Raw genomic sequence first — 119,175 nt, forward strand, 5'->3', positions numbered from 1 at the left:
GAAGGCTGAATCAGAGGCAGTATTTCCAAGAATTCCAGAACAGGATTAAACTTGTGGGAATTCCGGTAAATTACTTTTACCTTTTACTTCCTACAGATGCTATCACACAACATTATAATCACAGACACTTAAACATGGTGATTGCAGAGAAATCACTCTTCAGCGTCCATTCATAAGTAATTTAGGGTCCAGAAATCAAAACTGTAGTTTTGTTTGGGATTGGTTGGGATACTTTCAGGGAAAACAAAGAAAGGTAAGCAAAGTGAAAGGAATTCCTCAGAAATAGAAAAAATATTAGTTCAATAATGCCCTAAGTGTTCCATTTGTACCAGACCAGGCAGATTTGTCTTGCAGTGCTCCAAGGTGCAGAGGAGCTGCCAGCTCATGCTAAAGCTGCCACTGCAGAGCACAGAATCCTTCCCAATTCCCACCAAAAACATGGAATATATCATTGAGCCACAGCCAAAGCACATCCCAGCAATACTGTTTGCATTATATTAGACTGATTTCATCAGCATTAGAGATCCTTTTCCTCTTCAATCACTTTTTTTTTTATCCTTAATCATATTTATCCATTATGTCAAATGTCAGACCTCATTCACTGATTCCCAAGCTTGTCTCAGCCACCCTCTACATCCCCACTGCAGCACCCCAGGAGCTACAGCAGCACTCAGCTGACTTTGATCTCTGCTGTGAGCACAGCCAGGGCTGAGCCAGCTGCACTCCTGAGCCTTTGTAGCCACACAGGGCTGCAGAAATTGAGATTGATCCCACTGCTCCTGGGACATGAGCTCCTGCAGCAGCCACCTCTCACTGTGCCACACAGAAAACACAGCAAAAATACAGCAAACAGTTTCTCAAAACTCAAACAAAAGGACGAGCCAAGTGTACCAGGTTCATCTTTCACCCACTACCATGACGTGTTATACAGTTATCTTATTTCTATGCACAATGTAAAAATAACATCCAAACTTTCTTTTGGTTTGCTGGTGATGAGTGCTATGGAAAGCTGCACTGGCATGAGAAATATGCTTCAAACCATGAGCACACCTAATTTTAAAAAGTGCAGTCTGAGGATAAACAGCTCATCGAGAGACCAGTGTTTGCTACACCCAAAAGACAAGGTCTAGAATGAGATTTTTCTTGTCAAACACATAGCACTGAGCCAGAACTATGTGATCTTTAAGGTCCCTTCCAACACAAACCATTCTATGATTCTGTGATAAGGGAGGAATGGCAGCAATGGCAGGGAAGAGATGGTTTCCAAACCAGTTTCAAGACAGCAGTGCCCGCACAGCCCCAGTACCACCCACACATGTGACAGCATCACCTTGCCATTACACATCTGTGCCTTATTTTCATCTGCACAGGTTATAGGACCCAATCATTGTGTTCTCTTGAGCGTTGAGACACAAAAAGGATGTTTGTGAAGCACCAGCAGAGCTTCAGATGAGAGGTTTCATTGCCAGGAGAAGTGCTGGACCCTGGAGGAGATCTGCTCAAAAGCAGCCCTGATGTGTGTGGCAGCCCCTCAGGGAAACCATTAGAGAGCCCCACAGTTAAAGAAATTCATCACCCTCCCATCTCATGCCACCTTTTTACCTCAATGCAATGCATAAGGAAGGCCAAGGGAAGTAGAGAAAACAAGGAATCAGTCTGACAAATGTTTCCTCTCAAGCCCTGTCAGCCTGGGGAAGCAGGTAATATTTCTTTTGGTAATATTGCCCGTGCAACTTGCCAAACATCCAACATTTAACTGCCAGGGTGCAACCCAGGTGCAAAGGCACAGCAGCTGCAAGCTGGGAGATGGCTGTGCTGGGAACAGAACCTGGAGCAGCTGGAATGCATCAGCCCACCCCAGGAACCAGCCAGGGCAGCCTGTGCCCTGCTGCACAAACACCTCGTACAGAGCAGAACAAGGGGCAGGAAAACCAGGGGCTCAGAGGTGATTAGAGGCTCCCACAAAGCCAGCAAGCATCTCTTGCAGGGCAGTTCCCTCTCTGCCTGTCCCTCTCCTGTGACACCAGCCAGCCAGGGCACACAGTGCCATCCCAGTCATGGGGCTGCACTGGGACCCAGTCACTCCACCTGCTTTACTGCCCTGGCCACAGGTAGAGAAGGAGCTTTTTATTTCACTTTTTAATTCGTTAAAAATAATTTAAATTAATTAATTTAATTGATTTCGCTTCTCAAAACCCTCACAAAGGGAAGCAAGCTGTGAGTCCGTGTTTTCTAAAGCAGCTCGGTTCACAAAGTGAGAGGAAAGCAGAGAAACAGTGGGAAAAAGGCACAGCAAAATCCATGGAAACCTAAACCTCAGCTGCAGACCCATCCCTGCCTGCCCCGGCCAGCAAGAAACAGCCCAGGCTTTGTGACTGTAGAGTTAATTCCCACTTTCTTCAGACAGCAGAAAATTCAAGTGCAAACTATTTGTATGTAATTTATTGTGCAGAACCACAAGCCCAAGTACAGCCCTGGAGTAGCCAGGCCACCAAACTGCTGTGACAACACAGATAAGGCAGAAAATGCCCCACCAACTTCCTCAAAGCAATTCAAAACTAACTTTCCTTTTTTTTTTTTTTTTAATAAAATTGAAAAGATTAACAGGCAAGTTCAACACTGACCTCTTCTGAGCTGAGCCAGTCTACCTTCCTGCTCCTTCCAAGCATGCAGCCACCCCTCTGTTTAGTCTCAAAGACTTATAAAGGTTTAAAATACTTTTATATCAGCTGTGGGGGTCAGGGATTTCTGAGTTTCATCTGGTTTCACTGGTTTCTAAGTTTCACCTGGCCAGCAGATCAGGCACACCAGATAAGCACCAGCTGGAATGGGGATTGTCTTCTGTCTCAGAGTTTGCTTTTTTTTTTTTTGCATTACTGTGATTTGGCTTTTGTTTTCAGGATTAGAAGGCTCTCTTATGTCAGATACCTCATCCCTTATAATTACAGGTTCTGTATATTTGAATCAAATTTATTAAATTTATTGTGCTATTTTCTCTCAGAAATTCTAGTTTTTATTGTGGAAAAGAAACTCCTAAATTCTGATGCCACAAAATGAAGGGTGACTGCACTGCACTGAGGCAGCAGCATCACTTTTTCACTTCATGAAATTCTAATGTTTTTCTCTATTTTGAACAATAAATAGGAGAACTATTGCTTAAAATAATAACTATTCACACAGTTGTTGCTAAAACACATCATAGCATTCTAAAACTGCCATTTTCTGAAAAAATAAAAAATAAAAAAAGAGAAAGAATAACACCATTACTGGAAAAGCAAGTTTTGAAAGAATTACTTAATTTGGCATGGCAGACACACTGTGGCTTTAATTTGGTTTTGACAACCACACAAACGAGTCTGTTAAAAAACGAAGTAGGCATAAAATGGATGGTGCTCTCTTGAATCAAAACTTATAACAAAAGTGGTATTTAGGTTTCAGTTTTTTCTGTCACACTATCAGCTGTGAGCCTTTCCAAGAGTCAATCGCTGGGAACTGGAACCATTGGAAACAATTTCACTGCAAGCCCAGAGCAAGAGAGGGCAGAGTCTGTCCCGAAGCAAACAGCACTTGGGTCAAATTATTCAGAGTTAAAAGGTTCATTATGGCTTTTGAAGCACTTCTGCAGTAATGGAAAAAACAATAAAAAGCTGAAGTCTTCCAGTAGGCTCTGCCTTTTTATTCAGCTAATCAAAGTGGATCCAATTTCCTGCTTCTTGGAACAGAAAATTACTTCTTGAGCTGAAATTTTTGGCACTAAACAGCTTTATAAATTTTGTCTTGTTTAGAAACAACTTTTAGCAATTTCGTTGAACATCAGAAGAAAAATAATTTAAATTACTTTATGTGAGATAACCAGTGCAAATAATTTTTCTGTACAAAATTCATTAGAATAACACATTTTAAAAAAAATAAAACCCACAAAACCATCAGCCTTGACATCCAGAAAGTTTGTATGAAGTTTTTTTTACTTTTTTGGGTTTGAAATCCAAGCTTGCATATTCATCACTGTAACCCTGTAACACTCTGACACATTCATATAATGTAAGGCACCCAAGGCTTTTTCTGGATTTCACATTTAACAATTACTTAATTTTTTGTTATTATTGAAAAGAAAATTCTGGCAATTTTGTGTTTCAATTATTCAGTGATACACTTGGCACACAGATGTTTCCCTGTGTAAAACTATGACAGTTTCAGACAGGGATGTGTTGGGTGTTTTCTTGGCTGGGCACAGTGCCTGGCAAAATCCAATTAAGTATTAAAGACAAGTTTCCCAACTCATTTTGAATGCTTATATTTGTCATTCAGATCCCTTTGCTTCCAGTACTGGAATAAAATATCAAAGAATGCAATGTCCAAAGGTGTCCAAGAATCTACAATAATTGTATCCCATGCTGTCATAAATAAATAAAAGAAAACCAAATAAACATAGTGGAAAAAAAACATTCCTAAAAGTGTTTCATATGTCATATTGCATTTGAACAAATGGATGATGATGGAAAGCACAGCTTGCTTTGTGCTTGAATACTGATGGTTGCATCTGAAGGAGTTCTTTTTCTGAATAAAATATTTTTGCCTATTTTAAGCAAGCAGTTCCATTTATGTTAGATATTTTAAGTGATTACCTTAAAAGACCATGTAACTTATTCCAACTTTTGCCTTGATTGCATAAATCAGCAGTTATTTTTAATTTAAGTGGAAAATATTCCGACTTGAGACACAAACAGGGCAAAATTTCTGTCTGCTGAGCCATCTATGAAACTTGAAAAGCTACATATTATTCAGCCTGTCATTTCTGTTTACTTCAGTGGGGAAAGCTGTCTTTAATGCCATTAGCCCTGCTGAAAGAGCAGCCTGGAGCCTGCACGGTGTGGAACCAGCCAGGGCTAAGTGAGCAGCTCCACTGGTGATGCTGGCACTCAGCCTGAGAAAGGCTGGGGTTGGGTTTAATGACTGACACACAAAGCACCAGGGCTTCCCAGGGCCTCTCCCTCATCTCAACACTCTGCTCTCAGGAGCAGCAGCTAAAATAAAGATGTTTGCTCAGGATGTGCTGGTCACAAGCACCTGAAAGCAGCAGGAGTGCTCTGAACGGTGCCCTGGGGAGGGGGTCAGGAGGGATTTGGGACCAGGAGGATGCAGGTTTGGGGGAGGAGGGTCCATGCAGGGAGATGAGGGCAGTGCTTGGTTTGGAGAAGCTGCGTGGGTACCTGAGAAAGATCATAGAAACATGGAATGGGTTGGAAGGGACCTCATCTCCTTCCACCCCTGCCATGAGCAGGGACACCTTCCACCATCCCAGGGTGCTCCAAACCCCATCCAACCTGGCCTTGGACACTGCCAGGGGTCCAGGGGCAGCCACAGCTGCTCTGGGCACCCTCACAGGGGAGCATTCCTTCCTGACACCCAATCTAATCTGCCCTCCTTCAGTCTGAACTCATTCCCCCTCTGTCCCATCACTCCATGCCCTTGTCCCAAGTCCCCCTCTAGATCTCCTGGAGCCCCTTTAGACACTGGGAGGGTCTCCAAGATCTGCCTGGAGCCTTCTCTCCTCCAGGCTGGACATCCCCAGCCTCTGCTCACAGGACTGAGGCTTCTCAGCCCTCTGAGCATCATTTTTCATCATTTTTCCAGATGTTTCCCAGCCAGCAGTAAGCTCTTTGTTCTTTCTCCACAGGCTTCCGAGGCTTTCAAATGAGGTATAAAACAAATCCTCTCTGCTTTGCAAATAATTTTTCTTTCTGTTGGCTATTTTTGTCTTCCAAGCTATGAATGAAACTTCCAGGCTGGTGCTGAAAAAAGAAGCAGGAGCATGGAGGAAGGGCTGGTGCCATGTCCAGAGCCTGCATTTGGCTCTTCCTCTGCCCAGAGCATCAGGAACCTTCCCAGAGCTGTGATATGAATATTCACACAATAAATTCAGTGCCATGACCCAACACTCTCCACTTTTTCCATTTCAATGCAGCAGGCTTCTCACCCCATTTGGTGATTTCAGCTTCAGTTGCTTTTTTCCCAACCAGCTGGAATTGGTCACTTAGTCACCAAACCTGATATGGTATCTAGCACTATTAATTAGTCTGTCTAGTAAGCCTAATAAAGAGCAAAGCTTTGTATTTCTCTATTCTATTTCCTAATTAATTCACTGTACGCACTATGTTTTATAAGGAAACAGATACAGGCTGCCAAGTCTTCTCCCCCTGTAAAATCCAGGCCCTGATGCTTGTATTGGAAATAATTTTAGCATGCTGAAAAAAAATAGAGTAAGGCATTGGAAAGAAATAAGCATTCACATTGAGAGATTAAATATATTCCAGTTCAGCCATAGGATTTTGAACATTTCATTTCCACCAGTGTCTCATTTTATGAGCATATAGGTTATTTTGCCATGGCATGTGACATTTCATTGCTGAAATCAGAACTATCTAAATTCCCAAGTAAGGAACACTGAGCTATGAACAAGAGGATTTCCTTTCCTTCTTTCCTGCCCCATCCACAATCCCCAACAAGTCCCTGCTTTGCTGTCAGCCACCATCATAAGTTGGAATAATTTTTAAAAGTGAGGAAAAACATTGAAGTTGTTTGATTTTGACACCCCTGAGGGAATGGGTGACACTCCACTGACACTCCCTTGGGGATGGGTGGAAGGATTTATTTCAGTTTTCCATGGTTTCATTTTGCTTCCCTGAAATTATATATGACATTTTTCCTTAGCAGATATCAACCTTAATGCTGATAAAAGGTTAATGTAAATATGATCTAGTTTGGGGAATTTATCTCTTTTTGGGTGAGGGACTAAACATTTTAGGGTGTGTTTTAGTAGTTTTGGAGGTGGGGGGGGGGTTAAAGCTTTTATTTGAAATGAAACATTTGATGTGAAGAACAAAACAGAAGCAAAGGAATTCTCCCTTTGCAAGCAAATGTCATGCAGGAAAGCTGGTTTTATTTGGCACAAACAGTTTTAAAATATATATATTTATTGGTTGACTCCACACCCCCTGTCCAGACTCCAGATTTTATTCCATAGCTTCAGTCAATCTGCCATAAATAAGATTTCCCAGATTAAGGAAAGAGTTGGGCAAAAAGTTAATTTAAAGCAATTTTGATCTATGTGATTACACAATGCTGACAGGAAGGACAATGGCAGAGAGCTAATAAAAGGCAGGGGGGGAAAGTTGGAGAATGGGAGAGGAAACAAAGGTAAGAATGGATTTAATGCACTGAGATCTATCATGCAGAGCTGAAAAGCCAGACTGTGAAAAGCCAATTAGTGCACCAAATATCAAAAGCACCCGAATTAAACAAAGAGAACATCATCAGAGAGAGCTGGGATAGGGATGCTCCCAGCATGCAGACATAAAGACATTTCAGAAGAGTATATAAGAAAATGTTTTTAAAAGAAACCAAATGTAGTGGGAACTCACTAAAAACAAGCCTCTAATGGGCAAATGATAGGCTGTGAAATAAAGTATAAAAGCCAAATCTTTGTAGTGTCTAACACTGACAAAACACTTTAAAGCTGAGTTTATGAGGTTCTGTGTCATAAACATCAAAACTCAGAAAGCACATTTGTTGCTTGATGCACGTTTTTATTTACTCTCTTGGAGCATTAATGAGCAGAAAGATGGATTCTGGCATAATACCCATGTTACCAGAACAAAAAATAAGAACAGACATTAGCATTTATGTTTTGAATGATTAAAAATGTTTTGTAAATTGTACCAGCTATTAAGCAACTCGGATGTTCCTTGTGGTCTGAACACACTGAGAACTGCTTTGATTTAAAAACCAAATTTGTAAGTAATTTTTCTGCATTTGGAGCGGTCACCTGCTGGCTTTTATTCAAAGGAGATCAAACAAATGTTTTTTTCCGGTCCTCTTCCATTTGGATAAAGAAAACTATTTAGGCAGTACAATAACAACTAAAAAGCTGCTCGGGTTTCTAGCAGTTACTGATAAAAACGGGTTTAAAACCCCAAATACAATGAGAAAATAATTTGGCAAAGTGTTTACACTGAGCTACGAGAGTTCCGAGTTAAGGAATGTGGGTGCTTCCTGCAGGCTGAATGAATCCTGTCTCTGTATCCCTGAGTGTTCCATATTTCTGGAGGCAGTCAGCACCTCAAGCTGACATCAAGTGAACACCCAGGATTCTCATTGAGCTCAAGTTAATATTGTAGTTCAGTCACCATGCTAAGATGATTTGCAGTGCACGTGGGAATTGTGCTATGTCTGCTCTTCATCTGAGGATTTTTTCTTTCAAATAATACATTCCCTACAGTCGAGGTCAGCTTTGTAATCAGGACAGTAAATACTGAATAAATACTGAATTGCTATGAAACCTGAGCACTGCCTTAATCTTTGGGATGGGATTTTTTGGAGGGGTTTGTTGGTTTGGGTGGTGGGGTTTTTTTGGGTTTTTTTTTTTTTTTTTTGTGTGTGTGTTTGTTTTCCCTCAGTGTTTCACCTTTGTAGATGTGGCTGCTGCCAGAAGTTTTGCCCAGGCTTTGAGGATAAGATTGACCTGTGTCAAGTGGGAGGTGTCCACAGCAGGGGCTTGGAATGTGATGATCTTTAAGGTCCTTTCCAACCCAAATCATTCTACAATTATAAATTAACTGTCTCACTGATCTATCCTCACTCTGACACACCAAGATCTGTTTTTCAGTCCCGGCTCAAGGATTGCATCAAGAAATGTGATGAGAGAGCTGGCAAGCCTTGGGTTGTTCCCTTACACAGCAAACCACAGGATCATAACATGCTGGATATTTCATTTGCGTGCAAAAGCAGCTCCAGGAAGATTCCCTAAAGAAGTTAATTCCACCTTTGAGCTGAAATGACACAGCTGCAGGTTAGTGGAGACCTCAACAAATAAGTATTGCTGAAGGAAGGAACCTCCTGCAGCTCAGCCTTCAAGAAAAACACATCCAAAGTTGCAGATGAACCAACTTTGACTGCGTTAGAAATGCCAATTTTGTTACTTCACCATCTCTGAAACGCTGAATGTTTGATTTCACAGCTCTTCAAGTGTTATTTTAAAGCTGTTGACTGAAGACTGTTTAAACTCCTGTTGATGTCTTTCAATTTATTCAGTGTGTAAAACTTTTCCTATTTTTCTGTGAGTAGTTCTTTAACCCACTCAAGCCCAACAACCTAACCAGACATTCTCTAGAGATCTCTGATAATTTTCTGAAGAATACATATACATATATATGTGCGTCCATGTAAAAAAAAAAAAATATATATATATATATACATATATGTATGTATTTACAGAACCTCCACACCAATAAAGTTTCTGGGCTAAGAGAAATTCTCTCTCGTCCTGGAATTCTGTTTTGCTGACTGAATTTTCAGACAGCACAGTTTGTTTTTTTTCTAAACTGAGTATTAAATTCACTCTCTTTTACAGAGCAAATAAAGCCCCTACCAGATGGCCAGCCAAGGCTATTACAGGCTGTCATTACTTCCCACACCCACTTGTCCCTCCAGATTAGGAAATATGGCTGAAGAGTTGTTTTTCCTCATGCACTTTTTCCTATTTCCATTGCCAGTGAACAGATGATGCCTCGCAGATATCTCCAGCTCTTCCCCAAGCACTCTGCTGCCATTCCAAGGGCTTGCTTTGCTTTCCTGTCTCAGAGAAGGAAAATGGAAGTTTTAAATAAGTACACCTGCTCTCTGCAAAAGGGAGTGCAGCATTTCACTGCACAAATAAAATCTGGTTGGGACAGAACTTGAAGACAAATCTGAGTTATGTCCAAAGCAAGGTGCTTTCCCCAGAGCCATCACTATAACACGTCCACATCCAACAGGAAGACTTGTGCTGTAATCAGTCTCAAAATAGACATACAGGTTTTTGTAACCAGACTCGGGAATTTCTCATAAACCAGGTGTTTGTTTCTTCTTCATTTCCAGCTCCTTCCTTCTCCCCCCTTGCTTTGCAGGACCCTGAGGCACAGCAGCACTTCCAGCACTGCAGGGAAGCTCTAAGGCTGGGTGGAATGGATCTGACACTTCCAGAAAAGGGAAGCTCTGAGGTTGGGTGGAATGGATCTGACACTTCCAGAAAAGGGAAGCTCTAAGGCTGGGTGGAATGGATCTGACACTTCCAGAAAAGGGAAGCTCTAAGGCTGGGTGGAATGGATCTGACACTTCCAGAAAAGGGAAGCTCTAAGGCTGGGTGGAATGGATCTGACACTTCCAGAAAAGGGAAGCTCTAAGGCTGGGTGGAATGGATCTGACACTTCCAGAAAAGGGAAGCTCTGAGGTTGGGTGGGAATGGATCTGACACTTCCAGAAAAGGGAAGCTCTGAGGTTGGGTGGGAATGGATGGACACTTCCAGCAGAGGAAGCTCTGAGGTTGGGTGGGAATGGATGGACACTTCCAGCAGAGGAAGCTCTGAGGTTGGGTGGGAATGGACCTGACACTTCCAGAAAAGGGAAGCTCTGAGGTTGGGTGGGAATGGATGGACACTTCCAGCAGAGGAAGCTCTGAGGTTGGGTGGGAATGGATCTGACACTTCCAGAAGAGGAAGCTCTGAGGTTGGGTGGGAATGGATCTGACACTTCCAGAAAAGGGAAGCTCTGAGGTTGGGTGGGAATGGATCTGACACTTCCAGAAAAGGGAAGCTCTAAGGCTGGGTGGGAATGGATCTGACACTTCCAGAAAAGGGAAGCTCTGAGGTTGGGTGGGAATGGATCTGACACTTCCAGAAAAGGGAAGCTCTAAGGCTGGGTGGGAATGGATCTGACACTTCCAGCAGAGGGAAGCTCTGAGGTTGGGTGGGAATGGATCTGACACTTCCAGAAAAGGGAAGCTCTAAGGCTGGGTGGAATGGATCTGACACTTCCAGAAAAGGGAAGCTCTGAGGTTGGGTGGGAATGGATCTGACACTTCCAGCAGAGGGAAGCTCTGAGGTTGGGTGGGAATGGATCTGACACTTCCAGAAAAGGGAAGCTCTGGGGTTGGGTGGGAATGGATCTGACACTTCCAGAAAAGGGAAGCTCTGAGGTTGGGTGGGAATGGATCTGACACTTCCAGCAGAGGGAAGCTCTGAGGTTGGGTGGGAATGGATCTGACACTTCCAGAAAAGGGAAGCTCTGAGGTTGGGTGGGAATGGATGGACACTTCCAGCAGAGGAAGCTCTGAGGTTGGGTGGGAATGGATCTGACACTTCCAGCAGACAAGGAAAACTCTGAGGATGGGTGGGAAGGGATGGGACACTCCAACCTTTGCAGAGCAGCTCTCTTGACTCCCGATTTCCTCTCCCCATCTGAGCAGCAAAGTGATGCACACGCAGCTCTGGGGCCTGTGGGTGTGCCAAGCTCAGTTAATCAGTGTTAATTGGAGGGTGTGCTGCTGCCCGAAGGCAAACAGCAGCTGATTTGAGTTAGGATGTGTTTGTCATCAATTACAGAGATCGATTTCCAATCTGGTCAGATTTGCCAGGACTGTGCTCCCAGGCAGGTGCTACAGATGCTGTCACATTCTAACTTGTCTTTTTAGGGACTGCCTTCACCGGGCTTTTTGCCTTTGTGTGCCCAGGTATTTACACAGAGCATAATTCAGTCCCTCTTCTGCAAAGTGCCCCAAGTGCTGTTTGTTAATTTGGGCACACACAGCAGGGCTGCGGCTCTTGGGGATGTTACAGCTGCTCCAGCTCAAGTCTTGCCCCACAGAAAACCAAACACTGCTGTGCTCCAGCAAACAGCAGCTGGGCAGCAAGGACCAACTCAGGGGAGTTCCTGAAGATGAACCTGAAGGAATAGTGTGGATGGGAGTGGAAAAGGGAGTTTTAACACCCACAGTGGACAATTATCTATTCCTCTCATTATGGATGCGCAAACCTCCTGTCACAAGGTGGAGTGGGAGCTTCAGATGAAGTTTTTTAGAGTTTAAGTAACATTGTCCCATGGATTTAAAGATGGAAAATCAGATATGTTTATATAAAATTAATCATTTATTATGACAAATGATTTGACAAAAGACCTTAATCAGAATTATTTACTATGCAGTATAAAAGCTAAAACTACTCCTAAGGGAGCATGATGGAGGCAGATCAATAAGGGAGATAATCCCTCCTCAGTCTGCTGCCTTGCTCCTGCACCACCACTCAGTAATTCAGTATTTATTTGTGGGCAGGAGCTGCTAAACTGCCCTCAGGTTCTTTCTCCTCCTTGTATTTACCTTTTCTCATTCAGAGAGCCAGTTTTAAACTCCAAGGTACTGTGCCACTGTGACGGGTTAGTGAATGAGGGGGTCTTTAAATTTTCTAAATGAATTCTTTTACTGTTGTAATTCCAGCAGCCCTGCAGTGATCCTAAGAACTCTTGTGGGGACATGGGGACAGTTTCGCTTGGGGGAATGTCAATGGCAGCTGTCAACAAAACACTGAGCTCTAGAGGGCTCACATGTGTGATGGATAATTAAAACAATTTTAATGTTTGTTATGTCTTTCTCTACACTGTAACCCTTTATGGGTCATAGAGCTCATATAAATGAAGGATTAACAACCTTCAATTTAGCCTAAACCTTAGATGTATGCTCTGAAGAATTGTCTTTGATCCAAAGAAATGCAACAGTGTATTTAAGCACAACTTATTTCACAGTAATTAATCCATTTTTCACTCATCACTGCCTCCCCAGTTTTGTTCTGTATCTGCAGGAAGGGCAGAGTGATGGAAGAGCCAGGGAGAGCAGCAGTGCTGCCTGATACAGCCCAGGCATTCAGCACATCCAGAACACCCACAAATTCCCTGCATTCTGGTACCCACTCTGGTTCAAATTATCCATCAACAGCTTTAGTTCCACCATTGCCACTGCTCTGGTCCCTGTCCCAGGCACAGCAAGACAGCAGAGGTTCTGTGTGAATCCCTAACCCTGCACAGCTCCTGGGCCAGGCACTGCTGACTTTTTCATTTCTATTGATTAAAGACCTGCAGGACACAACGCAAATGCATTTTGGTGACGTGTCCTTGCTCCTGGTCATGCTTTGTGACCTTTTTGTCAGATTTTACCATAATCACTGAGGCTGGAGCTCAAGACAGTCTGTGAGGGTTCTTGTGCACACAGCAGCTTCAGGACCTGGGCTGGAGACACAGAAAATGCCAGAACAAAAATAATTTTTTTTTTTTCTTGTTGCCCCCCAACATCAGTTCTACAGCTAAAGCTTCCAGTCAGTGGAAAATGAAAAACTTGGCATAATCAGATGAGATGGGGCTTCTACCTGCTGACAGTGGTTTTTTTCAACATGAGGATTAAGTAGATGTATAAACATTTTCAGAATTAGCTTCCAAACACCAGATGGAAAAGTAATTTGAGTCAATGGAGAAATCTATATTCCAAATCACTGATGTATCTTTAATTCAGGGTTACAAGAGGTATCTTTCATTTGCATTTTTTATCTCAGCTCTGATCTCTCTGGGCTTTATCATGCTCAGTGATGATGAATCATAAGTAGTGAAGGACATAGCTGAAATTCCCTTTCAAAATATCATTTACAGGGCAAGCAAAAAGGAAGAAGAAATGCTTTCTTTCTGCTTATGAACTGAGCAAACTCACCTGGGAAGACTAAAGTGACAAATAAATGTGCCATTTCCCTGTGCCACTCTCAGACTGACTTTCCAGAACAGAACCATACTTCAACTTGAAGGCAAAAATTATCTCTGCCAAGTCATACATAGTCAACAATGTGATTTTAATCACAGCACATTCGTTTTTGTTTACTGTGTCAGAAAGTGCCTGGGAGACAACAGCCTGTCCTGATGTCCATCAATCCCTTTGGGTGGATTGCCATTAATTTAATGGGCTAAAAATGATCCCTTGAAACACCTGTGTTTAAAAACATTTAAGTATGACTTTTAGTTCCCTTAGTATCAAAAAGATTTCCTACTTGCATGTTTCTGCAGACCCAAAAGGCTTGATCCTAATGGGGCCACTGCTTGCTGAGTTTAGTGACAGGTACTGCAGAAGTAATTAAAACCTTGAAGTCTTGAGCAGCTGAAAGAAAATTCTGACTTTCTTTCTTGTGCAGAAGGTCAGTAAAGTGAATTTGAAACTGTTGTGATAGCACCGAATGGCTTCTAAAAACCTGACACAGTTAGCAGAGTTTGACAGGGTGTGTCAAATTATTTCTGTGGAGCTCAAAACACTCATTTCTGATTATTTTGGAAGAAAAGTGACACAAGAATATAGAAGTGCTTTTTCAAAGTTAGATAGTGAAATAAGCTTTAATAATTTAAGTTCATCTGTGCCATAAATACCAAGCAACTTCTACTCTGGAATTTCTAACCCAGAAGAGGAGGCCAACACTAGCTCAGCAGAAGATAAAATGAATTGAAGAAAATATTTTTGATCATAGTAGTGGCCTCTAAAACTCTGAGGATGCTCAGAAAAGATAACATCAGCTTTTAGGAGCTGTTTGACTTCAAAGAAATTGCTGTCACAGAAAAGTGAAAATTGATGATCCCATTTCTCTATCTCACCCAACCAGGTAGTTCAGAGTTGCTGGTGCTGTAAAGGGAGCATCACTCCATAAAATCCTAAAGTAATATTCACAGCCTCCCAGTAAGAGGGGAAAAGTGGAAATGTTGCCATGGCAACAGAAAAAGCTGGAGTCTAGAAGACAAACCACTTTTACACATGCTGCCCCTAATTCTGGGTCATTCTCAACCATGAAAAGCCAATGGTGCAGAAGGCTGCAATGAGCAGAGCTTTTCAGTCTTGCTCCAGCTGACCATTCCTGGGCTCTGTCACAGTGAGCTGATGCTTCACCTGCTTCCAGGGCTTCTCATAAGTATTTTTCTTTTGCCAGTCTGGGGGTTTTCCCTTTCCTGTTCCTCTTAGCCTAGTAGCAGGACAAAAGTTAGAAGGTAGTTGTATAACCCATGATAGAAGAATGCAATAAAAACCAGCTACATAAAAAAAAAAAGAGGTTTCCATTCCAGAAAGAATTTGTTGAAATTTTACTCTTTGTTATTTATTCAGGGCTTCACTGTTTCTATGATTAGTGCTATATTTGGTATAAATTAATTCTAACTTTCATCCAGATAGTGAACAGAGAATTATTTGCATTGCAAGCTGCCAATACAAGAAGGTACAGCACAAAACAGTCAATGTGTACATTGGAAGAAACTTGATTCTGTTTTTTCCCCCCTCATTTAGCAGTGCTAAATGTTTTTTTCACTCAGAAGTATGAAATATTATCTTATAGTTTTCAAAATAACTTTCAGGCCATTTTAATCAGTGTCTTAAAGGATGTAGGCAAACAAGAAGGGATCAAAAACCAGGAATTACAAAAGCCCAGGCTATAAAAGAGCTTTTTTTTAAAGGAAACAAAGCCTCTGTGAGCATCATTCTCTTTCAGAACTTTAATGAGGTCTCTGTTTAAAGCCTATCAAAGAACAGATGTTTTTCACAGTTAATAGGCAGCTTGGAACCATGCAGTATCAGTTGTCCAGCTCTGACCAGGTCTCCCCAGGAACCTCAGGAGGACACAGTTTAAGGCTAGACCATCTTTCCCAAATGGAAAAGCTGTGTGATAGTTTCTAACCTGGGGAAAGGGAAGTGTCAAGAGAAGAGCCAAACCAGTGTTCTTCTGTAATGGGAACTTTCAGCTTTTTCCATACAGAGGCCATGCATATCCTCCTGCCCCAGTGGTCAAACATTTACAGAGGCCAGTATCAATCAGGACAGAATTCACTCTTGTTTTGAAAGTCAGTGTCAGGTGTAGGACTTTGAAGAAAACTCCATCTGAAGCACAAATCCTTAATGTCAGGATTGTTTATTGGGCCCTGAATCTCATCCATGCAATGGAAGAAATCCCAGAAGAAACAACCAGGTTCAAAAAAAGGAGTTGCAGTTTCATTCTGCTTTTCCTCAGTAAGTGCAGGTTACAGTGCTGAGCTATGGTAATGATCCTCTGAGTTTAATCCCTGCACTGTCTATTCACTGCACAAAAGTTCTGCTTCAGTTTAACCACTGTCTGTGCTTCCTCAGGTGAGTTTTTACACTTGAATTCTTTATTGGGCTCTGAATTAAATGCTGTATGATAACCTCTCTCTTCCCTTCAAAATCCTGTAGACCTTAACAAAGATCTCAATACCAAATAACTTTTCCCAGCTCTGATGAGAACTGGATGTGGCCAGAAAGTGAAAAGGTTCAAGTCAAAGAACCAAAAAGAAGGGACCCTAATAATTATCCAGTTCTGGACCCTAAAGATTATCCTGCCCTGTGCCATGGCAGGGACACCTCCCACTGTCCCAGGTGTTCCAGCCCCAATGTCCAACCTGGCCTTGGACACTGCCAGGGATCCAGGGGATCCACAGCTGCTCTGGGCACCCTGTGCCAGATCCTTCCCATCCTCCCAGGAAACAATCCCTTCCCAATATCCCATCCAAACCTACTCTAAAAGAAGATTATTTGTTTCTTTTCATTCATTGTCTTGATAGGGAAATGGGAGCAGGTTTTGGATGGAGACTTGGACTTACAAAAAATGACCGCACTGTGATCACATCCAGAGACTCACCATGATGTGGAGCCTCCCAACACCTACAGTAACTCCCATATTCCAGTATGTTCTGGCCTTAAAACAATCTCATATCGTAGCAGTGACAGGCAGCAATAATAAAGCTGCAGTTCTTAATGTGTGATTTGAAAAATAGCAAAAGAAATTGGATTTTTTAATGATTTCCCTAAAAGAAAAAATCTTGATTGCTTGGAAATATAACAGCATACAGCTTTGGAATTATGCATTTATATAACTGTACAAAATCAGGCTTTTTATCATTTGGAGGGAAACAGAAAATACTGTATTTTTCAAGGTGAACTCATTAAAGGCAATATTTAGGACTTTAACATCTAACATTTTTTTTTTGCTGTAGTGGTACCACAGTGATATACATCAATGATTCAGCTTGTTCCACTTACTACTTTTGCATTTTTCTTCTGTAAGCTATGTGGGCCCAGTCTTAGAGACTGGACTTTTTACGTATTGATACAGGAAAGTGATTTGTACATATTTATATTTTTTGGCCCTTAATCATCTGTCCTAGAAAATCAATGACCGGGAACTCCTGTGGACAAAATGCACCTTCCATTTAAAAGTAAACCAAAGTGTAGTAGCTGGCTTCAGGTCATAGCAATTCCTCCTTTTAATAGCTAAATGCCCCAGATGGGCATTTTTCATTCTGAGAGCAGAGACCATTATTCCTGGGTAACACGTAAAGCACAGCTCCAGGAGCCTGCTGATGCTTTGGTGAAGTGGATTCTCTGCTTTTTTGGAGGCTTGCAGGGCACTGCTGATGTTTGGCATGAAAAGCAGCCATCAAACAGATGAGTGTTGTCCCATATACCTGCTCTGCTTGGAAATGTTCAACTAAGTCACTTCTCAAGGTCAGTTCTTGCCTGAATAGTCTGGCTCGGTGGTTAGATGAGGGACAGAGCTCCCTGGTCTCCTGCACTCCTCAGTTCTGGTTTCACTCACAGCAGGGCTGCACACAGCCAGCCTTGCTTCTCTTTCTTCCATCCCTCAGCTGCTTGCTGTAGCTGTGTGGATCTGTTCCTGCTGGTGGTGGGAGGGTTTGAGAAATAAAACTCAACAGGTGGTGGGACTGCTACTGGCAGCCCATTTATTATCATTAGCTGGTGCAAGGAAAACAGTGTTCAAGCAAAATATATTAAAAAAAAATAAAGTGAGTGATGGGGCTCTGATCCCTGTATTTAGCATTATTTTTAATTTCCACTAAGCCTTACAGGAACTATTCATCAAGTCCTTTTCCTGGAGGAATTTCTTCTGTGTACGTTCAGAAGACAGAACTTGCAAAAATTGTACAGATATGGTATCTCTTTAGAATAAAAAAGGGGAGAGTGATCCCTTTGCTTCATTCCAAAGTACATCAAGAGGAAGGCAATCATTCCCACTCAGTTACATCAGACTGAGACCAAAGACACACAGCAAACACACCAGTATTTAGCACAGGGGAGTTCTACTGATGTTAACAAAATACACCGGACCCTGGGAAATATTACGTAACAGGTTGAGTCCTAGATTTAAAAAAATGTATTAAACCAGTGTTCTAGAACATATTTTTATCTGAATCACGCTAAGGTTAATTAGACAGATTTGTGAGTTCATTTTCCTTCCTTTAAGAAAGAGTAGCTGGTGTGTGGTCACTTTGCTGGCAGATTCCTGGTGGGACACTGGCCCTGCCTGCTCTAAGTGCTGTTCCTGTAATAACACCTGCAATTCCAGCAAAGCAGGAAGCAAGAAAAAGCAACACAAAATGGATTTGGAAAGGAGCTACCACTCCATAACTCTCGAGCAGAACCCCAAGCCCTCACTGCTGCTCTGCAAAGTGCCAAAGTCACCTGTGGATGCAGGCTGGAGAAGCAGCAGCCTTTCTTTGCATGCCCTAAATCCACTGCACCTGTGAATGCCCTGCTGCAAACTGCTCCCCACTCCTGGCTTCACTGGTATGCTGCTCTGCCTGGGATGTCAGCAGCTGAACGTGCAGCATATGACGAGTTTAGAGAGGATTCTGGAGAGTGAACTAAAATGAGCTATCTCAAGTGGCAAGCGCATAGATCTGAGTGTCACAAATATTATCAATACAGCAACCCAGCAGTTCCCTAAACGTCTCCCCCAAGCTTTAAAGGCATGGGGGTACATCAGCATAATTATCCAGGACACTTTGCTGCCACTATTTCATTTTAATATCTTCTGTGATGTTGCCTGGGCTTTGGGGCAGGATCCCACTTTCTGATGTTTTGGGGCAATACAACGTTTTCTTCAATACTTAAAATTTAACTGAAAGTCATAGCTCAGTGGGATAAGAGAGCTGCCCCAAATTGCTCCTGAATGAGGAATTCTCATGTTTCATTCACAGTAACCTCTTTACACCTAGGCTGAGTTTAAACAAACTGCTGAGCTCAGGCCTGGGGGCAGAGGTCTCAGGTGAGGCTCTTTGGTATCACTAGGGCTTTTTAGTGCCCTCAGAATGGTGACAGAGCCGTGCCAGGCCCTTGGGTGGTACAAACCAGCTCCAGGATTTTTAATTGCCCTCCATTGCCCTGATCTCTTCTTTGCAGGAGGCAAAAGGCAGAGGGAAGGGAAAGGGGCTGAGACAGGCTCTGCTTGTCCCCAGCAAAGTGTCTGCAGGGATCAGAGAGCACTGGTGGCAGTCAGGAATGCACTCACAAGTCACAGAAAGGGCAAGAGCAATCAAAAGAGAGAAGTGAAGTTGATCTAGGCTACATTTTTTGATCTTCTATCTGGGTTATATCTTTTGATGGTGTCAGTGAGTCACAGCTGCAGCTTATAAATGTCCCGTACAAGATGCAGTTCCCCCTGAAGTCCCATGGTAGCTTTGCTAATGGCTCATGATATGGGAAAATGCTGATAAACAGTGCCAGGAAAAGCAAAATGGAAATCCCTTTTTTACCTCTTAAGATTGGTAAAGAAAAAATCTTTTGTTAGCTCTAAAACTGTCATAGCGTGATGAAATACAGTACAGTGCTGCAAGATTTTTACAGAATCAAAGGATTTCAGGGAGCACAGTGGCTCACCTGGTCAGCCAGGGCCACCCCAGAGCACAGGGCACAGGATTGTGTCCAGAAGGTTCTGGAATACCTGCAGTGAGGGAGGCTCCCCACGTCTCTGGTCTCTATTCCAGTGCTCAGTCACTGCACAGGGAAGAAGTTCTTCCTCATTTTCAGGTGGAACTTCCTGCGCATCATTTTCTGCCCGTTGCCTCTTCATGGTGTTAACAGCAAAGAAAATAATAATAATAATACAAAAAATAAATAAAAGGCTGCTGGTAACAAAGTCAGAGTTAATGATTTTGCAAAGACCATGCACAGCAGTTTTATTTACTGTCTTGTTTGGCTACGGAGCTCGCAGGAAAATCAATCCTATTCTACACTAGAACAGCTCCAATTTTAGCAGAGTAATGTTGAGAAAGAGGATGGTGGTTGTTGGCAAATTCAATCCTGTTTTGTACCAACACAGGAACTTTTACAGAAAACTCCCTCAGCAGATCAGGTCACCAAGAGTCACTGGGTTTGTCCTGCCCTTGGCTGAAAGTGCCACATTGCTGTTTGAAAGCAGAGTTGTTGCTCCTGTAGAACCAGTAAAACTCAAAAATAAGTTTGGGCTGAACTTTTTTTCAGAGCTTTATTTATAATGGATCCTGAAGATGCTATAAAACAACCTTATTCCTTCTTATGTACAAAGATTGCCTTTAACAGTTTAGGTTGTCAGTTCTGACACATGCATAGATGAGTTTATAGCTTTATGATTCAGCTGGACTGGAGAGAAAACATCAACCTATGCTGACTGGTAATAGAAGAAGCTGTACTTGTCTCATCAGTGTAAATGTATTGAGGCAACAAATTTTTTTTTCTAAACAGTTTAAGGATTTTTTTCTTATTATTTTGTTATATTTTAATGAGGCACTTTGAATGAAGTTCAATTTTAATGTGTGTTGAGTTTTCTCTGTTAATTAGATCACTTCCATCTATTTTATATAAATGTTTTGGATGTAGTTTTATGCTTTCTGCAAGAACACATTGCGACCGTTACTTCTTATGAGATAATAGAAATGTCATAATTTCATGTTCTGCATTAGATATAAATGGAGCTGTCATCCAATATTCCATTTCTGACAAGAAACCAATAAACCAAGAGAAGAAAGAAGGTAAAAAACATTAAGAAAAAAAAAATCCAAACGAAGCTGTGATTGATGGGCATATAGCTGAGCTAGGATCCCCATGAATAATGTTAGTTACACAACATGCCAAAAGGCAGAGTTTCCAAAGGGAGTGATTTTGTGATTAGTTGTAAATTGTAATCAGGACCAGAATAGTTCCGGGAATTAAATGCTGCTAAGCACAGAAATGAAGAAAATGGAAAACCATTCTGATGTTAAACAGGGCTTTGTTTTTCTTGGCATCATATTTTGTGGCAGCTGTCCTGCCTATAAAGTATTGATTTGGGTTTTTTTTTAAATTGACAGCTGAAAACTCTTATTAAAACAAAGCCCAACCTGTGCTGCTGATAGTATTCCATGTTATTAAATCTGAAAAAACTTTTTTAAAACCTGATTTTCTCTTCAGTAATTTACCACTTGTACATTAGATGTCTTGGGCAATAAAAACAGCTGTCATTATTTTGCTTTCTGGAATGTCATGTTTTAACTGGGGTTTGTAACATATGAAGTGCTCAGAGAGGTTTGTAGGTGAAACCATTCCTTTCATTTCAACAAAACGAAAATACAAGAAAATAATTTAATCAATATTTGATCCTACAGAATGAATTTTGCCTTCTCACGAAACATAAGTTATCTGACAACATTAATAGATACAACTGAACTGCCTGAGAGTGAAAACTTCTGAAATTTGGTATTCAAGTCCGACATGACAGAATAATTAAAACAGGCCATCCAGGTTGGTGGAATTTCAGTCTGCAATTCTTTCCTTACTGCTTAGTGTTCAAACTAAAGGAAGAAAAAATATCGTCAGCATTTGGTTTCACATCTTGCACACAAATTCTCTTACATAAGGTCAACATTGCTTGTATTGTTCTCCCATGGATTGTCTGCACTTGCTGATAATTCATTCATTTTCTGGCTCATCAACTCTTCCTTCCAAGAGATTAAATGGCCCTTGTGTCTCCTCAAGAAATATGAGAGAGTTTGATTGCACAGGGATGACAAGAAGGATGAATTGATTGAATTTTAACATGGCTCCTTCCTTTGCTTCTCTTATTTCTCTGCTTCTTGGGAAAGAAACAATCTGCTGCCAGTGCAGGAAGAGGAGGATAGATCCATGGGAAGTTTTGCTTCCCAAAAAACAACTTATGCCAGGTGAAATTTCCCTGTGAAGGAATCTTTCTGGGCAGGAGGATGCTGCTGGCTGTGGGAGACTGGCACAAACAGGAGTCTTTCACACCTCTGGAAAATTCATTCTATTCTATTCTATTCTATTCTATTCTATTCTATTCTATTCTATTCTATTCTATTCTATTCTATTCTATTCTATTCTATTCCATTCCATTCCATTCATTTTCCTTCCCATGTCAAGCAAGAAATCTTAATTAATTTCCATGGCTCTATTTCCCTATTCCCAAATAAAAATATGAATGAAGACCCCCCTCTGAAATATACCTTCTCAGGAAAAGTCTGTGTGAGCACAATCAATTTATGCTGCAAGACAAATTTTTGTCTCAGAGAAAGATAAAGGTATTAACATTTGATTTTACATCCTTTACTCCTGTATCTGATTATTTAATCCAAATAAACACTTATATTCCCCTTTACATCTTGGATCTTAAAAGGAAGGACCCATCATGGGTATTTTCACATTCAAATAAGACTTTTGCTTTTGCTGCATGTTTTTGTAAACTGCCTTTGCAGGAGTGTGGACTGGACGGGCCATGGAGAGAAGGGCAGGAGGTTGTCAGCAGGGCTTGCTCTCCAAAAACATGCCAAGCCAGATCTAAATCCCACTGAAGCACTAACAAAGTCCCATTCTCTTTCAACTGGCTTTCCATTCCTGATATGATTAATCCTCATTCTATATGGTACTTCCCACATTCGGTACGGGGCATGAAAAACAGATAATTAGTTTCTGCTCAAGCACCCTCAAAAAGATAAAATTAAAACAAGTTCTGCAGTACATATATATATATATATATAAATATATGGCCAATATTAACAGAGCTCCTAAAAGCCATAATTGCCCTGCAGAGGGAAATACCAGGGCTTCTCTGCCACAGTGCAGGGCAGAACCTGGTCTGTGTTTGAGCTGAATACACATCAGGCTGTGTTTAAACCAGCTGCTATTTCTGCAGGACATGAACACACCACGGACATACAGTCAAGGTCTCTGTTTTGCAGTACAGGTTCTCTCATGGGCACCATCCCTGCCTGAGTAAAGGCACTGTCATTATCTCTAAGGAAGGTACTTAAAGTCACTCTCTCGTGTATATTAATAATGATACACTAATTGAATCCTGAAGCTCATTGCTCAGAAGCAATGGATTCAGGGCTGATAGTAGCATTTTATAGTTTTGGATAGAATGAAAGTGAGAGTGTTGCCAAGATAAACTCAAGGTTTGCTTTTATTGCTGGCAGGCATTGCAAGAGCTCCTTTGTTAGAGCTGGAGTTCTGCAAAATATATCAGCACAAAGCTCAGCCCCAAGTCCTTAACTCACTCTGCTGAAGGTGAAGTCCTCAATAATCTGTGCTGAAATTTCCTTACAAAAGAGAACTTAAGAAATTCCTTTCCCTCCTGAGGGAATTCTTTCTTGAAACTCAGCATGGAAAGGTAAAGATTGTGGAGTTCATTGTTATTTTAAACAGCCCTCGAGAGAGCAAGAAATGAGACATTTATCACCTTTGCATTGCAGGTTGCCACTGGCACATGAAGTTTACCACTGGATAATGGGCAAGGTTGGACAGGAACACTTTTTATCCATAGCAAGCCCTTGTTAAAATATTGGCAGCATATTTTGGAGGCAGACGTGATCAGACACATCACCAAAAAGCTGCAGGGTACACAAAAGGAATTGCACTATTCTTCTTTTTCCTCAGACATTCTGTGCATGACTTCTGTGGTTTATCAGGCATCTGGAACAGATTCTTTTCCCTCTGTATTCCAACAGGATTTTCTGATCACTCTCCAAGGTACCTAAAAAGACAACTCATCCAGAGAGCTGTGTTCTTCACATAGACCTTTTCTGTGCAGCTCTGGAGTAAAGGGATTGTGGAGCTCTGTAACAAATCTTGGCAAGTGGCACATATTCACTGTATTTGAAAGTTGCTACATTCCTAAGGGAACTGCTTACATAGATGACAAGCCATCTGTCCCTACTTCTGGTGTTTTCTCTGCTTCCACATCCATAACTTAAGGTAGAAATAATATTATCAACTCAAAAGCCTAATTTGGGCTGTAAATTGTAGGTTTGTAATGATCAAATCTGGTTTTAGCCAAGCAGTGAATATTTTTGCATTGCCCTTTGCGGGTAGGGATTTCTTCTAGCACTGACGTCTTGCTGACTACTGCTCTGTTATTTGAATTTAATATGGTATATTACCACATCCCCAGATCCATGTTCTGGACTCCCGCTTGTTTCAGCCAGACCCGGGATTATTTGCAGTAACCATTCTGCTGCACTGGCTGCTCTCTCCCAGTGGATATTATATTATATTATAATAAATGTGGGCAGTGTAAGAAAACAATGCTGCAGAATATTGCTTTGATTAGCAAGGTGCTGCAAGGGTGCCTTGGAGAGTTACATACACAGACACCGGGAATGAAGAGCAGTAAAAGAAAATATAATTTCATTCCTCTGCAGACACTTTGTGTGGGCAGAGCTGAGCCCTCCAGCAGGCTCTGAGCCCTCACAGCTGACTCTGTGACCAGAAGAAATGAGCTTGGACTTGATGCACCAGGCAAGGAAGGGCTTTTGGAATTCTGCTTGGGCAGGATAAGGGGAGAAGAAGCCCAGTTGTGCTCCCATCAGGAGAATCCCAGGTACTGTGCCAGGTAAAGACTAGGAGCTGCTCAGCCACAGGACGGTCCAGCTGCCAGCACAAACAAGTTCTCTGCAAAAAGTTTTTCTACTTCCCTCCCAAAACCATCCTTCACACTGTTTTTCCTAACAATTTTCCACCAATTAAGGTTGTACAAATTTTCCTTTCCTTTCCCATCCTACCATCAGCTTCAGTTTTAGATAAACTTGGTGAACTTCAAAATCCTGACCCTTGGTAGTGAAAGCACAGAATGCTTCAAGCTTTCCTTAGAGCTGTGGCTGATAAAGCAGCAGTGTTAAGCTCATTGAATTTATGCCTGTTTTGAAAGAGTTTGTCCCTTCCTACAAATTTCCGAAGTTTCACCGCGGGCCAAGCCCAAACCCACAATGTTTTTAGCCTTATATTAACTTCCACTGAACTAATCCCTAATTGCTTTACCCTCAGTGCTTCTAGTACAACATCTGATACGATTAGCCAGGCCATTAATTATCTTGTACTTTAACTATGGACCTCCTGCTGAAATTCAAGAAAAGGTCAATGCATATGTGGAGAAAATCATACCTAACAAGGTACATTTATCAGCAAATTAGGCACACTGTGAGTTCAGCACACACAGACTGTCCAAAGGGTTTTTACTCCTGTGCTAATGGTACTTGAGATTTTTTGCTAAGGATATTTGCTTGTAGTCAACAGGAGACTGCCTGGCTAAAAACCTCCCAGGAACATGGGGAAACAGAAATCCTTTATACATTATAACAATGACTCAGATTAAAGAATGCAGAAGATATTTGTTGAGTAGTCCAGTCTGCACAGATACCAAATGACACCTGAGGAGCTGTTGCTGCAGACAACAGTCTGTTATATGTTTCCACATCAAATAATAATAATAAAAAAAAATAGTTGTTGCTACATAAACCTCCCAAGGAACAGCTTGACAAGCATTTGCTTCCAGCAGTGTTGCTGGCCTAAGTTCCACAGCCCCAAGCTGCTGCTTCAGCTGTGGCTGAGAAGTTGTTTGGTTCACCTGGAGCTGATCCAGAGGAAAAAGTTTTTATTTTTTTTCTTCTGAAGTACTTTTAACCTGAGTCCAGGTCCCCAGGCAGCCTCACAGCTGCACAGACACATCCAAGCAGGCAACTGAGTGATCAAAATAGGGAAACAGGGTTGTAGGGTGATGTTCCTACTCCAAATATGTCAAAACACCACCTGAGTGACTGCAGAATTAATTACTAAGTTCACATTAGGGTAAAAGGAGCCTGACACAAGCCCTTTGAACACAGCACAGATGCATTTTCACCCCTGCCTTGAATCTGCTGTGTCAGTGGTCTGCTGCAGCTGGCATTTTGAACTTAATCCCATTTAAAAGAAAGGCAACAAGTCAAGGTCATATTTAAAATATATTTGGGACATGTTAAAATAACTCAAGTGTATTTCAGTTCATACAACTTTGAGGGTTTATAACTTGTATAATTTCTCCTGAAGGAAGGGTTAGGCTTGGGATCTATTATCAAAACGAAGGACAAAAGGCTGAAGAAGCTGCCCACAGTCTGCACGTGCATTTGGCACTTCTTTATTTCCTCTTCCAGTTTATGAGTAATAAAACGCCTGGTTGCACGTGGCAGTTTTGCACAGATGGCTGAGCTCAGGAGGACCTGGGAGCCAAACCCAGTTTATTGTAGCTCCTGCTCAGGCAGCTCTCTGTGCCCAGGCTCTGAGGCTGCAGAGAGCTCCTGCTTCAGAGGTTACAGTGCAGAGCTTCTCAGCTCCTCTGCAAATCAAGCACTGATGTTACAGGAAAAATCCCTCTTGTGTCCTCAGGACTTTTCAAACAGGTGCCTCATTACATAAACATATAATACATACATATGTATTTATACCTAATTGTTAATTCTGTCTCAGTTTGTAGTTTCTGTTAATAGCTCTTTTGATGCTGTTGTCAGGCACCACTGTTTTCTGAGTGTGTTATCTCCTGAAAGCATTTCACAAATCATTCAATATGAGATGTCACCACACCTCAATCAATAAACTTGTATCACGACCCTATTAACAAAGCAGTTTCCAGTGGCTGAAACCACATATATTTGTACAAAGGATGGCCTGAAAAGCAAAACTAATCTTTTTTATTGGCAGAGCTCAGCTCTGAGAAAGAATGGTCCCTTAACAAATCATTTAGCCAAGATATTTTGCAGAAATGCTGCCACCCTCATGAAGGACTTTTGGAGGTGATTTATTTCTGCTCTCTAGCTACAACTCCTGTTTTTCACTGTCAGTATTTTCTCCACATGGAGCTTCCACTGAGAAGTGAAGGGGGGAAAACAGACGAAATATTTGTTATCATGAAGCTGAGCTCCCTTTTTCCTGGCTCCTTAATGTGGGCAGAAATCTGAGACCAGATTCTCCCTCAGATCCCTTCTCCAGCGCCCTTCCACAGCACTTTAGACCCTCCCTGGTGGCTGCTAGAAGCTGATTATACAGATATCCAGAGCTGTATTTTCTTAGCCCTTTGTGCAAACAGAAAAGTGGGGGCAGAACAATCATACCTGAACATCCTGCAATGTAAGAGAACACCATGAATCTCCTAAGCTACCAACAGATGAATAATCAAATGTTTCACAACATCCATAATAAACCTCAGCTTAGGAAAACTTGGCTTCTCACTACCCTCAAGTGAGCTCCTGGTTTCTGAATAAACCCTGTCCTATTCATGCACTCAGAGCAGTCTTCAGCATTGGTTGTATTCATGAGGCTCCTTTAACAAGATTACATTAAAAGTTATTTGAACTGTTTTTTGGCAGAAAGTGAGCTACAAGATCAACTGCTTGATTTATTCTCCTTTTAGGCTTTTGTTCTCTATAACCATCTCTTAAATAGACACACTTCACTTTTGATTGTCTGGATTTATGTGGATCTGAAGCTGGCTTATAGACATATAAAAGATGTTTCTTTTACAGCCTCCATATGTAAAGGAAGCCTGAGAGTCCTGTGCTTTAAGAGCCATTGAGCTGAAAGCATCACTCCTCCTGCACTTTGGGGAGCTGCAATTTACCTTCAAGGGGGGTGCATTAGGTGGAGTTCTCTGCTCTCTAAACAGCTCAGCTGAGTGCCAGGAGCAAACCCTGTACTCATGGCCACCTCTGCTCAGATCACTGAAAATTTCCACTGTGGAAAAAAGACAAACATTTTGATCTTTGGGATCTGCAACAGAAGGCAGAGCACTTCATGTTTTTCTGTCCACAGGTTGTTTTGCAGGCAGGAATAAACCCTAAAAGGAAGTGCTGGGTGATGGTTGTGCTGCTGGTCGGGCTGGAGAAATGGGGGCTGTCCAACAGGAAAGCAGCTTTGCAGGGACAGCCCTGGCTCCTGGTGATTGCAGCTAACATCTACATTCCTGCTTTTCTTCAGCTGTTTGCATCACACAGCAAAAGAGCACGAGGTGCACATGTTCCCATCCCACGTTTTCTGGTGAAACCCCACGTGCAGGGCCCCAAGGATGCTCCGAGGACCCCGTTTGGATGCACCAGATCCCAGCTCATGGCTGCAATGCCCATTGCTCCCCCAGCCTCCTCCAGGCAGACACCCAGGAGCTGTGTGGCACCCAGAGCCCATCTTCTGCTTCCCCTCACCCCACTGCTGTCACCATGGGAAATGGGAACTCTGTAGAGAGCATCGCTGGTAAATCTGCACCTGAAACAAATAAACAGCCCTTCAGTGGCTCTGTGGAAAGGCCCTGCAGGCTGCCTGGAATCATATTTACACTGGACTGGTTCCATCAGCCTTTGGGAAGTTAATCCTGATTTACAGTTATGAAAATCAAGTCTAGAGCCACGCTCAGAGTTCAAGAGTTGCTGCGAGAACAGTGTGAAAAAAAACCCTTTGATTGCTCCTATTAAATGCAAGTAGTTGCCAGTGATTTCACCATTTGGATTAAGCACGGGTTTGCCAAGAGCACTGAAATGGAAACAGGCATGTGAAATAATATTTCCCATTATTAAACAGAAATTAATGGGATTTATTATTTCAATTCTGGAGAACACACCCTAATTCAAAGAGATGATTACCCCAAACCCTGCTCCTGTTTTAAGATCCAGTCTCCACCAGCAGCACCTTGGCACTGATCATTTTGTAGGAAACATGAAATGCTAATTTTATTATTCATCACGTTTAAAAAAAAAAAAAAAATCACACGCAGGGAGGATTCAGGGAGAATATTATTATGGAAACAGCATTTTAGACAGTTTGTAAAATGTTTGTCATATTGCAGACACAAAGTGAGAAATATTAATTTAACATTAATTGGGAAAGGACCAGGACAACTCCATCACAGTTACTGGAAATTTTGTGAGCTATGCAAGGTATCTCCCAGCACCAGGAGGAATTGTTTGACTATGCTACTTTTATGAAGAGCTGTGTGAGGAGGGGTTCCCAAAGCACAGGAACATTCCTACTGGCAGAAGCAGGGAGTCCTGGAACAGAGGGAGAGAAGCAGTGGATAAAAAGTTTTCCAAAAGAAGAAGTTTTCAGTGAAAAATTAAATTCTGTCCAAAGGAGAATTTTCTGGGAAGGTACCTGATTTCTTAGAGAGGGTCTGATTTTTTTTGCTTGGAATTAATTCATAAAAATTTCCACCTCCTTTCCTGTCCAACTATACCCTGTTCCATAGATATTTTTATTTTTAAAAAATATCTTCTGGACAATCTTTTTTTTTAAATGCTTAAAATGCACTTCAGCACTGATGAAAACATAGCAGGCAAAACTTCAAATTTATTAAAGTGCAATTACCCTTATCTGTTTAGTTATGCATTATAACACATACAAAAATAAACCAAAATTTACTGGTTATACTGGAAGCTTTTTCTTCTCATGTACAGTGTGTGTTGCAGCACACAAAGAAGACTTCTACTGAGGAAGCAAAGTATTCATTTGTAGCAGATTTAAAATCACTCTATAAACTCTATTTTATTTTTCTTCCATAGGTTACAGTCATTTTTCCTTCCTTTATGTCTAAACTTCCATTTGCTTTTAAGACATAAGAATGGCTTGTTGAAGTAGTTGCAGCCCATTTTTTGTTTCTGTAGCAAGAACTAATTTTTATGCCGTATTCTCCAACAAATTTCTGCATTCCAGATGCTCCTCATTCCTGCAGCATCCTCCTGTTCCCTCTTCCACTTCAAAGGCAGCTCTTTCCCAGCCAGTGTGCCCCTGCAACAACTCCTCACACACCCATCAAATCTGACTGCTCCTTGGTGCTGCTGTCCCCTCCCAAGGGGATGTGTTGAAGCCCAGCACCTTCTTAAAAATACTATTTAAGCAAGCTCATCAGATTGCTCAGTGTAGCACAGAGTTGATAAATACAAGTGTATATAACCCCCCACTTTGATATTTAAGATGAAAATGAGGCCAGTGGTCACGGAGTATTGTTGTATATGTATTAAAAACAAATGTACATTTTAACTAACAAAGGATATTGTAAAGCTTTAAAAAAATTCTGTCTGTTGGGTTAATTTATAAAGATACAAAGACACTCATCTGTTTTTGGATAAAAAGTTTCCTCTAGCAAACTTGCTCCCCAGAGCAAGAAGGATTTTGGAAAGCCAGTTCAATGGGAAGCCCCCAGACTCACTAGAGGGTCACAGCCCATGCCAGGCAAGGAGATGCCAAGGGAAGTGTTGGGTCTTGAGAAGCCAAACAGGAAAATCTTCTTGTGCTCAACTGTCAAATGTGAGAGTACAAGAGAAGACAGATGTTATTCTTGAAGATGCAGAGAATGGACAAAAGGCCACAGATACGAGCTCCACCCAGAAAATTTCAACTGTGTATTAGGAAAAAAATTGCAATCCTAGTAGTCAAACATTACAACAGGGCCAGAGAGGCAAAGGATCTCCAGCCTTGAACAAGGCCCTAAGCAGGGAAGTTGGACTAAGCAACCCTCCAAGCTATTTTTTGTGATTAAATACAAAACCTTGTCGTAAAGACCCACTGGAAGTAAGGTAATTTTAATTACAGCCATCAGTTTATATACACAATAATGTGTATTTTACATATATCAAGGAAAGAAAAAAACATACTGCATTTCAAAATCTGTTTACTGCAATAACAGAGGCAAATAGTCAGGAATAAGTTTAAGCCACTAGTATTAAGGAAAGCCACAATGTATGTGTAAACTGAAGCCAGAGGAAAGCTACAGCAGCTCAGTATTCAGACACGAATTCCAAGGGTTTCACAATACCTAACTCACCTCAACCTCATTACATGAAAATGGAGCCTGGATTGCAGGGCTGGATCTAGATTATTAACTAGCACCCATAAGCTTCAAGTTCCTATTTACAGTAACTGTTTTGAGATATTAAACTGCAAGGTCAAGGTGTTTAGTTCTCACAACTGCAGCCTAGTTTCACTAAAATTGCCTTAATTAACTTAGAATAGTCTGTAATTCTATAATTACCAGATCAAAATGTCATTTTAAATCGTTCCTCATTTCAGGATACATGAACACTGAACTAGCTGTAACAAATTTCTAATATTTTCAAAGTCAAAGGTTCATTTTTACTTAAAAAAAAGCCACAATAAAACTCTTAACAGAGGCTTAAAAAGGTCTTTATAAAATAATCTCCATCACACTTACAATAGTAAGAAAATTACTCTGGTTGCTAGTTTTTAGTAAATATGAACTGGTTTGTGTAATCTGTATTAAAGACAGTTATAACTACAGTTCACATTTCATTTCTTAAAGATGGACAAACAAGTGTGTCAATCAAAGTAGATTATTGCTGTTTCTCATCAAGTCCTTTCTACTAAGGACATGCTGCCTTGGTAGGCAAAGCATGTCTGGCAGCCAGCTGAGACAGAAGAGCTGAAGGAGAGAAGTTGTGATTTGCATGCCAAAAAACCTTCTTCAATCACCTTATATTTGGCAATGAGACAACTGAAGTGATTTAAGATCCAAAGTGTGTCATTCCATCCATCTCCTGAATGACAGAGCTGATCATCTCATAACTTAAGTTTGCTTGAAGTGACACAAGAAGACAGAATCCAAGCAAGTTCTGGACTGGCAGGAAAAAAACCTCTGATGCTTATCTTGTCATATGCAACTATGAAAATACCAGATGTTCTTCAGAGGGTTTTTCACCAGGTCTGCTGGAGCAATAGATATGGCTGTGCAGAGAGAACAGAACATGGATGTATTGGAAACAGGAAATCTATCAGGTTTTCTATTCCTGCAGTGGTACTAATCAAATTAAATATGTCACCATTCAGTTTCAAGAGGGTTCAGAAAGACCTAAAAATCCATACATGTTTTTAATGTAACTTTTCATACAGTAAGCCTCTGAAATGTACTTTCTGTGGACACAAACTGCCAATTACAACTGCAAACAGAAAAAGCTCACAACAACTGCTAATGGGGTGTCATTCATTAAACATTTTAACCAGCTGTTAGATTCTTTAGCTTTTGGCAATAAATTATCCTAGTGATGATGGTGATAGTTTAGATGTCCAAAGTTTAATCTGCTGGTGCACTTCTCTCCATTGTCTACATGAGACCTTGTGAAACATGGAACACGACTGTTTCACAAAGAGCAGCTTCAAGGAGGTCTAGAAGGGCTAAATCAAGTCACTCATACAAAATAAAATGGATGTTGCTGTCAGAGGCACTACTGGATAATTAACTTAAACACCCCCACCCTTCACATCTGAAAGTCTTAAAAGAATAGGGGAAAAAAAAAAAGACTGCTAACACTGGGGGAGAAGTTTCCATTTTAGCACTTCCAGATTCCTTGTGATGTGATATTTTACACAGCAGATGTAAAAACATTTCTTGTCACGTGGAAAACATCCTGGTCTCGTGCTGTGCAGCCTTCCCAAGACACCACTTTAATGCATTCTGCCCTCCCATTTAAGCCTCTGGTATCTGAATCCCAGTCTCAAACACTATCCAGTCCAGCCAGTGCTGAGGGACATTCTGAGGAATTCCTGATGGAATTACAGATTTCCCTGACTGTGCTTTGCTGTGTGACATCCTGCTAAGCTGTCCCCAAACTGTAGCTCTCAATGAAAAAAACACAATTATCCCAGTGTCTGCTGCAGCTGAGCAACAAACTCCTCTGAGCTTTGGACTGATAAATCATCACATCCCATTGCCCCCTGTAATGAGGCTTAAAGGCATTTCCTTTGCAATGAAATTCCTATGATTTCAAGCACAATCATCATAAAGAAATAGAAGTAGAGAAAAAATTCTGCAACTGTGACTTGAGACTCTGCATAAGCCACTGTCAGAGCTGTGCAGCCAGCTGGTGCCTTTTTCTTTTTACTTCTCCATGCTTTAAAGAAGTGCATTTGATCAGCCTTGACATTTTTAAAAAAGCTGCTATCAGCTGACCATCAGAAGCATTCTGTTACAAAAGAGTACTCAAACCGTATGGTAGCAATGAAAGATACCTAAAATCTTCCTCTGAAATGCCAAGCATTTCTCTTCATGCTGGGTATTTATGTACTTTGACATTATCAGCTCTTCTGGAAAAGGAGAAATACATCAGAAAATATCTTGTATGACTCCAAAAAGGCAAGGTGCATATTATTTCTTCCTTGCCTCTCAAAAGAAAGTACTTTATTTTCTGTAACACCCTGTGATGCAAACTGGTACAATACAGCTCCTCAGTTTGGAAACCCTACATCTTAAATACCTGCAAGAATATTTCAGATCTAAGATAATTATAAAGTGTATTTAATTTACTTGCAAAGCAAGCTTCCATGCTGTGTCATTTCACTTGTTCTACTGAAATTCTTAATCTATACAAAGATAATAAAATGCTGGCCTATATGAGGGTCTCACTAATCTATGAACAGCAATGTCTAACACTTTCTTAGGAGACAAACAGCTTTTTGCTGGCAAATGTACATCACTGGTCAACCAATCCAAAATGGACATTAGAGCCCTGTTATTAAAAAATTGTTGGGGTTCTTAATCTACTGCACTGTAAACAAAGTTTCATCATATCCAATTTTATCAAATTTTCCTATTCTTGAACATTCACTGAACAACAGAACTGAGGGAGAATCATAATAAAGAGATCATACTATGGTTGTATTTGTAGTAGCAATTATTATCCAGTACCAAAAGCACTAATATCAGCTATCTTCTAGGAATGAAAGGACAACTCAAAGGCTTCCTCTGCATTTAAATTTAGAAATTGTTTTTGCAATCAAAATGATATTTCAAGGCTGTCTGCTTCATAATTTAAACTTCAGAGGAGAAAGGGAAAGTAAAACACATCTAAGCTGCAGCTGAATTTGATGTGAGCACAGGATTTACATTAGAGCGAACTTACAAATTCATGGTTTTATACATCAATGCTGTGGCTGCTCAGGATTGATATTCATGGTCCTGTATATCTCTTTGAGAAACAGCAAGGCAGTATCTTCAGATCCCCTGTGAAGAATGAAAGAAATACAACAAAAGGAAAAAAGAGAAGAAAAAAGGGGAAAGTTAGTTCAGTACGGTCCATCTTCTAATTCTCCTAAGTCACATTCTATCCTATTTCAGCTCTCTAAAAAGTTTGCACATCCTCTTGGCCTAGTATTTATTTTTCATGAACATGGCCTTACCTCTACCAACTTCCTTCAAGCTATAATTCTACACAAGTTTTGAATTAGTTCTGCTATCAACCCTAGCCTATGCATTTATCTTTTTTCAAATGCATTTCCCTCTCCCGTCCTCCCTAACTTCCGATGCTGCAACTCCAAATCCCCTCCTCTTTCCACTTCTTTGATTTTCCTTCTTTGTCTTAATCTCCTCAAATAATGTAACACTTTTTGTCCTAAATGTATTCCATGCTTTATTCTATTCATTTTGTCCCACTCCATTAATTAGTCCAGTTCCAGCAGCAATATTCTAATTCTTCTCTAAATGGCAGGCCCTTAATTGTAAGCAGACTATGTTAAATACCCATAATCTTCCTCTCTTCCTTACCACTAAAATCTTAGATAGCTCTCAAATAATTTAAAGATTAAATGTGGCACTTGAATGAAATTAGAGTGGCCGGTTTCCTCCTCTTTTCAAAAATCAAAGCTTTGGGCTATCTGAATTTAAAGTTAACATGAACAGACTTAATTTTCTTCTTCATCTATAAAATGCTATTTAAACACACATAAACAATACCAACAAAAATAATGATGCTAAACAGGCAAATTTTAACAAAGTTCCAGAGCTGAAGGAGTTGTTAGATGAGTGCAGTTTCCTGGTTTTTTAAATAAATTATATAGGGAGCCAGTAAAAGAGATTTAGATGGTCAGAACTGTGATCCTCCAAATGCGAGGAACATAATTTGAAGAACACCAGTACAGAATTAAACATGCAAGCTAAGGGACTACATGTATTTTCCACAATTCAGCACAGACATTTCTTGATGGTCTCTACATTAAATGAGCAGCAAACAAGCAAGCAAAAGGTTCAACACAGAAGCTCTAATCTCTCCAACACTCAGAGCTTTTCATTTAAAGCTTTTCCCACTATTCCTTAGGAAAAAAATGCTCTCCTAATAGGGAGATAAGCACAGTGATTAATGACCCATACTCGAATGAAAAAAACCAGCTACAGGTAGCAAGTTTTTAAAATCCTGGCAGTGATCGGCTGCCACCCTGTGGAAAGAATTGCCATCCCTTGAGCCCAGCCTGTGGAACGGCACTGCCACCACCGGGTGACGCTGACAGAGCTCAGTGCCCACAGCAGCCCCGGCAACCCCTCCTCTGGCAGGGGCTGAGCTTCCACAGGCAAGTGATGATGGCTCTAATGAGACCCTTCAGAAGGTAATGCACTCAGAGCTGTATTTTAACCTCTGGAAAAAATGCCTGCTGAAAATTACCTACTGAAAATGAAAACCTTCAGAAACGCAGAGCACTCTTTGTCCAGCACCTGCTGAACTCAAAATGAGAGACCTGTCACTCCTCCCTCACCAACACCACCTTGCACAGCTCACAGCTGACACCCAAGGCTGGCTATTACACACCAAGGTGTGGTGTTAAATACAGTTCACACATCCTTTGCTCTGCCAGAAGAGGCAATAAAGTTTTACCACTTACTGTAGTCTAATAAAAATCCTTTGTGAATAGTTTTATTTGGAAAACCAGAGTTGTGAAAATGTTTTCAGAGCTCTCCTTGTTTTGAAAAAGACAGTAGCTAAAAACGTGTTTGGAGTGTCAACGGTCAAGAGAACAATGTCTTTATTGCAAATAGATTTGTTCAATGTGTGCTAACACAGGATTTTACTTTGAAATTGGATTATCAAATAGTGACATCCAAGCACACCACCCCGAGCCTGACACTCCTGGTCAATCACCTATACTATGTGATAGTTTAAGCAGTATTTCTGGAGCCACAGATATTTCCCCTTACCAGTAGCACAGGTGGCTCTGCAAAGCAAACAGGTACTCATTGAAGCTTTCTATTGGTTTCTCCTGTAGAACATAATCAATGCGACGCCCTCCATTTAGCATCCCAACCTTTACTGAAACATCTTCATCTTTTGGAGGGTCTGGACTTTCAGTGATCTTCTCAGCTAAAATCAAAGAGTTTCAGATTTAAACTATTTTCAAGCACAGCCTGCTTGACTATAATTAAGAAATAGTCCCCATTTTTCCTGCTGTAATTTCCAAGTGTTTGTGATAAGACAATAATAACAACCTGAACTGCCCAGCATGGTTCAGAAAGGCTACTGAACTATAAACTTACTTCTTTCCTAACAGTTTAATAAGTTTTCTTAAGAAGGAAATGCTGAGTGATCTCTCCCCGAACTCACTCCAACCCACAAAGCTTTCATTGTAATTTCTGTCCCACACCCAGCCAAGGAGGAGAATGAATGACAGAGCAGCTTTGGTGGGAACCTGGCATTTAGCAGAGATCTCCCTAACAGAATCAGGAAAATCAATAGCAAACAGTCACTGGGATACTCATATCAACTACTTTTGAGATAAGTAAGCTACAGGAAAACCAACAATGTGTCCACATACCTTCCACAACCTGCTTTTCTTCCTCCTCTTTAATTTGGTTAGCTACTTTCTCCAGTTCTGCTTGCAGCTGGGTTGAAGATGTATGAGCACGTGCAAATTCATTAAGGGTCTGCCATGCACTCTTCAAAGAGCTAATAAAGCCCTGCTTCAGATCAGATCCCATACGAGAGAGAGAGTCTTTCAGCTCTGAGAAAGAAAAAAGCAAACTAAAAATTTAATTCAGTGGGATTTAAAATTACTAACTAAAATCAGAATGATGAAGTTCTGTTCAATAAACATCCCAATTACCAGGGGAAACAGGCTTGCTATATCATAAATGTGTGGTTCTTGCTTCTCCATTCAGTTTTAAAAGATGAGGTGAAATGCAATTAATGCACAATTGACTTCTTACTGAATAGATCCACCTACATCAAAGTAAAAAAAGTAAGGAGCAAGAGACCATACTTTTCTCCTTCATTTCATACTTGTTTCAGGTTACAGCCCTCCAAAAGTGTATCTTGTGCAACCTAGCAAAGCAGACTCACTCTAATGGACAATTCCAAAGGACAGATGCTGCAGAATCTCTCCAAGTGCCTGAAGAGAGGCTTTCAGGAGGGCTCTGTGAATTTGCACAACACCAAAACTCGCTTTCCTTATTAGATGTGCAAAATTTAAATAAAGCACCTTGGTTTGATGTACACCCATGAGCAACAAAACCAGTCCCTGCCCTCCAATGGCTATAGAACCTCCTTTCCCCTCAGTATTTCCAACACTGAACAGACTCTGGTTAAACACATCATGGTGGTGATTAGGGACACCAATAAATTTAGTTTCTGCTCCACAGCTTCTTAGAAATGAAGGTGATCAAGCAAGGTACAACAATTTTTTAACAGAACTTTGGGAATGAGAAGGTTAAATCTGGAGGAAATATGACTATTATGTTTGGATGAAATTGTGAATGACCAGCTTATGAGGCTGGGTGGAATCACCTCTGATGTTTCGGAAAAATATGGAGTCAGATATACAGGGATATTCATTAGCCTCTTAAAATTTTACAGTATTCTAATGCATCAGGTGAGTAAACAATGAATAGGATACGTGTGAAATAAGTGTCCTTTTTACCTAGATGAAGTCTTTTTCTGCCTTTATGATGTGGAATGAGAACTGGTTTTAAATCCACGTCTTCAATGATCATTGGTTCTAACCTGTAAGCTACTGGATCAAGCTGTTAAGAGACAACACATTGACATTTACTTATCTTTAAAATTATTCTAATGATCACATTTCAGTGAAAAAAATCCCAATTTATGGTTTATAGACAAACATTTATGAATTCTGTGTTATTTGGATTTACAGAAATTCAGTTCATGACATATTAAGCAGGTTCATGAACTACTCTGGTCTTGCTCTCCTACAAAAGGAGATTCTAATGAGGAAACACAACAGCAAGGTTTCCTTGCACTCAATCTCTATCACAGCTGAACTGTTAAACAAAATGAGACAGAAGAGGACAAACACTCCTTGTAAAAATACAAACATTCCAGAAAAATCTACAAGAGTGGCCTCCAATTAATAAAAAAACCCCAAACTACTGCCCCCTCCAAAAAGAACTTCCTCAATTCAGAAAAGAAACGAGGCAAACCTGATCAAAACAACCCATGCCTGCAAGTGTTTTGGGAAATGTACACAGGGGAAAAAGAGGTGTAATGTTCAGAAGGTAAAACTTAGTATTCTGCCTTTTTTGTCATCTACATCAACTAAAATCAAATCTCAAAAGCACTGCTACTCACTGGGTGATAGATATTGAAGAACCCCTTGCAGGTAGGGAGCCTGTAGTTTTCATCAATCTTCTCCACACCCCTCACAGTAAGGAACACACCAATAGGAGAACCAAGAGCAAAGAAAATATCTGGTTCAAAGTCCAGTGCACTGTAAACCACAGAAACCTACCAGACAGAAATCAGACATCATCTCTCAGAACTGTCAGCTCCAAAGGAAGTAGTAAAAGGTCATCAACATAAAAAAAAAAAATACTAAAAAGAGAGGATTGATCAAATCCTTTCAATTGTTCAAATCATTTAGATCTACGTAGTCTCACCTGGCCAGTTCCAACTTCAAAATACTCATAGTCAATGTTCACAGAAGACACTGATGCACCAACTGGGAGCTTCCTCTTTGAGTTCATCTGACCAGACTCAGAAGGTGAGACAGAAGAAACTCCCTCTTTTGGTTTCTGGGTGTCTTCTTGAGTCTGGAGTGTGGCAGCCAGCACAGCTTTCTTTTCTGCTACTGCTTTCTTCTGTTCCTTTTGAGAAAAGTTTTAAAGTTAGGGAGGAAAAAGAGTTAATTTCACAGACATCAAAATGCCTTTAATATATTCAGGATGTTAACAAGAGTGCTCAAGAACAGAAGCTACTCCACAGCAAGGCAGTCAATTACATTTGCTGAACAACGTTTTATTTCAATCCTGAAGTGTATTTACCTGCTTGGCCGCTCTGTCTTTTACAAAATTAGCTATTTTTTTTCTTGGTCCAAGAGGGATTCCCATCTCCTTCAGGTCATCAACAGTACACATGAGCTAAAGAAACAAACACCAAACACACACACACAGTCAGTAAGTCAAAAAGCTATAGAATATCCAAAAAAATTAAAAAGACACGACACAAAGTGCCTTAACATAACTGGGAGGATGCACCGCACCAAGAAAAAAATCAAGAGCTGCAGAACATTTAGTCTTCAAGTCATGCACTGATTATCTTATCTTTGCAACTGCTCTCGTGGCCACAGAACTGAAAAGAAAAACAAAACAACAAGAAAACCCAAACATAAACCTCCATCCCCTGGGCAAGCCCTACAAGTCAAGTGAACATTTCTGTACCAGAGACTCCATGTCGATCCGCTCCTTTTCAAAGGTGCTCGCGTACTCTGACAAACTGAGCATTTCCAGAGTCTTCTGCAGAGTAGGAACATCTTCCTCTGCTTCTGGCTCACAAAGGTCATCAGCAGAAGTAGCAATGGAGGAGCCCAAGGAACTGGTATCTTCAGTCATCTCAACGAAACAGCACAGAAACAGAATCACATCCTCTAACCATGGAAAACCAGTAAGCAGCAAGCAAAACCAAGTTTAACTACTGTCTCTTAAAAACATTATCAAGCCATCTCTGTAAACATATATCCATTTTTTGTGAAGCAGGATACAGATTTTTCAACTAAAATAGACCTGCAAAATAAACATTTAACAATTACTATGAGACAAAACACTCAAAAATGCTTCCTTTTATTCCGCAAACTGTGTTTCTAGTCTAAACACAGATTTGTCCCCTTTTACACATCTCCCCCACCACTTAGAAACTGTTAGACCAAGTTAAATGGTCACCATCAAATCTCATTACCGGCCTACTTGGAACTTAAGAGATCTAATTAATTTGTCCTGAGAAATGACAATATTTACAAAACAGCACCTACCCATTAACATGCCTAAATGTACTACCAAAACCCAAAAACTTGGTTTGGATAATAAATTCTGAAAAGCTAAGAAAAAAATTACTGAAAATATCAGCTCTCTTGGCCTGGAAAGACCAGCATGCAAATTACCTGCTTATCATGAACATCCTTCACACTCCCATTAACACCAGAGAATGGTCCAGAATTTACTGATGAAGCCAAGTCCTTCTGGTTAGACAATATGTCAAATAGAATTAAGGAACCTGCAAATTAGATTTGATTTGATTAGATTTGGAATGAGAGTTGATTTGGGAAAAATACCAGGTCTTCCTGTCCCTAAATCTTGAGCAAGATTTATATGCAGTAGTAATGTCACGGTATAGTTTGATCAAAAGAGATGGCTGAATTAACATACCTATCTATTAACTTGAACATAATCACTCTCAGCTAAAAGCACTCCCTTTTCTTCCCTGTTCATGCTTTATGTAGCTGCCATGACTAAACTATTAAACACCTGAGACTGCTTGATAAACTGGAGGAAAAACTCCAGTACAAACCAGTATGGTCAATATGCTGCTCTAACACTTATTCCAACTTTAACTAGGTGGGGGTTCCGAGACACAGACGTCATGCACCTAACAGGACACCAGATAACCTGTGAACTTTTAAACACATATTAGACACTAAGTTCTCGGGAAGGGAAGTCCTAACTTTCTCTCAAGACCTGATAAACTCAGCTGTTTAGAGGAGCTTCTCAGCTGTTTTCTGAAAAACAGCCACGCCCCAACAACTTATTTGAGTTTTATTCATAACAAAGGGGCCATTTTCCTCTAAGGAGGAAGTGATTTGGGATAAAAGGAGCATTCCTCAATCACCTAAACTGTGCCCAGCCACAGAGACTCCCCCTTTGAAGTCGGGGTTGCGGCTCATGAAGAGCGCATACAGGCGGTTCATCTCCATGCCCACTTTATCCACGATGGTCTGGCAGTAGGTGGGGCTGTTGTAGAACAGAATGTCGAGCAGCGTTTCGTTGGTGAAGTGCCTCAGGCGACCAATGCTCGGCAAAGTGATCTTCTTTATGTTCCTGGCAACACAGAATCGTTAAAAGCATGAAAAGCTTTACAGAAACACTCGTGAGGACTTTGTCAGCTTTTGAAATTCATGCAACGTAAATGCTACAGAAAGGGTCTCTAAAGAGATTTTAAAATCTCATACAGCCTTCTGGCCCCGTTGCATATTCACACATTAATGCTACCTGCTGATTGTAATATTTGAGAAACATGCAGCTCCTTTTTTTTCTCTCCAGGCTGAAGGGATGCCTGAAATAACCTCTTCTCTATTCCAACACTGCTCTCATAAAGTACCAGGGAAGTCTGGTGAGCAGATTGAAGTGGAAGAGGAAAAGGAACTCGCATATAAAATTAGAATCACAGAATGATAATACTCTCTTTTTGAAGAAAAAGCCTGGCATCACCATCTGCCTGCCTGGAGTCAAGACAGCTACACTGGAATGGCTACAGACTTGAGACTGCCTGGTTTGATTAACAGAGTAAGGACCCCTCTTCATGCAGTGCTCAAATAAAACACCAAGGCTGGAGGAAAACAGTGTGATTCGACTGGACTACAACAGTCTGGAGAACATCAGCATCACTTCAAGTGGCACAAGTTGCCATCCTCACAATTTTTCCTTCCCCAGCTTTGAGCAAGGGAAACAGCTTGAAATGTGAAGTCATGGCAAAAGGGGTAGGCACAGGGAAAGGATTTTAAGACAGATTTTGAAACTCCTACCCAAATATAGATACTTCGCTTCAAAAAAAGAACCCTTTAGCTCAAGTGCCTAATCATAATTCAGGCACTCCTCTAGGACTGGACAGAGGGCTCAATGCCTTCCTCAGAAATAACTCCTAGGGTCAAACTCAATCAGACTGCAGGAAAGTAAAGAACAGAAAACCCTCCATTCTAAAGTGTCCACACCTGGACAAAACATCTCCAGGCTCACCACCTCATACTTGTGATCATAACCTCTACACACTCATTCATCATCAAGTATCATGCATTAGCCACTCTCATGCAAATCCTATACTGAAAACTGTGTACATGAAAACAAACAAGAGAAATATTCCTCAAGCCTTTCCAGCTTTCCAAATACTCCTCATCAAAATGTTAATTTAAAAAAATTGCAATTTTCTAATCCAGTCATACATTTACTCATCTAGCCTGCAGAAAACAGGAACTGCTCTTTTTCTCCACTTCCCATAACCCATTAAAAAGCAGCTTTTAAGATGCTTTCAACATTAAACAACACCCTCACCTGTCTACACCTGTTGCATCTCCGTGCAGAGAACTGTGCCAATGAACTGGAAGGAATTCCACCCTGCTCACTTTGCGTTCCTCCAAACACTTCCTAAAGTGAGTCTGCAACAACTTCAGAGAAACAGTCCTAAAATCATCAACTGTGAAGAAAAAGAATAATGAAAATCTGATAGCTGAAGTACTCAAGTAACACATAAATAGTCCCTCCTTCCCCTTAATTTCATAGAGAGACAGAATACAAATTATGGAAACTGAAAACTGCAAAAATCTTTTCAAGTACTACTATTTTAACAATAAGAAGGTACAAATTTTTGTTAAAATGGATTTTCTAGCAAGCTTCTCTTTATCTTACAATGATTGCCTGTTCACTCCTTAACCAAACAGGGCTTTCTTAATTTACTCAGTTGTACTGGAGTGCATTTAAAAAAAAAAACAAAACAGCAAACACAAAACCACACCACACACACAAACCACACAACACAAAACTCATCCACTCACGCCACAAGGAGAAAAAGCAAAAAAAAACAATCAACAAAAAAACCCCCCTCCCTACACATCCCAAAACCCAAATCATCCTGCAGGTGTGATATTGAGTACTAGTAATAACAACTAAAGCGTCAAGGCAGAACACAGATTCTGCCTTTGGAAAATCATCATTTAGAAAGTAACTTCTTAACATTAGAGACTTTTCTTTTAAAGAAATTATAAAGATGTGCTTATCTGAATATGAGCTGAAGAGAGCCACATTTAAACAGCAAGAATCCAACTGCCCATTATACAAACCCAAACTTACCACATTCAACAATGCTTCTAAACCTTAAGTCACATACAGGACCTATGCCATGAACCATAAATACCAAATGATCAATTTGGGACATTTCTCCTGTTGGAAAAAAAAAAAAAAAAAGGGGAAAACATTCAGAGTACCAATCTGCACTGCAGGAATGAAGTTCAGAGTCTAGCAAGTGTAACACACATTTGTTTTATAAAGCCTATTACATAACATGGTTCAGGACATAACAGAGCGCACAGGACTCCTTTGATTAAAACTCCCCAAATCCAGACAACCTCATCAAGCAGCTGAGATGAAGGAATAACTTTAACCTTCAGACTCCAGGCATGAACAACACACAGCCACTCCACCCACTATTGTCCAGCTTCTGCACAGATCCAAACTGACTGATCCCAGTGCAGACCCAAGTACAGGAATGTCAGCACCCACCATCAGGAATCTCATCGTGGTCATCATCAATTCCACGTTTCACTACCCTTGGCCTCGCCTGCCCATCTTGAGTGGTGCCCCATTCATCTGGTGCGGCAGAAGGCTGGAACTGAACTATGACCTGCAACAAATACAGTTGCATTTGTATTTCCAACCACAGAAAACCCTCATGAATCATACTGTTAGTCTGAAAGCACTGCATGGTTGAACATATCTTTTGATTGCTTTACCCTGCATCTGAAAATCAAATGTTTTCTCCCACAAAATCTTCGTTAGTGTGAAAAGCAAACAGATGACTCAAAGTAACCACTAGGTGAAGAAGCTGGGCCTGCTCAGTGATTCTGAACCATTTTAGCTTCTCAGCCAAGCATTATTCAAGCTCCTCCTTCCTAGTCTCCAGTATCCACTCTTCCTTAGCAGATTACTGCTAATGTGAGGAAATTGAATGCTACCTGATTTACAGTAACTCTATCACAAGGAGAAAATGGGAAAAAAAAAAAAAAAGGCAGTGCTTTACAGGGAAGGACAGCAACATCTGAAGTAGTCCAGAAACCCCAAAAAGTGAGGAATTCAGTAGTACAGTTGTTTATAGGACTCACAGTCTGAACTGTATTTATGGAAGCAGGTGGTTTAAATGTTACTTCTCTAGATTTTTACTGGACAGAATTTCCTAACCAGGATTATTAAACACTTTTAAGTAGGAACAACCATGATTCTTTCTGGCCACTGGGTAGTTCTGTGTTTTAATTACTGCATCTGCAATAAGTGAACAGGTAACAGCATTGATCAATAAGGCTGAAGTCCATGTTTTAATCACAAGAGACTGTTCACAGAGTATTTAGAGTAACTGTTAAAGCTTGTCTTGCTATACTTTCTTCTGGCCTGAAAATAAGCAGAAACCTTCTCAGGCCTTAAAGAAACTATTTACCTTATAGCTAGATTAATGCTCTTCGCCACGTGAAAGCTCTTTGCTTTAATTATCTTTCATTTGGTACAGACTGAGGTTAAACTAATTCAAATTCTTACCATTTGCTGCCAGTTTTGCTTAGCCAAAATATTTACTATGCAAACCCTTATTCTCTTTAGGTTTCAGAAAGCATTGTCTTTCAACCACATGATAGCACATTGAAGCAAGCACAAGTTCAGTGTTCACCTTTCATGCACACAAACCCAGAACAAACAACTGGTATCTTTCATGAAAGATTAGGACCACATTCAATTTATGCTTCCATCCATTTGCTCGCTCACCCTTAATGAATCCTGAGAGACACAATTGCCAAAATCTATTACCTTGGGATTATGCATAACAATTGTCTCCCCATTTGGAAATTCAAGTCGCCGATGCCATTGGTTCGTAGTTACAGCCCTTTTATATTCCGCCTGAAACAGGGAACAAGTTACAAATGAAATCAGAGTGGCAACCTTCTGAGTATTTTGTGGCCTCCATGTAATGCTACAGTTAAAATGTACATTAACATTTTTTATATAAAAGTGTAACATGTACAGCTACACAAGCAGATCTGAGGTCACAGCAGTGCAGGACTGATGTAGGAGCAGTGCGGCCTTCTAGGATTTGCTGACATTCCAGAAAGCGCACTCTGAAAAATCATCTTCGTGAAACAGAAAGAACTGTTTCTGAGGTGATTAATACAATGAACTAACAAGGTCTCTGTGACTTGCTCACCTCCAGTTTGTCACTGAAGTCCTCAGTGTAGGGGACGAAGCGGCTGTCCTTGTCTCCCTTGTAGAACCACAGGCAGCGCCTCACTTCCGAGGGCTCCTCATCCCAGTACACGGCTTTCCTCAGGCGCTCGTACAGGAACACGTCGTAGCGCCCGCCGTCCGTGCTCAGCACCACGCTCTCGGGGTCAGGCTGGACTGGGACACACAGCCACACGTGGTTACCACACCAACACAGCTCTGCTCCCTCAGCCCAGCCCCAGCCACTCCTGGGATCAATGCCAGCCCATTAGGAGTGACAGTCACACCATGGCAGAGAAGCTTTGTAACACTGTGATGCTTTCGATACACTCCGTATACAACAAAACACTTGGAAAAAACTCCCAAATACGAATACTTACTCCAGAACCGGCAGTTCAACAGAAAAGGCAACCCAAGACACAAAAAACAAGGAGCTCTATATGAAAATCTGATACCTATTTGGGATGGTGCATCTCAACACTAACAGCATCAAGCAGTGATGACGTTGGTGAAATAAATTAAGGGACACAAAATACATCTTCAAAACCTTACGTATTACTGCCCCACACACGAGTGGCACGAGTGGCACCAATATTTTCCTTTAGTCCTTCTGCTCACCTCCAGACAGGACTTACCAGAATTATAGACCTCCTCTAGTTTTGCAGAATCCAGAATGCTGAATGGCATCCATATTTGCTTGTCCTCCACCTCCTTACAGTAGAACCAGTGGGGCTGAACTGGCTCGTACTGGTTCTGCAGCAGCACTGGAGGGGCTGGGACCAGGGGCCCTGCAGGCCTGGCAGGCTGGAGCTGGGACTGTGGAAACTGAAAAGAGATGGGCTCAGCACCTCAGTCTCACAGGGTTTTTACAGAACTCTTCTTTACTCAGCTATAGGGAATTCTCTGAACCTTTATTTCTAATGTGTTTTCCTCCCCAAGAACATTACCTTCCATTCTAAAAACATGTGTTTGAGAACTTACACCTTCTCACACTGAGAAAGAATGTGAATTTCATTACAACAAACACTGTTAAAAACTGCCATGGTTTAGCATAGTGATTACCTAAAATCAGTGAGGTTTCAAATATTCTCTTAAATTTTCAAAATTTGAGCTGAATTTGTTTCTTACAACAACAAAATCTGACATGGAAGTAAAAACACATTCTTCTCATTGTTCATGTACACATAATTATGCTTTTGCATAAAGCCTCCCAATTTTAACAAGTGGCCACTTCAGAAATAGCTCTCTCCCTGCAAAGTGACCAGAACAGGCCGATTTCAAACTCAAATGTAGCATCAGTGGCACGAGAAAAGTAATTGATTTTGAAAGGGTCTACAACCTACATAAAGCTGATGTCACACAAATTGTACAAAAATCCCAGTCAGTACAACTAAAAGAAATTGATGTCATCAGTAGCAACTGCCTTGGTTAATGATACATTTAAAGGGGGGAAAAAAGGGCACAAAAATATTGTAGAATATAAAATCCAACAAACAGAAATATATATTCTAAATATATAATCTAAAACTCCAGACTGTTCATGTTCTACTGCCTTTGTTATGTTTTGTCATTACATAACCTTCACATTTCTTTATTCATGATAACAAAAATATAGCAATAGCTCAGACAAAAATAAGAACAGTTTTTGCTGTTTTCAAGGCAAACGTGCCAGCTTTTATTAACCCATTAGCATTACTTTAATAATGCTTTTGTGCAGGTAGAAAAGAATTACGATTATTGCTTTATATCACACAAAATCCTCAACCAATGTGTCTCAAAGAGTTTTCTGACAATTTTATGTGACTTAGTTTCAAAAAGTTCTGGCTTCACCAACAAAACCAGCTTGAAAAGAGATTTTAGCCCATATCTTTGAAATGGCTAAATTACCTGATTTAAAGCTGAGGCATAAAAAATGCAGCAGCACAGTTGAAACTCAGCAAACCCAGAAACCCACAGAAAAGAGCAAGATGGCTTCACAACCTGGCTGTGTTTCTGATGCCCAGAGGCTCACAGAGCTACAGCCTCAGGGTACACTCACTTCAAAGATCAGGAAGTTTTCCTGGAACAGTTCAAAGCTGCTTCTAGTGAAAAGCTTTTGCTGCTATAAACAGTTCAAGACTTCTTCTGTTTTTTTTGGTTTTTTTTTTTTTGCAGAGAAGAAAAATCTTCAAAAGATAAAATACGCAATCGAAAGAGGAAAGTGACTTGTTTTGCTGTGGTAGCCAGGAGGAGTCACATACCTGTGTCAGTGGCCCGGGGGGTGTCTGGTACATCTGCACGGGTGGCACAGGGGATGCTGTGGCAGGGGGGTGGCTCTGCTGCAGCTGGGGTGGGGTGAGGTAGGGGTTGGCCCTGCTGCTCAGGGTGGTGTGCCTGTAGGGGTTGTAGCCCTGCTGCTGCGGGGTCCCCGTGGGCAGGGCAGTGCTGGCTGGGGGGGGACAGCTCTGCTGAGGGGGCTGATAAGGTGCCATTCCCACCTGGGAAGTGGGTGGTGCACTGTAAGACTGGGATTTGGGAATATGTGGTGAAAAGGCATTTTGCCCATCCTGGGAGCCAGACACAAGTGGAAGTGAAGTGGGAGGTCTGGAGAAGGCTGGTGCTGCAACAGGTGTTGAAACAGTTGTTAAAGGTGGCTGCCCAATACTCCCAAAGGGATCGCTGCTGCTGGGAACTTGAGAGAAGTAGCTGAAAGTCTGTGGTGGGTTGGGGCTGGCTGATGTCTGACCCAAGAAGCTGTCCTCTTCCCCAACATCTGCAGAATCATCTGCAAAAACAAAAGGATCACCAGAGATCTTGTGAGAACTTCAAATCACTCTATGGGGTCAAAATGTTCTGTACCACCACCAGCTATGGCCAAAACTATTGGCCCCCATAAGGCTTACACATCCTTGATTCAGCACATCATAAAATGAAACAAAAGATACCAAGAACATTTAAAATGGACCATGAACGTCACTCAGTGTACACAGAAAAGGCAACAAATATTAAATAAGAAACCAAAATGTATCTGGAGTCAGGATCTTCCCAGGCCAGTAATTTTACATTAACACAGTATATTCCCAGTGCAATTTGGCAGGCACTAAAATCCCTCCCAACTTTACTTACTCCTCAAATGCCAGGATAGCCTTGGTTCATGTCCTTTCACCATGAAAACACCTACTAAGCATAGGACATAAGATAGAGCTTAAAAACATCCCTAAATAGGCTAAACTTACAAGTTAAACCATCCATTCTTGCCTGCTCCTTCAGCAGAGCCCTCTCAAGGTTTCTCATCTGATTTGCAAGGTGGCCATAACTCATGATCCCAAGCCACTTAATGAGCAGGACTTAGTCCAGTTCTCCCTAAAAATCCTACTCGAGACTTGCATAAAAGCCACATCTCTGATGCAGACAAATCAGTCCCCATTCTGCATAATTTCAGGAGAGGATTTATAAACATGCAAGGTCATGAATGCTCTTTCACATGAAGGAAATAAATAAAAGAGGTCCTGATTAACGATAGTTTTCTACTTTGCAGTGATCTAGGAACCAGTGGGAATAAAGGGGGTTTGTCATGATTCGAGGTCTCACAGTTAGCTCACCTAAGGCTGTGATGGCCTGAGCAGCACTGCCTTCTGAGGAACTGCACCTTGCAAGGAGTCAGTGCCACCTGCAGAAACCAGCAGTGTTTACCTGCCTGGCAATCAAACGATCCCAGCCTGTGGGGAAGACACCACAGAGCATGTCTGCTGCTCAGGCCCCAGGCAGAGACACCAAGAGTCTCTGCAGGGGCGAGCAGCCAACAACAAATGCCTTTATCCACAGCCAGCAAAACTGTAATAGGGAGCATCAAGGGACTACAGGGGAATCCGTGGAGAAGTCTCCCTAAGGAAGCTGCAGTTCTAATTAATTAATCATAAAAGACACAGCTGCCAAGATTAAAAAGTACTATTTTAATCATCTTTTATTTAGCCTGTGCAGACAGTGTCAGTTTGGGCATCACCTGCATTATCAATTCCTCTCGCTCTCATTTACAGCTCTGATCTCAATTTGAAGAACAAAGCCAAAGTCTCTATGTGTGAGCCACTGCGTGGAGAATGCTGAAACCACTTGGACCCAATGACCACCCTGAAGTCAGGCCTGGGTGCAAGCCATTTATGCTAAATAAGAGGTGTCAGCTCCTAAACAATAAAATCCACCTTCCTTTCACATTCCATAAACAGTGTGGGACAGAGAGAAGCACACTGCAAACCTCACTGTCAACTCTCAGCTTTCCCAAACAACTGGCAGCAGAGCAGGCCCTTCACCTCACCATGTCAGGCCATCATAAACATGCAGCACTGTGCTCAAGAGTTCTCAGGGCCTTTAGCAAACAAATGTTCACAAAACACCTACTATTCTCCAGTTTTAAATAGGTTTTGGAGATTTAGCCTAAGTGCAGCTTTCCTTGCAAAATGAAGGTGACAAAAGTTCTGCCAAAAAACCCACTATAGGTATATATATGTACGCACATGCAGTTTTCCAACACAAAACATTACTATCCATCTTGACTTTTCTAGTTTTGCAAAAACTATGCTGTAAAAACAAGCAGGTCATACAAATGTTAAAAAAAAAGGAGTGTACAGCTTTGACGTGTGTTCTCCTCATGCACAGAACAGTCTTTCTTCACCTGTGACTGTGTCAACCCTCCCTACACCCAGACTGTCACCAGAAAACCACAAGTGACATCAGTCCACGTCCTCACTGGGAACACTCCTCCCATCCTACAGTAAATATATTGGTTACATCACCCACACCTGAGCCAGAGAATGCATCTTATTGTCAAACTGCAGAACTCAAACCACTAACTACTCACTCTTGGAGACAGAGAAACAAATGAATGACTGCACACAGCTCCCTAATGTTGGCTGCCAGGCATCAAACAAATTCCTGGATTGACTCTTATTACATTTTACACAACTTAAAATTATGATTCCAAATACAAAATATTCTACTCAGCATGAAGATCCTAACAACACCTGGCTGGACAGATGGTGAGTACACTTTACTGTGGAAACAGAACATTTAACAGGACATGGGCCTTACTTGGACTGACACAGAATGGGACACAACCTCTCACAATGAAATTCACTCCAGCTGCACAACCATGAATCCTCATCTATCCAGTCTGAAGTCACACAGAGAGTATAAAATTCACCACATTAATCAAATCACATCAGATTTTGTCCTCAGCTGGCTTCAAAATGTTCAGGAAATTGCCAGGACAGTCATTAGTGCAAAGCTACCAGCCAGATCAGCATTTAAAACTGTTTCATTTTCTTAATGAAAAATTAATGTATATTTGCATGAGAGAAAAACTATTAGGACTGCACAAAGGAATTAGCAAACGTATCAACTACCTAGATACCACAAGCAAGTAGGAGTAGTATTTTAATGCTTGTATTCCTCCTATCCAAAAAACGTATCGGATCTAACAAACTATTCCAAGGCCATACTTGGCAAGCATTTTATTAAATCTACAGAGAAGTACTGCACTGATTTCCAGCTATATCAATACTTATTTTAGCTAAGATACAACAGTTTTGAAGATTCAGCATAGAATAGCATGGGTTAAAAGGGACTTTCAAAGGTCATTAGTCCAATCCCAACATATACAATACAGTAAAATTTGAAATATCTCGTTTCTAGATGCATTTCTGATATTTTGGGCTTTAATCTGACAGAACACATTCCCAGAAAAAGCCATTCCTTTATCTGAAACTGCCTGGGCATCAGATTTCAAGTTGCACGCTCATGTATTGGGAACACCATTTAAAGCTTTAGGAGAAAAGGATATTAGAACCAGGATTAAATTAGCAGGGATATTTAAGGTGGCTGCTTAAGGTGCTATTTTCAAACCGGGAAAACAGAAGATAATATGAGAGAGGGGCTTAAAAAACAGGAACACGTTATGTACACACTGAATGGAAGCACTGACGCGTCGGTGAGCTGGAAGCGCGATGACCAGCGCCCGTCCCCAGACACGGCGCTAAAAACCACACTCAGAAGCATCAAGCAGGGAGAAGCAGAAGAAATTAATCGCCGGAAAGCGGAAAATGCAATCCCGAGAGCGTCTCTCCTGAGGCACCGCCAGGGACACCCGGCCCGTGGAGCCCCAGCGCCGGGTCGAGCCCACACGTATCGCCCCCCCCCAGGCCCGCAGCCCCCCATGGAGCCCCGGCTCGGCTCCGGGGGCTCCCCCGGACCCAGCGGGACCCCGCACATCCCGGCTGCCCTCCCTCGCTGTCCCCCTCTCTCCTTGTCTCCCTCTCTCCGTACCGGCGGGCAGCAGCGCGGGGCCGGACGGCGCGGCCGGCGCTTGGCTGACAGGGATGAAGGGCACGTTGAAGCTGAACTCGGTGGCGGAGGAGGAGAAGAGCAGGTTGGTGCCGGTGCCGCTGCCTCCTCCGGCCTTCCCCGCCGCCATCGCCGCGCCCCGGCCACGTCCCCGCCCCGGCCCCTTCCGCCCTCACCCAAGATGGCGGCGGCGGCCGCGCGCAGCCGTGAGGGGCGGGAGGCGGGCCCGGCCGCCATTCCCGCAGGAAGAGGAGGAGGAGGAGGAGGAGGAGGAGGAGGAAGCGGCGGCGGTCCCCGCGCTGGGCTGGCGAGCGGGACTCGGCGGCCGCAGGGTGCCGGCGGCCCCGCCATGCCGTGCGTGGGCGACTGGCTGAACAGCCCCCTGAGCATCGTGCAGGGCATCTTCGGTGAGGCGGGCCCGCGTCCCTGCGCGGCAGCGGGAGCGCCCTGAGGGCGCCCGGAACCGGACGGCGCTTTCCCTCGCGGGGTGGTGGCGGGAGAGCGGCGAGGCCGGCTCTGTATCTTGTGTGTCTGTCTTATGTCGCGTATATCTTGTATACAACGTGTGTTTCGTGTATCTCGTGCGTGTCTCTGGGTTCCGGCAGCAACGCGTGCTGCCGAGCGGCGCTGGTGTTGCCTGCGCCGTCAGCCGCGGCTGTTCCCGTGCTGGGCTTGGTCTTAACTAAGAGAATACCGAAATAAAAATTCCCTCAGCCTACACAGCACGGAAAGCGGTGCCTCGCTCCTGCCCTTGCCCACTGGGGTGTTGCGGAGCTTTCCCTCGCTCCTGACAATGGCTCCGTGCTTCTTGGTTGGCCTGCAAGGGTTTGAAAGGGGAAGTCCGTGAATTTCAAGGGGAATCAATTGGTCTAAGATGCACTTACTTCTCTAAGGTAGCGGTGAAAGTTGGGTTTGTTTGATACTCTGGAAGACTGCTGGATAAAAGTCTCTCATGTGGTGCTAAAAGGTGCATAAATATGTTGGTTTTTGTAGCCCAAAATGTTCCAAACTCTGACTGGGAGAAGAAGGTAACCGAATACTTCAAGGAAAAATTAAAAGAAAATAACGCTACTAACTGGGTAAGAGTGCTTTATTGTTTTCGAGTTACACTTTTTCTTAAGCTTCGTTTTTTATTAGATTTTATTGCAAGGGCTTGCTTTTGATAAGTGCAGCCTTTTCATGAGAATAAGTGCGCAGCTGAGTGTCAGGCCCAGGCTTTGGGATGTGGAATTTACACCTGTGCTGCTTTAACCTGAGTGCAAAGCCGGGATGAGAAATCCCAGCCCATCCATCCCCTTGCCTTCAGCACCCTCCTTCCCCCAGGCCATCACTGCTAGGTGCTGCCACTTTGTAGCACAGTCAGTAGATGGCAGGAGATGACAAATATTCTCATTTTTGGGGAAGTGTGAGTTCTCCGTGTGCACCACGAGCATCTCAGCTGCTGGTTATAAGCCTGCTTTCTCAGGAGCTTTTATCACCATGCTGTATACTTGTGTGGGTTGAAGAAATAGTTGCCTGGACCTTAAAGTTGTAAGGAAAAACAACTTTTCCTGCTAAAACTGTGTTTTATTGGGATGGATCAGGGCTAGTTTGTGCAGGTTAGCAGGCAAGTTGTGCTTTAAAAATAAAATGTGCACAGTTGAGTTCAAAAGCTGGTACTTTTCTAAAAGGCTGTGGCAGAAATGACATAATGGGTCTGATAAGGGGATTAGAAACTTTCATATCAGATCTGTTCTACGTATGACTAAAAACAGGTGAAAATTATTTCTTTTCTTCCTCTGTCAGTGAAAGTATTCTGTACTTAGTACTAAATGGTAACTTAAATCAAAGCATAAGTGGCAAAACTGAGTAAAATTTACAACGTCAGAAGGAATTGAAATAATTTTTTCTTACTCACAAAAAAACCAGGAAGGGATATGCTTCTGTTAAAATGCCACTTCCTATAGGGCCACTTACGGTTTTTGTTGCATTTTAATGTTGGCTGTGGGCTTTTTCAACAAAGATTTTATCTTCAAATTTAGAAGACTCTCTTCATATTGCAAGTCTCATTCTTTGAAGTTATACCATGTGTTTTAGGCATCTATTTTTTTATTTCTGTTTTCCCATTGTCATGTAAAACTGTGTGGAAAATACTTCCCCAGTGTGGACTTGGAAATTAACATACAGGTTTTTCAGGACCTTTTGTTACAAGAAATTGTGCATGCAAATTCCTCTAGTACTGCTGGTACATGGTGGAAGTGCTGTTAAGTAGAAATAAGATCAGTGATAAATTGTATTTAATCCTGAAGCTGCAATAATTCTAAATTTAAAAATTGGATTTAAATGTTGTACAGTTTTCATACAGTTGCAGTGGCTTATAACCACTTCTTTCATAGTCCAGTATTGGGACTGGTGGTTTTGGGACTGGAAGAATTTAGGAACTCTTAAGTGGCTGATAATTGTAACAGTTATCTGTAACAGCCATTGCAGAAAGGTGTTGGGATAGATACACTTTGTTACTGCTTAACTTAGGATGGGAGATGCACTCAGAAAATAATAGGTGTGCTACATATATAGGGGTTTGAGGAGGATAAACTGGATATTCAAAGACTAAAGTTTTTGTGCTGGTTTTGGCTTACTTCAGAGCACTGCTCAATATGTACCAGTTTTATAGAGCAATCTCTCTTTTCACAGGTTCCATCACTGAATGATGTTCCTGTACATTACCTAAAACCCAACAGCTTAGTGAAATTTCGCTGCATGGTTCAAGATATGTTTGATCCTGAGTTTTACATGGGAGTGTATGAAACAGTTGACCCAAACACAAATGCACGTGTAAGTGAAATACTGATTTACTATTTTACTAAATGTTTGTCATCTTCCTCAGCCTGGTCCTTGTATTTCTGTAGTTTGTGAGTTAAATCTACAGAGTGTGGACACTGATAGTAACTGTGTTCAGCTCCAGTGCTATCAGTAAAACATAACCTGTTACACTTCTGTTGAGGAGCAGAAAATGCTAAAGTGATGAAAGCTTTGGCAGGATGTCTGTGAGGGACTTTGGCCTGCAGTGATTTTGGTGTGATTCATGTTCAAGATGCTGTCAGAAACAGAATGATTGCACTGCCTTTTTCCTCTTGACAGGTTTTGCATTTTGGTAAATACAGAGATGTGGCAGAATGTGGGGTAAGTTACATAAATTATATGAACTTAGAGAAGAAATACTGGGTGGAAAGTTGTAGTTTTATAAGTGTGACAGAGCTTCTTTGGCACTTGGCAGTGGATTCCTGAAGATACTGCTCTAAATGCAAAATTAATCTTTGGTTTGCAAAGCAGAGTATTCATAACTGCTCACTGGCATTCTAATTTCAGGAGGCTTCCAGCTGTTTCTGTTGTATTTAAAATTTGTTTTGTTTGAGTGGAATGGGGAGTGGCTGTGACCTTGAAACTGTCTGCTATGGAAAACAGTGAATTTTGGAAGTGCAGTGCAGTTTGAATCAAAGCATTATATATTCACTTTTTCCTGAGTTAAGTAGTCTTGCATGTTAATTGTAACCTCTGGCTGAGTAACTGAATCTGTGGGGTTAGTTTGAAAAAAGAAAACAAACTATAATCAGACTTTTAACAAAGTTTCTCTTGGAATTCCAGCCTCAGCAGGAAATTGATTTGAACTCCTCACAAACAGTCACATCAGAGAGACAGACTTTCTACTGTGTTCCAGTGCCTGGTGAATCAGCATGGGTGAAAGAAATATCTTTTTTGACTGAGCCAGTGTTTTGTTATACAATCAGTGGTCACCAACTAATTAATTAGATTTAAGAATATAAGTTTTTGGGGGTTTTTTGTTTTTTTTTAAAGTTAGTGAATCTGGTGAGGTAATAGGTGTAGAAAGAGGAAAAAAAAGAAAATTGATGGTGTGTAATATGCACAGAGGATGCAAAGGAACCCATCTGCATTTGTTTTGATTTAGAAGACATTTTTGCTTAGCAGATTATTGAAAATTTCTGTTAATTTCCAGTTGCAAATGCTCAGGAAAAGAAAAACTTCAGTTGAGCCAGTGTCCTTTTCTACAGCAGGACACTTACACAGTGAGAGTCTCCTATAAAACACCTGTAGCTGAGCGTGTTAAGATCAGGATTTTATGTTAAAAAAAACAACCTTAGCATGGCTGAGGTTTCCCTGCTCAGTCTGTGGCTTCCTTAACCTGCAATCCCACGCCTACATCAGTGCCAGCCAAGCTCGAGTGAGCCCTTCAACCTCCTACACCCCGAGCCGCCACAAGAGGAGCTACGAGGAGGATGAGGACATGGATCTGCATCCCTCCAAACAGAAGGAGCAACACATGGGTGAGAGTTGCTGTTGATGAATAGTTGATACCTTTCCAGATTTCGTCAAAAATTCAGTGCTAAAAACTGAGATATTTGCAGCTGATGTAATTATTACGTGTTGTTGCAGTCTTCCTGATTTGAAGGCTTTGGTTGAAGTCAGTGGTTTAATTTGAAGGAGTGTGGGAGAGCCTGCAGTGTTGTGTGTTGAATGATTTGCTGACAATCTAGAGAGATGTTTAATAGAAACTGTTTTTTATGCATATTCAGACCTGTTTTTTTAAACAAGAAGTGCAGAAAAATATTATCTTTGCAGTCCTATGGACTGTAGGAAAAAAAAATCATTGCCCTGGTTTAAACATTTCATTTTGAAAATCAGATTTCTGGCCATGTCTGGGTTTCCAAGACACACAGATCTTTGCCAATACTCTCTCTCACAGTTAACTTGATTACATAAAATATGCACTTGTGAGACTTCTCATATTAAAAGTATGCTCCATTAAGTATATTGCATTATTAAATATTCTTGTCTCAGATGTCTTGTTAAATCAGTTTTTTTCTGTGTTGTTTACTGAAGAAAGTTGTTCAGTTCTGCATTTCTATTTAAAAAGCCTGCAAAACCTGTGTTTTTTTCAGGCAGTGGAAGTGATATCCATGGATGTGTGGAGCCAAAGAGATTAGAAACAGAAGCTTCTGCAGGTCATCATATCATTTCTCCCAGCTGTTCCCCTCCACTTGACCTAAATTTTCCCTTGCCAGGAGAGAAGGGACCAGCATGTCTTGTAAAGGTAAGAGAAGTGATGAGCAGGGCTGTGCTCTCTCTGAGGCAGACAGAATTAGCCTTGCAGTGGTTTGTAGGCACAGAAATTGTGTCTCAAGTCCACAATTTTGTCTCTAGAGATAATTACATTCTTTCTTTTCACTAATACAGCGTTTCTCTTTTTGACTGCTGCATTTGAATAGCTGGAATCCTTCAGAAGCGTTTTATTAAAGTTTGCACCTTCTCACCACACTTAGTTTAAAAGAAAAGATTCCAGTATTGGATGCAGCTGGTATTGAGCCCTGGTATTTTTCTTTTAGGATGTCTCCTCTAATTGAAAAACAGCTGTGCAAGACCAAGCTGTAAAAGCAGTAAACCACACATTTGTGTATTGAATTTGAAATGGTCCTTGATTCACTGCTGTGCTATATTACTATGAAACTTTAACACAAACTTTCTCTGCTGTTGCTGTATTGGTTTCTCTCTTATTCAGCAAATCTTGATGAGTCAGAGTAGAATACAGTTGTTTACACTTGTGTGGCAAAGAATGCCAATAGAAAAGGCACGGAATCATAAAATTCCCTTTCCCAGTGTAAGCTTACTGACACTGAGGGTGAGGGCAGACCTCTTCACTCAGACTGTTCTCAGTCCACAGTTGAGAATCCTGAGTTTCCTTTGTCTGTGTTTTTCTGCTGTCATGCATCTGCTTCTTTTTTTTTTTTTTTTATGTTTGGGGCAGGTCTATGAGAGCTGGGAGAGCTTCAAAGTCAATGACGTGCTGGAGGTTTTTGGTGTTCTGTCCGTGGACCCAGTGCTGAGCATAGTGAACAGTGAAGACAGGTAAGGCTGCCCTGACATGCAGGTTTTTGTTGCAGTGAGCAGACAAGGAAATGTGTAAGTGCATGATAATTATGCTTAAGAAGTTAATTTTGTTGCTTAAAAATAGCTTGATGAGGAAAGTGTTACATCCAGCATCCTGGAAACTGAAGTCCAGTGTGCTCTGGTACATCCATATCCTTGGATACCCAGTGCATCTTTTTTTAGGTTGTTGTACAGTCTGTAAAGCAGAAAATGCTTCTATAGCTAAATGTTTTGTGAATTTTAACTAAAATATGAACTAAACTTTCAGTGAATAGGCGAATGGTGAACAAAGCTTTCAAAGAAGTGTTAAAATTATAAAATGTCCTTTTGAAGTAATTTCTAAGTCCATGAAGGTTGTTACCAGAAATGTAAACATTTCTGAAGAATGTTTAAAAAAAAAAGTTTGTGTGTCTGCATGTAGAGTGATAGTGATCAAAATGAGTAGAAAAATGGGTTGATTTTTTTTTTTTAATTAATTAAGGTATCTCATTTTGTTAATCCCCTGGCAGAAACTTTCCATTTCACCTGCTGTTCTGCAATTCCTTGCCTGACAAAATACAAACTAGTCCAAGATGTGAGAAATCAATTTTCAAAATAAAAACTCTTGACCAAAATCTAACATAAAGACTGCTGATGTCTTGAACCATTGCACTCAAACATTTCTGTTGGTGTGTTTATCTGTCTGGCAAGTACAATACCCAGACTGCAATGTGAATCCTTTCTAGTGCCAACTTCTTAAAAATTAACTCAGCCTGGTCAGCTGCTTTTTGTTATCATCTGTGTGACAGCTAATCCCAGACTGACAGCTCAGTTGCTCTGTCGCAGGTGCTTGTGTTTTTTTTCCCTGTGTCATTCTGTAACAAGAAGACAAAATGGTGGCATTTAGTAACATTTTGAATGCAAACGAAAGACATCTCTTGTAATGGAAAGAGTGGATGAACTGCTGAAGTGGCTTTGAAGTTATAAAGCCTCACAGCTTTTAAAACCAGTACAAGAAATTTGTGCTAAACTTTACTGTCATCTGATAGTCACTTTAGGGATTTTACTTTCTAAAAAGAAAAATTAAAAACCACCCAGAAGAAATTTTGAAAGACATCTTCAGGGGGAGCAAAGCTTGTGTATCTGATCTCTTAAATTAAGAGGTACTACCTCCAGGTACCAGCAGAGGTATTAGGATTTATTTATTTATTCACAGTTCTTTTACTGAGCCAGTTATAAAGCTGTGATGTTTGTCTAGAGATGATGTGTGTCTAGAAGATCTTGTCAGGCTCCAGAACCTTGTGGGATATGAAAATCCCACGTGTGCATACAGAGACAAATGTAATAAATTACCCTCTCTTTTTAAAAGCTGCTGTTTAGACTTTGTTCAGTACAGACTGGACAGAGCAGTGTGTAATATTTTACTTGAAGCTACAGCCTATTAAATGATGCAACAAATAATAAATGTGAGAGTTTGGTTTCATGGGGTTTTTTTTTGTTGGGTTGTTTGGTTTTCTCTTCAGAAAACTGACTTGTTTATTTTCTGAAAATAATAGAATCCAGGTATTTTGGGTCAAACCTGCTGTGGTGTTAATATGCCCATTATGCAATTGTGATTCAGTAGTTCTGGCTTTTATAAAGTTCCTAAAGGAGGTAGTTTGAATGTGGGAGGAGTCAGCAGGAGCTGGGAGCAGATGCTGTTTGTTCTTCTGTTCTTGGCCCGGTTCCAGCCGCTCGGGGTCAGAAATTCCCGGGCAATGTTTCCAAATCCTGCTGCACTGTGCCCTCTCCCCAGGGACAGCTCAACCCTTGATCCCATGGAGTGCATGGACACGGCAGAGGAGCAGAGAGTGCACAGCCCCCCGGCCTCATTAGTGCCCAGGATCCACGTGATTTTGGCACAGAAATTGCAACACATTAACCCCTTGCTGCCTGCCTGCCTTAACGAAGAGGAGAGTAAAACCTGTGAGTATCTGAACTCTGGGCACTTTTCCAGGACACGTGAGCAAATACTGCTTTGCTCAGAGGCAAATAGCTCAACAGCAGGGTTTGAATTTAAATCTTGTTAAATGGAAGAACCAGGCAGTGCTGCGCAGGATGCAGATGCTTGTGTTTGTGTGATGTTTACATTTTTATGGGGCTGAAATAAATGTGATTTATGTGGCATTTGGTTTTGCATTCTATGTGCCCAAAGATTTTACGAAGTTGTTCAGCCATGAGATTTGATTTGTTTTTGAACTGACTTGAGAATTGCTGGAAAATTAGATTTCCAATTTAGTGTTATACTGGAAATAAGAAACATACTGATAATATAGAGACTCATAATGCTGTGCACAAAGCAAGGTAATTCTGCTTTTTGCCTTGTTATTTTTTTCATTGAATTATTGCTTGCAGACCTCTGATATTTATAACTTTCTTCCTTGAGTGCCTTGTGTTGCTTGTTCTGAGCAATATGCAAGAGGTTTTTTTTTTCTGCCTTTAATGTAAAACGGAGCAGGTATGGATTTTAGAAATTTGGCTCTACACTTTATAGCCTGGTGCAAATGCATTACACAATGTATAATTTTTATCAAAAAATCATTTCCAAGGAAGTGCTGAGTGATTCAGGTTATCCAAAGCCAGTTGGAAAAACCAATGAATGTTTATTTTTCCTAGACTGCTTTGGAATAAACATTTTTCTTCAAACTGTGACAGAAAGTCAAATTTATATAGAGGGAAGAGGGTGAGGAACAAGAACATTTTCTGACATTTGTCTTCTGCTCTTTTTCCAGTTGTTTCTAATTTCATGTCTGAGCTGTCACCAGTGAGAGCAGAGTTGCTGGGGTTCCTCACCCATGCTCTCTTGGGAGACAGTTTGGCTGCTGAATACCTGATACTGCATCTCATCTCTACAGTGTAAGTATTTACATATGTGCTGAGAATTTATGTATTTATCATTTAAAAGAAATCTCTTTCTATGGGGTTCTTAATCAGTCTGCAAATAAATGGCAGAAATAACTCAAACAATACTTTTTTCAATAGTACTTTGTCCAGGTAGAGTTGTCCTGTCACAATACACACAGAGGCAGATTTCAGTGTCTGAAATAACAGTAAATATTGACAAAAGACCAGCTTTATGGCAGTGTATCTGTTCAGTGCTGCTTTGAGAGCTGACAGACTCTCCAAGACACTTTCAAACAGAGGTATGAAAACATCTTTCTGCCTCTGGCTTCTTCTAATGAGTAGGACATGCCACTGACTTCCCAAAGACAGCATTTCCTGACTGCAGGCATTATTGCTTAGGTACTACAAGGTACTGAAAGGTACATTCTGTGAATTTGTTTAATTAAATGTAAACCTGTTTAATGGTAAGTTCAGCATGTGATAGAAATTTATTCTTACATTGATTTAAACTATCTCTGGGTGAAAGAGCAGCCTCCTTTGACTCATTAAAATTTTAAGTGTGAAACTTCAGACGTTATAGTTGTCAGGTCCAAATTGAATGGTAGTCATTTCAGTCTTCAAAATCAAAATGAGTCGTTTTTATTCTTTTTAGTGGGACTGTGAATGTTCCAACACTTAGACTAGATTGTATTTTCTCTCTTAGCTGGTATCACAGAAAGGTTGAGAGTTGTCAAGAATGGGGAGAAGATACACAGTGAGAAGAGGGAGAGGAAAGCTGAGGGCAGGTAAAGGAGATGAACAAGTGTGATAAGGAGGGAAGTTGAGATTGGGCACCAGAAAGGAAAAGAATGAGGTGTATTCACTGAGTAACAACAGAGTACAAGGAGAACAGAACGTCTGGAAGGCCATTGCAGGATGCCAAGCACTGTAAATTACTGCTCTTGTGTGGTGCTGCAAAGCCTTGAGGAGCAGCTTCAGCCTGGCTCAGCTCCTTGGGCACTGTTCCTTCAGAACACTGCATGTTCTGAAATCCTGCTGGCTGTCAGAGACACCACACAGTGCTCAAGCTGAATGACTCCTGGATCAGTGTTAGCTAGCTGTTTGCCTAACCTGTGCTGGTTTTGGTGCAGTTATGCCAGACGGGATGTGCTTCCTCTGGGAAAATTCACCGTCAACCTGAGCGGCTGTCCCCGGAGCAGCGCCTTCACGGAGCACCTGTACCGCCTCATCCAGCAGCTGGTGCCAGCAGTAAGCATTGCACCGGGCAGGCTCTGGGGGGACGTGTTCTCACTGCTGCCACCAGCTCGGGGCAGGCTGGTGAAACGCTCTCCTGCACCAATAGAGATGTGGCTGGCCTGCGTGTGAAGTCCGTGTACCTCATCATCTACGATGAACGTGCAATGAAATCCTCTCCTCAGAGGCATTGAACTGACAGGCAGATGCTGCATGCTTTATTTGGTCTTTCTGGCTCGATGTGTTTAGACATTTGGGTCATTTAATTATGGTGTCATTTGGGTTTACTCAAGTTTGCGGATACTGCTCTGCAGAAAAACCACAGTAATTCAATTTGGGGTCACACTAACAATATTGCTGCACTAAATCATTTACTATTGAGCTCATCCTAGATGTGAAGAACAACTGATAGGAACTCCTAAAAGCAACATTTTCCTTTGGGAAATCTTTAAGTATACAGCATTTGGATATTTGGGATAAAGTTTGCAGCGACAGGGTTTGTTTTCCCGTGCAGGTTCCCAGCCCAGCCGTAGCTGCAGGAAGCAGCATTCCCTGGGGACACCGGAGCACAGGACAGGTGCTGATGGTTTGTTTCTCCTTGCAGTCCTACCACCTCCGGATGAGCATCGAGAGCATGAACCACTCGCGCTTCATCCCTCGCAAGGACTACACGGCCAACCGCCTGCTCAGCGGGCTGCTGCAGCTGGCCAGCAACACCTCCCTGGTCATAGATGAGACCCAGCTCGAGCAGGGACAGCTGGACACAGCAGGTACACAGCTCTTGGTGTCTAGAATCTCATTTGGGAGGTTAAAAGCTGCTGTGTTTTAAGACAGTGGTGATAATCGTGTCCCGCTCGTAAGAGGGGTCTATTGCAAAACTGTTTGTGGTTTCTACATCCTATTTCATTGCTTTGAAGCAGCTTCCTGCAGCCTTCTCAGCCAACTTAAGAAAAAATTGGGAGAAGTCTTTATTACCAAAATAACTCTGATTCATTAGAGTGGCCTTTTAGTTTCCTGTGATAGTGCATGAAGTGGGCAAAGCATATGCTAATGCCTTATGCTCTATACTTTTACTGGTATATCTGGAAACCATCCCTGAGAACACAGCTAAAAACTGGAGAAAAAAAGATTGCTATTACTGTGTTAAAAATAGTGAGGATTCTATCTTACAAGCTGGCGTAGCAAGCTTTCAGCAGAGTTTTAGAAATAAATTTAATTGTAACTCACATAAAAGAGCTGAGTTGCATTTACAAGCTCAGTCCCTGGAGAATGCACAGTGCAGGTGTCTTTTAGTCCTGGGGCTGTCCTGTGCAGGGCCAGAAGTTGGAGCCCAATGATCCTTGTGGGTCCCTTCCAACTCAGGAGATTCTATGAAACAACAACAGGAAATCACTGCAAGTAACTTAATTTTGAAAGAAAAATGCTGTCTTGAGAAAGCTGCTTTGTTTTTTTTTAAATGCTGCTTTTAAAAGTTGCTAATTGAAATCATTCAATTGCTTTTGAGTTTTCAGTATTTTTTGTTATTTATCTTGAGTAAACCAACGAAATTTTGCTAAAGAAAATAGTAAAACTGGTAACAAGTTCTGCTTTGTCTGTTTCCAAAAGAATAGTTAAAATATTACAAACTACCATTTAGAGAGAACTCTTGCTGTGATGGTTTATAGGTTATCTAAAATGTTTGTGATGTCTAAAAGATCCACAGCATTTAGTGAAAAAGTAATATTTTAGGTATTAGAAGTTGCAGATAAAAAAGGCTTGTTAATTTTATTTCATTTCTGCTGATGTGATATTGTTTTCTACTGAACTTAAAGAAGTAAAAATTTTGCATTTCTTACAGCAATATTGGAAACAAAATTTAATCCTAGAGGAGAGTGTCTTCAGATGTAGTTGGTTTAATAATTTGATATTAAATTTGTCTTCATTTGCTAACTTTGCCTTTATTTGCAATATACTGAATTGTTACTAATAATTTAAAGGTAAAACCATAACATTACTTTTGTCATTTGATGCAGTAACTGCTGAAGAGAAATTCAATTTGTCAGGTACATTTTGGTATTTCAAAGAGAGAATTCCAAGAGTCAACTATTTAATTTGTCAATTTTAACATTTTATATTTTAAATTACTGAATTCCAGGTAAGGTGAACGAGTACTATAAAAAATTGGCAAAGTTAAATTGGTAGTGTTTTTCTGCTTTTGAAGAGAGATTTCTTTTTTGGTTTTTCTCTGTAAATGGATATCTGGCTTTGTAGGGCCCATGAAAACATTGAGCTATAAACTCATGTACATAAGCCAGACAAAGTTTAGGCCTGAAATCAAGAATTCTTAGTTTTAATTCACATTAAGAAGTGGTTGTCTCTGTCTGGAAGACACCTCAGACGCCAGAAGGAACAGGATGATTGCAGGAATCCTTGTGCTGGCTGCTCCTTAAAGACAGGTGGGAAACAAAAATCAGGGCTGACATTTTGTTTCGGTCCAGTAGTCAGGGAATTTGTTCTTGCTCTCGCAGGTGTCCATAACGTGACAGCTCTGGGTAACCTGATCACTTGGCAGAAGGTGGAGTATGACTTCAGTTACCACCGGATGGAATTCCCATGCAACATTAACGTTCTGATCACTTCCGAGGGCCGCTCGCTCCTGCCGGTATGGGAAGGGCTTCCAGGTTCTGCTGGGGAGCTGTCACTGGCAGCTGCTGCCCACAGCAGGCCCTGACAGGGACAAGTGGGGGCTGGAAACGTGTCTTGTGACCAGGGAGGGTGTGACACTGGCAGTAGCTGCTGCCTTCCCCCTCGTGGCTGGAAACCTGTTCGCGGGATAACACTGAGATGGAGCTTCCCTCCTCCTTTCTGAGCAGAGAGGGTGAGCTGGTGAAGGACCCAGGGATGGGTAAGGCTGCAGAGATGTGCCACTCCCAAAGCCTCCCTCTGGCATGGTGGGTTCTGAGGGGATGGGCACAGACGTGGCATTGCCCCTGCAGTAGCCTGAGCTTGCAAACATCTGCTCTCTGACATTCCAGCTTTGTCCGCTGAGCCTTTGCTCTCCTGCTTGAATCAGAAACTGTTCAAAATGTGAGCTGGGGAATGTTTCAACAATTGTCTTACCTTAGTTCTGGGAAATAGTGACTTGTGCTGCTTTTGAGAGTAAGTTAGTCTTGGAATAGAGAACAGTGGGATGTGGAAAGAGATGAAATGTCATTTTCTCTTTCAGTCAGATTGCCAAGTCCACTTGCAACCACAGATAATTCCCCCGAACATGGAAGAGTACATGAGCAGCCTCCTCACTGCAGTGCTGCCCTCCGTGCTGAACAAATTCCGAATTTACCTGAGTTTGTTGAGGCTGCTGGACTACAGTATATCTGAGGAGGTGACCAAGGTATGGACACTTCCCTCATACATTTTCAACAGGGTATTTGGATAAAAAGCACCATAGTATACAGCTACTGTGCTTTACCTGTCCGCGATTCTCCTTCAAGTTTTACAAAACCCAAACGGCAGAAGTGTTTTCACATCCTGACTGTGCCTTCCAGGATTTGTAAAGTATATACTGAGTTTATTACAGATAAGAAAGAGCATGTGTAACCTGCTTTCTAGCATTCATTTGGAAAATGGGTTCTTTTCCAAGATGAGAATTAGCCTGCTTCTGGACAGCAGTGGGTTGAAGCATTGAAATCTAAAGGTTGTTACAGTGTTCAGCTCCTCAAACGCTTATCTCATGGTGCAGATCTGTTTTGCTCCATAATTCCACACTGTGTTGTTCCAGGCAGTAGAAGAAGACTTTGTGGAAATGCGCAAGAACAACCCCGAGAGCGTCACGGCTGATGACCTGCACAAAATGCTGCTGGTGGCCAGGTGGGTGTGGTGCTCCTGTCACCACTCAGGGCTTCCCAGCACGCTGCAGACTGAGCCAGCACTGGGTCTGCAGCTGCACCGAGCTGTGCCAGACTAGCCAGGTGGAATCTCCTCTGCTCTGTTCCTCTTTGTTAGGCAAAGTATTCCCTTCCTGCTTTCATCCCATGCTTTCTAATTCCCAGGATACTGAAAGACAGCTGGGTTTGAGCTGTGCTGGGTTAGCAGGAGCTGAAGGAGCTGTTCCTGACTGGCTCTTTGTGCTCCCCCAGGTTCCTGTCGCTCAGCGTGGGGCAGACGACGCTGTCCAGGGAGAGGTGGCTGAGAGCAAAGCAGCTTGAGGCACTGCGGAAGGCCAGGCTGGAGCAGCAGAAATGTGTCAATGGCAATGAACTTTAACACCTGCTGGATGTCACCCTGAAAATTTCTCTAATCCTAGGTGGAACCCATACTAAGATTGGAATATTGTTTATACCAGTTTTTGTAGATAATTTATACCAAAAAGTTATGGATATTTACCCTTGTGGTCTGAACACACTTAACTCTGTTCAGCCACCTAAACATATTTTATGGAATTTTTTTGGACCCTGTTTTGTAATTGAAAATTGGTAACATTGAGCAAGTTGTTTGATATTAAACTTTAATACTGAGGTTGTGTAAACTTACTTTCTTTAATAATAAGGAATTTTAAGCCAGAGCCCTTCAGCTATAGCAATGATAGGCTCTGGTCTGGAGTACATTTGTGGTCTAATTTCTGCTTGGCTGAATCAGAGCTCTCAGCTGGCCAGCAGCTGCAGCAGGTGCTGACTTCACTTTCTGTGCTGTTGTGAGCTGAGGCACATCACACTCAGATCAGCAGCAGCATGACTGTGATTGTATCACAGTGTGGTACCAAGCACTGGTTTGATCTTACCCATGACCAGCTCAGGTATGAAATATATTTGCCTTGTGCTTAGAGCAGACCACAACTTCTCAAATTTCTCCAATGACCTTTATCCTGCTACAGCTTCTTAAAAAACCCCACATTAACTGGACAATCGGTGATACATTGAAAACATATCTTTATTTTCTACCTTGGCAATATTGCAGGGTGTTTAAATGGTTTGGATAATGTCACTGAAGTACTAAGAATGGTCTCTCCATCCCTGATTGCTACCGTGCAATTGCAACTGTGCTCAGAGGGGACTTGCAGAACTCCTTTACCAAGGGTGGTTTAAAGAGTGAAATGCTGGGAGGAATCCAGGGAGGCTGGCAGTGTGGAAACAGCCTGCAGGAACTTGTGAGGGAACCACTTCCCTATTTTACTTAAATTAATCATGTTCAGAACAAGGTAAAAGGCTCCTGCCAAGTTTTCATTAAGCTCAGACCCCCCTCTACTTAGTGCTTTCTGATGACTGAAGTCACGGGGACAGGAACCCCCTTTTATGGCATTTTCCTGTTCTTAACATAAAGGGTTTTGCTGTACAGCCAAGCTGGAGATTTTGTCTTTTCACAACAATAATGAGTACTTATAAGAAACATTTTTGTGTATCCTAAATTTGAGCCAAGTTTGGTGCCGTTTCAAATCAGAGTTGTTTTTTGTTTTTTTTAACTAAAAATGAATATTCATGGTTTCATCTGACTTATACTGCATTACTGTGAAGCAAAGCAACTGAACAAATGGGAAAAGAAATTAAGTCTCTTCAAAAGGCAGCTGGGCTGGAATGCAGGGCCGAGTTCTAAGATTGCCTCAGGGGCTGGCTTTGTGCACGTTGCCATCTGCAATAGTTCATAGCCAGGTAGGGGACAGTTCCCAAGCTGGAAGGACATTGAGCTGGAGAGGGACAGGACAAGGGGTGTTGACTTCAAACTACGAGAGGGTAGATTTAGATAAAATATGAAGAAATTCTGCCCTGTGAGGGTGTTGAGGCTGTGGCACAAGTTGCCCAGAAAAGCAGCACCATTCCAAGAGGACAAAGAACTGAAGTCATGGCTGTGGCCCTTGGACTACCAGGGGATCAGGTCTGTAACTTTGAAAGAAACCCCCAGAGCCTTGCAGTCCCACATGCCTTAACATCACTTACCAAACCCATCTTTTGATTCCAATTTTTTTTATTAAAATATCTCGTGTATATTGCTCACATTAAAATACAGCAGTAGTTTAAATATAGCCACAAGTGTAGACACTCAAAAAAAAAAAACCCAAACCCACATCACTTTAATAAAATAAATAAACCAAATTTATTTAACAAAATTTTCAGGTGATAAATGACTTCAGACACAGTACAAGTCCTAAGACACAGAGCTACCCTAGCCCAGGACACGACGTTGTGGGGACACCACGTGCAGTATCACCTATCTACAGTACAGGGATGAGGACAGAGGCACTGGGTCTGTCAGGGTGCTTACAGTCACAAACCACAGCACAGGAAGGTCCTGCTTCACAGCAGCTTCTGGACAATGCCCTAGACTAGACTGGCAGGGCAAGGCGTTCCTGGGAAGGAGTATTTAATAGGGTCATCCTTTCACACACAGAGAGAAGGGGATTTTTATCCAGTTCCCAGCACGAGCGGATGCTTTGCCCTGCCAGGTGCAAAGCTGGAGTTGGTCACAAATTTGGTCTGGAGTAGATGCTGACAGCTATGCTCTAATGCAACCCTGATCTTACAAAGCAGTGCACTGGCTTTCTGCTTTAGATGGCAGTTGGGATTTTGCATCATTTTTCACACTTAAAGAGAACCCCAGCATAGAGGGATACAGTGCCTGATGGGCAGGTATCTGTCTTGCTTTACAGAGACAAAAAAGCAGAAAAAATTGGCAAGAGTTGGAATTAAAAAAAAAAACAAACTGCTTTAACAGGGGCAAGGCAATTCAAAGCCATTTGCTTCATTTCCCCTCACCTCAAAACAAGTGAGGAAAAATCCAGTCTACAGAAGAAATTTGCGCTGCAGGATTGTGGGTATTTCAGATTGCATGTTTAAGCTTTATCTATAATGAAAGTGTCCCAGGATGTCTGGAAAGAAAAGGATAGCAAAGAAATCTCACTTTCTGGGTAACATACTTAAATTCAACAAAAACACATCAGTTCCCACTGTAGAGGCACAATTCATAGAGAGCTGCATCTAGAACTTCAATGAAAACAAGTAAAAATACTAGTCCAAAAATAAATAAAATGTAATTTACCGGTACTTTATTTTGCTGGTGTAGTGCAAGGTAAGTAAGGTCAGAGAAGTGCAGTATCATCTTTTGAGTATAAATACTTTCTACGTAATTCAGAAGAACTACAAAATTAGTCTCAAAAAAATAACTGTGCAACACATCTAAGATAGACAGCATGCTTATTGAATCCCAGTGTCTAAGCTACCTGTTTAAATATGGTTTATAGAGGTTCTGTCTCACCTGCCTGAGGGAATTCTGAAGCTTGGTCAGAACCAAATTCATTTGCATCTCTCACTGCCTGTAAACAAGTTACCTGTTATTAATCCCAGTATCCTGCAGCAGTTCACACTACAATAGTCCTGATGTCATTGTGTTAATTTATTAGAAGCCACAGCTAGAAGAACACTTCCCAAATGAGCGACTAGATCTGAATTATTCGTGTCTGGCATTGCGTAAACATTTCTCTCAGTTCTTTTTGTTTCATTTCATTTAAAGCTTCTGGTTCCGCAGGGCTCTTTTGGACCTTTGCCACAGCAAAATTAATCCCTTGAGTCAATCCTGCCTGGGTGATGTTGGCAACCTGGACCATGGAGCTGCGGATTTTAGCGAAGGGAGACACAGCCCTGCTGCTGCCGCCGTCGGCGGGGGAAGGAGTCGTGTGAAGTCCCGGCTCGTGGTTCCCAGACACTGACCCCGGGCTTCTCTGGGATTTACTGAAGTCGGGCCCACCGACAGCCAAGAGCTGAGGATTTGGCTCAGAAGACCGAACATCCAGCTTCGATGGCCTGGAAGGAACGTCTGCAACAGCTTCAGCCTTAGGTTCTGCCTTCCTGGCTGCGCTCCTGCTGGTCCGGGTCGGCGTGCGACGGGGCTCTTGAGAGCCAGCCTCAGGCTCCACAACATGGCAGCCCTTGCTCTGGGCGTCCAGCACGAACCTCCGGCAGTACGCATCCACGGGCTTGGCGAACTGCAGCTCCGCAGCGGCAGCAGAGGGCACCGACACGTCCTGGGGGACGCTGATGCTCGCGTCCGTGCCGCCGAGGGACTGCGAGCGGCTGCCGAGCCGCGGGGCCGAGGCCAGGATGCCGCAGCTGGGCAGCACGTAGTCCGAGGGACCCATGTTCTCCAGGGAACCCGCCAGCTGCGAGTCCTCGTCCGATCTGGAATTGCTCAGGAACTCGTCCGAGTGGAACGAGTCATTGTCCGAGGCTTCCGTGTCAGACTCGCTGGGGGCTTTCGGATCCACCCCTGCGTTCTCCAGAGTTTCAAGGCTGCTGTCTGACTTCCAAAGATTTACTTTCAAATTTGGCTTTAAAAAATTGACTTTCACTTCAGGTTTGGCAAAGCTGCCCAGCTTCCGAAGGTTGCTGATGTTTACATTGGACTTGGTTTGTTTCACCTTTTGATTGAGGGAGGAGAACTTGCTCAGTAAGTAATTCTTGCCTTGGGCCAGGGACCCTCTGTTCTGAGACCGAATGCCAATGATGTCTTCGTGAGGTTTGCTGCTCCTCCTAGAAGAGGAAAAAGATGTTTAATGTACAGTCAAAGCACCAACTATTCGCTGTCTTCCAGTCTATTTCTGTAACACAGATGGACATTTTAGTTCCTAAGTTACCCTTTCCTTACCTAAATAATTAATGTAATCCTTTTTTTACATCATAATATTGTACCCATATAAGCCAATCAAGCTCGAACCAGCAAAAACAAAGAAGGGTTGATGCAGAACAGCAGCCAAACAAAAGGAGCAGGCAGCTTCTGCAGGCACTTCAGTTTCTGATGAAAAAGGATTTGAATTCTCAATTTTTTTTAACCCTCGCTCTGTGTATGCTGTACTCGGTAGCCAGATTTAGCAAATATATTTAGGCTGCATTACCTGCAAAAAAACCCCAAGTTTTCTTGCTACACTTTCTGCTCAGCTGGGAGAAGCAGCTGAGTTGAGAGCAAAGCTGGGATACAGAAGGTTCACATCATTTAGGTACTCACCTCTCCAGCTTCTTCTCAATAATGGGCACATCCATTCCCATTGCTTGCTTTGTGATTCTCAGCATTTCTGCAATGCACTGAAGAGTGTCTGAAATTCAAGCAGCAGCCTGTCAGACCCTTAAAAACACCCTTAAAAGCCCATACTCCACAATCTACAAAGAAACAGGCCTAATTTTAACATAATTAAGTTTGCTTGGGTTTACTGGATTTTTTTTAACCCCAGAGCAGTTGTGCCCTACAAGTTGCAATTCTGATTTAAAGCTTACAAAACAAACCTAAAGAATAAACTCTCCTTTAGCCCTAAATACTCAGCACTGAGCAAATCACTGCCACGCTGCCTCATTTGGGGAAGCAAGAGAAGCAATTTCATTTATTCTAATCCTTGTTGACAAAGCTCAGTGCTCCAGGTATGGAGGGATAATTTTTTCCTTTGTTAGTGTTCATTTAATGTAGTTAAACAAGCAAGAACATTTCCAGACATTGATTTCACTAAAGAAATCAATTTCTTTACCTCTTTAGGAGCTAATTTTAACTTCATTTTCTACATTTTTGGAGCAGTAAAGACCTGGACAGGGAAATTACTCTAGTTCTAGAGAGATGTTTTGCTTTATAGCTGTATCTGAAACTTATTTTTCTTTCTATTAAAACAGTAACATCTGAGCAGTTTTTTTTAAATTGCTTTTCCACTTGACACAGCTGGATTTTATTGCAGTGATTTCTGAAGAAGGATACATTTTAAGAACAATGGAACAAGTGTTTTTTAGAGCAAAGCTGATAAACTGAATACATTTCTATGCCTAAAACTTTTACATAGGATACAAACCTTTTCCATCTTCTTCTGGGCTGCGAACCACAGCCCTGAGAGTGTGAAAATATCCACTCATTTCTTTGTACTTGTAATGCAGCCTCATGCAAGAGAACTTGGGCTTGCCAAAGAGAGTAGGCTCAGGCCCTGAGAGAGAAACCAGGAGAAATCTTTAACCAAATACTGAAAGAGATACTTCAGAGCCTGCACCTAAGTGCTGACAGTCTTTTTCAGCCTAAAAGGCTTCATGTTTTCTTTAGAACAGGACAGACACTTTAAATGAAAGATTTTCAAATTAACTAAACAAGCAGTAACTTACAAAAAGCAATTAGACACTCTGTATATCTATTACAATCCAGTCTGGTTGTTTATTGCAGATCACCCTTTCAAATAGAAAGGAGAAAAAAATAGAGTAGAAGGGGAAATAGAAGGAGAAAAAAAAAAAAAAGTTTCACACTTTTTACATCCTGTGGGATTTTTAGGGAGTGCTCCTGCAAGGATCAAAGGGAAAGCTAGTATTTTTATCAAGAGGATGCAATTGAAATTTCAAGATTTAGACCAAGTACTTCAAGTCTTCAGTGCACTGCATCATCTACAGCATTAAATGAGGGGTGGATGTAGATGTTTCACTCTGCTCTGTACCTTAGCATACAAATGTCCACAATACACAAGTGAGAGAGACCTTTCCCCTGAACTCTTAGAAATTGCACAGGCACAGTGAAAGTTACAGTCAGGAGATGATGAAAGCACTGTGTGTTGTGTAATGGAGGACTCAACTCCATCAGGAGGGCACACACTCCTCTCCAAATAGATCATGATTCAAAGGCATCACATCTTCAATGCTTCCAGCAGAAAATGCTGGATTTAGCCTGCAGATGTTACATTCTATAGCAAATAAGTTAAATAGCATATTATAACAATATAAATCAGCATAACAGGGTGCTTTTGTAACAGCGTGTTTGTTATCAGCCCTTGAGAAAGAAGTTTTACAAAACTATGAAACAGACCTAAAGTACAATTCTGAGCCAGTTGCTGTGTTTGGATCAAAGGAAGAGAGCACTGAATGAACAAACCCATGACTCATTACAGAAGCTGACAAAATTGTTACTGCCACTTGATAAATAATGAAATCTGCTTGGATAACTCTGGTTCTTTTAGGAGTTTGAAAGAGGGGAAATTCTAGAACCCTTCCAGTGATCAAAGCTCCCATTTCCAGCAGTAGGAAGAGCCTGGCATCCATTATCAGCCAGAAGGGCCATTTCTAGGTGGGCTCAAGGACTGCTGCTTCAATGCATTTGTAGGATGCTTTGATAAGTGCTCAAGCCATTGTTAAGAGCATTCAAAAAAAAGACAGAGTGACTGTTTTCTTACCTATTTCTATTTTTTCCAGAGCTTCAAGACTTAACCTTTGGTACTGATTCACTTTGTCGATTTCATCATCATAACTAGAAAAAAAGAAACATAATTTAGTGCTTCCTACTAATCTAAAGCAAAGCTACTAAAATAAAGTACACATAGTAAGGGAAAGTGCTAACTTACTAGGCCACATAGTAGGCAGAATTTGAAAGTAAAAGCAGCACATCCACATCCCTATGAGTGGCATCGATGAGACTGAGGGGAAGAAAAATAAATACAGGGCAGAAGGTTTTATTTATTTATTTATTTGCAGAGCTGTAACCCATGCCCAGTGTGTTCTGGGGACACTCTTAAGAGCTGAAAACAAGTTAAAAAAAGTTTCAATCACAGTGTGTCATCAAATGGATCCATGCAAGCAACACTCTCTCAAACCTGAAGTTACCTAATATCTCAAATACGTCAGCAGAAGGTAAAAAAAAAAATAAATAGAAAGCCCATAAGCTATCAAAAAATGCTACCAGAGAAATGGAAAAATACCTCAGACTCAGTGAGGGTGATGAGCCTGTGCCCTGAATAGCTGTCTTAACAACCTGCTCTGGTATTTTTAGATGCTGAAGTTTAACCTGCAGGAGATGTAACTACTGTTTTGCTCTTGCAAGCTCACGAACTCTGAACTTGATAAGGAGTGAAGTTCAGAGTTTACGCCCATTACTTTCCACAAACAGAAATCCAGACTGTCCAACTGCATTTGCCAAGGATTCAAAGTGATCAGTCAAGTTACACTTTCCCTATAAAACAATAAGGAACAACAGCTCCCCAAGCACTCCCTTTTAACCACTCTTAGTTCTACAAGTTCCCTTCATGGTACCTGCCACATTCTGGCAATATTAACCAAGTACATCCATTTCCAGACAATGTCTCAAGGCTAATTCCAGCATGCACCATTTTTATGACGCTTTGGGAAAAGCACATGTTTAGAGGACTTTTCCCTTTACAACTACAAGTATTCAAACCCTTCAAGAACTCTTGTCCTTTTAGAGAACTGTCCACCTGCTTTCTGTTCACACATCAGCTATCAAAATCTTTTCACCTCAGCAGTAATTAATAGGTGTCAGAGTAGCAGATGATCAATTTTAACTCTGCTCAACAAACCTTGGATCACAGTCAATGAGTGCCCAACCTCCATGGAATTTTTCATCATCTGGCAAGAGCAGTTTCATGTAGCTCTGCAGCAGCTGGCTGATCAGTTCCTGATGGCTCCTCAGGTTCTCCTTGTGCAAGGCTTCGTGCTCCTTCTCTTTTGTAAATATGGAGTACAGGTCCTCTGTCACAGGGATACCCTGCATCAAATCTAAATAAACCCCAGAAAATATCAAGCAAGAGACAGTTAAAAGTGATACATGGCAAGAGTTTATCAATATCCTTCCAAATGCTACATTTTAATGATGCTCTTGGTAGTCTTTTTGAAGAGAAGGCTGGTTGCCTGTAACTGAAAACTCAGAAGGTGTAACTCTGCTTTCAGTAAAAAAACAACAGTTTTTCACAATGTTAAGACATACTTGCTGCATAAATTTAACTTAGTCTTAAAATAAAACAAGAGATGTTACAAGACATTTAATGCTAAAATTAAGTTGGGGCAGTCTCCAATGAGTCACACTGCATGCAATCCCTCTGAACTGAATGTTGCTTAAATTCCAAAGTGAGTGAGACTGCTCCTTACAGTGTCCAGTACAGACATGTACCCACTCATGGTGCTTTTAAGCAACGGGGGGGGGAAAAGTCAGTCAGAAAGATTAAACCAATATGATTAAACAATCTTTTAATCTTAATAAAACAGCTCAGCTTGGTTGAAATTGTGCTCTTACCTATGACTGCTTGCCTGTAGGCATCCCTGAAACGATTCAGGTAGTATCTGTTTGCAGAGTTCATTCCATCCTTCATCACCCCTGCCAGCTTTCTTTCACCAGTCCTTGTGAAGTCACCCTGTCACACACAACATGCAAATCATGCACACATCAAACTTTGGAGCAGGCTCAGCTCAAAGGATTTGGCACTCAAACTCAGAACTGAATAGATGGCAACTCAGGAACTATCTCCAAGTAACTATTTCATATAGAAGTTGAAAAAAATTTTTTTTTTTTTCCAAAGAGCACCTTCTGGCATTGACTCTGCAGAGAATCCTGTGCTTTTGACAGATTTACAATTCCAGTAGGAAATTCCAATAGAAAACAAATCTGGACATATAAACCAGCTAACATTGAAGCAGGACTTTCAATACATCAATCACTGTGATGCTTCAATACCTCCAAAAGAAAAAAATCCCTTTATTTTTTGGCCTTTCATGTAAAAGGAACAGTAGTGGAACAATAGAGAAGACTGAAGCTTACTGAAAAATGGTTTTCATCTCACTGCTTTTGCTACCAAAACAAGACAAACACAACATAGTGGGGGAAAACAGCACATATCCTCACAACCTCAGAAACAAAAGGAAGTTTCTAGGCCATGGAAGGCTTAGAATTTGAATAAAAAGCTGGTTTGGTAGTTAAACTTCATTACAGGATTCTATTTGCAGAAACACTCTGAACACTGGCACAGAGCATTTCTGAAAGCCACATGAACTCCTATGAAGAATATTTCCATGTGGCCCACTTTCAAATTTAAAGAAATACCACAATTAAAATCAATTTAATTAATTTAACCTACAACAGTGACTGGAGCAATATTCCAGCAGAAGAAAAGTTAGATCAAGGTTTGCACTTCAGATTTAAAGTTTAATATACTCAATGAAAACAAGCATGTCAGGCTGTCTTTTTACATTTTTTTAAATATTAGTGCAATCAACCAATCAAAGCTCAGTAGAGATACTTAAAGAGAGATTTAAGAGTTAAGCATTTCCACCATAATGATTTCTTTTATGCCAAATGCAAATACTACTAAAATTTTTTCCACCAGTTACACACAGCAAATACCTCAATTTCCATGACTTTTCAAAGCAGCAGAAGTACAGAGCAAGGAGTCTCATGCTTGATCTTGGTAGAGAGAGTGCATTACAGCTAATTAAGAAGAATCTTTAGAAAATATAGATAATTAATATCACCCTACTACTACACAGCCCAATCTCCAGAACTTTAGAGTATTTTTTTTAAGTATTGTAACTGCTTACAAATACTAGAACCACGATAAAAAATAAATGGATGTAGTAATTAATACAGCTCTCAAACTCATCTCTGCTGTGCTTTGTCCCCAGACATGAAGAGAACAGAATGCAGGTGAAGTGCAGGGAGCACTGAGCTCTTCTCCCATTCACACCGAGCGCGACACCAAACACCCTTCCTCTGCAAAGCCTCATCTCTCCAGAACAAAACCACACAGGATACTTGGTGAACTCTTCAATACCCCAGGGTTTTGCAGGGCACACAAGCCCTGCAACCCAAGACATTCCTGGGGGCAGGTGAGGCTCTCCCCTTTACCTTCAAGGCCGCCGTGCCCGCGTACTGCCGGCTGATGGCATCGCCGTTGTTGGCCCACATGATCTGGTAGATCCTGTTGCATTTCACTGGCAGAGGCTGCTCTGGTGGCATCACACCCAGTTTTTTGAGCTGGAATTTGACAGATGTATTAATTCAGTGCCCAATGTAAAAGTCATTCTCACTATCAGAGCTTGGTAAAGTAAATGTAAACTCTTGTCAAGCGTTTAATTGTTAGATTTTGTATGACGGGGGAAAGGAAGCCATTGTGCTGATCTGTCAGATTAAATTAATGAATTGGTGGTTTATTGCTACACATCATATCACTGGAGGCAGAAGTAACATTAATTATGGATGTTAAGTCAATCATCAAAAAAAATTAGCTGAGTGAAAACAAGTTACTGTAGAGTCTCAAGATATGGGAAATTTTTCAACAGAGAACCATCCAAAAAACAGACATCACAATTTTAAAATAAACAAGTTAATATGTCTTCCATTGCAAGGGCATTCGTGACCTCAAAGGTCTGAAAACAAATAAAAATAACTTCTTATGTTGGTTTATTATTAGTGCTTGCACATTTTGGACAGTTACTGTTTGTGACTGATACTAGAGTAAGATATCTTGCTCTTAGAACACCCAGTCCTCCAGTTTTCCCCAGATAAGTCTTGGGTACAATACCAACATCAGGCTTTGTACACACACTGAGTGGATAGAGCAGCACATACACAACTTCAATGCAGTCATTAAATGGTAGGAATAACTTGGAATAAATAATAGAAAAATTTCAATTTACAACTGAAACCGAATGCTCAAGCACACTTTGCAAGTTAGATGAAAATTAACACAAAGCTGTTCATTAACTTTGAAAGCCCTATCAAGTTTCCAGATGAGAGAAGGCAGGTCCAGTGGTTCCAGAAAGAAAAGTGTGAGGTGCATGTAACCCTCAGTCCCTCACTCCATGCCACTGACCCTGCAATGCTCAGGGCATTGCCAAGTACTTCAGCTCCAGGAGGAGAATGATGCAGCACATCACAAGCTCACACTTCAGCCACGATTAGTGAAGCTTCTTCACAACAATCTGTGACACTCTTGGTTTTGAAAGAATTGCCTTGGAACTCAAGAGTTACCCTGGATAGAAAACCTATTCTAAAATAATGACTGTGAGATTGCTGATCCCTCCCCCCTGTCCTCAGTATGCCAGAAGCTCATAAAAGCAGATCACAAAGAGGAACTGCCAGGTACAATGGCCAGATCCATTCACTTTCCACCCTAATGAAGAACCCACTTCATCCTTTCTCCTTCACTTTAACTATAATCAGGTTTGCTCATTTTGGGCTGTGACTGGGGCTTTGATGTTTCAGTTACAGGACATTAAGCCTGCATTAAGTCTGTAGCAGTATTGTGTCAGTGGTCTTTACAAGGGAAGAGAGTCACCACTGAGCTTCTAAAAAGCAAGGTTGGGCCAGAGCAAAGAGGAAAGCAAAAGGAAAGTACTCTCAGCCTGCTTGGAAATCCCCCCTCTGTACAGGGAGAACTATTCCACAGCACAAGAGTCACAGCCATCAGGGCTATTTACATCAAAAATTAATTATTCCTCTACACACAGAAGGGACAACTAATCTCCCTTCTTGCTGCATCACAGTATTTCACTTCAAAGCACCTAAAATAGCATCAGTGTGTTAGATTTTAGTCCTTTAACATCATTTCAGTGAGAGACTTGGGGGGAAGGTGTCTTGTTTCTAAACTCTATTTGTACATAACTTAAACTGAAAGTACTAAATCCAAACAAGACAATCCTCTCCAAGTTGTGGACAGTCAGTCCTTTCTGAAGCAGGCACCACTATTCTATAATGATTTCAAGTTTTGCATTTGTGAATATTATTCCTCTCAGCTTTGTGGCTCTACAAGCATTTTGCAAAAATTTTTTTTCGTAGAGGTCAGTTTGGCATTTTTCAAACACACAGATTTCTCTGTGAACAACAATTAAGGTGTGAGGCACTTGACAGAGCCCCTCAGTTTTACATGCCTGCTGCTCCATGACCACTCTGGCAATAGCAGCCTGCACAACGTTGGTCCGATCCAGGCAGTCCATGCAGTTCACCCGGAAAATCCCCTCCTGCTTACAGATCACTCCAGCTTGGTCAACCCTTTCAACAGGAAGAGAATAAAGGCACACTGAGACACTTAAAATCCAGTGTAATTCATCAGCTTCTATAAACAGTAGAGCATTTTACACACGGAGCACTATTTATGGTTGCGTTCACACCCCAGCCACACCCCACGCTGAATTAACTCCTCTTGTTCCAATTTATCCTCTTTAATCTAGGCTGGATATCAGACATAACTACTACTGAGGCCACAAAATTGAGATGCAATCAGACGCTGAATTCAATTCATGCATACATAATACAAGTTTTCAAGAGCAAAGGCATTTAATTTCAAGAACAGAGAAGCAGATGATAATGACAGCAATACAGAACAATATAGAGCAATTGATTGAGGCTGCAGCCACACTTGTTACCCAAATGTATGAACTTTAATCAGCTCAAACTTAAGGTCAAACATGTCTGCTTGCTGTCAACAGCAAGGCTGCCCTTACAGGGTTTGTGGATCAAATACAAAGTGTTTCACAATAAATGTGAGTGACCCTGAAAGTGTGAAATGCAGTAAACCTCCAGCAGGAAACAGCACCTGAGAACTTCTGCTGTTACATGGGTAGAACACCAACACTTCAGAAGACAAAAACTCTGACAAACAAGCTGGACACCAAAAGAGAACTATAAAACATTGGTTTGGAGAAAATTAAGGCCTCTGAATATCTACTCTTTGTTGGTGTTTTCCTCTGTAAATGTTCTCTACTAGCCTAAAAACAGTTAAGTACCTACCAGCACCACTTCATGTCAAGAATAATATCATGAATGGCATCAGTCAGTGTCTGAACATTTTCAAACTTCATTCCTCGGCTGAAACACAATTTCACAAAAGTTAGTTTGAACTAGAACAGTGACTTTACTTCACAACTTTATCTTATTTGTAATGCTAACAAAGATAGTGTTTTGGCTAAATGAAAGACACAAGCATTCCCTCCTGCAATAAGCTTTAAACAGGAGCCAATATTCAGAACTATTTTGCAGCACAGTTCAGCATCCAAATCCAAGGCAAGAGGTTAAAAGATCATCCAATTCCCAAGACTTAGCATTTTTTAATACTGCTTCCATTGGGAAGAGCAAGTATGCAGCTATTGAGGCATGTACAACATTCTGTTCTCATTTTAGTCTCAAGAAAGTGACTACTGCAGATTTGGAACTGGGATGGTGAGTCCTGCTTTGCCAGTGACTGTACAGAGAAAATCACCTACAGACACATCACCTCCTGCTCCCCCTACCCCATCTGGTTATTTTTCAGGATTGTTCACAATTCACTCCTGCTCACAGTGCAGAAACAGTCCTGGTCACTACAGCTGCTCACAAGAGAAAAGTGAACGAAGGAAAATAAAAATGCCTCTAAACAAAAGATTAATTATCAAATCACTCCAGGATGCCAGCAGTCCTACAGGACTCTCAAAGGCCAATACTGTTCTGAGAGGGGTTTCCCTTCCCAGCACCCCCTCTGACAATATCTACTAATGCCATATTCAGTCAGCCAGTAATGCTCTCCCAGGCCAGCTGCAATCCCTAGATTAAGTTTGGAAGTGAAGATTAAACCAGTTTAGACCCCACACAGATGCAGCCTGCTTGAAGGGAGCAGGAGAAATACAAGCCTATGACAGATGACATGCTTGGGCATGTGAGCACTGCTCTAGAGCATGGCAGCAGAGGGCAGTCATGAAAACAGCAACTGCTCACACTGGATTAAGATAAAATCCGTGTGTTTTATATTGCAGTAACAGCATCAGGGTCCTGAAAGAACCCATCACACTTTAATAGAAACAAGCAAGAGAAACAGAAATGGAGAATTAAAAGCAAAATGCTACATAGCCTGAAAAAGCAGGTCAGCAACAGCTTTACATTCATGGCATGTTTAAGGAAACTCTTAAAATGTGTGACCATTGAGCTTTGCCCAATAAGTAACTGCATATTTAACAGGTCAGGGACACAACATCACAAACAGCTGTGCGTGGTTACCCAAACTTTAAGTTTTATAGTGCTTTAGTTTAAAAACTGTATTCTTGTTTAAAAGAACGGTGTTCCATGCAGAAGTAGAAATAATAATGAGTATTCTCTTCCCTTATACTTGCTTTTCATGCCAATAAAAAATATGCAAAATGACATTTTTAAAATGTTTCTTACCAGTGCTCATGGAAGTCAAATGAAACATAAGTCAGATTTGCATTGTTGTAGAGAAGAACTTGTTTAAGGTAAGCATCTCCAATAATCTTCTCTCTGCCTGTCTGATCCACCAAGTTAATAATAACCTGTTCAAAAGTTTAATTATTTAACACTCATCATCTGCTACACAACTTGCTTAGATTTACACCATGCAATTACAAATAGCTCAAGAGTTAAAGATTCGTAGCAATCTTGCTGAGGTTGCAGTCTTTGATAGATTGTACCTAAGATAAATAAGCTCCAACAGTTCCCTGCCTACACAAATTTAAATACAGAAAAGCTCTGAATGCATAGGACAGGTGCACAGAAATAGAGCTTACACATTTCCGTAAGTTATTCCTGGGTTTTACTGGTTACTTGCAAGGATATTTTAAAAACCTAAAGTAAAATTCTATTTATGTACCAACCTTCCAATTATCAACAAGCTTCTAAAAAAAAAAAAAAAGTCACAACACACCACCAAGGAAAACAACCTACAAACATTCAACTTCAGCCCCTGCATTTTCATGAGATTACTATTCTGTCATGTAGCACTCACCTGCTTTTTGTAGTTTTTCAGCTGTTCTTCAAAGTGTGCACGAAAACAGGACACGGTTTCATTTTCACCTACAAGGCAGAGCAGTGTTAGACAGAAACAGCCTGTTCAGCAATAAGTACTGTTTGATGCATTAAATCATGCCCAAATTTGTACTCTAAAAAGCAAGATACTTTAGCTTAAAGATAATAACACATTGTAGAAAATTGCTTTTAAAGGTCCTTCACTAATTTGCTCAGCTTCAACATTGCTGTTAGAGTCTAGTGTACAGCAAACACATTCTTGAATTTTGCTGCATTTTGCTTTTTGTGCAGAGGAGATGGGACAAAAATCTACCTTTTAATAAACCTGCTTCATCATTCTACATAAGCACAACACCCACATAAACATCTCTTCCAAAAGAAGAGCTCCAGGGGACCCTGATTTTTTAGGTTTTTCACCCAAATACTTACTTTTGTCCAGCCGGGGCCGTGGGTTGTATCTGTATCCAACTTGGCTCCAGAAAACAGGCACAGAGCCTCGTGTTTGGATGTAGGAAAGGGTGTGATTATGGACATGGATCAGTTGCTCTGTCTCAACATAATTTGCCACATTTCCATTTTTATCAACACCTCTCCGCTTATACCGCATTCCTAGGGGAAATGAGAATGGAAAAGTCATATTATAGTATTTGCCTTAAACAATAATAATTTATGTTGCTGTTTTTGATGATGCTAACCCAAGACAACAGTTCTAGCTCAAATCCATGATCAGTGGTAGAAGTCATTCCTATCCTAGTTTATCACTCAAAAGTTATTTTGGCTATATGGATAAAGTTTATTTACTGATACACCATGAGCAGCAGAACATAAGCTGACAGGACAGGGCAGTTTAAAGTCACAAATACCTCTGGTCCATCTTAAAAGACATTTCTTCCTGTTCTGTCACGTTTAGCACGAAGTTTTACTTTAGTGCTCAGTATTTTCCATTAATTTAAAGACCACTTTTACTGACAGAAGCTCCACTTCTCACAGTGATCCCACGAGCAGCCCAAGATGATTTGCATATTCCACAAAACAGGAGGCTTCCCCTCCTTGTTTTAGCTAGTGTAACTAATTCTGCTCATTAAGAAGAGATAAAGCTCCTCTGACTACAGTTTTATGCCTACCCAGCTCTGAACTGCTCATTAAACAGAAATGTGTTTGCATATCCTTGACTCAAAGGAAAGTACATCATTATTTCAGCAACAATGCAGGTGGTGGCAAAGGACAGAGAAGGAGTAAGAGAGTTGGAAAAATATTCAAGGTCGTGCAAATTCAGTTCCAAGTCCTGAAGCAGCACTGAAACAAACGTTTGAGCTGAACCCTGACAGCACAGAAGGGAAGAGGTTAAAAGTAGGGAAAGGAAAGGAGTGTAAGCAGCTGTTATAGGGACCTTTATAGAGAAATTGTCATAGCAGCATTACAGCCCTTAATCAGACAGGAAGAAAACTCTAAACAGTTTATACTCTGGACTAGAAATCAGATGAGCAAAGTGATATTAATAGTAAGAAGGACTCAATAAGAAATTTTCCTTCTAGAACTCAGTATCTGTGTAACACTTTACTATGAAAAAGGCAGATTACAAACTAGGTACTACTCTGAAACCCTCAAGCATTTACTCCAAGTTGTTCTGAAAAAACATTTTCCTTGGAACTGAATTAAATGCACCCAAGTGAGCTGTGGTAGACAGGCACAGTCCTATAGCAGGGTAAGCTCAACAGGTTTGGTTTTTTTCTGGGTTTTTTGACATGCTAAAAAACCCAACTCTGTAAGAAAAGAGTTAGAGACATTGGAGAGTGTCTTCATAAAAATCAGATAGACTGAAAAGCCTGGAGTTGAGCAGGATTTATTAAGCTGTAAAGTGATTCAATCTTTCTGAGATCCTAAGGGCAGAGAATAATTTCTGTTTGCATTGCTACTCTTAGTCAAATAAGGTACAAGACCAAAGCATGGTGACATTTCACACCTTGCCCCTAATAAGCACCTCCTGGGACACAGGCATGCACACACATGGCTTTTCAAGCCTCTTCAGCTGCTGCCAAAGCCCTTTGAAAATTTAACTCCCGTCCAAGCCTCCCGAAATATATCAGCACAGAGTTATAAGCAAGGTCCGAATCAGGGGGATGGCTGCAAGAATGGAACTCTGCCTCAGGAAAGTGACCTCCAAGGATGCATTCAGTGCTCCTGAGCAGAGCAGTGAAGGTCGTTCAGCCTCACCCAAGTGAGAGCAGGACAGTGCTGCAGGCTCTGCAGCCTCTCCTCTCCCTCCTCCCAGCAGGGAAGGCTGCAGGGCAGACTCTGACAGGGGCTGCCCACCTCCTGATCAGCTCAGCAGTGCAGCTTGAGCCCTGCATCCCTCTCCAGTGCTCAGGAACACCCCCAGCACCTTGAACTGTCTTTGCCTACCAGCTCTGTGCCGACTCCGGCGTGAGATGAGTGCCACCAGAAACGTTGGGTGAATGTCATCTACACAAGATGATTCCTGAGGAGGAGTTTCAGGACTGCTCTTATCATCATCAGAAGATTCACTGTAGTTTACTACAAGTTCTTCAACTTGTACAAATCCTTGAATGATGGGGATAATCCAGAAGTCCACTTCAGCACTCTGAAGGTTACAAAAAACATTTACTTTCCTGTTGGTCCAACATTACCTACAATTATTTCTGCTATTTCTCATGTTTATAAAACAGCTGCTTCACATGCTTTTCAAGCTTTACTTTTGGCAATATCCTTATTTCTGTAAGAGATACCAGCATTTTTCCTCCATCAGGCACAGGAGGAAGAAAGCAAGCAACTTTTTGACCTAGTTTCTGCATTAAGGCAGTTTTAAAACATCTATGTGGACACATGCTGTACCACATTTATACAGGAAGGCAGATGTTAGCCTGTTTTCAGCAACACATAACAGTATAAAGCTTCATATGGGCTAATTTAGTCCTCAAGACAACTGGTTCATGGCTCTGCATCCTAAATCTTAAACAGAATTGAAGTCTGAATTCCCCACTAACTCAAGGTTGTCCATTTATATCTTATAACATGAAAAATACAACACATTAAACTCTTGCACTACTCACAACTTTTCACAGAGGACATAGGTTTACTCTGCTGTGATTCTACAACCATTTGTTTATGCATAATTATCAATGAAAGAGGAGCAGGGCATAAGGTAAGACGTCTGCTCTCATCCCTAAAGAAAGTTAGACTTGACTAAACTGGCATACAGAAGTCAGCAACTTAGTCCTTGAGCCACAAGATTAATTTAAAATGAAAGAAGGTAGGTATTGTAGAAAGAGTGGTGGTTTGCTGCTTCTTTATGTGCTCATTAGCCAGGAAAATGTTTTATTTACTCTGAACAGATGTTCAGAACAACCAGCTCTACAGTTTTTACTGATCAGTCACTGTGCTCAAGAAGACAAAACACTATCCTCCACTATGGAGGACCCAAATCTTATCTCAAGGAAACTTTGGAATTCAGAGGTTATTTCTTTTCTGGCTCCTCCTCATTATCAAGTTCAGCTCCGTACAGGGATAATCCATTTCACATAAAAATAAAACTCAAATTTACCTTCAGAAGCCATCACAAATGTATCACATCAAGTTATTTTATATTATTGTAACAATTTTTTTTATTCAGCTGAAGTTCACTCCTTAGCAATGATCACAGGCTGGCTGGGGGAAGAAGGCAGTGCCAGCTGCTCAGCTGCAGACTGCACAGCCCTGATCCTGGCCTGTCTGAGCAGGTTTGTGATCAAATGCCTGCCAGGCCTTAAGCAAACATTTCAACGAAAAAGAATTAAAGAATGGTTCTCATAATACACCTCAGAAATGAGACTCACATCAATACTGATGAGATCTTCAATCATGTGCTTGTTCCAAAAGAATCTGTCATCCACCTGTTCAGAAGACAAAAGGGCAGTTTTTGCAGGATTACAAGTTAGATTTGGCAATATCTGTGGGAAGGACACCAGTGTCCATCGGTTTATTCACTACCCCTGTACAGACAAGTCAGTGCTTTCAATAAAATAATTCAGTTCAGCTCCTGCTGCTGCAGACTTTTGTTTCCTTGCACCTGAGCTGGTATCAGGACATGGTGTTCAGCTGCTGTAAAATGTGACCAGCCAGGTTTGGACCATGACCATTACTGGACAGCTCATCCCCCAGGTGGAAGAAACAAACACAAACCACTCACTTTTCGCCACAGGGGTAGGTTGGTTTTCTCACAGGCACTCTGCCTCTGCACAGAATTTGTCAGGTCATAGCTCAGGCTGTAGTAAAAGGAGTCTGAATCCATGAACATCTTGAACAACTCCTCCAATAATCTCTTCTCCAGTCTCTCTTTCTCTTTGCTTTCTCTAATCTGAAAGAAAAAAAAACGGCTCTCCTGTCTTTCCTCTGTGAGAGAAAAAGGCTCCAGTCATATTTTCCATTTCTAACCTTGGAGGACAAACACTTTCCCAGTGATGAACAGGACCTTAAAATTCCCAGCAGAGATAAACACAAGAGACAGCAGCCACAGAAGCATAATTCTAATTTTAACAGCTATTGTTTTGACTTCCTAATCCAAGCCATTATTGTGTGAAAAGCAGTTAGATGAGATTGTATGACGTTCTCTGAGGAACCAGGCACCAAATTTTGTGTGCAATTCTATATTATAAGAGATACCTACGTAAAGCAATTTCTAGAAGTTTAGAACCTCACTAGAAGCTAATCCTGGTATAAAAAACTATTAGCAATTCTGCCAAAATTATGCAATTACAAAATGAAAAAAAAATCACAGAAGAGCCATAGTTAATAATAAAAAAATTGAACTGGGCATCAAGACAGTAGTTCCACATTCTGCAGTTTTTTTAAGATCTTGGTATTCCATTTGATCATCCTTCAAAACCTTTGAATAATAAGCTCAACATTTTGGAACAAAAAAGGAAACAGAAGAAAACTTTACCTTCTTTTTGTTTGGAGCAGACACATTAGATTTAATTTGAGTAAGAGTCTTCAGCAGGAATTTTGTGTCATCTGGGGACTGTGATATCTTCTCTGGCTTGTTTATCCCAAAATGGTGCTTTTTACAAAGCTAAAATAATGACATTGAATCACAGCCAACATTTAAATACTCTAAAAAATTCAAAGAAAACTGAAAGTCTACAAAAGCAAGATTTTGAAGTCCACAAACCTAGGTGAGACACTGAAATAGAGGGGGAACATGCAGGTTGCCATCGATAGCCTAACTCTCACTTCTGTGAAAGGCATTTTCCCCTGTGCTTGTGAGAGCCTCTGCCTCAATTTGACATGACCTGAGCACCCAGACCCACCCCAGCTTCCCATCAAAATTAAATTAGCACTACTCATTTTTATTCCTTTATCCACTCTCTTCTGGCAAAAAAAAAAAAAAAAAAAAAAAAAAAAAAAAAAATTTGCAGCATTTTAAGTAAGGATTTCCCTTCAAGCCAAGTTATAGAATTAAGATTCCAAATGGGATGAAAGCATGAGAATCCATTTAAAAAATATAGTTTCTCCTGGTTCAGTAAACCTTATTCTTGTGTGGTATTCCCAATGATCTTTATGAAATTTAGGTATCATTTTGTTCCGATTTCCCTCCCCAGCAGAATTTGTGATTTCTGTTTAAAAAATACTCCTTACAAAAAAAAAAAAATATTTAAAGAAGTACAAAACACTCAAGATGTTTGCTTATACCAGGAAAAAATATATAAGAGGCATTTGACTTTTTTTTCACTGAAACAGGAGGGGGACAATCAGAGTTCCTTGAGGATGGCCATACCTCCAATTCCAGATCCTGAGGTTCTGTCTCAGAAAGTGGAATCACTGCAATCTTTGTTATTTTGCAGACCTCGTGATCTCCTGGAAGTTTGCCAATCAATGCTTTCTGACGGATTAAAAGCAGCCACCATGGTAAATCTGGGGGAAAAAAAAAATAAAAGATCAGTAGATGCTTTTATTCTTGTCAGGAATTTATTTTGATTAGTGTGCCAGAAACTATATGACTAGAAGAAACCAGTGAATGATGATTTGCTATTGCTGCGTTTTGTTATTATGCATTGAAATAAAATAAAACTAAGAAAAAAAAAACTTTAAAATATTTATTCAGTCTCTAATATAATAAGGAGATTAACTGTTTCACAGACATGCATTAAAGTTACCCCTGCTTCACCTATAGCAGTTAACAATCTCTAGGATGATGCACATTCCCACTAATGGCAGCACAATTTGAGAACAGCTGGAGCTCAGACAGCAAGTTAAGAATTTCCCTTTGTGCCTCCTGTCATGGATCAAACAGCAAATCAGACAGACACAGCCTACACCTGATTACAAGATTCACGAGTGAAGAAATGTGATGAGCAAACATGGACTGCACCAAGAAGCAGTTCACACATGTTTAAAGGCTCATGACATCATTCCTGAAGAGCACAAAGCAGTGGAGAAATTTGTGAGATAAAAATTAATGAAGATATTGGTGACAGGTGCATTCCATGCACACACCCAGCCTACGGCACCTGCAGCTACAGCATCCACACTTCAAAGAGACAAGGAAACACAGCAAACACTCCCAGTGACTGCTGATGAGTGCCTGGACATTCCCACATTTCAATCCCTTGGCTAGAGAAGGAAGTGTATGCTGAGCTCTCAGAGTCAAAAGCAAAAGTTCTGTTAAGGGAGATGGAAAAGGCAGAAAAAATGAGCTAGAGACAAGCATACACACTCACTACTTCTCCCAGCTGAAAAGCAGCCAACTGAGTTAAACTGAAAAGGTGATATAAAGACAAAAAAGCCTGCTGTGATAGACTTAAATATGCTCCCACACTTGTGATGGCAGAATGTGTCGTGTATCGTGCCTCTGAATATGATATACAGCCTTTGAGAAGTCTATTTAGCAGCTCTATAGCAAATAGAAACCCTGTTCTCATTGCTCAGTAAATTCTAAACAGTATTTTATCCTCTGAATGCTTAAGAAAAACATAGAAAACCCCAGCAGGTTTTTGTATCTAAAGAACAGGAATAGTCATTGCCCACAGACAACTGTGTGCTGTGACCCTCAAAGAAAGAGATATGCTCATGTTAGCTACTAAGAAGCCTTTAAAAATTTTAGATCCCCATAACTAAAAACTTTCTGAGAGAGCCAGAGGGCGCCTCCCAAAAAGGCAGGAGGGGAAGGAGAACGAAGATATGCACCACTTCTTTAATACACATGGTCCTGTAAAGGGAGTCCTGTGCTGCTCCTGAACACTGCAGCAGAATCCTAATCTCTGCAGGATCAGAGACACCTCAGGTCAGGAGGGATCTCAGGGTGTCACCCTGATCCAGCTGAGTCAGCCCTGAGGCTGGAGCAGGTTACTCCAAGATGTCACACAAGCACAATCTCCTAAAACAGGGCAGAGACCAAATCAGGAGAGGAGAGTGACAGAAAATGCCACTCAGTGACCCTCACTGACCAGCAGGTGCTGGAGCAGTTCTTCTGTGCAGGTGTATGGAACATGCCTTGGAGAACACCTGCCTTTGCCCCAGCATCTCATCTAGCAGCCAAGGGGGAAAGGAAGCTGAAGAAAACAATAGATTTTACGCACCAGTGAGAAGACAAATGAACAGGTTAAAATATCCTTTTAAAAAGGAGAAATTGAAATGCTGCCAAACCCACCAGCAGCACATAAAGGTGATTATCAGTTCATCTGAAAAGGTCTACCCTTTCTATGTTGATTTCTAGAAGGCAAACCCAGCAAGGGCAGTCCAAGATTTTACAACAGGGCGTTCCTGCTGGGCAGTCCTATAATCTCATCTATTCCCACCTGCAGAAGGTTGGCCACACAATTTACTCCTAGGAGATCACCAATGTATGTTAAGAAACAAAACAGAAACTCTTCTAAAAAAGGCAACCATCTAGAGCTCCAGTGAACTAATCACTAGGGTTCTACTGGAGATTAGTATAAGGTAAAGGAATTTCTGAGCAGATACACCACAGTAAAAAACTGGAAAAGGAAAAATCTCTGCCCAGTCCTCCCCCTACCTATATTAACAAACTGTGGTAGCTGTAAACAAGAACTTAAGATCTTAATACAGAAGTGAGTTGAGCATCCTTTTTTCATTTTTAAAAATGCACTGAAATGTCATCTTTGCAAAACTCTTTGTAATATAGCCAGAGCCACAGAACATCGAAAGAAAACAGCAATTTCCCAGCAGATCAAAAGCAAACAGCCAGGAAGTAATTATGCAGATAAAGTATGCCCTGAAGAAAAAGCTTCAACAATAGCCATAAAAGCAGCATATTATAAAAGCCAGCAATATCTAAATAACTGAATCCCTAAATATAGAGAACGTGCCTCAGCAGTGAGAAGGAAAAAAGCAGTTCCACAGAGCAGTTATTGCCTGCTCAATGTGAGCCATGGTGTGCACTGCAGAACAGGACAGCTGTATGCCACTCCAGAAAAGTGCACCTTTCAAGTCATCCCTCAGAATACAATGCTCATTTTTAGTGTTTTATGAACTATGGCAGAACAGATGGCAACAACTAGTTTGAAGTATTGCATCCAAAGGAAGCTATTACCTCTCATTCCTCACTAAAATGGAAATTTACTCCTCTGTTGTTTCAACACTGCCAGCACAACACTGCTGTTTTTCTCTAACACTTCCCCAACAATCTAGCATTTACTTTCCCCCAAATGCTTTTGCAATAACTCTTCATAAACTGTACATGAGTTTACTACAAATGCTGCTTTCTGCAAGTATTTTGATTTTAGCTAAGAAATTCTACGCTACTAATTTCATACTTTTTGTTACTTGGACAATTTAAAAATTGGCAGCATGCAAAAAGAATGCATTGGGTTGTTGACTGTATGAAATTCAGTTACATCTCAACGAAGAGATTTCAGATGCTGAACAGCCTGCAGTTTCTATCAAGATTCAGAAGCACGCTAACAAAGAAAAGCTGGGGATAAGGAAGGAAGAACTCCATTTCCCTCCTATTTACAGATCCTGTGGACTCTTGCCAGCAGCATTAAACCTGGGTCTTAATTAACCAGCACTGGAAGAACACTCCAGATGAATACAAATACAGGGGTGTGCTTTGACCAAGAAACAGAAGAACCTGTGGCAGAAATGATTGTGTTAAGTGGTAACTGCTGGAACTGGTTAAGAAATCCAGCTTTAGTTACAGTCAGATTTATTGGACAACAAAATTAAATTCTATAAACAAAATACTTTATGCAAGAGATATGTTTGCCTCTATATGGGAAGATTATGCAAAGACAATTTTAATTGTGCATCTTACCAAGAAAATGTGTAATGATCTGTTGCAGTAACGCCACCACAATACACCCTAAAATCCTTTTCCTTTTATTCCCATTGTTACTTTGCATTTTCTTACAAGTTATTTTGGGATGGGACAGAAAATGGTAAGCAATTATTGGTTGAATATCAGAATGCAAGAATATGTTTTATTGTTGGGGTTTGAGTTCCCCCACATACAAAGAAAATAAGTATCTGAATGTTCAAGAAAATTCACTTTTGGGAAGAGCAAAATATTGCTTTAAATAAATTTTAATCTCAAATGTAGGTGTATGGTTATGTTCAGAGGCACAACTGACCCGGTCATGTCAAAAATTCTTTGAAGAATTAAAAAAATAAAGCATGTAATATTGGCTGGCTGGTTTCTATGAGACAGCTTCCCTGTCACAGCAGCTTTCCCACAAACTCTCCTGTATGAGGCAAGCAATAAAACCAGCAAGATTAAGAGTAAATTAAAACCCATCTCTAGTTACAGCTCATTGGCTAGGGCATTCCAATGCTAAATTACAGACAGCCCATGACTGAATACAGGCACCTTTCAAGGTCATCTTGGACAATTCCAGCATCCTTGCAATAAGCAAACCTTTCAAGAACATATGAGGATCTATGTCCAAGTGCATACAGGCTTTGTGACAGCTCTAGACCAGACTGGTAGGAATCCTAACACTTAAAAAGGCATCTGAAGTTTCCAGCACTTGTGTGTGCCAAGGACTTTTAAAACTTCTTTTCAACAATAGCTGGTAACAAAGCCCTGAGCAGGACAAACCCAAATTCACCAAATGAGCTTCAAAATAAGTTTTCTGATCTTGATAACCTAGGGGGAGGGAAGAAGAAATCAGAGCAGCAATTCCTCCTGTGGCAGGTCAGGCATTTGCCCCAGCTCCTGCACCTGCAGCACAGTTCTCCTGCTGAGCCTGGACAGAAAGGTCCAGCCCTGTAAAATATTTATACAACTTCTGCTGATAAAGTTTCCAGGTGACAAAGATTGATACAAGAATTAGTAATGAAGACAGGTTACTGTTACAGACTGCTCATGATTCAGCCTGAGGATAACATCAACCTACACTTGAATATGATCAGATAGGAGATCATTGAAAAGAGCAGGTTTGAGGAGACCTGTGTAAGACACCTCAGTCAGCCCTCTCCTTGTGACTGCAGTCTGATGGATGACACTCATCAGGAAATGGCATTCATCAGAAATTCAGAAATTCAAGGAGTTCTCAAAAGCAAAGCAAGGATAAATAGCTGGAGGCTATCTTTCTTCAGACATTTAATAGTAGAAAACAAAACACTATTTATAGGACAGCTGCATCACTAAGTACCAGAATATCAATAACAGAAAGGATGAACAGTTTGTGACTGTGGCATCTGAACAAGGCAGAGACAAAAGGAAACACTTCCACTGACCTGAGCAGCAACTGAGTGGAATGTCTGGAAGAGCTTAATTGATTCAGTAGCTCTATAGGACACATGGAAAGAAGAGGTATCAGGCTTATTACCTGATAATCTTAATTTACCTGACAACAGCAAGCTGACACCTGTTGAAGTGTCACACTCTGGGGAAAGTTTCAACTCAGATTTCATAAGCAGAGGAAGCAGCTCACAATAAACACACATGCAAACATCTTCAGTTGCCACAACATGCTAAAAACTCTTCCAGAAAGCATTTGAAGTCTCCCCTTTCAAAGGTTTTTATAACTAGACTCCCAAGAGAGAAGGGGGGGAAGGCTTTTGTGCACCCAAGGGCCTGGTTTTAAAACAAATCACCACACCCCACACAAACATAAAAAACATGTGTCAAAACCAATCACTGAGCATTTTCCCACAGCAGAAAAAGGTCATTACTGGAATTTAGCCATCATTCATCATGGACAGCACATGCTGAGCAGCACAGACAACATGGATAAGAGAAGAGAAAGTGAGATGGCAGAGTCTGAACCACTTCATGTCACCAGATCCAAAAAGGGGTGGCTGAATAAATCTGGAGAATGAGCACAGACAAGATATCTGGTGAATTCAAAGAAGATTAATTGATGCAACTAGAAAGAGGACATGATCATGAACTTCATGGAGATGTGGGCTCTGAACTATTACTCCCAGAAACAGGACCAGGGGTCACAGTACCTATGGAGCCACAATAATTCCTAGGATTTATCAGCCCTACACTCATGCCAGGGTGCCCCAGTCCCTGTTCTCCATCCCATTCTTGCCACCCTGAGCAACCTGTTCCTATTCAAGGGACCACAAACACCTGATCCATTTCAGTAGTTAATCCATCCTGCCCTCCTGGAACACACTTGAAACTTTACCTGTATTGATCATATTGCCAGGCACTACTTTATATGCAGGGTGTAGGCACTCACAAAGAATGGGACTCAGCAAGGGCTTATGGCTACCTCTCCTACCTGCCAGTAAACAGCCAGAGCTCTGTTGGCAGAGGTACCCTCCTAGACAAAGCTGGCATATAACAAAATACTTATTGTGGCTACAGGAATTTCCAGCCAATAAAGCAAAAGGAGTACTGAGTTTATTTTACAGGAAAACATTACTACTATTGGTTAGAGACAAGGTTATCATTAAAATAACAATGAATTCTACACCTGCTTGAATTTTATAGCTCTGTCATTTAAGTGCAAACAAGTTTAAGTGTTCCTTTTGCTTTCAAATATTCCTCTACCAAGGAAGCAATTATTCTTCAGGTTTTCGTGTTTCAATTCAGAATTCAGGCCTTATACTTTTGTGAAAGCTTCCTTTATTAGTTTTTGCACTGTACCATAAGAGAACAACAGCAACCTCCTTGAAAGGTTTATTCCAAAAGGTTTAAGAATTTTATAAATCCCACACAGAGATTCAGCTAGAACTTCAAATATAAGTTTCTAGTATTTGTGAATGCAGTTGTCTATTTTTACAAGATAGTGCTAAATCACAAAACATACACTGGAGAGCAGAGTGAATTTGCATGTGCAGCTTTAATATAATCACCTTGACAAGTCCATTTGGGGAATGCAAAGAATACTACATTGTTCCACTGGAGCTATGCAGTATTAGCTGCAATACCACAGAACTTCAACAGGAAACAAATAAAAAACCCATCAGAAGAGAACAAAGCACATACCTGTATGAAGCTGGACTTTACCAATGACTCCCTCTACCAGGCCCAGACAAATGGGATTCCAAGCCAAAAGAAGATCAGTGGCTGCAAAAACAGAACACAGCTCCTGTTTTTAACCAGTAAATTGAACTGGACAATTAATCCAGTGATAGACACCCACTCCACTTTCTGCACCTTAGAGGGTAGAAAATGTACAATAATTATAGCAATAGTAAGATGATGCACGCATCCATTTTTTGCTTGCTACCAAGTAGCTATGAAAAAATGACTAAGTTTCCAACATAAAAACCTACCACAGGTATTTTTCAGATTTTTGAGAGGGGGAAAGTAGCTTTAGGTATCAGTAATTGAATTTTACGAAGGCTGGCTTAATTTTTCTCATATCCACTAAAATTTTAAACAAGCAAAATTTTACATGGCTGTAGTGAAACTGAATAGAGGTCACTGAGTTAACAACACAGCTTCAAAACCCAGCATATGTTGACTTTCACCCCCAGCTCTCTCCATTTGTATCCAATTACAATTTCACATCCTCTTTCTATAAACATACACACACAGACACTTCCTCTTTTGTTAAAACATTCTCCACAAGTACATGGAATATCACAGCACACAAGGTTTAGGTTTATGTTTCTAGTTCTCCTCTCTTAAGAAATTCCAGTGAACCACATAGGAAGAAGAAGAGAAAGTAGGAAGAAAAGGAGTTTCTAATTGTGGTGCAGTACCTGTTCAAGGATTCAAGAGTGGGGGAATTAAATTCCTAATTCAAATATTTATTGTGAAAACAAATACATAAAAGGAAATATCTGTGTAGGAGAGAAAAATCTCAAAGGAGAAGGTTTTTCTATACTATGAAGGACAAGCTTGTTATTATTTACCAAAACACGCTTGTTCCAAGGTAAAAGAGTTTCTCAAGTTTTAACATCCAGACAAATTGAATCTTAGCTATTTATGCAAGTAGATGAACACTTGAAAGAACATACAAAAGAGTAAAAATCATCTACATAAACATTTTATCTACAATACCTTTGTTTCTTCTTACAAATCTGAGATCTGCAGGTGACAACTGATAGTATGAGTCTTTATTTTTTACACACTTACTTTAAAACACTAAATCCTCCTTGAAACATTTGTAATTGAGGCCTTGATATTTTAAGAACACACACTGTTTTCACAGCTTCCAGCACTACATTTAATAATACCAGAATCAGCTAATTTCCTCATTAAATACAAGCATTTCCATGAGCTACAATAGAATGAGTTGCAGTCAGGGTAGATCTGGAATGAACTCATTAAATGGGAAGGATCACAAATGCTTGGCCACAGACAAGCAAGAACTAAAAGCCCACAGTAGCAGAATTTAAAGCAATATTTGCAGCAGCACACAGGGCTGCAATTAATGCATGTAACCATGCTGGACTAATTCCTGTTTCTTCTTTCCTCTGGACAGTGACTTGAGTAGCACAGGACCTTGTGTGAATCATACCAGAAGAAAATGGAACTTCTTAAGAACAACACAGCTGAGCATCAGGAAATCAGTCATGGTGGGTAGGACAGACTGAATGGTTTCATGTGCCCTCAATCCCTGCTCAAATACCTGAGCACATCTTGTATCCTCCTGACAGATTTGTGCTCACACACAACAAGTTCTAGAACAGCCTGAGCTCAGTTTCACCCCAAATAACACACAGGAGTATCTCTGTGCTGAGTGGGAAATCTGCACTAACAGCAAAGAGGAATGCAGGCAGCCTTCCTCACTCCCAAACCTTCCACCTTCTTTCCCAGTTCACCCACACAATCCCAGTTTCGTCTGAACCCTGGGACACTTCTAGAGCTGCATTGTCTCACGCCTCATCTACTTACTGCTATCTTTGTGATTAGCTATAAATTCATATTTCCAACATGATAGCTAAAAGCCAGCCAGAGATATCAGGCAGTAAACAAAGCCAGGCACAGGAGAAATTTAAAGAAGCAAATCAGAGAAGGTTTACCATGGCTACCATAAGCCTAGTAGTCTAGAATACATTCTTTGTCGTTCTAAAACTCTGATTTCCTGCTGCAACAAGGTATTAACAAGAAAACCTCACCAGCTGTGCAGAACTGTCCTCTAGGAGTTTACCAGAGATTACAATCCCTTTACAAGAGATTAAAAACAAAGAAACAAGATTTTGTTTTAATTAAAGGAATAAGGAAACAACATTTTAGACCTGCCTGTAAAAGGACACGAGAAAACTGGTGTTAGGGACTGCACAGCCAAGTGGATCTTACACAGATGTTCTATTTCTCTTGTGGGTTCCTCTGACAGAGGAACCAGACAATCCAGGAATCTTCTACAGGAATCCTAACTACCTCAACAGCAGACACACAATGAGAAATGGCTCTAAAGTTTAAGTACAAACAAGCTTTGGAAAAGAAGAGAATGCATTTGGAAACAAATGGATATTCCACTCAGAGTTTAAAGGCAGCAAATATGGACCCACCGCTGGGCACCACTGGCTCTTAAGTGTGATTATCAAGCTACTAATGATAAAGGCTGCCTGCTTGAAGAAAATTTTCCATGGGGAAGGCAGGGCATGGGGAAAAAAAAAAAAAAAAAAAAAAAGACATTTAGCAATATATAAGGGGATTACCACACTTTTATTCAGCAACCAAGAAAATCTAGATGCAAAGAAGCCATACAGGAGAAATGCTTGTAGGCTGTGAAAAAAACGCCAATTCTGGAATCACACTGACTTCCTTTTGGTGACAGCATCACAAAATTCATTTTTTCTTACGCTATTCCTAGAGAACTTTCTATAGGAAAGTACGTGTGACAGCACAGAAACAAGCCAGTTTTTCTAACTTAATAAAACATCTGGTTCAAACTTGATTAGAACTTTGTCATTGGTTAGAACTCAGTTTCCTGTGTGACAACCATAGCTCAGAGCCAACACCCAATCATGCTGAATAAATATCACTACAGTAAATACCAATATGAACCTCTTGCTCCTGATGAGTGCACTCTGGAAATAAGCGATGGATGAACCAAACAAAATAAAGGTTTAAATATAATTTTTCCCCACCTATCTCCAAAGATGGGCTTTCATGCTGAGTGTGCTCCCATTTATTCTCATAAGAAGAAGCTGTCTCCAACTTCTGTCTAAAATTGATAAAGACTGTTCCCTTGACTGCCATTTGGTAAAACTGGCAGCAGCCATCTCCATTTGAAAATTATAACCATTCTATATTTAAAATCATTACATAACCAAAGATTCAGAGATCCAGGAACGTTAACTGCAAGCCTGCAAGAACTAAGTATTTAACAGAAATATATTTTACAGAATTTAAGAGACAGCCTAAGGTGGTAGACAGTGATACATGCTACAGAAGGTATCCACATCCGTTTAAAGTCAAAAAGAAAATAACCATACAAAACAAAACTGAAAATCCTCAGTTAAAAGTTTTCAGATAGCATACATGAGACCTGGTCACATTTCTGACTGCTCAGTGTTGAAAGAACTCATGACAAGCTTGGTTCTTTTTTCTTTTTTAAAGAAATGCCTATCAGTAAGAATTTACCACAACAAGACTCTATCAAAGGAAACACTGAACTTTCCTTACACACAAAACAGACAATATGTTGAGGTATAATGTGAAATACAATTTATCAATAGCTGCTTTTGTTTCCCCACACAAACTTACCTTCCTATAAATGTTATACTAGTCCCCTTTTGAACCTCACAGATCCCGTAAAAAGAAAGACTTATCAACTTTAAACTCCAACACGATGATGCTGAAAGAGACTTCTTACAGTATTTTGTTGATGATAAAAGAGCAGTGCCAAAACAGTCAGTGCAGGAAGGCAGAAGCTGTGTCCAGAAAGAATCACTGTGAGCAATGAGTCCCACAGATGATCTTCTCTGACTTGAGGCATTCTCTGCTGTCCTCAATGTGTTTAAATTTGAGAGAAGTGCCCCTGTTTGGCAGGCCTGAACACTCTGATGTATACACTCGCTCACCAAGCTTCCATCCTGAAGTACAAATTCACTCATTCCTTCCCTTACCCTACTAAATAAATTCAAGCCACTGAAACAAACGCTGGGGTTTTTTGCTGATTCCTGTCAGAGATTAATGACCACTGCAATGCATTTACCATACACAGTGATTGTATCAGCATTCAGTTGCACCACAACAGAAATTCTGTCATGAACTCAGAACAAAACCAGCTTTGATGTGATTGACTTTCACCACCACCCTCAGAGCTCACCAGCAGTGAAGCAGAGCTGTGCAACACCAGATAAAGTCTCTTTAATTCCTTGTGTTTACACAAACATAACCCTGATAAAGGTGATACAAAAGCAACTTGGAAGAGCATCAAAACCCAAAACTGCTTTCTGGTTCTTTCTGCAGTCTACCACCAGCTAAGTTGATCCAAGGTCAGACACAAACTCTGATAAGAAAACAAACCTCTGCTTTGGGATAAACCACTTGCTCAACACAGAATGGCTGCAGGCAAGTCTGGAGAGTCTGGGGAAGCAGGCTGGCAGCTTCCTCTGGAGAAGGCAGGAAGAAAAAATACTTCATTTTTTGTCATTTGAATCCAGCCCATACTACTGCCTGGTTCAATCCATTGAGCAGCTGTAATTATTTCTCTTCCAATCTTGCTGCAGCTCAGAAGGCAAACACACACCTCTTATCTCCCTCGTTGTTGGCATTTGGGAATGAACCTCAGCTAGAAAGGGTTTCCTGCCAGTGTACTCAATATAAAACATGCACATCATCACTGAATTTCCTTCAGGTTATGCCTAAGTATATAAGCATGGACATTAATGTGTCAATTCTTAAAAAGTCTTCCTGGAGTCTGACAGAGCACTAATACCCCATCATTTTCACCATTCAACATAAGCCATAGTTATTTATATAGAAAATATAAAATGACTCACTATGTATAGCCAAAATAAATCATGCAGCTCTGCTAATGTAAATCTTAACACCAGGAATGTTAACTTTCAGGAAGAAGCTTCAATACTATTCTAAAATAGATTCCAGGGAGGATTTTTTATTTAAATTGTGTCTGCTTTAGATCAAAAAGAACTGCAAGACTTTATTATTAGCATTATTTGACCTTTATGACCTCTTGTGGCTTTTCAAAAGAAAGTCTGCTTCCAAGTTCCAGTTCATCTTTGAATAGTGCTCTGGAATTTTAGCCAGGATTAAGAGATTACAAGTTAACTGGGAAGACTTAAGAATATAAAGTTGAACTTCTTTCTCTTGGAGGAAATAAAGTACTACTCATGCAAATAAAACTTGGGCTAATTGAGTTTTCCTTTCAACACAGATTGCTAAAACTGCATTTAAGCTACTCGCAGGAAGACTGAGCATTAAGACATTCAGTATTACAAGCTCGTAATTGTTGTGAAGTGCTAACTTTTATTTACTTGCATGTGCTCCTCCAAACACTAAACAAGTTATCCCTTCAGCTAATCACCTGCTCCAGTGGGACAGTTCCCTCCAATATCTCAGCATTAAAAGAGATGAACACAAACAGCTCAAGTACAATTTAGTGACAGATTTAAAGCAGTGGGGATGGGAACATATAATAATAGATATTTGTATTGCTGCTGCCAAAGCAGGATGCAAGTGCCAGAGAAAGCATCTAACAAAAATGAATCCCTACTACTCATCTTGATAAAGAAACACTTCTTTGTATTCTGGTGCAGTCAGAAACTCCCTTGAGTCACCAGGCATTGCTTGGGAAACTGGAAAACATACGGAAAATGTTCAGTTGTCTGGAGAGTGTCCAATGTTACATGGAATTGCACAAGGAACCCCTGTACTGGAAGTGGAAACAAACTGCTGTTACCAGTGTTTGCCCCAAACAGAGTCTGACCCTGTGCTTCAGTGGCCTCCAAACTTTTTTATCAAATGCCATGCCAAGAAAAACAAAATTAGAACATATCCCAAATATGTATTAGCCCAGCAGAACACATGAACAATTTATATTGCATGTATTATAAAACATACAAAGGATAAGAGGTCTTTAATGGGTAAAATAAACGCTATTTTAAAACGGTGTTTATTTTTATTAATGGTACGAAATATTTTCTTCCCACAACCCCAGTGGACTGCACTTTACAGCCCACTGATGCAGGTGCCTAAATGTATACAACAAGCTGTTATGTGCATCTTAACCCTTTGAAACAAGAATCGGCTCCTCACATGCCTTCCACAAACCCTAAATACCATTCAGAAAACCGCCCAGCAGGGACTCTTAAAATGCAAATAAGTGCCAAGCCACTGGAGCTCAGAGGGGTGGATTTTTTGCTTGGCTGGTTTGGCTTTTTTATTTTGACTTTAGAGCTTCCACTTATTCTCCACGTTGCTGAACTCTGTTAGCAAACACATTTTCTCAGAAGTAAAACAGAAAAGGAAAAAAATATCTTTTATCTTTCCAAAAGCAACAACTCTGCACTAATTAATAGTATTCCACACCAACACACATTCATTCCCATTTTTAGCTGGTATTTCAACAAAGCTCGAGTTGTTTGAGGATACACCCTTAAAACTAAGAAAGCAGTAGGTTGTCTGCATTTTTTTAAATCCTATTTACTATGCAAGAAGGAAACTATCAATCAGGCAGGAGAAAGATTTTATTCAAACCTACTTACAAAACTGACAGCTTAAACACTATGTTCGCTCATTCTAAAGACTGTGTATTAAAAGTTTGCTCAGCTACAACCATACTAAACTAAAAGAAGAACACACGAAAGCAATTCTATGCTCAAAAATTTAAAAAATAAACATTTCCTGAGCAGTAGGATTTCACAATTATGGAAATTAGTTTGTTTTACTAATCACTGAGCTGACTTATGCTAATGCTCCTTAAGAGCCATGAGAGAATTAACAGTGTGAGCCAAGTCTAAGCAAGATAAAGTTTTCCCTCAGTGTCACCTGTTCTTCTGATGCCATAATTACCTTTCCTCTCTGATTGTCCAGCTAATCAGTCTCAAAGCACAAAAAGAGTTATGGATTGGAAACAACTATTTCTAACACTAAATAAGAGAGTTTTACTCAAAAATTTGGCAACTGTTTCAGGAACACACATGATTTCAAGCACACACACTCCCCCCCAATATTCCTCCCCCGTTTTTTTTTTTATTTAACTGTTGGGGACAATTTGACTACTCAGATAACAAGCAGCAACATATTATTTAAATGTTACTGGAAGGCATGCAAATATAGGGAAAAACTTAACCATCACCTCTATGTGCAAAAGTTTCTGTTTTTCCTTAACTGAGAAACAGACAAGGAAAAAACCTGGAAGATAATTACATTGATTAATTAATGACATACCAGCATATTTGCCATTTACATCTTGCAACTACCTCTTGGGCAAGGTGAATTACTTTGAATTTTGGCTCAGAATCCTGCTTTCCTGTACAAAGCATGTTCAAGGGCCTTGTTCTCAGTTTTTCAGAGACTCGGCGAACACTGCTCCAGGGCTCTATTCAAATAAGATTTCTGCCTTAAAAGGAAAACCTCAGTGTTCAAGTGCTATTTCATTCATTTAGGTTCACCTTTTCAGGAAAGAAAAGTCCTCTCCCAGTTTTTATTGGAGAAGATGTTTGGAGCAAGAATATACAACTGATGGTTAAGTACTAATATTTGTGTTTTACTATAGCCAACCTTTATTAAAAAACAGTTTCTGTACTATTTCCAAATTCTTCCTCTAGATATACAACCCATATTTTCTCCTCTTCTTGATACTCCACTCCCATAATTTATTTTCTATCCCATCCTAATCTACAACAGTGGTTTTGAAAGAACACAAGCAGCATAGCAAACAAGTGGCTGCCTTGTCCTGCAGTTCAGAGTTTAAAACTTAAAATCACAAAAGTTTTAATGTTTCCTTACACATACAGCTGAAATATCACCCACACCATTAAACTGTGAAACAACCTAACAAGAAGAACAGTGCTCTCAGATGAAAAAAAACCACAAGCCCTTGACACAGATGCAAACCTTTCTTTATTGAAATCAGTGTCCTCTGTTCTAAATATTTTAGCTGCAGTTAGTCTGCAATTTCCTATTCAATATTTAGTTAATACTAACTCATGAGATCAAAGATGAGTCACATCTGCCAGCAAAATAAAAGCCACAGAAATCCATTTGAATTAGATTCATTTTAATTCCAGGGGAAGGGGGGAATAAAAGAAGAAAAAAAAAGCCAACCAGCAACACCAGAATATCAAGATATGAAGCATTAGGAGTTTTTCATGTATTTAAAACCTCAGGTCATTTCAGCATGGGCAGGAATTCCAAGACATCTACACATCAGAGTTGGAACAGGTTTGGCATTTTCAGAACTGTTTATAGGAGGTAAAGGAGGAAAAAAAAAAGTGATAAAAGTCATATTCAACTCATCACCTGTTAAGACTCAACAGCAAAGTAAAGAAACACCTTAAGGTTTATCTAATTCTCACCAGGCTAGGCTTTAACACACTATCAACCCACTTAAGTCTCAGTTGCAGGTTTACTATGCTCTATAAAAAGAACCATGGATGGAATTACAAAGTAGATCTTACTTGTAAAAAGTAGAAAATAATTTCTCTCTGATAAATATATAGGAAGACCTTGCCTCAGAGTCAAAGCTACAGCAGTGACTAATGTATGCAATATTTAATCTGACAAAGGATGTAGAGCAGCCCAGCCCACTCCCCTGGTCTCCTCTGTTCTCTTTGACAAGGAGGAACAGGCTGCAACAGGGACCCAACTGCTGAAGATTTTTTCAGCCTACATTCTCACTGGGTTGCAGCTAAGGCAGATCAGCCCTGACATCTGGTTTGTCACATACGCCACAAGTACGTGGTGCTGACAACCAAGGAAGAGTAGGGAAAAGAGGGAACAGAATGAGCAAGCAAGGGTGAGAAACAGTGCAGTACCCACTGCAGCTAAAAAGGTGTCAAAAAAACAGCTTGAGGTTCCTTATGAAGTAACTTGAAATACGGAGGTAATTTTTCTAAAGCTCCAGCCTCCTGTGGAATTCATTTCCCAGAATAGATAGGCAGTTTCCAAGACGTACTACTGAAATTCAGGAAGGCAATTCTGTATGAAATAACTCCATAGCATGACTTCACACTCAGGCTGGCACCCTCAGAGCCATGTCTAGGACTGCTCTGTAGACTTAAACTTAGCAATACACTTAGTTTTGGCAGCAGTGGCATCACTCCTTAGACCATTCATCAGCTCAAGGCCTCCATTTGAGCACTTCCAGACTTCCCACAAAGGAACTGCTCTTCTTCCTCCAGCCTACAGCCATGAAGAACAGTTCAGGAATTCGGACAAGTCATTTCCACACGACTCCTGCAATGCCTTTGAGGAGTAAGGCAAGCACACAGCTGGAATATTAGATGGCCTTATGATTTGTGATTCAGAGATGATTTCACACTATCACAATAAGACACCTAACCTGAAATGTGTCCCCTGCTACTCTGAAAATACTGTTTGGTAACACATCCCTCACTAAAAGTATTTAAAGTGCATTGATTCAGTTGCTGACTCACAACCATATTCAACAGATGAATACTGTAACAATAAATTCCTAAAGTGTTTGTTCGAAACAAACAAATGCTCATCTGCCTCTAGTTCACAGTTCCAGAGGTAAAACACAGCTTAACCCATCTTACTGTTTCAGGCAGAGGAAATGGAGTCTTTGAGCACGATGTCCCCAAAAGCTGTGTTAGACTAATTCCAAACTGTGTATCCCTCAAAATATTTGGTAGGCTTTTTTCTACAGAGCAGTGGGAGTCAGCATAATTACAAAAAACAGTTCCAGTAGCAACTGTTCCAAATCTTATTTGGCATTACTGCCTGGAGTATTATCAAGGCCAGCACAATGATAATAGAAGCTTTCACACCATAACAATCTCATTCCTTCTTCCACGGCTAAAAAAATAGTGAGAAGAATCCAGTGTCTCCAACACTTTTTATCCTTTACACAGACACATATATATATGTGTGTGTGTGTATACATATGCAAATATAAATACATAATTTATACAGACATCATCAATAAAAAAGTATTTGTCACCTTTGTAGAACTACCAGTCAGGAGCAGCCACACAGAGCATAAACAGAGTAATCCAAGAGTGAAATCCTGACCAAGACCTGATGTAAGGCATTTAAGGTATGATTGAACAGCACAGGTTTTTTCACTACACTGAATAAAGTACACTCTTGACAGCCAAATTCTTTAAAAAAAAATAATAATCTATGATGCCAAAGTGATTCATGGATTTCCTGCAGGTGACTCATTAGTGCTTTCACTTTAGAGAATAAAAAAAAAAAACCCAGAAACATCTTGTAAACACAGGCTGACATACTTCAAATGAGGGCCAACCTCAGACTTTGCTTATGGCAAATATTTACCAAGATTATTTGCCTTTTTTTTTAATTCAAGCTGCTATCTCCATGATTCAAAGAGGTCAGAAATACAGCTCCCAACATTAGCAAATTTCTGAACATGGCTTTACAGCTGAGGAAGGAGAGTACTTTAAAGCTTAGCATCAGCTCTTTAGATTCATACCTACCCTCTCAAGTAATGATTTGCAAGGTCTACCAGAATTATCTACTTCAAGCCATGAATGTGCAAAGATTAATTCACAGCAGTCTCTGTGAGACAGAATTTTTAAAACCAAGGCCTCCAAAACCAAGCAGACACACAGAACTAGATCACAGCCTTTTGACAGATTATTAAACATGTCAATGAACACAAGTTAGGACTTTGTTGTTTGTTTTTTTTTAACACAGCAGTGACTCATCACACAGAAATTCATTTACTCATTTCCGGGCAGTGGCCTCAGTAATAAACGATCAAATGTAATAAAATTGAAAACTTGAGAATATGCAGTTTTATCTTAATACAAGAAAGAGCTATTGATCCATGAAACATTTCCTGTGAGAGAACTGTTTCTTTCTTGGGCTTACTTTCAACTTACTAAGGTATTTCATTTCACAGACCTGGAGTTCGCTGTCAAGATGATCCACAGACAGGGCTGGAAAAACAAAGCTGCAAACACACGGAAATGGGAAAGCATTGCTAACAATTGAGAGTTTCAAGCAGGGCAGGGGACTTCAGTATCACATTACCTTTCGTTAATCTGCAGGTCACACACAATAGGGATCACATGGAAACTGCCTGAAAATGCAGAGGCAGGCAAAGGACAAAATGCTGCTGGAACAGCAGGCAGACAAACTGCTGGGCACTGGCAAAGCCTCCAGCGGGTTAAAGGACATCAAGAAAAAATAAAAACACAGCAATGGCTGCATGAAAGCAAGGCACTGATGATTTTAAAAGTTAAAGTTACCAAATACCGATCTCCAGAGCTACAGATCACAAGTTTGTGTCTTAATTACTGTGGGTTAAGGAAGAGCTATTAGCCCATGAAGATGGCTGTAACCATCACAAACCTAAACCTGAGGGGTTTCCCCCCTGTGAAAGCACACACTTCACTGACTAGCAGTACTATCTGCTAGCTCAACACCAATTATTTTGTAAGACCACTTGCAAATCAAAGTATTGCTGGATTAGTGGAGTTAATGGACAATAATTAGTCATGCTAACTTGACACAGATTGCAATTTTATTTTAGAGACGCAAACAAATTGCAATGAGAAGACACAACTCAAGGATGAAAATACAACACAAGAAAGTGCAGTATGAGAAACATACTTGTTCTTTGGAAAGACACAGATAACAACGGTATTTGATGTTTTTTGTTTAGTCTGTCCAGCCTTTCACAGAACCTCATACAGTCATACAGCCAGCCTGGTCATATACATGTTGGTGAACCTATTTTGGCATAACACAGATACCAGTTTTAAAAACCTCTAAGTAACATCTGTGCAGCCTGCAACATGTTTGGTGAAGCACTCGGCTGTTCAGAGCTTCTTTCTCATGCAAGCAGGGTCAGCATGGTCCTTTACATCAAAGCTACAGATCAGAATCACAGAGAATGACAAAAACTCCTAGAATGGTTTAGCTCGGAAGGAACCTTAAAGACCCTCTCGTTCCAACCTCCTGCCATGGGCAGGGAGCACACATGGCGCAAAGCAAGATAATTCCCAGGGGTGGCATGTCATTTTATAGACACCTTTACTGAGTAACCTCCTAGGTGGGATAGGATAATGACCATTGTTTCAAAATTCCCTTTTACACAACTCCAGCTCAATTTCTGGTCGCACTGCCTTCCCTTCAGTCTTATGTTAATACACAGTGGAGCTCTGTGCAATTGCCGCTTACACAGCCTGTAATCACTGAAAAATTTAGAAGCACTTTAGAAGCCACAGAATCACAGAACGTCAAAGGGTTGGAATGGACCTTACAGCTGACCCGGTCCCTACCAAGCTCAGCCACCTGTTCAATTTCTCGCGGCAGAGGCGACCACGGGACACACCTGCCCGAGCACGGGGAGCATCCCTTATGTAAGGCTGACACCAGCCCCACACGGCCCCCGCCATGCTCCCCGGGGACGGCCGGGCGCCTCGGGACCCCGGCACCCAGCCGGGTCACACCGGGTGCGGGGAAGCGCCCGCACGGAGGGGCAAAGCAGCCGGGACACCGCGACACCGGGACACGCGTGACCTCCCGCGGCCCGGGGGAACCGGGGCCGGCTCTGCGAGCTGCGGGGCGATGGGCAGCGCTACCGAACGAACCCCCGCGGCACCGCCGGGGACACCGCGCCGGCCCCGCCGCCCGCCCGGGTCCCTGCCCGCCCTTCCCCGCGCAGGCGGCGGGCGCGGCCGCGGGGGTCTCACCGGCTCGCAGCTGCAGGCTGCCGTCCCTCCGGCTGCACCACAGCGCCCGCTCCCCGCTCTGCAGGATGTAGTGGTCCTTGGCTTGGAACAGCTCCATGCTCGCACGCCGGGAGCCGCCGGGACACAGGGACGGAGGGAGGCAGGGGAGGAGGAAGGGACGCTCCCGCCGCTCCCGCCGCCGCGCGCGGCCCCGGGGCGGAAGGAGGAATGGCCGGCACGGGGAGGGGGGAGAGGGGGGGAAAGCGCGCGCTCCCGAGCAGCCGCGCGCGGGGGGCGCGCACGCGGGCGCTGCCCCGGAGCGCGAGCGCGCGGAGCGGGCGCGAGCTCGGGTTCCGCTCCCGCCGCCGCACGTGACAGCGCCCGGCCCCGCCCCGCGCGCGCTTAAAGGGGCAGCGCGGGGGGCGGGGCCTGCGGTGGGGGCGGGGCCTTAGACGGGCGGGGCTGCGCTCCCGACCCTGCTCGACGGCCCCCAGAGGTCGTTCAGCCCCTCCCTTTCATTCCGGCTCCTTTCAGAACAGCTCCCCTTAGATCGGCTCCCCTCAGCCCGGCTCCCCTCAATCGGCTCCCCTCGGCCCCTTCCCTTCATTCCCCGTCCCCTCATCTCCGCTCCCCTCAGAAAGGATCTTCTCATCCCCTCATCCCCGCTCCCCTCAATCGGCTCCCCTCGGCCCCTTTCCCTTCATTCCCTCTCCCCTCATCTCCGCTCCCCTCATCCCGGATCCTCCCCTCAGTTCCGCTCCCCTCAGCTCTCAGAAGGTGGTACGCGGTATAACTCGTGGTGAAAGGAAATCTCAGGACCCTAACACAGGGAGGGCTCACGGTTATTTTAAATATTTATCCAGAAGGTATCACATCCTAATGAAATGGCAAATTCCCTCTGTCTCTTCTGCAGTCAACAGCGGAAAATGCACCTGCAAACTTGTCACTGCTACGGACCCTTCCCAGCCTTACTAAGGGCTTGCCCACAGGCTTCCAGAGCTTTTGTTTGGCTACAGAAGCTGAAGTCCCACTCCCCGTGAAACTGAGGAAGAGATGGACACACACAAAAAGCATCCTGTCCTGCATGCAGGCAGGGGAGAGATGGAGCAGTTCTGGTGGGCACCTGGCATCCCAGGGAACGGCTGCTGGCTGCTTCAATTCGCAAATCAAAAGATTTAGCGATTATTGTCAAACCACCTGCAGCAGGAGAAAAACCACTGCTTTCAAACCGCTCCTTGAAAAGATCAGTGTCTCACATACTGTTTTTCTCCACTGATATATATTAGTGATGATAAAAAGCACTAAGTGACTAAAGGACATTAAGAAATTAGAAATCTCATTGTTAAATATGAACATTCAAGAGCCAGGGAAGAGTTTGTTTTGGGAGGTACTGAGCAGCCAGTCTAGAGAAGCATTTAAGTGCAGGCATGACTTTAGATGTATAATTTAAATAGGTTTAATTGAACACTAACATCTTTTCAAATAAGTATGTACTTCAGAACTTTTCTGGTTTGGGACAAGGAACTGAACTTCTCAGTGGGTCCAAGCATTATTTTTGCTCCAATGTCTTTAGTCTGCACTATCATTCACTAAATATTTCTTACTTGCAATATCACCTCTATTCTGCTTGCTTTTCCAAAGTAGCTCAATGTTGTAGCACAATGCATAGGGTCATCATTAAAATGCTTGCAGGGATTTCAAGGACACACTTTTGTTCTGCCCTTTTTCACGCTTTGATCAGAGCTGCTTTTTTTCCCCCATGGGATTTTTCTGCTTGCATTCAGTGTGTGTTCCAGAGATTCACAGCTGGGTGCTGTTTTCATGAGCTTGTCAGCTCTAGTCACTATAGGGGAAAAAAAAATGGAAATATTAATTTTGCATTTTTGCAATTCATTGTCACTAGCTAATGGTAAGGAAATGTGTAGGCTGACAATTAGTCATGCACTCTCTCAGTATTACCTGATTGCCAGCAGCTTGATTTCAAGTTTAAATGTTGATTAACGGAAAGGGATGTGATTTAGTAACACTCCACACTTGGAAGTACAATTGGCTGGATAGACTGGACAATTACACCACTCTTCCTGAGATGAAGGGTACCAGATTTGGAAATAGCATTGTAGACAGTGTGAGGAACTTTATTTCTAGATGTTGGTTATTAAAAAGTCATGAAACAATTTTATTTTGTTTGTCTGGCTTCAATATTCCTGGCAGCTTTCAGAGAAACATTAGAAAAATCTTGGGTCATCTTCTTTTGACGCCAAAGCAACTACAGAAGCCTTTCTTGTTGCCCTGCATATTCCTTGTCAGTTTTTAATCCAACTGTGCTTTGTCCTTTCTATTTTCATCCCTGTGTGTCCAAGGCAATATCTCTGTACTCCTCCTTGGCATTCCCTACCCACTTCCATGTGCTTCTGTTTTCCTTTGGAGCTTAGGGAGGTTCTCTTAGTGAGGTTACTTTCTTCTTCTGAAACATGTCTTTGAGAAGGCTTTTGTGTGTTTTTTAGAGAGGGTCTGTTATGCATTAAACAGAGACTGAAGAGTTTGCTTTGAGAAGGAACCTCCTCAGAACCAGAGCAACACAAGAGGGTCTCCTGACAGGCAACATAGCAGATAAAAGAGAGATTTGTTTGGGACTAGAACATTTTCTGAAGTGCCTGTAAATGTACTACTGAAAAACCATTGTGTGTTTTGTTTTATAACAGTAAAATACAGAGCTGCTGGCATGAACATTAGCTTTTTGGCCAGAAAATGAAAACTCTCAAAACCCAGGGAAAGCAGTTCTGCACAAGAATTTTTTGCCTGAATTTATTTTTAGCATTCTTTTCACTGAAATAACTTTTTGTGGCAGCTGTAGTTATCTCTAAAGGAAGAGGAACTCTGGTGTTTCCTTCTTCCCCATGAATATGTCTTACTTGCAGTGGGAATATTTCCATTTCAGTGAGCACTAGGAAAAGAACAACCTCCTCCCTTCAAAGCAATATGTATGTGTATTAATATCTGCAATGTAAGATATGGCTTATGGACAGTGTATTGATTTCCCTGTGTTGCACTGGCTGTTAAGAGAAAATCAATGGGACCATTCTCAAAAATAAATGAAAATGTTTTGACTGCCTATGATTCTTTTATTCTGAAACTGAAAATTGCACTGTGCAGACTACCAAGCTGGTGCACATAAAAAGATTCCTTACTGTGTTTTTGGGCTGCCTTCCTCAGTTAAAATATGGTTTATACTATACCAAGGTCACTTTTAAGTCATAATTTCTCCAAAGTAAACAGTAAACTGTTCTTCATGGCCATTGTAATAAAATTTGCATCTCATTTAAAACAGATTCTACTTGATTTTCCTCAATCTGAAAAAGTAATGGTTTTATTACCCTTTGGAAGAACTTATCTCCCTTTCTTTACTTTTAATTTGGGCTGGGGTTTTTCTAAAGAGCAAAATAGCTCCCATTGCAAAAAGAAAAAGTCCTGGATCACTGGAATTTAGTATGTCTTTTAGAAAAAGAAGATTTTTAAGAGGTTTTTTTTCTGATACCGTTTAGCCAGTTTGAAAGGAACTTTGCAGACTAAGGTCTGACACACTGTGAGACACTCAGCAACAGTACTGAATGCTGCTAAAGCCAGCTTAAATAATCCTTTCCTCCTTCCCAGCTGCGTGTTTCTATTCCTGTCCCATGCCTGCACTGGATAGCCACAAGCATTTGTGCAGCATATTGTCAACTGGATTTACAGATGCACAATAACCTATTAAATACTATTTATGAAACTGGACTCCAAATCACAGTAACTGAAGTTAGAACAAACTTACCTGGCCTTGCTGAGCAGAAGGAGCCTAATTTTGTGGGGTCAGGGCTTCCCTTACTGTCACTCAGACAGTGCCAGTGTCACACTGAGCACAATCAGATCATGTCTATGGTATGGATACACTAGTGCCAACCATGCCTACGTTAGGAAACAGTGCCACAGAATTGGAAAGGATTTGGAGAACTAAACAGCTGGTGCTGAGGATCCAGCTTCTGAACTATGCACACTCCAGGAGCTTCATTTAAGATTAGATCTTGTTTTGTCTTACAGACCCCTTAGCAGCTGGGGTCTGTCAGAGGCAGTTCTGAAGTACATCTCCTGTTTTCTGTTGCAACTCTTAAGGAACCCAGTTCATGTGCTCACATATAGAACAGCAGAGCCCTGGGATGAGCCTCAGAGAGTGTCATCCAAAGGAGCTTTTTCAGGGACCATCACCTCTCCCAAATGTCATGAGGTGGAACAGTAAGAGTGGTCTTCTGGAAGCCTTATCTCAGATAGATTCACCAACGCACAGGTGAGATGATTGTTTTTAACACTGTAAGTGAAATTACTCTGGCAGAAATTTGGAGCCTATAAAAATCCTCACTGACACATGCCCAGGAGAACTCATATTTACAGAACCTCTACCTAATGCTGCATTTACACTGCAGATACACCTCAGTGTTTAAGAGGAGTAGGGATGTGTGAAGTTCAAAGAGTGACACTCAACCCTCTCCTCCCAAGAGCAGAATCTGTAGCTGCCAGGCAACAATTTAGGTCAAAAAACACTTATCAGCTTTTCCTTCATCTGTGGCATGTGGATAAAACAGTGCCATATAGATCTTGCAATCCTCAAGCTCTTGATGCTCAGTTAAGTACTGTGCCAGTAATTAGAATTCTTATGACTCTCAAAGGGCTAAACCAGAAGATTAATAGAACTTTATTTTCCTGTGAGATTATATGTTCTGTACTTGAGTGACTGGGAGAGATGATCATTGCTATATACAGGCTAAAAGTGTTTGTCGCTGGCTTTGCTTTTCTTGTGCAATGCTATGTAGGTCACTGTCAAACCTAGGGAAAGAAGATAGACATGAGACTGAAAAAGAGGACTGAAAATCAGAAAGTGAGTCCTTGTCCTTGAACACACAGCAGGTTCTTTGCCCCACACTTTTACATTCATGACTGAAGGTAACATTTGTTCCCTACTATGCAAAAGTGTTGCAGCCTGACAATATTGATATGTGTAAAATGTTTTAAACTGCCGTGGTAACAGTTTACATTGGTACTCACATGCAGATAAATGAAAGCAAGGTCTATTTTTTATGGTAATAATAATAAAATAGAATCCATGTATGGTCATATCACAAACAAATCGGGGGAGCTCTGTATTTTTGTTGGAGTCAGTCAAGCTCTGCATTTGTGAGAAGCAAGACTGGAGTGGAGCAAGGCGGAATAAGAGCCACGTGAAACATTTGGCAATGTGCTTTTCACTTTGATATTTTAATTATATTACAACATTTATCTGTCTGAACAATTTATCTACTGCATTTCTGTACAAGATTTTTTTAACCCTGGCTCTATGGCTATGTGTGATAAATCAGAGGGCTGTAACGCTTTGGCAGCTATGGAGCTGCCCAAATGACTCAGCTTTACCTGATGTTTCTGAGATAAGGTCAAAGGCATTCCTAAAAAAAATTTAAAATATCCCAGAAACTGCATATAAATGGCTAATTGCCTCTTGGGGGAAGAGACACGTGAAGAATTGCAAGGCACCCTTTCATTTATTAAGTCCATACACACCATTACAACATATAGGATGTAGGAGGAAGTAGAACTATCCCTGAGTAATTAGTGATGAGAAAATGATAAGCATGTATTGTTGTTGCAGGAATTACACTAGGTCATCAGTCTGGTAGGGCCAGGTAGAGGTATGAGCAGCTTGGAGTAGTAAGTGCTGATCTTTGAAAACTGACAGAGGATGAGGCCACAGAAAATAGGAAAAGTGTTTGGGTTTCTAATTTCCTATTGTTTTTCAATGTCTGTGAAACCACTGGGCGGTTATAACTTCCTATATATTGAGGAATCTGTGCCACCATCCTGACCTTAACAAAAGGAAAATAGGAAGAGTCACAGAATTTTAGATCAGTCAGACCCTTTTCTTAAATGAAAAGAAAGAACAGGAAAAAAAATTATCAAAGTATGTACTTTCAACTACCTGCAAGACAACAAATTGTGAACAGCTAAGATAATAAACATGAGATTGAATCAAATTCTTTCTTCTTATGACAGGCTAGCAGTCCTGGGCAATAGATGTGTCTGCACTTAATGTGACCTTTGATCACGTTCCTTGTGCTTTTCCTGTAACTACCTAGGGAAATATGGTCCACTTCTGGCACTTCCACAGTCCTAACATTTGGGAATTTTTGCCTGGAGACTGGTTACTAATGGTTCACATTTCAGTTTGGTGCTACCCTGCACCTTTGCCAATGGCCCAAATAATGCAATAACAAATGTACTTAGTAAATTCACCAGGCTAGAAGGGTCAGAAAGCCTGCTGTGGTTCAGGGTTCCATTATGAGGTTATTTTAGCAAGCTGGATAAATTACCTGATATTAATGAAATGCCTAGCAAGAGGAAAACTTTTCAAGAGTGATAATCATCTGTATAAATGCAAGCTCGAGAACAGTTGCTTAATCAGGAGTTCTGGGGTAATCCTAGATCATAAATTGATAAAGGACCCAGTAACAAAAAAAGTGAAATAAAAATCCATTTATATTACAATGAATACGCAGAAACATTATGCATAAGACCTACACAATAATCCTTTCACTCTACTCTGAGTCAGACCTCAGTGGGAATTCTATATTCACTTTGATACAACCATTTTAAGAACTATCTATAGAATACAGGCCAAAGGAAATGAAGGGTAATCTGAACTTTAAAAGCTGTGATTTATTATTTGAAGAACAGGGATTTTTTGAACTAGTTTCTTATTGGAAACAGGAAAACAGTCTTGAAACACACAAGAATTGCTGGAAAGAGGACAAGAATAACTGGTTTCTTTGCCCAGTGTCGCTGAACCATAGAATGGTGGAGGCTGAAAGGTACCTGTGGTTCAAGCCCTCTGCTCACAGCAGGATCAGCTAGGGAATGTTGTCCAGGTTTGTGTCCAGCAGGGTTTGGGTATCTCCAAAAGAGAGTGACTCCAACCCCACTCTGGGCAATCTATACCACTGTTGACCACCTTCACAGAAAAATAAAAATTCTTAACTCAAGTGAAACTTCCTGTATTTCAGTTTGCAGCCATTTCCTCTTGTCCCTTCACAGGATATTCATGAGAAGAGTCTAGCCCCATCCTCTTTTCTTCCTCTCATCAGGCATTTACACACTGAAAAGGTTACACATTGAAAATTTTAATTATACATTGAAAAGGTTCCCCTCTGAGTCTTTTCATTTTGAGGCTAAACAATCCCAAGTCTTAGTCCAGAAAATACAAATACTGAGCATAATCACAGGAAGAATGAGTTAGACAAACTATGAATGAGTTAGAAACAAAGCACTGGACTGAATGGGGCTGGGGATAGACTGCTCAGTGACATTATCTGAGCATTATCCAGCACTGGTGTTGTATAAGAACAGGTTAGGCAAGGCAGGAATGAGGTAATGTGATCTCTTCCTATTCACAGCCTACAGGGATTTGCTGCACCCTAATTTTTATGAATCTCAGTATCTTTGCCCATTTCCACATTTCCTTAACCTTTGTTTTTCACCCATTCATTCCCTGTCTTTCTTGTCTCATGCATGTAAAAGTCAAGCAGCAGTAGACATTTCTGCCAAGGTGTAGCAACCCCACAGAACTGCAAATACTTGCCAGCTGCAAGAAGTTGCAACATTCATCCTACTCAACCCTCTTTGCTTTCTGTGCCTCTTCCAGCTGGGTTCTGAGCCTTCTGAGCCACATCATGTCCTGTGTGCAGCTCATGTGAGGTCACTGCCTCATTATAAATACTGTGCAAATTGAACTTAGGCATGCAGAGCCACCTGAGAGATGGTAGGGTTGTCACATTCCAGGACAGTGGATTCCAGCGCTTCCCTAAGCCTGTAGATACTTCCCCAGAAGGTTTGGGCCACAGCTCCTCAATTTATGGTTTTAATTAAGAAAAGAAAGCCTCCTTCATAAGAGTTTTGTTTCTTTCTGTGACATTTATCAATGCTTTTTTTCCCTAGGCAGCTGTTGTAAGCTGTGGAAGGAAAAAAAAAAAAAGGAGAAAAAAGGCTGACATTCCATTTGTCCCCCCCTCAAATATATTAACCCCTTTAGAGAAAGAGTAGCCCTGTATGTGCCAAAAAGTCCACCCCAAAAAATGAAAAAGCAAACATGACCAAGCCCCCAAATAACTTTTCAGCTTGAAATGGGGTTTCTGAGGCTAGCTGGTGCATCACACAAGCAATTGTTCTGTTGAGCTGATTTGATTTGCCTCGAGCTGCAATGTTAATTACAGTAAAAACAATCAGCACAAACTCCAGTTAAATTTGCTAACAATCTTAAAAACAGAATTTTCTGCACTACTCTTGATCAAACACAGCATCCAAAAGCAAACACAATTTAATACTAACAAAACCAACCGTAGCCATAGGTTTGATCCTCCGTTAGAGTATGTAATTTTAAATATCGGTTTTGTTTAATATATTTGATTCACTTTAAGAAAGATAAAATTCCTGCCACTGTTTTATAAAATGCTTATGGGGAAAGGATTTGGGGAGCGCTGGGAATCAACACCACTGGGTTATATAACTGACACTGCAAATAATTCACTGTGCTACTTGTAAACTGGGATAATGGGCACATGACCTATGCCCATAGAGTATTTCATGACTAACAAGCACTTTGGCATTAGATAGTTAAAAGACTATGTAAGTACAAACAAGAGCATGCAAAGTTTCCTGAGCTGGAAATCAGGTAAAAAATAATCCCCAACAATTGTGGTAATAGGATTAATTTATGTGGACATTACTTCATCACACAGAGACCAATTTTTTGCTCTGTGCTTTACATACCCTCTTCTTACAATCCAGTTTGTTCAAGGGAAGGCTGTCTCAGCTATCAAATCATAAAGATTGGAGCAATCCTTGGAGTCAGACGTTTGTGGCTCCTTGGCAGCTTTTATTGGTGACACAAGTCACTCTGAAGGGATATGAAATCTCTTCCTCTCAGGGAAAAAGTGGCTTTCACCTAGAGCACCCTGAACAAAAGAAATATTTACTGAATAGATTGATTGTGGTTTTAATATCTTGCCCTTTCAAAATGAGTTTTTCAGACATCACGCTGTAGCTATACCGATACTGGTCGGAAGGGACCTCTGGAGATTGTTAGCCCAACCTTTCACTTGAGGCAGCACTTTATTTAAAAAGAAGAGCTGAAATTTTATATTTTGCTGCTCCTCACAGTACATCTTCCCAGTCTGTATGAGGAAAAATGATTGATACAAACCACTGGAACTACTCAAATCCCGCTCTTATTTTGTAGTTTTGCTGCTTTGGAGGGTTCAAGCACCCCTAAGAGCAGCCCCTGAGCCGAGCACGGTGCGCGTGTGCCGTACGAGCGGTACAAGCGTTACGTTTTAGCACACTGCGGGTCTCCGGGGCGGCTCTGGGGTCCCTTGTCATTTTTTCTGTAAAATCGCCGATTTTGGGGTCTGGCTGCCATCCGCGGGGCGCTGCTGCCCCCTGCCGGCCGGCGCCCCGACGTCACAGGGCTGTGACGTCATAGCTGAGGAACCGGGCTGGGTCTGGCACCGACAGAGCGGGGACACAGCGACCCGGCTGGCCCTGGGCGAGGACGTTTCGTCACGGTGTTCCGGGCTTAATGCTAATGCTCTCACGGGCATTTTCACTGTCGAGGTTGATTAGCCATCCCTAAGCCACAAACCGCATCACCCGGATCCTCTTGAGCGCTTCCAGGGATGGCGATTCCACCATCTGCGCGGGCAACCAATTCCCAATGCCTGACAAGCTAGAGAGTGAAAAAAATTTCTTCTAATATCTAATCGGAATCTCCTCGTCTCAAAATCTGTATGATGAACGCTAAATTACCATTCACTGGCACTGTTAGGTTCTTCCATTGAGTGGATTTTGCCTTTATCAGAGCATCATGTAGCAAAGCACGTTAGTTAGGAACAAGTTCCTCAGCTCAAGCCCAAGGAACTTCAGGAGTTTAGTTTTTAAATTTGACAGACTCTTGGGGTTTTGTTTTGCCTAGATGCACCTTCTGCACATGACCCACTTGAGTCACATTTGAAATGTCTATTTGAGCTAAGACAAAAATTGAGTCTTTTCTTGCTCTGTCATTTACATAAATATATTCAGGCTATGTTCCAACTTCTGGAAGCAAAGGAAGCTTTGGCAGTCCAGTCTTTGAGACAGAAAATCCACCAGGGAGGGCAAGGGAAATTGTAAGTGCAAAAAGCTCCTTAAATATCCTGCCACTGAGAGGAGAGTTACAGGAAAAGAAGCAGCAGGAGGGGATTACTCCAGTGGATCAGGATTCATCAACAACTACTGAAGACTCATGCAGAGCTCCCAATGGAAAACTAAGGGACAAAAAGTAAAAATATCACCATGTGACACTGAGAGAATTTCACCCTCTTGGTGATATAGTTTGGATGGTACAAAATGTGAATCAATTATAAAGATGAATGCTTTAAGCCTGTCTGTAAGAATTTGAGAACACATCTTTAAATTTAATGTAATTAAACCAAGAAAGCATCACTTACAGTAAAGAAATAACTTTTATCAGATTTATCAGAGGAAAGTACAGTACACACTCACAAATAATAAAGATATGTCTCTATTCTACGTTCCTCACTTGATTAAAAACCACAAATTCAAGTGAGTGAGTAAAATTTGTGGACTTTTCCTTGGGGAACATTGATACAGGGTCTGGCTCTGTAGCTGGCTGATGCATTCTCTCTTATAGAAAATCCAGGCCCATCACACCGACACTGACCTGCTCACTAATCTCAAAAGTAGGTGTCATTGAGAGCAAGGTATTTGAAATCACATTTTCCCCCAGTGTTTTTTTCCATTTCAGTTCACCATCGTTTCCCTCAGTCAGGTTGTGCTCAGTTTCAAGCCTGCAGGAAATTAAGAGCAGCTGCTTGCATTCACTCCAGAAGAGCTGCTAGAAAAATTCCAGGTTTGTTCTTTCTGAATCTGCAGGCTTGTATTTCTTTTGAGATTGATGGATTAGTATTGCTGGTGATTTTGAGATTTGGAATGAGGATTATAGTTGTGGCTATGGAATAAAAAGGTGCAGAAATGAGCCAATGGCTTTCTTTTTTGGTTTATAAACTGAAACAAACTTTAATGCCTGTGTTGGGGATAATTATCTTAGTGTAGATTCCAGACTGGAAGTGTTTATTGGTTATATGTGAAGATCAAGAGTGTCATGTGCAAACAGGTTTCTACAAAACCCATCTTGGAAGCCAAATCTGGAAGCAACCCCTGTTAAAGTGCTGGATATGCCAGTGTTGTTTATTGTAAGTGGAACTGCAGGAACCCAAGGCCTCCGATGCAAACCTGACACCATTTGAAAGCTTTGAAAAGAAATCCTAGGAATGCGGGCATCCCCCAGAGCCTGCCCACACCTCTGGGGAGCATCCTGCCAGAACGGTGGGCACATGCAAGATGACAAAGTCCTCGTCACTATTACAGGAAACCATTTTCCATGGCGGTCCTTGTGCCTTACCAGCACGGCAGGAGGAAATCCTGGTGCTTGGCAGGCGCGGCGGTGCTGCAGGGAGGCGGCAGTGCCGGCTGGAGCCCTGGCCGTGACACTCAGGTACATTAGGTGACACCAGCAGCCCTGCCCGGTTCTCTGCCAAGGGACATCCTGTAAGCTGCCTCGGGTTCCTTTGCTGCACTGTGCCACAGCTGCCTCTGACTGCAATCCCAAAACAGGGATGTGCACACGGAGGGGCTGGTGGGGTCACGCCGTAAACCCAAAGCTTGATGGGAACCAGAACCCAGAGATGCGCTTTCTCAGCTCCATCAAATTCACATCCTCCAATTTCACAACCATGTCTGTTTCTTAGTGTAGTCAAGCACAAACTATTCAAGGCAGGGATTCCCTATGCAGGTAATTCTATGTTATATAATAAGAGTTATGTGTCTAATTGTTACTGAGGGGAAAAAAGGTATAACAATAATAATTGCTATGATTCCTGCCTTCTCCAGCAGTGCCTATTTTCCTTGAAGTAATCAGGGACTTGTTGCTAGGTAATTAATATTAAAGGTACCTTAAATATTTTAATGTGTCTATGCCTGCTGTTTCTAGGCAGCAATATTTGTTTATGATGTTGTTATCCAACCCTACCTTATATCCTTTATTCAGTGTAATCTAATATATCCATACAACTAAACTTCAGTCCTGATACTTTTACTTGTCACTGAGTAGCATATTGAAGTAATTGCTCTTTAGAATGAAGAGATACCTCTGATGTGCAAGATTTAATCTTTGTCAGGGTGCTAGTTAACAATCTTAAGAACTAAATGAAACAAATAAGGCCATTCAAAATTTGGTAGTGCTTTGGTGCACTTTCAGCACCAGCAGATGCTTACATCTGCCATAGTGCAAATTTCCAAAGTTTTCAAGTAAATAATATGATTTCACTCTTTTGGGTGGAGAGAAAACAATTTGGATTGATTTACAGTTACCTTGATCCTTGTTTTCATGCTTCCAGGCATGTTCCATTTTAAGAGCTGGCTTTATACTGGGCATGCAGTCATGCAGAAACTTTGATAAATGTTTTGAGTTTATTGGCTTAGGGTCAAGATTACCTTTAATTGATGAGAGAGGTTAGAGTTGAACTCCCAGCACTTCTTTTGACCAAACTCTCCAATTTTTTAAGCAAAATCTTCACATGTAAATCTGCTCTATCTTGCTCTTTTTTTCTAAGTGGTAATAGGCCAAAGGAAAGAAAGATTTCATGATTGTTGGAAAGGCAACTGGGGAGAGCAAGAATGAAGGTGAGACAGGAGCTCATCATCACTTGTGACACAAGGGAAGATCCTGAGGGCCAGGTACTCACCAACACCTACTGAAATGCCCAGCTCATTTCATCAGTCCTTTGGAAGTAAAAATTCCTGTATGTGTGGCTGCTGGGGAAAACCACTTCAGGTTTTCCTTGCTTTCATCTCGATTTAAATAGGAAAGCTT

At 41.2% G+C, this 119,175-nt stretch overlaps 3 protein-coding genes across 9 annotated transcripts; 1 reads left to right on the top strand and 2 right to left on the bottom strand.

Annotated features, from left to right (window-relative positions):
* Window positions 1-30,509: 30,509 nt before the first annotated feature.
* On the bottom strand, window positions 30,510-51,636 carry SEC23IP (SEC23 interacting protein). Its single transcript, XM_062496613.1, has 20 exons — window positions 51,489-51,636; window positions 47,432-47,955; window positions 47,031-47,033; window positions 45,827-46,031; window positions 45,175-45,368; window positions 44,781-44,870; window positions 43,491-43,611; window positions 43,062-43,151; window positions 42,267-42,408; window positions 40,831-41,039; window positions 40,106-40,218; window positions 39,390-39,560; window positions 38,994-39,089; window positions 38,610-38,816; window positions 38,302-38,457; window positions 37,634-37,736; window positions 36,533-36,718; window positions 35,919-36,081; window positions 33,856-33,956; window positions 30,510-31,684 (listed from the first exon to the last, which is right to left on the bottom strand). The coding sequence occupies exons 1-19, from the start codon at window positions 51,634-51,636 to the stop codon at window positions 33,875-33,877; spliced, it is 3,003 nt and encodes a 1,000-aa protein (XP_062352597.1). The 3' UTR covers window positions 30,510-31,684; window positions 33,856-33,874.
* A 147-nt stretch (window positions 51,637-51,783) lies between these two features.
* MCMBP (minichromosome maintenance complex binding protein) lies at window positions 51,784-66,010 on the top strand. 6 transcript variants are annotated; one of them, XM_062496826.1, is made up of 17 exons: window positions 51,784-51,913; window positions 52,500-52,585; window positions 54,180-54,320; window positions 54,627-54,668; window positions 55,131-55,232; window positions 55,699-55,792; window positions 56,193-56,198; window positions 56,444-56,595; window positions 57,307-57,407; window positions 59,203-59,372; window positions 60,179-60,302; window positions 61,421-61,538; window positions 62,128-62,293; window positions 64,031-64,164; window positions 64,729-64,893; window positions 65,281-65,369; window positions 65,639-66,010. In XM_062496826.1, exons 1-17 carry the CDS (start codon window positions 51,856-51,858, stop codon window positions 65,763-65,765), a joined length of 1,875 nt encoding a protein of 624 aa, XP_062352810.1. In that variant the 5' UTR covers window positions 51,784-51,855; the 3' UTR covers window positions 65,766-66,010. The 6 variants fall into 6 exon arrangements, with proteins under 6 accessions (XP_062352810.1, XP_062352809.1, XP_062352808.1 ...); XM_062496825.1 differs by lacking the exon at window positions 56,193-56,198 and having other exon boundaries at window positions 55,131-55,255; window positions 55,716-55,828; XM_062496824.1 differs by lacking the exon at window positions 56,193-56,198 and having other exon boundaries at window positions 55,699-55,834.
* Window positions 66,011-67,352: 1,342 nt separating this feature from the next.
* Window positions 67,353-106,310, bottom strand: INPP5F (inositol polyphosphate-5-phosphatase F). Of its 2 annotated transcripts, none has more exons than XM_062496551.1 (20): window positions 106,197-106,310; window positions 93,406-93,486; window positions 86,776-86,912; window positions 85,942-86,070; window positions 85,189-85,356; window positions 84,836-84,892; window positions 83,406-83,604; window positions 81,432-81,611; window positions 80,983-81,050; window positions 80,406-80,530; window positions 79,002-79,079; window positions 78,143-78,263; window positions 76,119-76,247; window positions 74,514-74,631; window positions 73,801-73,999; window positions 72,832-72,903; window positions 72,664-72,737; window positions 71,311-71,439; window positions 70,488-70,575; window positions 67,353-70,015 (listed from the first exon to the last, which is right to left on the bottom strand). In XM_062496551.1, exons 1-20 carry the CDS (start codon window positions 106,291-106,293, stop codon window positions 68,926-68,928), a joined length of 3,339 nt encoding a protein of 1,112 aa, XP_062352535.1. In that variant the 5' UTR covers window positions 106,294-106,310; the 3' UTR covers window positions 67,353-68,925. The 2 variants fall into 2 exon arrangements, with proteins under 2 accessions (XP_062352535.1, XP_062352536.1); XM_062496552.1 differs by having other exon boundaries at window positions 85,189-85,351; window positions 85,937-86,070.
* Between the last annotated feature and the right edge of the window lie 12,865 nt (window positions 106,311-119,175).

This window comes from Cinclus cinclus, chromosome 7, assembly GCF_963662255.1.
Source record: "Cinclus cinclus chromosome 7, bCinCin1.1, whole genome shotgun sequence".
Classification (NCBI taxonomy): domain Eukaryota; kingdom Metazoa; phylum Chordata; class Aves; order Passeriformes; family Cinclidae; genus Cinclus; species Cinclus cinclus.

Excerpts from the sequence above, each read along its gene's own strand:
- SEC23IP (XM_062496613.1), bottom strand. The coding sequence starts at position 51,636 with ATGGCGGCGGGGAAGGCCGGAGGAGGCAGCGGCACCGGCACCAACCTG. Across the intron at positions 39,561-40,105 it reads AGGATGTTCATGATAAGCAG|ATGACTGAAGATACCAGTTC; the intron begins GTAATTTGCATG and ends TGTTTCGTTGAG. Across the intron at positions 39,090-39,389 it reads GGATCGACATGGAGTCTCTG|CTCATGTGTACTGTTGATGA; the intron begins GTACAGAAATGT and ends TTGTTTCTTTAG.
- MCMBP (XM_062496825.1), top strand. The coding sequence starts at position 51,856 with ATGCCGTGCGTGGGCGACTGGCTGAACAGCCCCCTGAGCATCGTGCAG. Across the intron at positions 55,829-56,443 it reads ACAGAAGGAGCAACACATGG|GCAGTGGAAGTGATATCCAT; the intron begins GTGAGAGTTGCT and ends TGTTTTTTTCAG. Across the intron at positions 62,294-64,030 it reads GGGACAGCTGGACACAGCAG|GTGTCCATAACGTGACAGCT; the intron begins GTACACAGCTCT and ends TTGCTCTCGCAG.
- INPP5F (XM_062496551.1), bottom strand. The coding sequence starts at position 106,293 with ATGGAGCTGTTCCAAGCCAAGGACCACTACATCCTGCAGAGCGGGGAG. Across the intron at positions 74,632-76,118 it reads CGGGCACGGCGGCCTTGAAG|GGTGACTTCACAAGGACTGG; the intron begins GTAAAGGGGAGA and ends TGTGTGTGACAG. Across the intron at positions 74,000-74,513 it reads CTACAGGCAAGCAGTCATAG|ATTTGATGCAGGGTATCCCT; the intron begins GTAAGAGCACAA and ends GGGTTTATTTAG.